General features: G+C 33.3%; 1 protein-coding gene across 1 annotated transcript; it reads right to left on the bottom strand.

The window, feature by feature from the left end:
* Positions 1 to 3,091: 3,091 nt before the first annotated feature.
* On the bottom strand, positions 3,092 to 76,846 carry LOC125051242. The gene is made up of 9 exons (XM_047651455.1): positions 76,710 to 76,846; positions 50,157 to 50,350; positions 36,845 to 37,053; positions 32,779 to 32,914; positions 19,876 to 20,009; positions 16,741 to 17,010; positions 6,868 to 6,991; positions 5,494 to 5,554; positions 3,092 to 3,357 (listed from the first exon to the last, which is right to left on the bottom strand). The coding sequence occupies exons 2-9, from the start codon at positions 50,197 to 50,199 to the stop codon at positions 3,345 to 3,347; spliced, it is 990 nt and encodes a 329-aa protein (XP_047507411.1). The 5' UTR covers positions 50,200 to 50,350; positions 76,710 to 76,846; the 3' UTR covers positions 3,092 to 3,344.
* Positions 76,847 to 133,827: the final 56,981 nt, after the last annotated feature.

Here is a 133,827-nt window from a genome sequence, read left to right on the forward strand (position 1 = left end):
AATACTCATTTAAGGAAATGTAAACTAACCAATTGTTGTATGGATTTATTAATAAAGCTTTAATAATAATAATAGTTATTTAAATAATTTCTGCATGTCACGCTTCCGAAAATGTAGGCCGATAGCGTAGGTTAATCTTCGTAGGTCCCTTTTTTGTTTGTACGAGAACCCATGTCACTTGCTTTTTATAATTTGACAGCTGCGTCTAAATGTCCGTAATTTCAGTTAATTATATTATGCTTACGTTTGATCCTCGGGGATGAAGAAATATTTAATGACGTGTTTATAAGTATAGGGTTTTTCAACAAGAACTTTGTTTTCTAAAACAAAATAAAACAAAGAATTTAGAGGAAAATGAATAAAATTTTTATTGTATTACAAAGAGAAAAGTTTGGCAATTATGAATGAAAAATAATATCTGGCAAATGTCCACCACGACCACGCTGACAGATGTTGATTCTTTCATCAAAATTTTTAATCACTTTTTGGCAAAATGGAGGGTCTATTTCGTTAATGACATCACGGATTTTGAGTTTTAAGGCTGCAATCGATTCGATTGGCTCCGTATAGACTCTGTCTTTAACATAGCCCCACAAAAAATAATCCAGTGGTGTTAAATCACACGATCTGGCTGGCCACTTAACAGCTGAATTTCGCGAAATTATGCGCTCGGGAAATTTGGTTTGCAATAAATTGATCGTTTCATTGGCTGTGTGACATGTGGCACCGTCCTGTTGAAACCACATTTCAGTGATATCCATGTCATCAATAATAGGCCAAAATTTAGTGGTTAACATCTCGCGATACCGTGATCCATTGACTGTTACCGCATTTCCAGCCTCATCTTCGAAAAAAAACGGCCCAATCACGCCTCCAGACCACATAGTGCACCACACAGTAACACGTTGAGTATGCAAAGCCTTCTCAATAATTGCTTTAGGATTTTCAGAAGCCCAAATGCGACAATTTTGCTTGTTGACGTACCCTGGCAAATGAAAATGGGCTTCGTCTGAAAAAATGATTTTTTCAGAAAAACCAGCAGGTTGTTCCTGAATGAACTGAGCGAATCTGCGGCGATTTGAATGGTCGATCAGCTTTAATTCCTGCACCAGTTGAATCTTGTAAGGCTTCAAAGCTAAATCCTTTCGCAAAATTCGCCATGTTGTGCTTTTGGATAACCCCAATTGTTGAGAACGTCGTGAAATTGACAAATTTTGATCTTCTTCAACACTGTGGCTCACGGCGGCGATGTTTTCTGTTGAACGACCCGGTCGAACACGTGTTGGTGTTGGCACATTTTGTACCGAGCCTGTCGACTCAAATTTCGCGACCAAATTCTTAACAGCGGTCTCAGAAGGACGATTATGCTGGCCGAAAATATCACGAATTTTACGAAATGTAACTTTAACAGAACCACCATTTTTATAGTGGATTTGAATTATTTTAATGCGATTTTCGAGCGAAATTGAATTCATTGCAATAATTGCCAAAGCACCTGCTACGAATACCGCCAAAAACTAAATGTCAAAACTATCACGTTCTCGGTGTGGCCACAATTGAAAAACAAAGTTCTTGTTGAAATACCCTTTATAATCTGTGCAAAACAAAAAATGTTTGGATAACAAAAGAAAGCGCACAATTTATACGGACTGCATCTTATATGGACTATATATATATATATAGGTTATATGTTCAAAGATAAAGTAATAAAAATGGTTTCATCGAAAATTTGTGTATTGAAAACCTTCGCAATAAAAATCACAAATCAATCAACAAAAAAAAAATTGTTTTGAGTAGATGACAAATTAATTATCTTAATCTAAAGTAATATAAATAACTTGGCAACCATGTCTAACCTTGTGTAACATTAGTCTTTAACAAGTATATTTCCATTACATAAGTAGATGAAAATATTGTATAATTTTATGTTGAAGAGTTTGTTATGCAAACGGGCAGGACGCTCACATTGCCATAAGGCTCGCAAGTGCGTTGCCGGCCTTTTATAGTTACTTATATCGCACGTTTGTTCGAATTGAAAACTGAGGAATTAGAAATACACACTTTTAAACATTACGCTACCACCGAATTGACATAAGCAAGAGCACGATAAGTTTGATCAATTTTAATAATTTTACAGACTACTTAAGAGCAAAGATAATAGAATGTTAAAATTAACCCCACAGAACTCGCACGTTAACTCATTGTCTCAACAGTAATAGTTATACCTCAAGTGGAATACCTAATTTTCGTGCATCGCGGTGTTCCAAGCTATTCCGTGTGACCCGAATAATCCTGGGATTGGCGCAGTCAAATATTTCAGAACGGAGCACTTTGAAACATAATTTCTAAAGTTAATAAACCTAACTTTTGTCTAAACTTTGATATCGGCCATTTTCTTATTGCTGCACACTTTGAAAGTAGCTGAGCTTTCGCGTCATACCGAAAGTAATGCTTTATAGTCTGTGGCTTTACTCTCAATGAAATAACATTTTTTCCATAGTGTAATCAATAATCTAGCCTCAAAAGAATGGCCAACACATTTTTTGTTGAAACCAGTTGTTCCTCTTAGCACGTACAATAGACCTATTTAGAGACTAAGTGTGGAACATGAGTCCACAAACCAATCCTGTTATTAGCCTGTTATTAAGCCAAACAGGCAATCTCTTTATCTACAATTTTTTTATACGATTTACGTTTTTCTGATCTGTGGTTTTTGGTTAGAATTTACTGTGCGCTAACAGATTTCTATTTCCGTTAACGCAATTGACATTTCCTTGTGTGGCTTGTTCTAGGCCCAAAAATGGAAGAAAACTAAAGACTAAATAGCTCTACAAAGAAAAGTGATCTATGAAACGCACAGATATAGATATATTCATAAGAAAATACAGATAAGTGCGTTATTTTAAAATTGTAGAAGTATGGATGTCTCATTGTTATGTATAAACTACTTTTGTTGGACTTTTTATATATATCATTATATGGCACCCCGGCATTTATAAGACATAGGTGTAACAACTAACATAGATATACTATGCGATGTGATGAACACGATATTGTTTTTATTTTTTGGCTTTAATAAATAAAAAATCAGTTACAAACAGAGAGTTTATTTTACTTATAACAATAACAATTACATAAAGTTAAGCAAAATTCTGTTCATAGACAATCTACATTTTAAAATATATACAATGAATTTGCAACTTATTAAAAACATAAATTAATATACAGCACCTAGTAACTACATATATTCACATTAACTTCACATTTTTTTTACAAATATTAATCGACTACAGTAATAAAATTTAGTCTAACACCGACTGAGAATTACAAAATACAAGTTTTCATCATCGATTCCACCTGAAAAAGAAAATAATTATTATTATATAAAAATATTATTTATAGTGTGACCATAAAATCCTATATACAATTTGGTTGGGAGTTAGCTCGAAATTAAAACTAGATTCAGTGTACTTTGTTTACAGCCGAGATTTAGGGCGTATTAAGACTGCTGAAAAGTAGTCATTTCTTTCTTCCGAAAGTTACCGTCAGAATGAGTTATTCTGACGGACTGAAAAAAATAGTAAACTGTATAAAGATAATTGAATATTTTTTCTGATGAAGTATTCTAACAATAACATTGTATAATGTGATCAACATTTAAGTGAATTTCTCTAAATAGAAAGTACAGTATACACGTTTACAAATACAGTTTTTTTCTTTCTTTTCTAAAGTTAAATATCTATAGTTTGTATATTTATCGTTAATAAAATAGAAATACTATTTCATATATGTATATGCAATTAATAATAGTCTGCATTTAATTATGCACGAGTAAACGTCAAAGTAAGCGAAATTTTGGTATAATTAATATCGTCAAAAACAGCGGTTTTGAGCATCCATTATTTTATAATATTTTGGATTTAATTTGTGACATTTTACATTTGACATTGTCAATGAGCTCTAGATTTAGATAGATAGATGGGTTAGGTATGGTATCATAAGGAAAACATTTAAAAGTCGTTCTTTTGTTTTACGAACACATTTAAAATAACAGTTGTTTTCAAAGCAAATTAGTACCACGGTTAGACAATACATTTTCGAACCACGCGTTTTACAGTTAGTATGGTCACGGTCTGTCCTTAATGTTATTTCCTTTTCAACAGAAAATCTACGAGATGTAGCTATTGTGAGTGGTAATTTTCATTTTTAAACCAGCTGTAATATATTTCTTACTTAAATAAGCAAATTGCAATGTTACCCAGTTATAGCATCTTATTAGCAGATTGTCAACTAAGCCTGTCATCAGTGTAATTCTAGTCAAGTCATCTGTTTTTGTTAGAAATAATTGAACGCAACTGTTATCTGGGTGACCTACAATACAGTTCTATTGTCTGTACTTTGTTTTATCTGTGGTTGATTAAATAAACAAATAAATAATTTAATCGTGTAGTTGCAAAAGTTGTATTCAGATTGATTAATTTAAAGAAAAACACCGCACAATCAGCCATATCAAAATAGGCATGCAAATGTCATATTAATTATCATGAAGTCATAATAATAAAAACTGTTATTTATAACTTTTGTCATGACTAATGGTCTAAATACCCTCACGCCATACGTCCCACAACAAGTCCCAAAGTTATGGGCCATGAAAGGAAAGTACCTTAAATATCGTAGATAATGTATTTTACATAAGACTTTGTTATTTTTAAAAGTTAGTAATTCTTCATTCAAAGATTTTCTAAAAACTACTTGCCTCGTCTAGGAATCGAACCAACCTAAATGTCAAAAATTACACCCCTACTTTTATATGATGCCAATTGAAAGAATGACCAAAAACTAATAACTCTTCTTAAGTAACATAGTATTTTAAAAGAAAGGAAAAGCGTGAAACTAATAATTTTCCCAATAACTTTGGGACGCCTGTATAGGCATATTGCCTTTAAAAATTTAAAATCTTTTTTTAATGTCATTTTTAGTTGTTGTGTTTTGCGTACCATTAAAATATTTACGAGTGATACAAAGTTAATATTGATTTGCTCTTAATATCGAACATTGCCAGCAAGTGTTGTCTGCGAGTTATCGGTAAAGTCCCAATACAGGGAACGCCAGGACTTTATTACTTAGAAATGTTTTCCTTTGTGAAACATTCAAACTATTGTGGAAAGCTTTCGCTTGAGCTTTTGTTTATTTCATATTGAAAATTTATTGTGTTAAAATTCTTTGAATACACTAAACAATGTTAATGTTCATATATTTATATCTGTTTAAGATTTGATACAGTAAGTATAGTAGGTACTTAACTAAGATAATATTATTATAGTTTAATTGTTGGTTTAGTTTGTTAACTATATATGTATATAACTGTCGTGATATTTAATTGAATGTCTCCCGTTTTTTGATTAAACCAAACATTGTTTTTCCAATTTTTTCATTAGTTTTTCCAGGAATATGTCGCCATTACCACTTAGGTAGCGTTATATATATACTTACCGGTATAAAAGTATTAAACAGATTGCTTGTATAGAGACGCTCGAAATAAGCTCCGTTTGTCCTGAAATCATATATACAATTATGTTAAGAAAAGTTATAGATATAGTCATTTCAGATTGAAAAAAGATGCGAAGAAGAATCCTAAGAAAAATAACTCCTCCCCAAATTATGAGTCCCTTTTGTCTATGCGTCTCTATTACAAAAATCATCAAAATTTATTAAGCAATAAAGACAAAGTGTACCTAATATTAGTAGACTATGCATCTCATCAAAGCGATACTTCAAAACGTACATATAATATATATAACAATTGATTATATTTTTATAAATCTCATAAAGCTATATTATATAATCTATAGTATATTTGAAAATTTATAAATATTTTATTTCATTATATAAGTAACTCAAATGCTTTCAAGCAGGCGTTTACAAAATTTATGTAAAGAAATAAAAGTCATTTCAGTAAATAAGTTCAAGTATAGTAAACAAAAACAACACAAAATTATATCGTAAAGTATTGTATGTCAAATTATAAAATTGAGTATAAAACAATAAACATATATTTAAAAAAACAAATTAATTTCTAAAAACCCTTTTCAGTTTCGCTTGCGTGGCTAAACGAAATCCTTTCAAATTATATGGATCGAAAACGCCACGTCATCATTTTTCGAGGATTAGAATTGATTTCATTGGTTTAGTAATTTGATAATACTCTCTAGATTATTCCCGTATAAAACGTTATATTACGTACTTTAAAATTGCTTGCTTGAAAAGCTTTTAATACTTAATTCCTGTTAGGAAACATATAACATTAATTAATTAGCAGGCTTTTATCACTTATAAGCGATTTTCCCGAGAATAATTACGTTAACTTAAAATCGGCAGGGGTTTTATTTAACACATAGAGATATCAACTCAACCATGTTCCTAAATAAACAAAACTACTTATTTACATCAGAATAACAGGAAACAGGATAAACATCAATAGATAAAGGATATAAATGGGCGGTTGTACTGCTAAAATTATTCATTTCAGACAACCCAAACATTAATATTACAAATTTAAAAATAAAATACAGACAAACTTAAATTGACACGAAATTACTAAATATAAAAATACACACATGTAAAAATAACATTATGTAACGGACCTAAATTTCATTGAACGTTTAACTTTTAGGTCTTATCTAAATTAAAAAAGGCTTTTGAAAGCTACATTAATCAGGATTAATTCAAAATGTTCCCGCCATTCAATTAACCAAACAATACCACAGAATAAAAACTTATTCTGTACCTATCCTAACCGTTATATAGTCTGTGTCTAATCCCGCTGAAATAAAGATTACATTAACAAGTGCAGCTATAACAGTTTACCAGAATTGGAGTCCCGGCTTCCCATTACGGGTGCAATCTGTGGTCGCTCCTCATCCAAAATGAGTATTCCACTGTTGGTCCATACAGACAGAATGCGTGCCACACACGTCACGTTTAAACGACCCTGCACAGATTAAATAGGATTTACAGAGCTATAATACCCATAGAGACCAAATAGTTTATAACAAGGATTTAATTGAATATGGAAGAAAGAGTATGTATACCAATATATATTATAAATTGAGTTTAAGCAGCACATTTGCAAACAATATACTATTATTATTGATTTTATATAAATAAATAGGGATGATTGATTTATATGCTACATATTTGATTAATCGATCGTAAAAACCATAGTTTAAAGGTGTCAACTGTCACTACTGAAGGCTTTTACTAATCTGTGCAATGTGTGAGATATAGTGCTTTTCATGAAAGAAGTCCCGCGGTGATTTTTGGAACTAAATTTGACAGGTTGGCAATGTTGTCATTCGTCGATGTTATCAAGTTCGTTTGTTGTGGTAGATTTTTGTGAATTTTTAACTAGCTTAGTGCATTTTAAAGATTGTTTACAATGCCAAAAGTTGTAAAAAGTTCGGATCGAGAAATTATATTAAAGGTGAAAGAGTTCTGTGAAGCGGAACATAAGAATCAAGGTGTTTTAATACCACTAAACAATGTTCGGAAGAGAGTTGCCGCCATAACAGGTACTTTTTAGAGTTGCCATTTAATAATTTTTTGCTGTATTGATGGGACTTTTATGATATAAATTCGTTTTTGCGACAAATTTGAACAAATACATAACGTGATTAAAATAAGTAACTGAAATTAAAACATATATTACATAAGCATTATAAACTTAAAGTTATTATTATTGACGTGATAACGTCTTTAAAATCGTTTTAGTCGGGTGACATGTTCAGAAACTTGTGTCACACCAAAACCTCACGAGCGCGATCGCAGGTATAACGAGAGAGAGACGGACCGATCTCCCGTCTCATCTCGAGCGCTGCCAGTCATTCCGTGAATGTATGAAGAAAAATGTATATCATAGTCGAATAAGTAAACTTGTCATTTTACACCCGAAATTTATCATCAAAAGTGTGAATAAAACGATAGATGTAATTTAAAATTTGAAAAAATTGTTATCTTCACTAATTCCTTACTTCCCAAAAACTTATATCACCAATAAGACGTTATCACGTAAACATCTCGATCGTAAACCTACTTTACAAACAACCAATATTTTTAATTGTTTATAATTTAATTGCAGGTGTGTCAGAGAAAACTGTAACAAGAATTACCAACGAAGGTATAACAACGGCGTGTACTTCGAAAAAAATTATAACCCAACAATTATGCAATAAAACTGAATAAAAAATTGTATTGCTTTTCTTTAGCCTATTTTCTCATCTTTTCCCTGTAAGTAGGTAGAACACCGCTAATATAAGTAAATAAAAATATACTTTTTACATAACAGAAATATTGTATCATCGAAGTATGCAGAAAATAATATTATTTGATAAATTACATCTCCTAAATGTAAATAAAATAGGTAAATTTTTTACTCATAATTGGCAACATTACGTCATGCGATTGCAGCGCCGCGTCTGGGGGACTTCTTTCATGAAAAGGACTATACATTGTTAAGTAGTTTTGATTTTAAATTTATTTTTAGTACAAACACAATGATATAGATAATACAGTCAAATGAAAATAGTTTACAAACATAGACGGATTTGTTCATGATGTTAAAAAGTTTGTTCTTTTGTTTGACTACTGGTTAAAAATGTAAAAATTATCCATACTATATTTCGATTAATTTTAAATTAAAAGAGTATAAGATAAATTTGATTTAATTATGACAGGTAAAACCAAAAGACACAGATACGAGTATTCTATAAATTAATATAATATTTCACTACATTTAGTTATCTGCATTTCGTTTTAATCTTTCGTGATTACGTTCGTGGGTATCTGTGGTTCTGAATGAATACTATAGATTAGATTCTGTGTAAGTGAAACAGCGCAAGCTCTATTACGTCATTGGTTTGGTTTCCAAATTGGGCCAGTCTAGTTAATTATCCGAGACATTGGACACTGGATTTAAGCTACTAAAGATATTTAGAATTAATTTTTCAACTACTATGTGATAAAATAAATACTATGATTAAATTTCTACTATTTCAAAAGTGTCTGAATTATGAAAGCACTTAAAATAATATGGTTGATTTATATTTATCGGTGACTGCCTTAACTGATCCTATAAACTAGAACCAGTGGCGTAATTATACCATGGGGGCCCGTGGCAAAATTTTCTGATGGGGCCCCATCAGTAAAAATCGTCACGTTGTACTCAGTTGAATTTTAATAAACTTTGAGATTTTCAGCGTACTCAATTACACGTTGTATATGTGCCACTAATGGCAATAGGCCTCCTCTCATAGGCGAGAGGGAATGGTCTGCTAGCCCAATGCGTATTGGGGACTTCACAATCATCCATAGAACATAATATATCTCTTGTGCAGGGGTCCTCTTGGTCCCGTGGCATTTTGACAGCTCTGCCACCCTATTGTTACGCCACTAAGTATGTTCAAAGCCTTAATTTTTTTTTTAACAGATAATGAACAGCCAATGGACCAGAAGCTCACCTTACCACACTCACATTGTCAGAGGGCTCGCAATTGCGTTGCCTTTGTTAAGCATATCGTATAAAGCACAAACTATATATTTGTTACTATGGATTTTACATGAAAAATTACTATTACGTTAGCAACGAATACTATTTCTAGTCTAAGGATTTATTATAAGACTTATTAAGGGTTAGAAACATGAAATGCATTTCAAACGTCCAATGAGATTTTATTTGTAAGCCGTGGTACGTGAATCTTTTTTCTTTCCTTTACTAGGAACTTCAATATTTCCAATATGAAATGTAAAAAATATATTTAGAAACTAAATTCGTTAATAGCCTCGGGAAAAGGGGACTCCCCACTTTAACTTGATATATGACGGTAGACTCGAGTCCGACCACAGGTGCACAACTGCTTGCCGCTCGTTTGCGTAATTTTTTCAAGTGTTAAAGTGTTTCTCAAAGCTCGTATTAATATGTTTGCCTGCAAACGTTGTGAAATTGAAGCAAGGGACGGCGCCACATGCTCTGTCTGTGCGGGTCAGTTTGACTTCCCTTGCGCTGGAATAACAGAGGGTGGATGGCGGAAACTAGGAGAGCGCAAATCCACCTGGAAATGTTCCAGTTGCAAGTCCCGAGGAATAGCCAGTCCTAAACCAACAGTGTCGTCGGATCCTGATTCCATCGTTGTCGAGCTTAAGCGTCTGTCGTCACAAATGGAGGCTATACCAACATTAGTGGATAGCGTGAGGGCGATACAGGCTGAACTGGTGGAATTTAGGACTATCAGAGAGGAGTTCTCGGATATGAAGGCGTCTATCGAGTTTGTTCATAATACAGTTGAGGCTCTAACCTTGAAGGTATCTACCCTGGAGCAAGAAATTGACTCCTTGGTTAAGACAAAAGGAGATTTGTTGACCCTGCAGGACCGTGTAAACAACTTGGAGGAACTGCAGAACCACAACGAACAACGTCTACGTATGAATAATATTGAAATTAAGGGTGTACCCGAGTCTAGTGCCGAGAACTTATTCAACATCTTAGATAAGTTGGGGACTGCAATTAACTGTAAAATCCAAAAGGAGCAGGTCAACTACATCGCCAGAGTGCCTACGCGTAATAATAAGCATAACAAAAACATTATATGCTCTGTCCAGAACAGTTACTTGAAGAATGAATTTGTAGCTGCTGCAAAGAATCATAAGGCCCTTAAAGCGGTGGATTTAGGACTACGTGGCGATAGCAGGATTTACGTCAACGATCACCTAACTCTGGAAAACAAAGCCCTATTGAATAAAACCAAGGCTATCGCAAAAGAACGGGGATATGACTATGTTTGGGTGAAAGGGTGCAAAATTTTTATACGAAAAAACACATCGTCTCCAAAACATCATATCAATACGGAACGCGACTTAAAAAAGTTTTTTACATAATCATATTTAAACAGTCCGGCATGTCACATTACTTGATCGGCTCAATAAGTTTGAGGACCGCAGGTAGCATTTTTTGCGGTTCAATTTGTACCTGCACGCCTTTTGTTCTCTTATCGCTCAATTCTAATGACTTTTTGTCATGCAGTTTTTGTGATTATAGACATTATTTCCTTAGAATTAGAACTGCTTCTGGCTTAGTAAGGCTTACAAACATTTATCTCAATAATTTAATATTTTATTTTTGCTCGTACTTGTGCAGTTTAACTATTCTACTTAACTTGTATACTAGTAAGGTGCTTATTTGCATTTCATTGGTGGGGCAATATATTTATTCACATCGATTAGAATGCACCCCACATATTTATTATTGTGTTGTATTTTATGATAATATTTGCAATGGCTCCGCTTAATATTTTCTACCAAAATGTTCGGGGGCTACGAACAAAAACGAGTACTTTTTACAGAAATGTGTGTGTTAATAACTATGATATTATATGTATTACTGAAACGTGGCTTTTGGAGGGTATCTCGGATTCCGAGTTGTTCGATAATCGGTATCTTGTTTGGAGACGAGATCGTAATTATGCTGCTACCGAACAATCGAAGGGAGGAGGGGTTTTAATAGCTGTTAAGAGAGAAATACCTGCTGATGTTCGACATGACTGGCGCTCGTCTGCCGAGGACCTATGGATCACGCTTACATTGAACCATAGAAAGCCTAAAATTTCTTATAAAATACACATCTGTGTTGTCTACATTTGTAACGAAAATTTGGGCAATACATTAGCAGTTCAATTGAATAATTTTTCTTATAGTTTGGCTGACCTTGTTCTGAAATATCCTTCTGATGCATTTTTAATACTTGGCGACTTTAATCAACCGAATATTAAGTGGTGTCAGACAAATGATCTCTCTTCTCTCTATCCGAGTGACATACAGGGAGATGTTCAAAGGAATTTTATAGACAATTTGAATATCTGTAATCTTTCACAATATAATTGCTTCCACAATATTAACGATAGGATTTTGGATCTTGTACTATCCAATAACGATATTACTGTTACCTGCTGCGCTGATCCCCTGGTATGCGAAGATCCCCAACATAAAGCGCTTTGCATTTCGGTCGAGTTCGTTCAGTTGCACAGCCTACCCACTCGTCCTCGCTTACAATATTTGTACAACAAGGGCGATTACAATGCCATAAAACGAAATTTGGATTCCGTTAACTGGGACTATGAACTGAGGCGTAGATCCTTTGAAGATGCTGTATCGTATTTCTATGACACTATCAACGACCAGCGTAACATCTACATTCCATCAAGAATTGTAACCATACAGTCAAAATTCCCAGTCTGGTATAATAGCTCTCTAATCAAAATAATAAAGGAGAAAGCTAAATATCATTTAAAGTTTAAAAAATATAAAAACCTCTCGGATCATCATTCATTTGTCGTTTTACGACAGAGAGTGAAAGATTTAGAAAAAGAGTTGTTTAACAATTATATATCTGGAATAGAATCAAACATAAAGCGCAATCCTAAAGCTTTTTGGGCTTATGTAAAATCAAAAAAGCAGTCCAATTGCTATCCCTCTGTACTACAGTATGGAAATCATTCATCTGGGGATGGGGATGTTATATCCAACATGTTCAGCGACTACTTTTATTCAAATTTTTTGGAACCGAGCGCTGCCAATAACAACTCGCCACCAATCAACACACAGACCGTACCCGAGGGGGCTGCTTGTTTCGGCACTGATATCGGGTCAATAGAAATTAATAGGGATGAAGTATATAGATTCTTGAAACATGTGGATCTAAACAAGTCACCGGGGCCTGACAATATTCCACCAGTGTTTATAGTAAATTGCGCCGATAGCCTGACTTTACCACTATCAATTTTATACCAATTATCACTTACTTCCGGAGTAGTTCCCACTTTGTGGAAGTCTGCGTATATAACACCTGTCCTGAAAAAAGGATCAAAAGCCGCTGTTGAAAATTACAGACCTATATCCAAGTTGTGTGCATTTGCTAAAATTATGGAAAAAATCGTTTACAGACAAGTATATGCAGCACTGAAACTGGACTTTTGTGAATACCAACACGGTTTTATAAAGGGTCGGTCGACTACGTCAAATTTGATCCTCTGTAGTGACTTTATATCAGACTCCATGGCTAATGGATCCCAGGTGGATGTTATATACACAGACTATAGCAAATGTTTCGACAAAATTGACCACAACATACTCTTAAGCAAGTTATCTTCCATGGGTATACGGGGTAATCTATTCAGATGGTTCTCATCGTACGTAGAGAATCGATGTCAGACTGTGGTGTTGAATGGATACTCGTCAAGAACCAGATATATTCCTTCAGGAGTCCCACAAGGATCGCTTTTGGGCCCACTTCTCTTTAATATATTTGTTAACGACATCACACATTGTTTTCAGTCGTCCAAAATTCTATTGTATGCAGACGACATGAAAATCATGAAACAGATTAACTCTGTCGCTGATGCACTCTCTTTACAAGAAGATCTGGACCGCTTTCAAAATTATTGTGTACTAAACGGGCTCGACTTGAATGTATCTAAGTGTTACATTTGTACATTTACTCGCAAACTCCACCCCATTGCCTTTCCCTATAAACTTCAAGATTCTATTTTAGTAAGAGTTGGATCTGTCAAAGATCTTGGAGTTATATTTGATAGCAAACTTCTCTTTGATCTACATATTGAGAGCATCATTAATAAAGCCACGAAAGCGTTAGGTTTCATTATAAGAATCTCGTCCGACTTTCAGGAAATTAAAACCATTAAAATATTATATTGCTCTTTCGTTCGTAGTCACCTCGAATATGCCTCACAGGTATGGAACCCAATATACAACATTTATATAGACCGCCTTGAAAGTATACAAAGAAAATTTTTAAGGTACATTCAATTTAAATCTAATTGTTACCTGCCTGACTATCATACACGCTGCAAAAAGTTTCATATTTTGCCTTTAGCTGAGCGTAGAAAAATATCGGACATTACATTCCTAGTGTCTTTACTTAATGGTGCGGCTGAGTTGCCAGAACTGTTATCTAGGGTGGGCCTGTACGCACCATCATTGTTTCTGCGCGGACCAAATTTATTGTACGTCCCCATAGCACGAACTACATACAGGAAAAATTCTTACCTATTACGAGCATGTCGTTCTTTTAATGTGGCATGTCTGGAGCTTAATTTGGACTTGTTCTGCACAAGTGTTACTGCGACGAAGAAAGCCCTTTGTGACCGATACTTTGAGATTTAGTTTTTAATATAGCCTTGAGAGTTTTTTTGAGCGTTGGTGTGTAATGATGTGATAATGTGTAATTGTGGAAACTGATAATTGGCCGTCATCATGTTAATTGTATACTATTGAACCTTTTTAGCTGTAAGTTTCCCTAAAATTGTAAAATAAAATAAAATAAAATAAATAAAATATTTTAGTTACGTTCCTAACATAAGGTTAATTTTTTTCCGAAAAAACAGAGGCAGGAGGTCTAATTGATGTTAAGTGATACCCATGGGCACAAATATTGCTAGAAGGCTTGCAAGTGCGTAGCCTTTCAATAAATAAAACATTTTTGCTTTATAATCCGTGTTGCGAGATTTGAGGATCTAAATAATTCTGAATTAAACTATTCGGACTGAATTATTTATTATTCATTTCAAATTTCAAATTCTATTCGGACCATTTAGATCGACCCTGTTTTCAGTATCAAAGCTTATAAATTAAAAAGGTGAAACACCCAAAGCCTCTTAAGTGAAAAAGGGAATTGGGACCCATTAGCTTGTTACTGCTACCTTTAACCTTCTTGTTAACAAGAGTTTTAAAATCAACGCTTATAAATGGGAGTAAGATTTTCTATACTATTAAAGTAAGCAAGATAGTTCTTTACTATTAAATGTTGAACTTAAAGAAAATATTTAAATTAAGCCGTGAGCCACCACCGCCCTCTAACAAATAAAACAATATATATTTATTGCATCTCGCAATACCATGACTTTAAGAACTCCTGAATCACTATCTAGGCTAGAACTGGAGAAGAGTCGCAAAGGATAGAGAACTGTGGTAAGGGTTAGAGGAGGCCTTTGTCAAGAGACACATCGAACTCCGAGATATACTTTAGTGAAGATCACAGAGTTTGGTAATATAAAGGTTATATTATTATTTTTCTAAACTGTGGCAGCGGGTTTAATTTTTAATGATTTTATTTAAAGCACTGTTGGGTGATCCTAAACGAAAGGACCAATTATAATGCAGTTTTTTGTTAGAAAGCTCACACGAACGAGATAGTTTTAGCAAACAGTTTATGAAGCAAGCTAGCAAGTTTTTAGCTTATTATTAGCTACGGCAGAAATCTTTTACGGGTAATAGGTACATATTTAATTTAAACACGTTTGACCTAACTTTATATTAGGTGCGTACATATGAAATTGGTGTTTTGTCGTACTGGCCAATTTGAACTCAAATATCTCCTCTTAGGTTAGGAATTCCAAATTTTCTTTCGACATAATTCGAAACTGTCTTCAAAGATTTTTTCATACCCGTCCAAATGTTTTTTTTAGTAAAAGGATCAATATAATATGGCAATAGTGCATAGATAGTAATGGTACATACTTTGATTAATTAAATATATTCTATTTAAAAAATTCACTATTTGTTCCTCCCATACCAAACGCCAATTTCATATGTAAGGACCGAATATATTCTGGTCACAGTTACACTGATGTTGGAGCTTAAAGCTTGTCGGGGATTACTTAATCGTTTAATATTCATTTAACAGGCCCTGTAAATTTGAATTTTATTTATGCTCTGAACATCACACATGTCAAAATGAGGTCAATCAAGCACTTATGTAAATATGTTACAAAAAGTATATCGTGACAATGACATGAGAACTTAAGAAGACGCCGCGCTAACCCGATCCATGCAATTTCCTCACTATGGAGAAACCTGCAATATCGCACACAACTCCCGAAGGGATTTTTTGTATGGAAGAAGTCGCAAGGGTCCGCTAAACGTCGGAGAGTAAATAGTTTAAAGCAGGTCTAAGGCAGGTCGCGCACCACCACTATGTGGAACTAGCTTCCCACTGAAGTATTTCCGAACCAATTCGACGCTTTTCCTTCAAGAAAAGAGCGTACCAATTCTTAAAAGGCCGGCAACACTTGCAAGCCTTCTGGCAACACTTGCGAGCCTTCTGGCAACACTTGCGAGCCTTCTAGCAACACTTGCGAGCCTTCTGGCAACACTTGCGAGCCTTTTGGCAACGTGAGTGTCCATGGAAAGCGGTATCACTTAACATCAGGTGAGCCTCCTGCCCTACTTTCTGTTACATAAAAAAAATATCTCCAGCCTCATTAAAATTATGTTTCCCCATATTTTTTATGTGTCATATTTGAAACTCAACAAGCGCTCAGCGTAATTAACGTTTGTATACTGTTTTGTTTCACTTCTGTTTCATTGAACTTTAGTGTAAGGTTTATAAAAGGCATTGTTTTAAAATCTTTGCGAAGTATTTTTTACGTTAATTAAGCTAAAGGCACGATAATTATTTTTTTCATATATGCACGATTTAGTATACAGTTATCTGGCGTTCGAAACACGGCTGTGCAATAAATTGTTTAACAATCAACACTTGGGGAATGACTCGTCAAAATTATGGGCAAAGAAGTATAATAATATTATTTAAACATTTGGACTTATATGTCTACACATGGGAATTAAAATTTTCTTTGTACATATTAATCAAGCAAGCGTAATTCAATAAAATACCTTTTGAAAATGTGATGATTGCACTCTGATTATAAGTTGACTGAAAGAGGACGTCCTATTAGACTTTTCTTCCTCACTATTTGTCTTATTATCGTATCTAGTTGCACGGGTAGTGCCTTCGTATATATCATCTATGCGTACGTCAACCGTAACTGACTCCTCGCCTGTATCCCAAGGGCTGAATATAATTCTATTTGCATCTTCTAACGAAGCGTCGCTTATAACTTGCTTCCGGTATGCATCGGGTGGCGGTATATCTAGCCCTTTCACCTGTAACAAATCAAAACAGATATTTATTGCAAAGCTGATTTATCCATATTTTTAAAACCTCTCGCCGTTGCAGATGTCGAAACATGTTTTCCGAAGTGACCTGCCTGTTAGTCCCCTGGCCCATAACAATTAATAAAACTAGTCAACAGTACTTAAAACAGTGTTACAAGACTGTTTTTAATTTATTGCAAAGGTGAAAACACCAGCTGTAAGCAGATCTATATCGTAAGGTCTTAGGTTCTTGCTGTCTTAAGTGTGTGTGTATTGCAATTCAAAAATATTTAATTTAGAAACTTATATGAAGTTTACATGTTTACAATCTAATGGCATTTGAAATTGCAGAGTTGATCTAAAAATGTTAATATTGAATATAAAAATAAATACAAACTTATTATAAATAAAACTTAGTTTAGCTGTTAATGGGAAGGTAATACGATTTAACACACTCATTATGCTGTGGAACACATCTGCTCCACAAGCACAACACACACACACATTACATTATTCTTTCCATAATTTTGTTCTATTATTATTTTGTGTGTTTCGTTAGTCATAAATATTATTATAGATAATACAATTTGAATTACGAGTTACTATTATTGTCTTCCATATTTAAAATAAACTATATTTAAATGTGTTCTACTCGTAACGCCATAGAGTAAAGAGTACGGAGCACAGACAATAGATATTAAATTACGAGTTTCAATAAATGTCATTAAATATTATATCTATATATATAAAAGAAAGTCGTGTTTGTTACAACACTTATAACTCGAGATCGGCTGGACCGATGTTAGTTATGCCTTTTTTGATGGATTTTTCTCCACTCCGAATAGCAGAATAAGTAATAAAATATCGGATAAGTTATCGAATAACAATAAATAAATTAATTAATTTTACGAATGCACACGGCATGTGGTGACATTTGTTGACAAAACTACGCATCATTTTACGTCGAATTCGTGTCACTTCAAGAAATTCCGAACTTGAAGTAAATGAGGAGATGCATAACCAGGCTTTTATCTTGATCGGAAACATGTGTTACCTCATCAAAAAATGTTGTAAAGCAGAAAGTGCTTTAACATGCATTATCGCAATATTGGCGATAGAGAGAAGAGGCCTAATGTGTAAAACTGCCATTCTTCTTTTGCAATGGCAAGCAATAAAACATTTCTCTATTTGCAAAAAAAGTTATCACCTTAATGAAATCCTAAAATAAGTTTAACTAAAGTAACAACGATATTATTATTAAGGCGGAACGAAGTTAGCCGGGTCAGCTAGTGTAAATATAAAAGCACAGAACCTCTAGTAAAGCACCTCTGAACTCTAAAGGTTCTTACGCAATAGATTTAAATTGACATACCGCTGTTATTTTTAATAATTTTCTTTCGTCATTTACAAGCTAACATAGCATATTGTAAAATAAAATAAATCAGTGGCGCTACAGCCTCTTAAGGTCTTGGCCTCAGATTTTTTTTGAATCTGTTTCATGATCATTTTTAAATCTAATAGGCAAGAAGGTGATCAGCCTCCAGTGCCTGACACACGCCGTCGACTTTTTGTGTCTAAGATATGTCGGTTTCCTCACGATATTTTCCTTCACCGTTCGAGCAAATGTTAATTGCGCACATAGAAATAAAGTCCATTGGTGCACAGCCGGGGATCGAACCTACGACCTCATGGTATGAGAGTCGCACGCTGAAACCACTAGGCCAACACTGCTCTATAGCATATTGTATGTCCTTTGAATTTCTATTAACTATGTACTGATTCCATGGCAAATGAAGACTTATTTATTCCGCGCAAGGGCACAGGCAGTACAAATCAATATTATAAACAATAATTAGCTGTCAATTCCATAGAAATTATCGCCATTAATGAGTTCGTATTTTAATTATCAGTGTAGCCGTGTTTTGTTTGTTGAACTACGTTCGCCCGGAGCTCAGAATAAAATATAGAAGCGTTACCTGTTAATCACTGGTTCAGAACATTAATTACCAGTCATATTCGTACAATAAACGTTGAATACTTAAATAGTGTTTTGTCACTGTTTTGACACTGAATTGAACATTTAAAATCCATTAGATATTTGGAATATAACATTTCCGTAGACCGTGGAAATTATTACAAATATTCCATTTCTTTTCACTATGATTTAGCTTATGAATGTTCCTTTCTTTAATTTATTCTTCGTATGTATGTTTTAATTTTCAGTCTAGCCCACAGTTTAATTTTAACGTTAATTTGTTAACTATAAAATACCTCGTCGCTATTCGTACTATACAACATTATATTAATTATTTCCAAATAGATGGCTAGCGTGGAATTAGGCATACTTTAGTTTCCTATACATATGAATAGTTTGATCTTATAAAATAGCGTTTTTAACCTCTTTATCCATACTCGGATTTGTTCAGTAGTCATTTCAACATTAGCTTTCTTAAATAACCTACTACTCGAGAGCACGGCTTATATTTAGTTTAAATTCTAAATAGGTAGTGTTGGTCTAGTGGCTAGAGCGTGCGCAGTTCATCCTTGAGGTCGTAGGTTCGATTCTGGCTGTGCACCACTGGACTATTTACGTGCAAACTCGCTCATACGGTAAAGGAAAAACATCGTGTGGAAACCGGCATGTTGAGGGCGAGTCACAGGTACAGAAGGCAATCTCAAATAATCACGAAATGATGTAGCCCCACTGTTTTAAATTGTTGATATTAATATAAGGAAATATAGTCGTTTCCGAAAATAAAACATTGATAAATATAGTCCACAAATTGTACAAAATGGTATCGTATAACTGTTAAGCTTCTAATATAATTAAGTGCTATAAAGATACTGTATAAAAATGTTATAAATGTTAGTTACCTCATAACCATTTAGAAGCCAGGTGAGGTTAGCGGGCGGATCGGCCGCAGGAGATGTGCAATTCGCACGTAACATATCCCCAATGGAGTACCAACTCTTTTGTGCTCGAACTATTGGCTGCGAGTCCGGCAACTCTGTGGAATTGAACGTTTTTACTCGTTGGATTAGTTGGATATTGTCTGTGTATAATAAAAATGCGCTCTATATATGCAAGTGATCTATACAATTATACCATTTATAAGATTTAAATATACATTGATATTTATTTACAACACACAAATATACAGTATTTACAATATTGTTAACCTAGATAGTAATCTCATATATATAAAATTCACGTGTCATAATGGTTGTTCCCATTCACTCCTCCGAAACCGCTCGACCGATTCTTATTATTTTTTATGCATATGCAGTAAGTATGAGAATCGGCTACTATCTATATTTCAAACACATAAGTGATATGGGGTGACCACCTCAATTTTTTTTGTTTTTATTTTTTATGATACAACATACAAAAATACATACAACCCCTAATTTTCACCCTTCTACGATTAACGCCTATTTATTATTATTGTAGATAGGTTTTTTTATTGAACTAAAACAATGTTTCTTAGAAATAATATAAAAATGAAAAATAGATACTTTGATTTTGTTCCCTTTGGAGTAGAGACTCTTGGGCTGTGGGGTTCAAGTGTAAAAATTTTGATTGCGTCTGGTAAATAGTACCCCGGAGCTGGTGATTTCCTCGCTCAACGAATAAGTATCGCAATACAGCAAGGAAATGCTGCCAGCATTAAAGGTACACTTTTTATATTTGTTTAAATTTTCTATTTACGAGTTAAATTGATTTAAAAACAATTTAATTAATTGATTGGCGATTACCAGATTACCAGGTTATTCGTATTTTTATCAGTTGTAATTAATTTAAAAATCTCTGTTCGAGAATACTTTCATGAAAAAAAACATGTTACTACAGCATTGACATGCCATCTAAAACAATGTAATGGGTTTTTTGTACAACGAATTTCAATTGATCAATGAGTTCAGTTTTCCAATCAAAACTTTCTAAACTTCAACCTAAAAACGTGTCGAATGATTTTTCACGTTTAATCGAACTGTACCCATTTGTTCTACTATGCGTATTTCACAAGTTTAGCTTCTTGAGTTTTAAGTCGCGGTTTCATATGTAGTTTAAAAATAAATATAGTTTGAAAAAAACTAAAAAACACGCTTAAAACTAAAAAGTGAAAAATAATTCCTAATTTAGGCTGAAAACAGTAATGAACAAAAAATATTGGTATTATTGTAAAAAGCGTGGGTTGCTCGATAGACGAAAAATATGGCACAGAGCGCCTATGTTATTATTATATTGTCGCTGATTCTTTATAAGTGTACAAAGTTTGAATTAAATCTGTCCGTTTAAAGTGGGTCAAAATCGAGTCCGAAGGAGTCGGTTACATACATACATACATACATACAGGTGAAGCTAATATAAAGCGTGTAATAATAATTTTTACCTAAAACTGGAGCTTTGTTATATAATAAATATAATGCCTCATTCATCCCTTTATTAAATTTTGGCTTCGCGCTTGTCTCCGCCTTAACATGGATTGCGTTACAGTAAAAATACAAGCAAATTCAATAAAAACAAAATAAATAAATAATCTCTTGAGATCAGTTTTGTGATCGAGTTTTTCTAAAAGGGCAAGTAGCTTGCTGTATCAGGATACACGCTGTCGACTTTTTGGATTTAGGACACTCACAATAAATACACATACAAAAAGCTCCATAGGTGCTGGGATTCGAACCAACGACATACGAAGCTGCTGAACCTAGTGGCCAATATTACTCAAAACAAAACTTTATAATCATCGTAAGCTGTGCTTTAGAATTGCATAACCATCGGAAAAGCGTCGAATAGGACATTGTTTACCCCTCCATTTTGCTTAAAGCTCCCGCGGAAAGTTTAAAGTGTTTACATTCCTAACGCTTTTTGCCAATTCTACTTAATGGAATGCGAAGTTCTCGTGTTTAATTTGGAACGGTTTAAGTGTTTCAATACGATGTTATTGTTACGAAAATAAAGTCTCCAAGATGTGTATTTTAGAAGCTCTGCCATCGCTGACTACAGTCTACAGATTCTGTGCTGATAATTGCGAGTAATGTGTAATTATGTAATATTTTTGGCTATGAAATGTAATAGTATGTAACTTAGACGCTTGGTCGTGTGTTTGATTCCTGGCTAATTACCGTAATGGATTTATTCTAAATAATCAATACTAGCTTGAAGTAAGTGGGTCGGGAAAAGAAATAAATAACTTATAACAAAAAAATTTAGCCCGACCAGGTAACACGTAAAATTTACTTTCGTTTTTTAGTAAAACAAAATTAAGAGATGAAAAAAAGTTATTTTGTTTTATTGTTACGACATTTTTATTGAAATCTACCCTAGTGTCAGCTCGGTTATACGTAGTATCTATGCTCCTGGACATCGCAGAATACATTATCTGTCTTATCAATACGAAGCTATTACGAAAATGTAAGTAGTCTCCATAGATGCAGTCACACACTACACAGAATATGGAGATATTTTTTTAACTAGTTAAATCATTGTTTGATAGTGTTAATCAATCATAACGAGTAATTAGAAACAGCGAGAGCGTACATTAATTGCCCGAAGCGTACTTGGAAAATGTAATAAATTGAAGCAGTGTGCCAAAGTTTGCCGTAGACTTGACATCGTGTACTGAAATTATATTAAGGACTGTCTATTCAAGTATTATTAATTGCCTATGCAAATTGTAAATCGCCGATGGGTTATTCAGAAATTTTGTTTAGGAAATTTTATTTGCCTAAATTCAAATACAGTATTTGGCCTAGTGGCTTTAGCGTCTGACTCTCATCCCAAGTTCGTAGGTTCGATTCCTGGCTGTGCACAAATGGACTTTCTTTCTATGTGCGCATTTAACATTCGCTCGAACAGTAAGGAAATCATCGACAGGAAACTGGCTTGTCTTAGACCCAAAGTCGCATGACTTCAGGCACAGGTGGCTGATTGAGTTGCCTATAAGATTGACAAATTATCATGAAACAGATACAGCAATCTGTGGCCCAGACCTAAAAAGGCGCCTCTAATTAATTTTATTTTTAAAAATCGAAAGTCCGTTGCACAGCAATTGTATTGTATTTATTACATAGTATGAATTGTTATATAAGAAATAATGTACCTTTATTTTAAAATTGCAACATGAGACGCTATCAATCTTTATCTTTCATGCTTGATCGCGGTTTCGACGCCTTGATCTATTACCGTTTGAACGAAGTGAACTTAGCAAAACTTCAAATTAACGAAAGGTTGGTTAACATGTTAGGAAAAAGACACCACTACATGTTATTGGATACTTGTTAATCGTTATATCAAAATAAGGTACTAAATATATCCTTTTTTACGCAGGGATAATGTAGGAGAATTTTTTAAGCTACAAAATACAAATCTTTCCTCTTTATAATGTTATTAGATTACTTTTATTTAGTTGTTGTACGTCGATACTATGTTGATATGATTTGCGTATTTGTTAATCTAGACATGGGCCGGAGTTATTAATTTAGATATAGAACTGAAGTGGAATAGGCATAGACTGGAGCTAGTTAGGACTAGGGAATAAATTTGATCCGCTGCGTTCGTTCCACTCCATAATTAAAATTCTTAAATTTATTTAATGTTTTCATTCACTCTTTTTGTTTATCGGATATATTTACGTAGAATACTAAAAGTAGAAAATACTAAGTATTCTGTCAATATATCAAAATATAATAATTAATCATTATAATTTTATACAAATATATTTTTAATATGCAGATCTATCTAAATATATATTTCCAACACAAAACTTTGCAGCATTTCCTCACTGTAATGCGATACTTATTCGTTGAGGGAGGAAAGCACCAGCTCTGGTGTCATCCGTACTACCAGATGCCAACTTAAATCTTTAAATAGCGCCTGTGCACTTGAACCTCACGGCCCCGAAAGGGGAAATCAAAGTTTGAAGAAAGATTCTTAAATTAAAGCCGTTTATAAAAAATATCAAACTACAGTAGAAAAATATTTTAAGTGATACGTAGAATTAGTTACTTTAAATAACTGTAATGGAACAGAATAGGTGCCCTCGACACAGGGTATCGGCAGTGCACTTATTTTTTTTCTATTATGTGTAATATAGTTTTCTTTATTTTCTTTTTATACTTAGGTACTAAGTATAGAATTATAGTTCAGACTTTTTCAAATACTTCTAGGAAAGCAAAGCCATATTCGTAACAAAAACAGTGGCGTAACAACCTTTGGTATTTGCCATAGATTTCTGTATCTCTTTCGTGATTTTTTTTTCGTAATATACAGATGATCCTTCTGTGCCTGACCATCAATTTTTGGGGCTTAAGATCGTTTTCCTCACGATGTTTACCTTTCCATACAAGCAAATGTTAAATACACAATTAGAAAAGCCTATTGGTGAACAGCCGGTGTTCAAATCGTAACATGAGGTCGCATACTCAAGCTATAAGTCCAAACACTGTGCGTTCCAAGTTTGAAAAGCTAATACAAAAATCATGCCTAATAAAGCCACGCGATACTAACAATAACATAATACGACCTTTTGTTCGTTATATTTATATTCTTATTTTCGTATCTTATATGCGTGTGTCGTATATTTTTTATGAGTTTTTTACATACAGTGTTTGTGATTTTACTTCGAAATACTTTTGAATAGGAATATTCATAATATTTTTGGCGAGTGCCATAATCTTAATATATATAAATTACGTGTCATGTTGTTTGTCCGCTATGGACTCCTAAACTACCGAACCGATATCAATCAAATTGTCACACCGTGTGCAGTTTGATCCAACTTAAAAGATAGGATAGCTTACATCTCAATTTATACCCGCAACATTATTTTATTGCAAATATTTATTCTAACAGATGGCGCTGTGTTAAAAGCACCAACGTTTCACATAAGCTATCTACCTTTCACATAAGTTCTCCTACCATTTCCGTTGAATAGTTTACTACTATGTAATATAAAAAAACCTTAGCCACAGCAACGCTTGGCCGGTCTGCTAGTTTATAATATGTCATCATAGCAAAGCAATTTACCCCCGATTCATGAAAAACTACATAAGTCTAAATTACTTATAAAAGTACTATTTCGTCTCTATCTGTCAAATTGTATTTACGTTGTGTTGAAGATGGATAGATAACATAAAACTGCGTAATTTGACAGATCCGTTTTTTATGACAGCAAATTCGAAGTCTCAAGTTTGTACCATGTTTGACAGTGACAGCTGTCAGGCACTCGATAATCAAATGCTATAGAATGCCTACTATATATTATAATTATATATATATATAACAGTTGTCAAAGTGTAAGAGAATACGTGATAAGAAAGATTTTCACACCTTTTCGTTTTACTAACCTCGTTCTCTAATATAAAGTATCGAAAATTGTGCAGTATCGATTACCTTCCAGTCCTAGATAACCTACTTTTAAAGCACCTTACTTACGTAAGAAGCATAATCTTCCAATATAGGGACTTGCGACGTAGCTTAATCTATTAAGATTCTACGAAAAATACTTTGAAAGAGGTCAACAAACTTGACTGAAAAGATGGAAAGTTCTTTGATGAGTGAGTTGGCAAAAGGGTAAACAGTTATTTATTTTGTACCTAAATATTTTTATTTATTTAGTTTTTACTTAATGATATTTATAGATTTCATATTGTACTCATACTAATTTATATAATATAATCTGTAAAAACTTATTTTTTCTACAATAAATTAATCTCTATTACAAAACTAAAACTACAATCGAATCGAACATAAACCTTTTTAAAGCAAGTTAAAAACTGAAAGAGGTGGTTTTAATTTTCGCTTTTTCAACTTAGTTTAATACTGAAATAGTCAATGTCGATTTAATGCCACAAATTGAAGACTATCAACATTCTCATTAATAATATTGTCTCATCAAAGCTATAACAGGAAGGACAAGTTTCTAGGCAATCATAAAATATTTTAGAACACTACGTAGGCTACGGAAAACCGTGGAGATAAAAGGTACGATAGCCGTTGGAATCACAAACTGGAAGCAAAAACTACAAAACAGGACCGGAGGTTCTTGCTCGACCAGGCCGAGATCGATGGGCTGAAGTGACTGATGATGATGTAGACTTTATTTAAATTCAAGTTAATTATTAGTAGTGTTTTTTACTATTTATTTACTAATTAGTTTTAATTAGCAGGCTACATTGTAGTTTATATAAAGAAGTTAATAGAGTTTATAGTTTTAAACATATATCGATTATATCTCATACAGAAATTTGACAAAAGTCGGCCATTTTATATGGAAACGGGCAGGAAGCTCACCTGATGTTAAGTGATGCCCATGAATACACACTACCAGAGGGCTCTCGCGATGACGGCCTATGAAGAATTGGCACCATCTTATCGACTCTAAGTCGAATTGGTTCGAAAATACTTCAGTGTCAAAAAGTGCCTTAAAAACGCTCGAAGGATACCAAAGTGATACGGGCTACATGACCTACTAAACTCTGGTTCGAATTACCGCAAATCTAAAAAAATCATGTACCTCCTATTTTTATCAAATAAAAGGTACTCCAATTGACGACCTAAATGTGAATAAAATAAGTCACTGTAAACACTTTAAATTCTCACCTTAAACGAAACAATAACCATAAATTAAACAAGATAAACCTTAATCAAATATCCGGTGTTCTAACCACCTATTTATTACCCAACAATAGTTCTGATTTACGATTTTAGATAGCACAAAGTCGATTGTTAATATTTATACGGGTTACTCGAACAAGTTAATGCCAGTTATTGTTTTAGTTTCCTAGAGTTCAACATCAAATCTTAACTAACATATTTAGAGGTGTTTGTTATCTGTAATATCCAAAGAATAGTACAAGTATGATATTGTCAGATTATTTAACTGATTTAAGGAGTATATTAAAAATTGGCAGTATTACTCGTGACCGAAATCAAGATTTCGTAGATTTCTATATTTTCCATTTCATTTTTCTGTATATATCTTGTTCAGATTGAACATTAACCGACTGCTGACACGATTCAAGTGGCTGTTTTATACTTAAATAGCTGAAGATGCAATACACCGACAGGTCACAAGAATAATATTTTGAATGTGTAAATAGGTGTAAGTAGTAAGGTTAAGATGTTAAAAGCTTAATCCTGCAAATACAGGGGTCTAGGCTCCGAATATGATTTTGTCCCATTCAGTGTCGAGACCCTTGGTCCGTGGGGTCCTAGCGCTATAAGGCTTTTTAGGGGAATATCAAAAAGGTTAGTCGTCATCACAGGAGACCAAAGAGCTGGCAGAGCTGGCTCGGACAAAGAATTAGTCTAGCGATTCAAAGGGGGAAATCTGTCAGTATCTTCGGAACCTTGCCTTAAGGGACTCCTTTTAATAATATATTTTAGTTATTATATTTTAAGGTTAGTTATTATTTTATTGTTCTTCTTTTTTGTGCATTTGTGTGTTAAGATGTTGTTTTATAACAATAAATCATATTTGCTTATTGCTCTGTCTTATTCTTTTCTCGCTTTCTCTTTAAGTGGCGAAGACTCCTTCAAGCCCTTAATTATCGTGGTGAGCCTGCCCGATAGCTTTGAGATAATCCCACCACCGTGAACCATTGATCCAACCCGTAGGGCTCCGTCTGTTACCTTAGGTCTCTTGGTGCAGACATCCCGCACTTATATATTCACTATTTATGTCTTATGGTACGTCTGTAGAGTTGTTAGGTTCTTCAATCTCACCCTCTCATATATTTAGTTATACCTGACATTTAAAACATATAAATTTAAACCCACATTTCACAGTCCACTGGCTGGCAAGCTGTACAATATCTATTTCTTATTAAAAAAAATTAGAGTCGTAAATAGCTATAGGATATGTTAATTTGCAGCAGCAGTGTTGATCTGGAGGCTCTTGCGTGTGACTCTCAATCCTGAGGTCATGTTGGAATCCCGGCGGCTCACATTTAAAGAATTAATTGAGAGGAAACCGTAATGACTTAAAATGGTGTGTCAGGCAAATAAGGATGATCGCCTGCTTTTCTATTCAGAAATAAAATCTTAAGAAACAGGTACGGTATTCCGAGGCCAATAATACTGTTTTAAGTAGGATCATCAAATTGATAGAGGAATGGGCTGGACTAACTTTGCTCTGATCTTTGTTGAACGTATAAAATCTCTACTAAATAAAGCTAAGTACCTATCCGATAGCTCATAATGAACGTTTTCGAGTACCGCTATTCGCCATCATATCGTATTTAATAGCAGGATTATATTCGCTCCTGAATAAGATATGTATAAGATGATGTTAATTTTAATTGGATTTCTGTCTCTGAGAACACGAAACAAGTGAATAAAATTAAAATAGAAATAATATTCGTTAAATTAAATCTTCCACGGTCCGCTTAATAAGACACTTTATTTAGCAAACTAGTGAACTGTAGAATCACACAGAGACAAGGCCTCCAATTGTTTAAAGAAAGCGTATAGACTCTATACGCTTTCTATACTATAGAGTATACGCTTTCATAGGCTAATCACTGCCATTTTTGGGCGTCTCTTAGGCTCGTTTTCAGCCTCCCCCCTTATACTATAAATATAAAACAGTAAATATTAATAATTTAATAATTAAAGATTTAAGTAGGCGCCTAGTAGATAGTTCCGGTGACCCTAGAGCTGGTGCTTTCCTCGCTCAACAAATAAGTATCGCAATACAGAGAGGAAATGCTGCCAGCGTTAAAGGTCCACTGCACAGGGACCAAACTTTTTAAATTTGTTTTGATTTTCTTTTTAATAATTTTTATTATTACTTTGAAGGTTAAGAAAATTCTAAATACTGTATGCTTGATTGTAAATATGAAATTTGTTTAATAAACTGAAAAAAAACAAATTAGAAATATTGGAAAATATAAAGTATAGCAACCATAGGTTACCTATCTCGCTTGTTAGAACGAATTATGTTGGCAAATAATTGTATTGCAACAGCACTTCATTTATATTAACATATATTTGAAGTATATATACTGGTACTGGTAATGATACTGGTTTCTAACATACTAATGTTTGATTGATAAGCGTACTTTGACATAATTCTAGTCATAAACACTTTATTTAGTTATAAAGAATTGCATTCAAAATGTTACTAAATTAATATTCACTTTACATTTTCACGGGATTTGTAGACAAGCAAAACTTATTACTATTAATCTAGATTTCAAGGGCAAGAATTTCGAATTAGCTTTTGGACGAAACAATTGCGAATTGTTTGACGACAATTTCAATCTGCAGACGGTAAAATTACGACAAAACTTAATACATATATTACAATAAGTCCTTTATCGAATTTCGAAAAATAAAATAAATATGAAATTGACTGTGATATATTGTTTTTCCTTGCCTTGAACATTTTTTTAGTTCAATACAAATAGGGGTTGATCGTAGAAATGTAAAAATTGAGGGTTGTATATATTTTTGTATACTTTTGTCTAAAAACGATAATAAAAAAAAAATGGTGCGTGTACATATGTACGCGCGTAAGAAGTTATACTTCTTTGGCTTTCTTTATTTTTTTTTAATATTAAATAATTAATAATCAATATTAAGCGTTAATAATTTAACAATATTTAATATTTAGTATATTATTCAATTATTAATTAATATTAATAATAATTATTATTATATTATATTATTAATTCAATTTAATAACTAGGTATGTTTCATAACCTTTTAACTAATGGTCTAAGATCCCGCTATACAACGACCTTCACCGAGATGCTTATTTAATGAAACTTATTTTATATATAATTTAATATGTCAATAAATATAATCCATATGGGTTGCCTAGCAAATTTCAGTCCAGAGTATTTTTAATTAATTAAAAAAAAAATATTTTTTTAAACATTTCACCGGTATGATTATTAGATAAATTATATACCAATCGAAAGTATGAAGCCCTTAGAATATGCAAAAGTTAGGTTGTTTTTAATCAATTAATTATTTATGTGTATATTTTTTATGTGACACTAAAGTATATATACATCTTTAGTATAAAAGAAGTTTTTAGTGATACATATATAATACTACCCTGATTAAAAATATTGATTGAAAAAAGTTCAAAAAATTTACTACATGCAAATTATAAAAAAAAAAATTTTTTTTAAATATTAATTAAACATACTCTGGACTGAAATTTGCTAGGCAACCCATATGGATTATATTTATTGACATATTAAATTAAATATAAAATAAGTTTCATTAAATAAGCATCTCGGTGAAGGTCGTTGTATAGCGGGATCTTATACTATAAGTATAAATAGGTCTTTGTGGAAAAGCATTGCTAAATTTCTTTGAAAAAATAATTAAAACTACTTTATTTGTTTAAAAGGTACTACAAGTAGATTGTCTTATTCCCATCTCGCGTACGCTCGGCGCCCATACTGAATTTTGTGTCACGGTGCGCGCGCATCGTAAAATTTCACTCTCATAAATTTTTCATAACGCGCCTAAAGAAGTATAACTTCAAAAATTTGCCGTGAATGTTAGGAACATTTAGGGGGATGAGAAATAGATATTATCCAAACCGCAGACCTAACCGATATGCACAAATTTTTTTACGAAAATCGGTCGAGCCATTTCGGAGTTTAATTACAGACACCGTGTTTATTTCTCAAAGAATTGCTAAGTAAAAAAATATAAATGTAAAGTAGGTTAGTTGTGTACTTCGAGTTATCAAATTATTAGCTGCCTATATAAAATAAAAACATTAGTTTGTCTTTAAATTTTAATATATAAACTGCGCGTATAATTGAGTATTAGTAGATTTACATATCCATTGACACAATATTCTTAGTAATTTCGTCCATATTGAATTTTCAGTAAACATTTATTTTGCCAATCAACCCACCCGCAGTATGAGCGTCAAAGATTGAATAAATATTTAAATTTGTGACGGGAATCAAATAATACACTTTGTGAACGACAAAATGTACAATTTCTTTTTTGGCATTGTTAGTACGAAGTGAATGAAACAGATAAATTCGTTTTAGCAAACCTCTTTACATTGATTTATTTGATTATTATAATAAGTTAGCCTAGTCATTATGATGTTTGGGTTTAATGTCCCATCTTAAGGGCGTGGTGGTTCGCTACGCTTCTGAATACCACAGAGCTCTGAGTGTAGGTCCAGGCTAACTGCCTTTAAAAGGCCGGCAACGCACTAGCGAGCCCTCGGGTATTGAGTGTCCATGGGCGGAAATATCACTTAACAACAGGTAAGCCAGGTAAGCATAAAAACAGACCCCGTGTCAATTTCGTGGCGCGTGAAAGTATTTGCAAGTTTATTTGAAAAAGTAATTTAGCAATCGAATATTTTTTTACTCATAAGGCACCTGTGACTTGATAAATGTTTGGTCATTATCTCTTCCAGGCAAGAGAGCAAAAATAAATAAAGAAGAATTAATCGTCACATAAAATTATTGACAAAAGATACATGAATTTGCTCAATCAAGCACAGTGTTGGGTAGAAGGATATGAGACTGACAATAATTTCGATGAGAAAGATTTAAATGATGGATGAAAATTTAGAGAAAGAAATCTTGTGGAATTTTCTATCCATGGTAAGTAATTCGAAACTATATCATTTGTTAATTGAAATAAAAGAGGTGATTATTACACTACTTCCACCTTTCGTGGTTTTTTGTGTCTATGGCATTTAAAAATTGTCCGCCAAACAGAAATAATATTCAAATCCATAATGCATACTTTGTGAAATTTTGATAAAAAAATCTTTTAATCTCAAAAACAGTAGAACTAAACAGTATTTTCTCGATTGTAATATTAACAATTTAGTAGTTGCGTATACAACTATAATTATTTTATTTTAAATAATAAAATAGATTTAAAAATATAACAATATTTGGATTTAAAGTATTTACAGGGGCTCATAGTGGACGTTGGTTTGAGATCACAAAATACTGCCTGGATTACCGACTATCAGTATACGAAATATACGCTATGGCCATTGGAAGCTCGATCCACTACTACAAAAGTGTAGTATTGAATAGCGTAGACAATTTTCGCTTTCTAATTTATTTTAAAGTCCCTGCGACATACGTTTCTCCTTAATGTGATTTTACTTAGCCTACCTTTTTAGTACGTACCAACATGGAACATTTTTGCTATCTACCCAAGAGACTGTTCGGTTTTCTGGAATGAACACTTTTTAGGGTTTTCTGTGAATTTTTCTCTATATAAACCTCAGAGTTCAAGTTGTAAGATTTTAACTAAGAAATAAAAAATGGGGATAGATCGTAGAGGGGTGAAAATTTAGGGTTGTATGTATTTTTGTATACTGTATCATAAAAGAATAAAAATATTTTTTTGGGGTAAATGCATAAAAAAATTCATAAGAATCGGTCGAGCTGTTTCGGAGGAGTATGGGAACGAACATTGTGACGCGAGAATTTAATACATATAGAGATAAAACTGTGAATGACCAAAAGACCAATCAAATATTTTTGACGCAAGAAACGAATCCAGGCTAAACCAGTATTACTTAGAAACAAAATCATTGAAATAGTTTAAGCAAATTTTGATCTTGTAAAAATAAGTTTTCATTAATATTGTAAAATTAGTAAAACCGCCACCTTTTATTAATATCAGCAAGATTATCACGTAATAATTATAGCGATAATAATTAACTGGAGCTTACACTCCAATAATGAATTGAGGTTATGTGGTATATTTAGGTGCATAAACAAAAATTGCATTTTCAACTTAACTATAAGTGAACTCACCTACAACTCGCATATATGCGCTTTTGTACACGGTATGAAAAAACGGTGCGTCAGCGGAGACCTCGCATCGGTACCGCCCACTAAGGCCTCTTGTGGCCCCTCGTAGCACAACCTGCTGGGCTCCTGATCTTGATATCTATAACAAATACTGAAAGTTTAACAACTCAGGTACCGTATTATTTATGTTATATTGACTTCATCAATTCCTACACTTGCTGTATGCCCATGTTGTTAATTCAAATTCCTAAAACGACTTGCAGAATTTTCTACGTAATTAATTTTATAATACAATACAACTTATCAGAGAAATGGCGAAAAGAGGTCTACAGCCGCCATGTTGAAATGTCATTCGAGTGTCAGTATGTAAATATCAATTGTCAGTACGACTGTTATTCAAAGTTAAATGACAAAGAATAGCCGTTTTTTTCAATTAATAAAAAATTGTATGACGCATCGTAAATAAAAATGATAAAGTATCATTTATACAAAACTTGGAAGATTTTTCATATATAATAATTTGACATTGGTTTCGTTTAGAGTTACGAACTTTAGCAACAAATTGTTAAAATTATTTAATGTCTATTTTAATGTTTAATTTCTTGCTGTAAATGACAACGATTATTGTTTCGCCGTAAACCATTCACTCTACGCGTTATATCAAGCATTTGACCACTGATCCAAATAATTACTATAATGATATAATAATACCAGTTAAGTTAAGTTACCTTTCTATATTACTACAAAATAGTTTGATTTGGCTTAACATTTTTTAAATACATCGTGGTACCTGCAGGCACCCTATGTTGGATTCCTTGTTCTAGTTCAAATAGCTATCTTATGTTAGTAAGGAAACGTTTGTGCTAAAGGTGCTTCACTTAAATATTGATAGGCATATTAATTCCATTATTTACGTACGAAATCATGTTAAGAACTAGCACTTAACCGTGCGCAGCTGGAGTCGAAATTGAGCTAAAAGCCTCGATCCATCTTACGGAGGGAACTGAATCATACATTCTACAGTCACCGGTTGACCCGATTCCAAGATTCTATAGAATCTTTTGACTTTCAACGTTGAATCATCATATTTAACGGGGTTGACACCCGGCATGGGATTGATTTAAATGTCAGTAGGTGACCACCTTTCTGTACCAGGTTGTTTTATAATCCATTAAACCAATAGACCATTTAAATAAGACAATTTTCGTATCAAGTATTTTGTAAGTGTCTTCGTTGGTACAGAAAAATTCAAGGTTTATTATATATAGTATTAGTTAAACATTTTCATGATATGGATCATAATCTGTTGAACAATCATACATCTGTTATCCAAAGCCATTAGAGGTAGACTTTAAATTCAATTCTTTCACACACTCTTACACATATTTACACATGCACAACTACTCATGCTTTAATTTTATTTTGTTTATTACTTTAGTTTAGTCATAGTATCTCTTTGTATACTTTGTGTACGCCATGGAAGGCTGGTGAAATGTGACAGGACTTAAATAGTCCTATTAAAGACTTTAGTCTCTCACAAAGATGGTCAATACTTGCAACATGTAAACCCGTAAAATGCAATATTATGAAGAGGCATATACACTTTATTATATTATATTATTATTTATTGGACAATTCACACCAATTGACCTAGTCCCATGCTAAACTGGTGAAGCTTGTGTTATGGGTACTAGGCAACGGATATACATACATATTATAGATATATAGACATATAAATACATATTTAAGCACCCACGACCTAAGCACAACACCAAATGCTCATCACATCGATGTTTGTCTCAGCCGGGGATCGAACCCGGGACCCATGGATTCGCAGTCAGGGGTACTCACCACTAGACCAATGAGCCGTCAAATGATGATATTTTAAATCTTATATTCACATAATTATATTATATAATATTCTTCTGAGTACTTTATTAGCTGCTTATCGATTTGAGCCTGAGATCTTGTGGTAAAATTTCAGCTGTTAACCAGTGAATACATCTTTAAACATCGTGAGGAAATCAGTATTGATAACGTTTACAAACGGCTGATTGCCTAATGCCTATTATTCAAAATTATTAGGACAAACAGTTGACAAAGGCGTTCAGTTTAAGCTGTTTGGATGTGCTATTGTTGAAATTTATTATTATATTGTTGAGATTTAAATTAGATATTCCTTAAGTAACTTCAATTTGAATCTATATCGTTCAAGTCGTTTTAAATTCGTTCGTTAAATTCCGTGCTAACTGTTTTACAAAAAATCAGTGGCGCTACAACATTTTTAGGTCCGGGCCTCAGATTTCTGTATCTATTTCATGATCATTATCTAATAGGCAAATCGATCAGCCTTCTGCCTGTCACACGCCATCCGCTTTTTCAGTCTAAGGCAAGCCGGTTTCCTCACGATGTTTTCCTTCACCGTTCGAGTGAATGTTACACGCGCACATAGAAAGAAAGGCCATTGGTCCTCAGCTGGGCATAGAACCTACGACCTAAAGAATCAGATTCGCACTATGCCAACACTGCACTGTAACTGTTTAATAATCGATGGAAAAGGTTTATAGACACCACGTGATTGTTTCAAAGCAGTTGTATTTTAATGTATTATTTTGGCACAATATTTAGCGATGCTGGCATCATGCCAACAGTTATAACCATAACGGTAGCGTGCCTGATGTTTCGCAGATTCTTAAGTGATTTCTTCGTACAGTAAAGTAGATATAATATTAACCTACATATATTTATGCTGGCTATTCACAGATAACATTATACAGAATTATTGCTGAAGGATTCAGCATTATTACTGAAATAAAAATGATATATCCCATATTGGTCTGTTAGGTATTCGGATCAAAAAATATTTTGCTAACAAAATATAACACATCCTCGGTGTAGAGATTATTAGCGACTTGAGAGTATTCAAACCCAAGTTAGGACTTTCTTATTGAGTAATATATTTAAAGAATACAAGCAAAAGTGCATTGCATTTAAGCTATTTAACAATCAGGTTGGTTGCCCGAACCTTAAATCATAATTTAAATTTCGTGAACCCTCTAGATACCCCAGGCATCCCATGATTCCCTTTGTCCCTTTTTGGTCAAAGCTCACCGATATCCATACTGAGCAATCTGATAAACGAGCTAGGTCTGGATATCCATAGTTGCTTTAAAATCGATTTTTGTTTAATTTTTTGTAATTTTAATTGTTTTGTTTAATATTTGTATGATCTCTTCGTATATGTCATGTTTGCTTATAAGTGCTTGCCACATTAAAAATTGTATTTTGTGGTTCTTTTACCAATGTATCAGTGTGCCGAGCGTTTTTCCTATAATAAGTTTACAAAAGAGAGTGCGACTTTATATGAACTACAATCTAGTCTATACAATAATTATGGCTAATAAGTAATATATATATATAATATAATATAATAGCTTAAACTAAGGTAATGTTCATTAACAGTCTTAGTGTTCTATAATGTTTTTTGATACTATGTTTGTGTGTGACACCGCACTTGCACTATTCACTACACTAGGTTTATTAACTCAAAAGGTTTAGTTCTCTTTTGAGTTATTTAAGAAGTTGGTATGCCTCGCCATACACATGGCTATGTAGGCTGTTTAAATGAGCCAAGGCAAACCGTTTCGCCGTATTTAAATAATATACATAATTGACTTTTACAATGTGATATTATTTCCAATTACAATTTAAAAATGCTTTAAAATATATTAATGATAATTAAATGTGTTCTAGTGTTTTTAAATCCGTTCATACAATATATAAATTGAATAGTACAGCCCTGCGATTCTGTAACTCACTTTTCGAACTCACACAGCGGTTTTCGCATCGGCGGTCGCTCTCAAATCAGTCGTGAAGCAGTCATTTTATGATTTGGCATTCTGAAAAGGTGGGAGCTTGTAGTTTATTGTTTATCAGAATGCCAAATCATAAAATGACTGCTTCACGACTGATTTGAGAGCGACCGCCGATGCGAATACCGCTGTGTGAGTTCGAAAAGTGAGTTACAGAATCGCAGAGCTGGTGGTAATTAACAGAAAAATAAACTCACATCAACACTGATTCCAGTTTGTGAAAAGACCCTGGTATTTGGAAGCTCTTTAGGCACAAACCGAAAGAACTCTTGCGCACCATGGTACCATTTGACTGTGTAAAGAGCTTCCCCCGTGTCAAGTGCCCAACGACATCCTAGGATGGCACTGGAACCCACTCCCACTGCTTCTGGGACACTGAGTTGTATGTCTCTCAACCCAAGCACACCTGTGGAAAAAAAATTAATAATTAATGGATGGTTTGATACGTTTTTCTCTTTAGCAATCGTGATCAACAAGAGTGATATGTTGACGGATAACAATTTGATATTAAATTAGACTGCCTAAGCTATAGATAACTGCCGTGGCTGAGTGCTAAACGCATATATCGTTAGTAACAGGGTTTTGATTCCGGGGAAACAATAATAGTTTTACAGTATGGCTCAAATAATGTAATAAATGTCCTATGCCCTTCAGAGGGAAACTGTTCAAATTACAAATACAATACAATATAAGTAAAAATCCTCCCAGAGTTGCAGATTTTAAAATGGCTTCAATACTCGAAGGAGGATGTTTACAAATCGACAAGTAATTTTTTTAACAGTTTATGTATGTAACTTGAAAACCACTAGTAGGTAAAATCGCTTCGAACTCAAAGAGTTGAATTTATAAATGGAAGGCTTCGATGAGTAATACAACGTCCAAGTATTAAAATAAATATATAATAAAGGCGGGCAATGCTTTCACTAACATGTTTTTGGGCTACGGTAGTTGGTTTTATGGCTGATCATTAGGGTCGTTTGCCCCCTATTTTATTAAAAAAAACCAAGGCCCTGATGTGATCCATACTAAATAATTAAATATTTAATAGTAAAGTAAAAAATAATTTAATCATATAGGTATCATAATGTATTATGCATATTAATGCTTCTAATTTTACATTTACTGCCAGTTCTCAAATCAAGGGCGTAGAACAGGAGAGAAGAACTGGCAATAAACTCTATCACTCTTTTTAATCGCCATTTTTTTTACACAACGTTTGTGTTCCACATGACATATCAAGTACCTAATTAATAATAATAATAACATAAATTAAAAAAAAACAAAGACTTGTACTCTATGAGCAGGAGGCATGGTGAAATAGGAGCACTTACTTTCTCGTGGGAATAACACGCAAACACATAGTCGAAATAACCAATCACCGCATACACGAATTCAAGTACGACCAGTCACCACAAGCATCATTATGAACGGCTTCATTTATTTACACTTTTGAGTGAAACAAAATTGTTAATCATTAATTTTAAACAAAATTATGCCGTCACGAGATGACTCCTGAAAGTGACATAAGATAGACACGCGACAGTATTGTAATTTTATATAATGGTCCTTTTTGTGTTTAATAGAATATTATTTCTCGTATTTCAAAGCAAACTTCGCAGTATATAGACACGGTAAAGTCGACAGTGACTTCGTTTTGGTACTTTTACGTGCCAATTTTCATGTGATTCCTTTTATTGCGTGACTGAACTAACAGATATAAAACCATAAAAACACTGTCTGCGATCTTATCATCAGGATAATAAATGAGTTTTATTGTATAGTTTATATACTCAAATTTTGTCACTTACTTTGTTTTTTAAAACAGGGGTTAAACGGGCTGTGCATGAGGCTCACCAGATGTTAAGTTGTACCGCCGCCCATAGACACTCACATTGTCGCAAATTGTGTTTTAAGAATTGGTACGCCCTTTTTAAAGGACCCTAAGTCAGATTGGTACAGAAATACTTCAGTGGACAGCTCGTTCCACATAGTGGTAGTTCGCAGCAAAAAATGCCTTAAAAAGCCCTCAGTCTTGCGATTCTATAACTCACTTTTCGAACTCTCACAGCGGTTTTCGCAGCGGCGGTAGCGCTCAAATCAGTCGTGAATCAGTCATTTTACGATTTGGCATTCTGATAAACAATAAACTACAAGCTTCCTCCACTTGTCAAGACGTAATGTTAAATTGCTTAACAGAATATCATGAGATTCCAAAAATGAAGTGAGTGACGGAGGGAGCGTCCCTTCGTCTTCGCGAGGTGAACTCACGGATTAACAGAATCGCACGGCAGTTGTGGAACGACGGACGTCGAGGTGATACGGGTGGAATTTCGTATTCTGCCTCGACGTCCTATGATAAAACTTAGTTAATAGATAACTTAGATAAAACTCACTTATTAACAAAATTGAAGTCAAATCAAAGTCAGTTTATTTTCATTTCTTAATATAAAATGCGCGGAGTATGTCAATTGTCAACATTATTAATACCAGTGCGTAAGCTTAAATTAAACGTTAAACATTATTTTTTATCAAAACCTCTTTATCTTGATCGGTTCGTCATGAACGCCGAGGCTCTAAATCCAATCTATCAGTCTTTATTACTACGAGTCATAGATTTTTGTATAGAAATCGCATTTCTATACATAAATCTACGGTTCGTAGCAATTTTAATTGGTATTTTCAATATGGAAACTCTGTAATCTTACAAACACACGTAATAACTTTTTGTTCATTAAACATCGCCCGTTAATTCTGTATTAATTTATACACGCTTAATTGCGCAAAAATCCTAATTAGGTATTTTTATAGTCTATATTATCCTAAGTCGAATTCGATCTTGAAATTTGCAGTTGACGTAAGTAATCAAATCTTAGTCTGAAGTCGTAGTAAAGGTGGTCGGAATACATAAATCAAGTGAGTACGTGATCGAATTGAAGATCAACCCAATACAGGAGTCCCAACGAGAACTCATTACATTGTAACCTAATTCAATTTACTGTTGCCGACAGCATATTACATTTAATATTGAAATTACACTTATATTCTGGTAGAATACACTCGTAATTCTCACTCATGATTATTATTTATTCACGAGTACCCACTCAGTATATTTTTTAGACTTTATTATAAATATTCATGGTCACAATTACAGTGTAATATAAGTAGTCCATTGAAATGTTACAAATTGAGGGCCAAACTGAAAATTTGTTAGAGGACGTAATTTTATTTATGGTACATGTAGGGAAGGTCGATACAACCCAAGTTTGTGGGGTTGGCAACCTTGTCCCCCGGCCGCCATCTTGGAAAAAGGGGTGAAAACACGTTTTTGACTATATCTCCTAAACTGTCCATCGTACAAAAAATTTGTTAAGACTTATTTTGTAACAAATTGCTTTGCCTATTACATATTATACATTTATGTCTGTGTTACTTTTTATCATAAATCCAAAATTGCGTCCTTTACAAATGTTCAGCACATGTAACATTTCAATGCACTAAAGATATAAAGAATAACATAAGATAATCATGTGTCAAAAAGTTCGGCTTATGATAAAGATGCAGTTCATCCTTATGCATGACTTTTTTTTTTTTGTCTAATAAGAAGCAAATGGTTAGGAGGCTCATCTGACGTTAAATAACACCGCCGCCCATGGACACTCACATTGTCAGAAGGCTCGCAAGTGTCTTTTAAGAATTGATACGCTCTTTTTTTGAATGCCCTAAGTCGAATTGGTTTGGAAATACTTCATTGAGCCGCTGGTCCCACATTGTAGTGGTGCGGGGCAAAAACTGCCGTAAGAAAGGATCAGTTGTGGAACCACGGACAACGAGGTGATGGTATTTCTTGTTCTGCTTAGACGTCCGATGATGAACAACTGCTCCCAAAACTCCCATGATAAATGCGATAGAAGATGCAGAGAGACCCAACTTCTCAACGCAACGTCAACGTGTTTCGCCTCGGAAAGTGACTGGTCATCGACGATTCTAACCGCTCTTCGTTGGAAGCGGTCAAGCGGAAGGTGCAGCTGAGAACAGTACTCCATGTGGGGCCGAATTTGCGCTTTATAGAATTCCAAGCGGAGTCTCTAGTATATATAGTTCAACTGCGAGGAAAATATTTTTCTCATATTATATGTTTTTTATTTTAATATTGCTATTTATTATTTTAAGTGGAACGTTTGGAGCCGAATACAGGTATTACCTTAAAGCCAATAGAAAATCCACAAATATGGTGTTTTTAGCAAGTCTGTACTTCCTTTAAAGCTTCATCTAAATGTTTTACCTGTAATTGAAAGTTGAATATACGAACCCAAGGCCATTCGTTGCGTATGCATAAATTTAGTATTATAACGAAATTGTACTAACTTAAAATCGACAATTACGCGTGACCATAAAAACTAAATAACATATAATTCTCCTAATGTTACAAACTTTTTCGTTCAATTTGTTTGCGACCTGACCCTTTCGCAATAAATCCCACCCGAAAATAGTTTTATGTCCCCAAGCTTCCGTTTCATCAAGGGAACCGCCGTCGTAATCTGGTTACTTAATTTCCAAACACATTTCTCTTAGCTGGCCATAAATGTCAGGAGGCTAATAAATCACTGAAGTTTCGCATTTTGATTGTCTAGTGACCAGAGAACAAGTGTTTTGGTGAAGCTAAGAGTTGGTACTGGCCCATTTTATCTTGGTTGAATAGTAAAGAAAATAGCAGTATAACATGGCTGTATATATGCGTTGGTACGTTAAGAATACAAGTTCCAACAAATATATTTAATGTTACTAAAAAATACTTTAAAAATAATATAAAAAATTCTGGTATCTTTTATTAATGATGGCTTTGTTATTCTTCTTTTTAATCTAAAATATAAAATTCTCGTGTCGCGGTATTTGTACTTAAACTCCTCCGAAACGGCTTGACCGATTCTCATGAAATTTTGTGTGCATATTGTGTATGTCTGAGAATCGGAGAACATCTATTTTTCATCCCCCTAAATGTTAAGGTTAGTCCATCCTTAAATAATTTATTTTTAATTTTTAGATTATTTTTTATTTTTTTATGAGACAGCATTAAAAAATACATACAACCCCTAATTTTTACCCCTCTACGATCAACCCCTATTTTTTATTATAAATGATATACATGGCAAAACGACGTTTGCCAGGTTAGGTAGTTAAACATATATAATAACTAGCTGCCCCCGCGAACTTCGTTTCGCCGTATGTGATTTTATCTAGCTTACCCATTTAGTACATACCAATATGGAACATTTTGCTATGCTACCCAAGAGACTGTTCGGTTTTCTGGAATGAAAACTTTTTAGATTTTTTCTGTGAATTTTTCTCTATAACCTCAGAGTTCAAGTAGTAATATTTTAATTAACAAATAAAAAGCAGAAGTTAGTGATAGAAGAGTGAAAATTTAGGGTTGTATGTATTTTTGAATTCCACATAATTAAAAAAAAATATCAAAAAAAATAAATTTTTTTTTTGGGGTTTGGACACCCCTTTTAACTTAGGGGTTTGAAAATATAAATATGATAGAAGTCGATTCTCCGACTTACTAAATATGCATTAAAAAAAATATAAGAATCGGCCGAGACGTTTCGGAGGAGTATGGGAACGAATAATGTGACACGAGAATTTTATATATATAGAGATTTGAGATGATAAGTATAAATATGTTTTTATTTTTGTATAAATATGTTTTTATTTTTGAATAAGTAAGTGCCCTCCATTCCACCAGTCACGATGTTTTTCTAAATTTTCTGGATCCCACAAGTTAAGAAAAAAACTTCTTTAAGATATCGCAAATATATTACATTTTTTATTACGTGACCAGCAAGGGACAAAGCAGTTTCTGTCAGACGAAGCAGTTTACGCTAATATAAGGCCATATCATATGACCAAGATATAAAACTGTTTACATTTTGGTAACTGAATTATCAATTACACCGAGCTGGTATGCCTGAGACAAGCTAAATAGCTTAGCTTCTATGAGCTTTAGTAATAACAGTGCTTTGTGTCAAGCTGAAGCTTGCATTTAACAATAATAAATACGTAACATTTTAAAAAGGTAAGAGTAGAATAAAAACAACGTCAAAGCTGACGTCGTGAACATAAGTTAATTTTCATATTATTATGTATTGCTTTTTCTCATACGATTTCGTTCATCGAAGCGATGGTCTATCTATTATCGATGACGGGACGCAGCGTTTTTCCTATAGAAATCAGTAGTCTAGTCGACAAGTTGAAAATGGAACAAAATAGAGATACTACTCCTAAAATTATGTGCGATAGCTCATTGGATCCGGAATGACGTCTAGAAAAATGTGCTAAAAGCGTGTATTAGCACATAAAAAATTGCAAAAGTTATAGACCATTAAAGATGAAAAAATAATGGCATTTAGTTTTTTGCCAATATTTAATAAACTATTAATATTTAAGAAATTTCAAATAAAGATTCTGAAAGAGGAGGAAATTTCTAATAAAAAACTCCTGACTCCCAGAACTCTATCTCCATTATTTATAATGTTAATTTAACGCTGAAAATAGGTCTGCGGGTGACATTTTTAGGATTCGCGCGTGGCGTCAAAAGCCACTACGGCACATTAATTAATTTATTTAAGGTATTGAATATTTTTTTTTAAATTTGAAAAAATTATGGTGTGTTCTGAACACTATAATTAATTTATTCCCGTTGAAAATTTTACTTAAAGTTAATTTTTCAACAAGTTAAATAATTGTTAACTAACGAAATTTTCTCGAACGACCGTCTTAATTGTAAGTGAAAAAAAATGTTTAAATAATGGTCGTAAAAATATTTCGCTTCGTAGAGCCTTTCTTACATACATACTTAACAAGATCGTGCCATAAAAGTTAAAAAAATATTTATACTTTGTTTATAACAATTTTTTTACTTAAACAAAAACTTAAAAATCTATGTAATGATGTTAAAAATTTTTTTTTTTTTCTCAATCATCATATAATCGTTTTTTTATTAATACAAGATATTTATTAATTTGCAAAAAAAAAAATTCCCGCCATTTGTTGATAATTTTTTTTTAAACAAATTGATGAAATCAATATTTTAAAAAAAAATTTTAACACAACTTTATTACATTAAAATTTTTATGATTTTTAAAAAAAATTTTTTTCCTTAATAACAATTTTTAATTGTTTATAATCGTTTTTTTTAATTTTCTATTGTTTAAATAATTAGTTAAGAAATTTTTTTTTCCTAAAAATCATAATTGACAGTCTTCTATAAAGTAACAGAAAAAATTTTTTTTTTAATCAACAATTCTATTGTTTATTAACTTACCAATTTGTTATAAACAAATATTCAACTTTTGTTTATTTTTTTTCTAAAACTTCTAAAATTAACAAAAACAACCATATATAACAAAGTATAGAAAATTTTTTTTTTGTAAATTTTTTGATTATCATGAATATTACTTTTATTTAAAATTAAAATTTTTTTTTTCTATACTTTGTTATATATGGTTGTTTTTGTTAATTTTAGAAGTTTTAGAAAAAAAATAAACCAAAGTTGAATATTTGTTTATAACAAATTGGTAAGTTAATAAACAATAGAATTGTTGATTAAAAAAAAAATTTTTTCTGTTACTTTATAGAAGACTGTCAATTATGATTTTTAGGAAAAAAAAATTTCTTAACTAATTATTTAAACAATAGAAAATTAAAAAAAACGATTATAAACAATTAAAAATTGTTATTAAGGAAAAAAATTTTTTTTAAAAATCATAAAAATTTTAATGTAATAAAGTTGTGTTAAAATTTTTTTTTAAAATATTGATTTAATCAATTTGTTTAAAAAAAAATTATCAACAAATGGCGGGAATTTTTTTTTTTGCAAATTAATAAATATCTTGTATTAATAAAAAAACGATTATATGATGATTGAGAAAAAAAAAAAATTTTTAACATCATTACATAGATTTTTAAGTTTTTGTTTAAGTAAAAAAATTGTTATAAACAAAGTATAAATATTTTTTTAACTTTTATGGCACGATCTTGTTAAGTATGTATGTAAGAAAGGCTCTACGAAGCGAAATATTTTTACGACCATTATTTAAACATTTTTTTTCACTTACAATTAAGACGGTCGTTCGAGAAAATTTCGTTAGTTAACAATTATTTAACTTGTTGAAAAATTAACTTTAAGTAAAATTTTCAACGGGAATAAATTAATTATAGTGTTCAGAACACACCATAATTTTTTCAAATTTAAAAAAAAATATTCAATACCTTAAATAAATTAATTAATGTGCCGTAGTGGCTTTTGACGCCACGCGCGAATCCTAAAAATGTCACCCGCAGACCTATTTTCAGCGTTAAATTAACATTATAAATAATGGAGATAGAGTTCTGGGAGTCAGGAGTTTTTTATTAGAAATTTCCTCCTCTTTCAGAATCTTTATTTGAAATTTCTTAAATATTAATAGTTTATTAAATATTGGCAAAAAACTAAATGCCATTATTTTTTCATCTTTAATGGTCTATAACTTTTGCAATTTTTTATGTGCTAATACACGCTTTTAGCACATTTTTCTAGACGTCATTCCGGATCCAATGAGCTATCGCACATAATTTTAGGAGTAGTATCTCTATTTTGTTCCATTTTCAACTTGTCGACTAGACTACAGTTTGAATAATAAGTGTTGACTTGAACTGCCTTCTGACATTGCAGGTATAGGCTACGGCTAGCATTTAGACTTCGAATACTTGAATGTACAATAAAAATTCTGTCTATTATCTGTTGTATCTTATAAAATCCAAAGCGTGTAAGAGATCTTTCACAGACAAGAATGTGCAATCTGCTGCAGGGCCGGAAGAATCTGGAAAATTCTACGCTCACCCGATTATAGGAAGGGTATTCTGCTATTATTATCTTAAGTTTCTTTCACTATATTTTGTAGTTCTTTATATGTATCTTTGTAAACTTGTTAATTAAATGCATTATTATATTATAAGCATCTTTGTGCACCTGTTTTCAAAGCAAACAGGTTGTAGTTTGTGTAGCTTGTTTCTATTCTTTTCTATTTGTTTTGTGTGGGCTTGTTAGTTTACATATATAAATAATTAAATACGATATAAAAAGAAGGTTTATTCCATAATGTAATAATTCATTTATTTTTAAAACAGAGGATGTTCTGGCATTTAGAAAATACTTAAGATTCAGAGCTTAAGAATGTAAGTCAAGATATGGAATCCTCGTTTGATTGCATCTCTAGTTTGTCAAAACAGTTTCGTCTTTCTGATTCCTTGCGACGTTTCAAGCAATGTACGAGGGCCAATCCACGAGTTAGTTCACTGAGATGTGAAATGTTGTAAAGACCAAATTTTTGAAAAAAAAAAAAAAAAAACCTTTGGCACTACAACCTCTTTAGGTCTGGGCCTTTCTGAATCTGTTTCATGATCATTTTTCAATCTAATAAGCAAGTAAGCCTCCAGTTCCTGACACACGCCATCGACTTTTTAGGCAAGCCAGTTTCTTCACGAAGTTTTCCGTCACCGTTCGAGCGAATGTTAAATACGCATATAGAAAGAATGTCCATTGGTGCACAGCCGGACCTCAAGGAGGAGAGTCGCACGTTGAAGTCACTGGGCCAACAATGTTCAAATTTTTGGAAAAGTAATTTTCAAACTTAGAGTTAGAAATGTAACATTATCATACAGTCGTGAATACATTCGGTGTTGCCCGTAACCCACGTTCGTCCCAATAAGTTACCCAGGTTACTTGAGATTGGCACTTTACAGACGTTTCGAGATTTCGTAGCGCTCCGAGAATTCCGATAATCAGCTTTACTTAAGGGATTGGGTTCGAAATTCAATTGTATCTCGAGTGATTTTAATAATTCATCAACTTTGAGCTAAAGTACATGATATGAATAATCTTAATGCGAAAGAAAGACGTGAATTATCAAGGTACAAAAACTAAACAAACTCGATACGATTAATAATAATAATATTTAAGACTCATTTATTCCTTGAAACGTTTACAAAATTTTTTTTTTTTCAAGGACCTCTTCTATAGACAGGCCTCCCCCAATTGGCTCCATCTCCTCTCATCTCCTGGGTCCTCTCTCTGTCTTGATCATTTTTCTCCCTATCTTCTCCACCAACTTTCTTCAGCTCGGCAGCCCACCGTGCAAGCGGGCGACCTCTCATTCATTTTCCTGGTAGCCTTTCCACTTTGTTACCCTCTTAGATACTATTAATAAAATAACTAAAAAACACTACCATTCTCCATTTTAACTTCGATATTTAGACAACAGTCATGTTTGTTCTTTCAAAAACGTTCTGTCCGTTCATCTTTTTGTTGTTGTCGCAACATGACAAGTAGTCAACAGCTGTAGGCTTATAAATAACTAGTAATTTTTATATGTAGAACCTTTAAAAGAAATAGCATACTTCTCTCAAGACCAGCAACGCAATCGCTAACATGTGTGTTGTATGGGCTGCTGTATTTTATGGATATTCCGTAAGAACGTTTTCCATATCATATCATATTAAAAAAATTATGTGTTTGTATAAAAATAAGCATTTACTTATTTCACTTATGTAATCTATGGCTTGGGCCACAGTATATCCAAATAAGTGTTTCAGGTGCAAAATTGTAGGCAAATATTTTCTAGTCTAATGCTAGCCAAAAACATCAGCTGGTCTGTGTATAAACAAGAAATTTATAAAACTGTCAGCGATAACAAATGTGACTTTGACGACAGCCTTCACGGCAAAAAATAACCTGCAACCTAAGCTGGAATAATAAATTGCTAAAGATAATCTAAGTTATTTATTTGTATTTTTTATACTAAAATATTGCTGTTGTCTATGTCACATAAGAATACTTCTTTGGAGCTGCTACTTTCTATTGGAGCATTTAAAAAGACGACGCCATTTTGTTTTGAGTTAATTTTAAAAGTAAGCACTAAGTCAAACTAATTAAATAAATAAAAACTAACTAAATAGGTTTCTTCTTCTAGAGTTTTGACTATATTCATGGTATCAGGAAGTTGGATAAACTTGTGATTTACATTGTGATGGAGAGTTCATGTCTGAGCTAAAGGAGTCTATTAATTATTTTTTATGTAACAGAGGTCATACGGGCACGTGGCTCACCTGATATTAAGTGATACTGCCGCCCATAAACATACATTCACATTGCCAGAGGCCTCGCAAGTGCGTTGCCGGCCTTTAAAGAAACGGTACGCTCTTGATAGACCCTAAGTCAAATTGGTTTGAAAATATATCAGTGGACAGCTGGTTCCACATATTAGTGGTGCACGGCTAAAACTGCCTCAAAATCGCTCAGTTGTGGAACGACGGACGTCGTGATACGGGTGGAAATTCATATACTGGCTCGACGTCCGATGACGAAAATCAACTGCAGCCTTGCGATTCTGTAACTCACTTCTCGAAGCTCCCTCCTTATCAGAATGCCAAATCATAAAATGACTTGGCATGCTTCACGACTGATTTGAGCGCGACCGCCGTTGCGAAAACCGCTGTGTGAGTTCGAAAAGTGAGTTACAGAATCGCAAGGCAGGTATTAATCCGAACAACTCATCTGAACACTTTCCATGGTAAATGCTGCATAAATCGCCAATGTTTCGGGTTTTATCTAACTATGACACCAATTATGAGGATATTGATATTTTCCATCTGACCAAAGAAGATGTGAGGAAATATTTGAAGAGGCGGGAAGACTTTTATTTTGTTCAAGCAGTAATTTGAAATATTAAGTATTATTCGTTGTTTGAAATGTTAATTTTCAGTTTTGTTTAGTTTTTTTAATATATTTTTGTCTATTAATGTACTTACTTGCTTTCTGTTTCATATATATTGTTTATCTACGTAATCTGTTTTGGCTTTCTGTTTGATTCATAATATGTATGTTAACTGTAGGATTACTAATAATTAAATAAATGCATGCATCAACTCATTATCACATATAACAGCCTCTGTTTGATCTTATAAACATTTTAAAATACATTCTTTCTCTAGTCTCTCAGAGTATTAATTGGACAAATTAGATTTGCTTTAAAAGCTCCTTTTTGAGTTTCCTATATGAGTCAAAATAATAAATACAGAAACACTGTATTTATTATTTTCTTAATAACCTTCTGTGCCGTCATACCAGTTTCCTCATGTTTTCTTTCACCATACCAGCGAGTAAATGCGCACATTAAAAGAAAAATCCATTTATATGGCCCCATCCAGTCGTCGTCGAATGCATGACTTTAGAGCCGCACGCTGAAGCACTGGTATGATAGAAAGATAGAAATATAATTCCTACAAGATTCATAGATTAGGCTCACAATTTATTCACTCGTTTAATTTAGTTCAATGTAAGTTTAATTAGTTTAGGATTGCTTTCGTAAAATATTTTATTAGACTGAAATTGAGTTTAAGCCATCTCTTGGGAGGCTTTTGAAAATCACTATCTCTATGTAATATATAAAATTCTCGTGTCACAATGTTCAGTCCCATAATCCTCCGAAACGGCTCGACCGATTCTTATGATTTTTTTATGCATATTCAGTACGTCTGAGAATCGGCTATCTATCTATATTTGAAACCTCTAAGTGATAAAGGGTGTCCACCCCAAACATTTTGTTTTTATCTTTTAGACAATTTTTATTGTTTTTTGTTTATGATACAGCATACAAAAATACATACAACCCCTAATTTTCACCCCTCTACGATTATTTTTTATAATAGTAGATAGTTATTTTTATTGAACTAAAAAAATGTTTCCTAGAAATAATATACATAACAAAACATTAAAAACAAATAAATCAGTGACGCTACAACCTTTAGGCCTGGGCCTCAAATTTCTGTATCTGTTTTATCATTTGTCAATCTAATAAATACATTTTAAACATTTATGCATGTGGAAAGCAATAGAGTAAATATATATATATACCACATCTACTTTTACGATTTGTTTGTATGTTCAACAAGATTTTAATATTAGCTGGATTTTATAACAAATCGTATCGTAAGCAAATGCTAATATTGTTTGGTGGTTTTCTCGGATTTCCTAAGATTTATTCAAGTCCTAATAATACAAAGGAATCACGCAAACGTTACGTGAACTTATTTTTTATATTGCCACTTAAAAAATAAATAAAACAATGGCACTACAACCTATTTAGGTCTGGGCCTCAGATGTGTGTATCTGTTTCATGATCATTTGGTAATCTAATAGGCAAGTAGGTGATCAGCCTCCTGTGCCTGACGCCCGCCGTTGACTTTTCGGCGTCTAAGGCAAGCCACTTTCCTCACGATGTTTTACTTCACCTTTCAAGCGAATGTTAAATGCGCACATAGAAAGAATGTCGCAAGCTGAAGCCATTAGGCCAACACTACAACTAATATTTCTACTCGCATATCGATGTTTATACCAATTAAAAAACCGCTACTATGTGCAATAGTATCTTATTAAAAAACTAAGTCTAATTTGAATATTATAACACTTACTTCCAACGAGCCATAGCAAAATGGCTGTATATTGCGAAGCCATTATGTTTACGTTCGACAATTCGACACGTCAAGTGGCGGGCGCGTGTCGTTTCCCGCGGGCCCTTCTTATCTCCATAATGTTCAAACCCGTCATTCAAATATTCTTCACTGACAGGAATTCAGCTATTGTATCCGTGATCTTGCATATCAATCTGTAACAATACAATATGTTTACATGTAATACATAATATTAAGTTACTTTTTACAGAATATAAAAGTGTTAATAAAAAATATAATATAATAACTAAAATATATTATTAAAAGGAGCCACTATAGGCAAGCTCCCGAAGATACTGGCAGCGTTCCCCCTTTAAATAGCTAGACTAATTTTTTGTCCGAGATATCTGCCAGCTCTTCGGTCTGCTTATTCCTTAAAAGCCTTATAGCGCCAGAACCTCTTGGACCAAGGGTCTCGACACCGAATGGGACAAAATCATATTCGGAGCCCAGACCCCTGTAATTGCATGCTTTAGCTTATTAGCTTTCGTTTTTTTAATATCAATGCACTGGTCCATTGGATTGGGAAGTTATATACCGCAGTTTAATATCATTTATATCAGACCAGGACTGTCCATGATCTAAGGTATTAATAAAAATAATACATTCTTAAAAGCTATGTCCTTCAAGTAGTCCTTATGTAGGGTCCTTCAAGAAAAGAGTGTACTAATTCTTAAAATGCACTCGCGAGCTCTCTGGCATTGAGAGTGTCCATGGGCGGCGGTATCACTTAACATCAGGTGAGCCTCCTGCTCGTTTGTTCTATAAAACAAATGTTAGTAGAAGAACACAAAAAGTACAAGAATTTTTGATTAGCAACCCTGCAGAGATTTTGTAACAGTGATGTAAAACCAGAAGATCAAAGAACTAAAAAACACAAATAACCAAGGCACTTATAAAGCTACCACGAACAAATAATTAAGAATGAATCTTATATATATCGAGTAGTATTAAGGGGAAACCCGCTGCAACTCAAAAAAGAAGTTGGATTTTAATTCAATATTATATAATAGACATTTGTGTATCAATGCTCTATGATGTGTAGATTATATTTCAACGTTACGAATCAGCTTAAGTAATTAATCCTAAAAAGTAAATTTATAACATATCATTCCTCACTCGAAATGCGAACCAAGTATGTGTTTGAAATATACAAAGAAATATCTAGATCGGCGTAGAGGTGGCTCCACACTACTAAACCGAGAGAGTAACCGAATTCCATTCCCCATACACACAGTCTCTGTTAAATGATACGTAAAGTTGTCTTAAGCTTCCTAGATTTATAGTGCCCTAGTATTATTTAAAGTGAGATCAGATTCACCGCCGCTCTTGTATTTTAGACTTACTATAATATATTATTAGATTTATATAGAAAACGCTTCAACTGTTTTTAAAAACACCCTTTTCTATTTTTTAATCAATTTTTTGTTTAATAAATAGGTTATGTAACAAACGAGACTCGAACGAAGAAAAATAGATGTTTTGGAAATGATATGTTGCAGGCGGATGATTAGGGTTCCCTGGACAGCTAATGAAACAAGCCTCTGCGCTGGAAGGATGGTAACATCTGTAAAGACCAGTCTTGTCCATGTACAAGACTGCGTTTACAGACAAAAAATCGTCTTTCGACACTTTGTTGTTTGGTTGTTTGGTTCGTACGCAGAGATCCAGAAACAGTAAATAAAAATAAACCTGTGACGCTACAAGCTTTAGTCTCAGATTTCTAAATCTTTTCATGATCATTTTTAAATCTAATAGGCAAGTAGGTGATCAACCTTCAGTGTCTGACACACGCCGTCGACTTTTTGGGTCTAAGACATTTCGGTTTCCTCACGATGTTTTCTTTCACCGTTCGAGCAAATGTTAAATGCGCACATAGAAAGAAAGTCCATTGATGCACAGCCGGGGATCGAACCTACGACCTCAGGTATGAGAGTCGCACGCTGAAGCCATTAGGCCAACACTGCTCCAGAAACTGTATAAAAATGTGTCGTGGCAGAGTGGAGGGCACCAGACCTCGAGGCTAATCCCCTACTCGCTGGACCGATCAAGTAAAGGCCCTTACAGGTCTTACCATCACTAACGCACAGAGGCTTGCCGAAGACAGGGAGGAGTCAAGGGTGTTGTGCGCCAGTAACATGACCTTCAGAAATGAAGAGCCTGACTAAAGAAGAAGTAACGTATAATGAGCGATACTGATGACCCATCGGTACTCCTCCTAGAGAGCAAGGAGAATATCAATTACCTGCAGTCAAACTGCCTAAGCAGTTTTGCGGGACATGGTTTGGTTAAGGTGTAACGTTTTTTGTGAATAAATATATTTAAAAATATATATATTACATAAAGTTCTCACTGCTTGAATGTATTGATGAATTTCCAATAATTTAAAATATCAAAGGACCTATGAACTGATTGCCAAAGTTGAAAAACGAAAGTGCTTTCATTAAGAAATACAGCCTTCGAGTGATTTATCGTCTCGGGAGGTTCTATTCACGCCGTGCGTTTTGTTGTCTAGAGATCGATTGGATCCGAATAAAATACATTCACCAATTGAATAGCAGCCCAGCAATGTTTCAGCGAAAGCGACACTTTTGGAGACTGGCACAGTGTAGATAAGTTAACATTAGCCTCAATGAAATGCTCGCAGACGATATCGAATGTTAAGTAATACTGTTTTTTCGCAACGATGACAATTGACAAAGATTTTTAGGTATTTGTTTTAAGGTTTTATTGTAAACTTGCTGGCCTGGCGAACATCGTACCGCCTAACAGTCGATTCTTTATTTGTTTAAAATACTTATTCTGCTATTCGGGACACCGGTCTAGCTAGTAAGATAAAAAAAAGAAAATTGATAAGACAACAAATACATTATGTCAAAAAATAAAAATTTACCTTCCCGGAACCCCTCCACTAACACTTGAACTTTATGCTTTGGTATTAATGTTCAAATTCACTTTTAAGAATTATTACGAATATTTTGTATGGGAATATAGAAAAGTGTTGTTTTTAGACTTTTTCACTCAATTTTTTTAAATTTTTCTCCGTAAGAACCATCTCCGTACTTCAAGGTATATTATAAAAAAAAATCAGACAAATCGGTCAAGCAGTTTTCATGTTATGTCGTGACAACGGAAAACGGGTTTCATTTTTATATATTACTAGCTGGCCTGGCGAACATCGTACCGCCTAACAGTCGATTCTTTATTTTTTTTAAATACTTATTCTGCTATTCGGGACACCGGTCTAGCTAGTAAGATAAAAAAAAGAAAGTTGATAATACAACAAATACATTATGTCAAAAAATAAAAATTTACCTTTCCGGAACCCCTCCACTAACACATGAACTTTATGATATGGTATTAAAGTTCAAATTGACTTTTAAGTATTACGAATATTTTGTATGGGAATATAGAAAAGTGTTGTTTTTAGACTTTTTCACTCATTTTTTTTAAATTTTTCTGTTCGTAAGAACCATCCTCGTCCTTCAAGGAATATAATAAAAAAGAATGAGCGAAATTGGTCCAGGCGTTGTTGAGTTATGCGCTTACCAACACATTTTGGGATTCATTTTTATATTATAGACTAGCTGACCCGGCTAACTTCGTTCCGCCTTAATAATAATATCGTTGTTACTTTAGTTAAACTTATTTTAGGATTTCATTAAGGTGATAACTTTTTTTGCAAATAGAGAAATGTTTTATTGCTTGCCATTGCGAAAGAAGAATGGCAGTTTTACACATTAGGCCTCTTCTCTCTATCGCCAATATTGCGATACTGCATGTTAAAGCACTTTCTGCTTTACAACACTTTTTGATGAGGTAACACATGTTTTCGATCAAGATCAAAGCCTGGTTATGCATCTCCTCATTTACCTCAAGTTCGGAATTTCTTGAAGTGACACGAATTCGACGTAAAATGATGCGTAGTTTTGTCAACAAATGTCACCACATGCCGTGTGCATTCGTAAAATTAATTAATTAATTTATTGTTATTCGATAACTTATTCGATATTTTATTGCTTATTCTGCTATTCGGAACGGAAACAAATCCAACAAATCAAAAACCATGGCAATCGGTCCAGCCGTTCTCGAGTTATAAGTGTTGTAACAAACACGACTTTCTTTTATATATATAGATATAGATATAACTAGGTTGTAGTTAGACTAAATCATGGTTCAACATAGTGCGTCTGGAAAAAACTGCTTTTAGTAGTAAGCCCGTTTTAGCATAGAACCAATATTACTTCATGATTTTATTCGCACCATTCTTAATGGCTGAAAACCTTCTGCCGCTTCACTAGGCATTTTCTTGCGAACTAGCGAACTGTGAAATCGACTCCCGGTTGAGGGAGATACAACCTCTAATGATTTAAAAAGAGCCGCAATTATAGGCCGGCAGCGCATCTACTATACTGGGTCCATGGGCTGCGTTGACTGCATTTTATGGCTGTCTTGTAAGGCTCATTTTTAGTTTTGTCAGTCCGATCACTTTTTTTTACATCTTTAAAATATATGAAATTTTGTTACACTTATTTTGATAGGTGTCTTTTATTAGGTGTGTATTGAGAACACAACCTTAACTTTGAATTTCGAATGGTTTTTGCGCCCCAAAATGCCCTTTGCCTAATCTATCCGTCCGTCGTGTTTTTCCAATCCCAGTTAAATGCTGGATTTAAATAAATAATCAGTATTTCAATCTTTTATGAGATTTAAGCGATTCCTTTGTGCCTTTGCAATCTACTTAAAGGCGATGGAACTTTCAAACACTTTTAGAAAGGAGTTTTATAAAAGTGGTTTTGATTAAGCATCGCTTTGAGAATTGATTTACAGGATATTATTATAAAATTTAAATGTTACATTTTTTATAAACTCGAGCTAAAAGCTTCAAACGACTAATGAGAAGCTCTAAACAAGATAAAAAAGCTCTTTTTGACGAGCTACTTTTGGTTTTCAGTAAAAAAATATCTACGTACATGATTACTTTTAAAATAAGCAAGCTTTGGATTGGTTAGTCTCTAACCATATACATGAAATATAAGTTATATTTGAGCATACAAATACGCTTATATCTTTATAGAAAGGAGGAACCAGGCTTGTGTTAGACCCGAAACTGATCTGAGGCCCAGACCTAAAAGGTAGCGCCAGCGGGTATCTTTTGATTTGAAACGTTTTTCAATAACCCTCAGATTAAACGTTACGAATAAGCTACGTGTTTGACCACTATACCAAGAAGACATGAATAGTCTATACTGAATAGTACTGAAGGTAGCTAAGATATAGGATAACAAGAAAAAAAAGTATGAAATGTAAAAAATCTAAGCTGTATATTTTTGTTTTGTTATGATTGGAAATTTATTATTTTTGTTTTAAATATAAATAGTTTAAATGTTTGGTTCTTATTACAATAATAAACTCCATTAATGTTACATTAAAAAATGCAATAACGATTCTCAATCTACAAAGAGAACATCCCGAGAGGCAACGCTAATACACTTCCCGGCTGTTTTAATGATCTTTTATTTTTCTAGAAATACGTCGAAACAGACTGAAATAATGTTCCAATCCTTTGGGAAGTAGTCATTTGAAATTAGATTCTCTTAATAACCTCACTTTAAATCATACTTTTAAATTTTTGAGTAGCAATAAAGTATATTTGGTTTTAAATTAATGAAGTTTATCTTGTTTATAATTACGTTATATATATATATATATGATGTGTGAATATGTATGTATTTTGTGTGTGTGTGTGTGAAATGTTCACACATTTTATAAATTTTATTTTGTAAATTTTTCAAGGAATAAATGAGGCTTAATTATTATTATTATTATTATAATTACGTTATTTATAATCGAGAAAAGAGCGTACCAATTCTTGACATACTGGTAACGAACTCGCGATCCCTCTGGCATTGAGAGTGTCCATGGGCGGCGGTATCACTTAACATCAGATGAACATCCTACCTAAAAAAGCTAACTAGGTAAATGCAAAAGGCATTTACGAAAAAGATTATTTTCGATGAATAAGAACATTTATAATTTTCTTTCATTGATAATTGACACAGAGATAAAGTAAAGGTTGATAATGTTCATGACCTAGGTTCGTAATTTTTACAATGTCTTAATTATTTTACTGAGAAGTCAGTCATATTATTATTAGCAGCAGCTTGCGCCTCATGGCCGAGAAGCTACCGGGCGCCTCTCCTTTTCTTCATGTTGTTGTCTATCATATAACATTTTTTTCTTCTTATCATCTAAGCTTTGCATCCCAATAGGTCTCTACGACGCTCGAGTAAATCCCCATTTAGCATCGTGGGCTCCCCTACCATGTGAAGAGACCGTATTTGGGTAAACAAATCTATATATTTACATTAATAAAATATTTATGACTGTTATTAGTAACTGGGAAAATACTATAATTGAATTTTTTATATGTTGATTGGATCCGACCCGAAACAATCTAGCAGGTAAGAAAGTAAAACTGAAAATTTTGATTGGTCAACAGTTTCTATAATCCACTACGCATTGTCACACATGTAATTACATACGTCCGTTTGTTTAGTCCAAATTCTTGTCTTTAGTTTTATATTTTCACCATCCTTTATTTGTAGAAACGACTTTGCTTTGACACAAAATATTTATTGCTATAAAAACCATTCATTTGACAAAAACACACAAACAAAAATGCATTAAGAAAGTCAAGTTCCCACGTGCGGTGATTATCACTTATTTCTTAGTACGACCTTGCGTTCTGCATCAACTGCGGTTTCTGTATCAATGTATCACAGTTGGTACAAGTGGTGGACGGTAGTACGATAAGAATACATAAAAAATAATAAATCGTAACACAAAGCATTTCAAATATAGAAACTAAGAAAATGCACTGAAACAACAGTCGCAAATGTTGCTCCACTTTTTCCATTCCAAGATAATGTACGAAATAATTTTAAACGTATTGCAAAATTGAATTTGGTATTCGATTCTCGCTGTAAATCGCACTTTAGTGGAAAGTAAAAGAATTGAACTACATTTTGTGCACTAAATTTATTTCTGCAAATTAACTCCGCGCTCTGAATCCAGATTAAATATGTTCTGAACTTTCGTAAGAGTTAATATACGGATGTAATGTCAAAACTAATTTGATAAGCTCAGTTATATAATGAAGAACTTTGCATTGGTAAGTGATTTTTGAAGTTATACTTCTTTAGGCGCGTAATGAAAAATTTATGAGAGTGAAATTTTACGATGCGCGCGCATCGTGACACAAAATTATCAGTATGGGAGCTGAGCGTGCGCGAGCGAGATGGGAATAAGACAATCTACAAGTAAAAAGAAATAGAATATGCGTGACGTTAGCAGCTATGCCAAGAATTTTGAAAACCATAATGACATTTGTAGTAGCTTTTAAACGAATAAAGGAGTTTTAATTATTTTTTCAAAGAAATTTAGCAATGCTTTTTCACAAAGACCTATTGTTACTTAGTTAAAAGGTTATGAAACATACCTAGTTATTAAATTGAATTAATAATATAATAAAATAATAAATAATAATTATTATTAATATTAATTAATAATTGAATAATATACTAAATATTAAATATTGCTAAATTATTAACGCCTAAATATTTATTATTAATTATTTAATATTTAAAAAAAATAGAGAAAACCAAAGAAGTATAACTTCTTACGCGCGTACGTAAGTACACGCACCATTTTTTATTTATTCTAGTACCTACCTAGAAATTTTAAACACTTCTTATTGTCTAATTGAAATCACTTTTAAACACACATTTAGAATAATTAAGCGAATACATCCTATATATAGTGTTTTGCTCGACTTCCAAACATTTGGCTAATATAATATATATACCATAAATAATCAAAATCCAGCCTCGATTTTGTTCCCTTTGGAGTAGAGACTCTTGGGTTCAAGTGCACAGGCACTTATTAAAGATTTAAGTTGGCCCCAGGAATCGAGGAAATACTGCCAGCGTTAAAGGTACACTGCCAAAGGGACCAAACTTTTTAAAACAATTTTTTTTTTTTTTTAAGACAATTCACACCAATTGACCTAGTCCCATGCTAAGCTGGTGAAGCTTGTGTTATGGGTACTAGGCAACGGGTATACATACATATTATAGATAGATAGACATATAAATACGTATTTAAACACCCAAGACCTAAGCACAACACCAAATGCTCATCACATCGATGTTCGTCTCAGCCGGGGATCGAACCCGGGACCCATGGATTCGCAGTCAGGGGTACTAACCACTAGACCAATGAGTCGTCGTTTTGATTTTGATTTTCTTTTTCAGAAAATAGTAAATATATAATTGTAATCAATAAAATCTGTAATAATCAAATTGGACATTAAGTCGTTTGACTTAATGTCCAATGACCACTGGATGGGGCAGAACGCGTCCACAGTGAGCCTTCATCGCAGTCTTGAGCTTCGCATTGCATCTCGCTCTAAATCATTCCGGCTCTCTTTCCCTCATCTGTAACTGTACGTTTGATTGCGATGGCAATGCTTCAAATTTCCTTACGGGTTCCAATCAAGCGCCTGCTTGGGGATATGATTGGAATCTCTTTGAAGTTTATGACCTATGCAGCTCTACTAGCCTCTCTTGACCTGCTGATAGTCGGGGTTTTTGGGGCAGCAATCACAGGGTTGCTCGTTCGAGATCTCCTCGAATAAGAAGATACTAAAATTGTCGTTTAACAGTCCATTTTACAGTCAAGTAAAAAATATGAATGCATAATGAAAAAAATTAAAATTTACATATTAAAGTTTTCTTCATACCATAAGAGGAGCAGAAAAATGGAGCAAAATTGTTACACTATGGCAACCAAGAGGCCATAAAAGAAACAAAGGTAGGCAATTTAAGAGGTGAGCCGATGAAATCGTGGAAATGGCAGGAAAGACTAAGACCTGGACGAGATTAGTTTACAATAAGGAAAAATGGAGGACAATGGGGGAGGCCTTTGCCCGTAGGCACACAGAATAAGTTATCATAGATTAAGGAAAATAAGTTATAATGTATATATTTTTTGTATTCTGATATAAGGCTATAAATAAATAAATAAATAAATTAAAGTTTTCTTACTCTAAGCTAACGAGCAACTCACTAACAAGGAGATCTTAGAATTTATCAGTACGGACCTCGCAAGCCTCTATTGGTTATTAAGCATTGCTTGGTATAATTATTATTTACGGGCAATAAGCAAGAAGTCATTCCTGAAGATCAGATCTTATCGCATTATATTATCTAAGCGAATGACACAAATGTCTTTGAATAATGATTTTTCCTACATCAAACTTTCTTTTTAAGTGTTAAAACCCCCTTAAATTCACGTATCGTAAGAGTGATCATCAATAACTGTAATCGAAACAATTAGTCACACGTGTCTTGCTTTTGTTACGATGAAAAATGTGAAAAGTTTTACTGGCTACATACAAATCTTTATGATTATTTTACGATATTCAACTAAGTATTATCAATCTTTTTAAATTATTACACGTATCTCAATAGCCGACATAAAATAATATTAATAAAAAAATGTGCGTGTACTAGTGTGCACACGTTAGATGTGAAACTTAAAAAAGCTAACTAGATAAATGCCATTTGCATTTACGAAAAAGATTATTTTCGATGAATAAGAACATTTATAATGTTCTTTCATTGATAATTGACACCGAGATAAAGTAAAGGTTGATAATGTTCATGACCTAGGTTCGTAATTTTTTTTTTATTATTTTACTGAGAAGTCAGTCATATTATTATTACCAGCAGCAGGCGCCTCTCCTTTTCTTCATGTTGTTGTCTATCATATAAATTTTTTTTCTTCTTATCATCTAAGCTTTGCATCCCAATAGGTCTCTACGACGCTCGAGTAAATCCCCATTTAGCATCGTGGGCTCCCCTACCATGTGAAGAGACCGTATTTGGGTAAACAAATCTATATATTTACATTAATAAAATATTTATGACTGTTATTAGTAACTGGGAAAATACGATAATTGAATTTTTTATATGTTGATTGGATCCGACCCGAAACAATCTAGCAGGTAAGAAGGTAAAACGGAAAATTTTGATTGGTTAACAGTTTCTGTAATCCATTACGCATTGTCACACATGTAATTACATACGTACGTTTGTTCAGTCCAAATTATTATGTCTTTCGTTTCATATTTTCACCATCCTATATCATCCTATATCATCCTACATCATAGATTAAGGAAAATAAGTTATAATGTATATATTTTTTGTATTCTGATATAAGGCTATAAATAAATAAATAAATAAATTAAAGTTTTCTTACTCTAAGCTAACGAGCAACTCACTAACAAGGAGATCTTAGAATTTATCAGTACGGACCTCGCAAGCCTCTATTGGTTATTAAGCATTGCTTGGTATAATTATTATTTACGGGCAATAAGCAAGAAGTCATTCCTGAAGATCAGATCTTATCGCATTATATTATCTAAGCGAATGACACAAATGTCTTTGAATAATGATTTTTCCTACATCAAACTTTCTTTTTAAGTGTTAAAACCCCCTTAAATTCACGTATCGTAAGAGTGATCATCAATAACTGTAATCGAAACAATTAGTCACACGTGTCTTGCTTTTGTTACGATGAAAAATGTGAAAAGTTTTACTGGCTACATACAAATCTTTATGATTATTTTACGATATTCAACTAAGTATTATCAATCTTTTTAAATTATTACACGTATCTCAATAGCCGACATAAAATAATATTAATAAAAAAATGTGCGTGTACTAGTGTGCACACGTTAGATGTGAAACTTCTTTATGACCTTATTTTTCGAAAAATTATCTATATGTAACTTTACAGAAATTGGTTAAATTAGATAAAGTTTAACAAAAGGCTTTTAATATCACATACTTGAATACAAAAATACAAAATACTATTTTGTTATTTTAGGGATTAGAATCTCTTTGAATCCACCGTGGTAGGGACAAGAAAAAGACGCGCGTAACGGTCAAATGTGACGCGTAACCGAAACATGTGACGCGTAACCGAAAAATGTGACGCGTAACGAAAAAATGTTACACTAAATTTTTTTCCAACCCCGATAAAGAAGTTTCATTCATTCTTTTCGATTTAAAGTGATTTTGATTTTAAATAATTTTACAATAACTACTTAATCAAATAGAATTCACTGTTCGTAAATTGCTACATCATATCACGATTTTTACTAGTACTATCGTTTTATTTTCTAGTATAGTTTAGTAGTTCTATCATATAAATGAAAATCATAACATAAAAGAAGATAATTCGAAAAGAAATTCGAATTATAAAAATACTAACGCTAATTTTTATCCTTTCTACGCAGGCAAAGCTAGCAAGTAATAAATAAAGACAAGTGGCAGTAAAACTACGTAGTGTAAAACGGGAAACTTTCGTTATAACGAATGATTGTTAGAAACAACACTGTATAACAAAGTTACAAACGAGATAATTACGTTTTCTACTGTACATTACCTGTATTAAGTAAAATTTAAATGAATAAAAGATGATTAAGCATGCTACCATTAAAGTTAATGTACTATTTTTAATACACATTTGTTATTATTTCTTTTTAAATTTTAGTTTAGTATAGTATAATTCTAGTGTTTTAATTATTTTTTTTAAACAAATTTAAAAAGTTTGGTCCCTGTGGCAGTGTACCTTTTTCTCCAGCATTTCATCGCTGTAATGCGACACTTATTCGTTTAGCGTGGAAAGCACCAGCTCAGGGGTCACTGGTACTCTATACCAGGCACCAACTGAAATCTTTAATTAGCGCCTGTGCACTTGAACCACACGGCCCAAGAGTCTCTACTCCAAAGGGAATCGAATTTGGAGGAAAGACCGTTATTTGAGCAAGTTTATTTTCCGCACGCTCTGCGGCCGCCCCAGCTTTTTTGCTTGTCCGAGGGGGTGAGATGGAGCTAACGTGTCCACACAAGTAGCATCTCATACCAATTGTTCAGTAAATATTTGAACCTTTTTGAGTTTATTATATGTATTCCATCATTGGTTTAGTTTAATTGTTTTTTGTTGTATATATGTTAGCTGTAGAATTACGAATAAAGAAATATTTCACTTAATTTATCATGATATTTTCTTAACAAATTCCTGTAAAAAGAAACACACGGATGTTCTTTTCATATTTTTTACAGGCAAAAGGAGGCAAGTATCTAGGTTATGTAAGGATCTTACAGCTTGTAGTTTTATAATTGAGAAGGTTGTTAAAGTAACGGGAACTAGCAGAGCTCGTTAAAGTCCATACTAGCCTCAGGGATCTCTCAGTACCTTTATTTACTTACTGTAATTAAATGTCCACACAAAACATAGGTACTTATGTGTTTATATTAAATTAAATGAGTTTAGTCTTTAGTTAGCGGAAAAAAATATGTTTATCTAATAAATGTTTTTTATAATCACTAATAAGCTACAGAAGGTCGCATAAACCTATAATAAAAGGAATTTATTAAAAATTATATGCTTTATGAACTAATTGCAATGAAGACGAGGTGTGTGTGTTTTTATATGTCTATGTCTATGTCTAAGACGAACACTTAACCTGGATGCTGATATTATATTTAAATATAACAAAAATGGTTTACAATCTTATAAACTGTAATTTAAACTTATAAGTATTCTACACGGGCGTCCCAAGTCCATTGGACGTAAAAGAAAAGTAAAAATTAAACTTACATATCGTAGATAGGATATTTTGCTTAAAGAAGACTTTATTATGTTTTGAAAAGTAAGTACTACTGCATTCAATGATTTTCTAAAAATTACTCGTCTATTGTACACAATAACATATATTTTACAAATAATTTAAACGTGTATGAATCACATGAAAATATACTTCCTTTAGAGCTAAAAAACTTAATACCAACAGTACCAGAGGGACCGTATATCATATTTGGGACAAGCTTGATGATTAGTGAACTGTCAAGATATTTTCCGTATAAAGTTATTAGTAATTTTGATACGTAATGTTTTTATTCTTTGCGTGTTTATTATGTACAAATAAAGATTTAGTAAAAAACCTTTGTACTACTATTGCTGATAGATCTTTCTTTTGTACAACTACCAAGGACAGTGGTAAGTCACTATTCGATGCAAATAAACTTTATTATTGTAATTATTATTAGTACTATTTTATTTATACATTGAAAATAAGAAAATATATTATAATGTAGACTGAGAGCAAATTCCTCTTAAATACATATTAATTGAGTACTATTTTACATTGTAATTATTTATAACATTCATTCGAATGGTAAAAGAAAACGTTGTGAGGAAACCGGCTTGTCTTACACCCAAAAAGTCGACAGCGTTTGTCAGGCACAGGAGGCTGATCACCTACTTAATAAATAAAATAATGAAAACCTTATTTATGACAAAAGGGTTGTGACAAAATTCATATATCGCTAGTCCCCACACTAGGGTTTTTTAGATTGTTATTATTTTTATAAATACATGTATTTATTTTTATTAATCACATTTATAGAGGTGAATATTTTGTACTTAAAAATAACAAATAAAACATGTGACGCGCGCTTATCGAAGCCACTGTACCGCGCTGTCAATTATGGAAAAATAGTTTTCACCCTTGTAACCCGATTGCGTCGAAAGAACATCCAATTTAGAGAAGTAGGTTAGTAAACTCAATGAATATTAATAACGTTTAACGAGTCGATTAATCTAAATGTGTATTCACTCGTTAACGACAGAGTAGGTACATATTTATTGTTAATAGGGGAATTTATTGAGCTAATTTACCACGGCTTACGATCAATTGAATGAGCTTTTACAAGCTTTTATGAAGTGTTTTTCAGTTTAATCGTACGCATTACTTTTCAATTACATTTCCGTACTTGTAAGGCGTAGCGTAGGTCGGTATTTATCAAATACATACAAAATAATAGTTATGCTAGGAATTTAACTCAGGACTCGTAAAACACAATCTACGACTAAACTATGACTGTTTCACAGGTATTGAGTTAAAAAATAAATATTGATATTTTGACGTGGGTAGAGTGTAGGGTGGACTCAGTATCCGCACTTAGACGCACATTTGGTCCGTTGTACGTGCCTTCCCTTCCAAATGACCGCAAAACTAAACGACATTCGATATGTCCCTACGCCCAGTATCCGATGTTGGTTGTGGATTTAACGCCGTGTTTCGACATCAGACACACTGTCTGAGAAATACTTATACGGCCAGTGTATCCGCAAAAGCATAGATGTTACTAAGTTGCAACATATCATTGATATGCAGAAGAACCAGGGTCGCAGATAGGACAGCCTTGCGGAACCCTAGCATTCACGGGTTTAAGGAACATGCTCCGATCGGCCACAAAGCTGAAGATCCAGTCGCTAAGTCGAAGTTCATAATGTCTCGAGGAACCCAGAATGGAATGCTTCGAAAGAAGCGCTCTGTGCGCCTCATCGAAGGCTTTTGCAATGTCCAAACTCACTGCCAGCGCCTCCCCCTTGGACTCAATTGCCTCTGACCTTCTATGTGTAAGGTTAACGAGAATTTCTCCAGCTGAGCGATCACTACAAAAGCCGTATTGACGGTCGCTAATCAGCTGGTGGAATTCTAGATATCTCAGGAGCTGGCCGTTAGTATTAGATTCCACTATATGGAGAACACAAAAGTACTCCTTGACGTACACGCAAACTCCCGCCCGCACCACAATGGAATGTTTAAATTTTTACCCCGGATAGGAGAAGAAGGAACTATCAACCGTGGAAGAAAGGGTAAAAAAGAGTGTTGGGAATGAAAACTAAGCTTTAATGATTTTTTTACATATTATGTTTTTTATTTAGATATATATAAAAGTAAATACACTCAACTAACCACAACCACACATTTGAAATGCAAATAGCGTTACAAAAAACACAAAACGCTTTTTATTCTTCTGTTAGTTTAATCTGTATGTTAATGCTTAGTGCAGAGATATATTATTATTCAATTTCTTTATTAGTAAAGTATCTAATCTGGCGAACTTCGTGCCTAATTGATGAATTTGTTGATTACCTTTTAATTTAATTTAAAAAAATGTCTATGAAGCAAATACCTATAAAGTTTAAAGACGTTGAGAAAATGAAAATATTGAAGGTAATGTCAAGTTCTCGTAATTTGAATTTTTGAGTAAGTTTCTCTTATATAATGTATTAATATTGTACTTAAATAACAATTCTGTAGAGAGACAAAAAAAACATAATCATAACAAAATACAATAGAAATAGTGACAGTAAGTCGGGTTTGTTTAATATAGATAGATCTATAGATTTTTACATCGAAACCAATTATAAAGAATGAAAATATTTTAAATATTTCACTAACGTTGCGGCGTACCACCACATCTATATTATATACCTGTAGTTTTAATAAAGAGTTAGAATTGTGTTATTAAATTTTTAAAGGCACATTGCCTTTAAAGCGTGTGCAAGTATTTAGACCATAAGTTTGATAACAATTATAAATAACTCAATTTATTAGAATAACATTATGTTAATATACTTTTATATGACTTTACAGAAATTAATGACAATTGCATGCCTATTTTATATGGCTCATTGTGCGGATTTTTATAATTAATAGATCTAAATGTACCACTTTCTTGGAAAATAAACGATTTATTATTATTACTAAAACACTTTTACACAGTTAAGAATTAAACATTTCTAATGAAATTTCATTTTCAAACCTCGCATACAAAATCTCATGTTCTATTTTATTGTCTATTGGCGTGTCAACGAACTATCCCGAATAACTTTTCTCAAACGTTTAATATTGTTGGGACATTGGTACAAATATACCAGACTATAAGTCATTAAAAAGTATTATAAAGGGGTTAAAATATTTTAATATTTAACGCAGACTACACGTGTATATGATATAAAGATTTTTTAAACGCGTAAAGTGATTACTGATTATATTATTATTTACGTAACTTGACGTTTTGAAGTATTGTCAGTAATATTGGTGTCACTGGTATTACTGACAATACTTCAAAACGTAAGTGAAGTGAAGTGTACTACTGGATGTACATAATATCCAGTAGTACACTTCACAGATAACTACTGGATATTATGATTAGACTAACTCTATGTTGGTAAAGTCAAAAAACAACTGCGCTACAACCTGTGGTATTGGCCTTAGAGTTTTATATCAGATCCTTGATCTTTTTCTTTTTAATAGTCAAGAGGTGATCAGCCTTCTGCGCCTGACACATCTACGATTTTTAATGTTCATATTTGTTTTCGTGTAGCGAAAAAGCAAATGTTAAATGCGTGCAAAGATAGATAGATAGAATCCGTTAGTGCGAGCCATGAGTCGACCTCGTTGAAAGTCGCACGATAAAGACCCTAAGCAAATATAGCTTTCTCCCGCGAGTTTTATTTGCTTTGCTGGATTGTCAAATAACTAATTGTTTCCTCTTATTTTTAGTATTGTCAGGGGATTATTTGTTAAACATTGGAATCCAGGAGTGGGGAACTATTATCATTGATATTGAAGTTGAGTGTTTTTGAGATTGTTTTAAGACTTCCTTTACCATTTTTTTTTTAAATTTAATCCTCCGTCCTCCGTCTAGATCAGTCTGGTAGGGTCAAAATATAAATTGGTTTAGATAGGAAGCGAATTAGTCCCATAGATTTGTCATCTGATGCAATTCATGATATTAATTTAAATAAGAAATCTAATAAATATCTATCGTTTTAGATATACCATGATCAGAGATCTACAGTGGTATGATAAGCAGAGGATTATATCAACAATAAAAAAAAAATATATATATATATACAATATACATATTGTTATTAATTACTTCTAAATGCATTTTGAATTCAATTGTTAGTTAATGTTTTTGAATATGTAAACACACAATCACATTATATGAAATAACCATAAAATACTGAATACAAAAGTATCAAATAACTCGTAACGAAATAATGAATTATCGTTAAAGATTGCATTGCAGAATAAAACAATTGAGCGCTTAATATAAAACAATGATATGTATCAGTCGGCTCGAGGGATTCTCACGTGCTTACACCTGCGTAATAATCATTTCTTATGAATATTAAGAATATATTACCACAAAAGTGCTTCATATAATTTTCCATGCTTGGGTAATCGTATATTTTATGTTATTTCTTACTTGATTTGTATTTATTTCATTGAAAAAGGTGTTTTTACATGTGTTTTACTAGTATTTAAAATTAGCACGACGCTTTATTTTATAGATATAGATAATAAAAATATAATATAAGAAATACACTAGGAATCACTTAAAAAGATTCAATTATAATAAATAATTTAAATATTTACAGAAAAATAACAAGTATTCATTCAAAAATAACTATAACCATAGATGACCATGATTATAATAATCACGTATTTATGGCACCCTGTTGTAACCTACCTACCGCATTGTAGATACGTACGAAAAGCAAATCATTTGTATAGATATACTATTAATATTTATACTGATTAAGAATATTATTTATATTTAATTGACTTACGAATAACAACACTATGTTATTTGCAGACATTAACTGTTTAGGAAGATATACAAGAGTATATCAAAAGCCTATTAGATTTTTTTTTAAAGGCAGGAGGCTCATCCGATGTTAAACGATAAAATGCCGAGTGATTATTTTAGTGCCCATGGACACTCTCAATGCCAGAGGGCTTGCAAATGCCTTGCCGGCATTTAGAGAATTGTTACACCGTACGTGGTGGTGGGTTCGGAAATTGGTTACTTCAATGGGCAGCTGGCTCCACATAGCGCGGCAAAAACTATATCGCAACCGCGGCGGCTGCGTAACCGCACAGAACTCAGGTCTCGTGAGTTTTGAAAATAAAACTCCAAACCGCCATCGCGGTGGGCGCGGGTGCAAACCGCTTCGTGAGTTCTTAGCGTAACACTTGTACGTCTAAAATGTCTTGGATTTTGAAATACGGGAGCCATAGTGCTGAATCTACGAATTTCACCTTAAATGAGTCTTATTAATTATTTTTATAAGCTCCAATTTTTTGCATGAGTCAGTCAAGCGTGTGATTTTCAATTCTAATGTCAGGTTCGAGCCCTAGTTTGAATGAACTTGTGTACTATTAATGTTTGCCGTAGAAAACATCGTAAGACACACGGCTTCTTAGACTTCTTAGACTTGACAAATGGACGACTGAGTTCACGAAACACGAAAAACACGTATTAATAATTGTTATTAAACTTCAGTTTAGTCGATAAAAAAATTGAAACATTTTTTAAAAACTCATATAAAGCAAATAGCACTTTATTTGAATCAATTTGATCGGAACTCTCCAAAATGTATTTCCACATTCTACACTTTCAATATTCCCTTCAAAATATTTACCATTTTATTAACTTTTAAAGGTTATTCGATACAAGCGATTGTTTTGAAATATTGTGTGTTAGTATTAAATTGTTTAACCACTCGTCTCCTGTAACTCTATTACCCCTGAGAATTTCCCTGAAGTATCCTGGTAGCATTAATCGATAAATACATACGCAAACAGAAGTTATTAATTCGAACCTACGAGGATACAACTTATGCATAGCTTAGAACTTTTGCATAGCATAGAGCTTTTGCATAGCATAGAGCTTTTGCATACCAAAACTCATAAAATTCGGTCGAGCCGTTTCAGAGCAGTGCGCTCAAACACAGTGACTACTAAAATTTCATAAAAAGAAATTGCCATACAAGGTCCTAGCCACAGATTTCTGTGTCTGTTTTGTGATATTTTTATTTTTTAATAAGCAAGTGGGTGGCTTTTTGTATCTGACTCATGTGTACCAGTTTACTCACGATATTTGTACCATACGCACATAGAAAAGTTCAGTCACGAAAACGGGGCTTAGAGACTAGTACTAGATAGCAGTAGGGTTAACAGGCTCAAGCTACTAGACCCACACACTGCTCTGCACATACAAGTAGAATAAAGCATATTGTACTTGTATGTGCAATGTAACATATATTATTTATGTAAGCTGTATAAAGCACTTTCAACGTTTGAAGATGCGTAATTTACCGCGATGTACATAAAACAAATAAAGTTAAAAAAAAATAAGAAACAATAAGAGTATTTAATAAACCTACTTAGTCAATGCCTAATTGGTAATAACATTTATAAACATGTGAAATCATGAAAAAATATTGTACTTTTATTTACGAAAAAGCTATCAGAGCGGTTTCAAGTATTATTTTACCATTATTCCTCAGGCTCTTTATTTCCCAAATATTTCATGAAATGTCAACCCGTGGAAATTCGATAAATATTTTTTTTATTATTTATATTTTTTTGTTAATTCCCTGACTATGTTGACGTCTTAGGTATTGAATAACTTACGTAAATGTACAACTTAAGTAAACGGTATTTGTAACCCGGATAATTAACACCTATTTTTTTAACAACTTTTTGTATAACATTTACAGCGCGAATTCCAGATGCGTCTTAACCTATTGTTGAACAATATTTCTTTTAAGTTCGTCTCTGTTAAAAGTAACAAGCGTTCCCAAGCTTGTTCAGTGTTATACCTGCCCTATCCATACATTCGACAGTCGGTCAGGACATGTTACACCGTCGTCAAATCTGGTATATGTTAATAGTAACTTATAATAAGTTCACGTGTGAAAATAGTAGTAACTTCATTTATATAATTATCTTATCACTCATCATTTCTGAAGGTAGTGTCGGTGGCACCGCACAACTCCCTCCACTCTCTTGTCTTTGGCAAGCCTCTGCGCCTGGGTGATGGTAAGAGCTGTAAGGGCCTTTACTTGATCGGTCCAGCGAGTGGGGGGTTGCCCTCTAGTCTGCCAGTGGAGTTAGTGTTTCTGGATCTCTACGTGTTATATGTCATCAAAAATTCAGGATGCATTTATAACGAAGCGTCAAAGAAGATTTATTACCTGTAACCGTCTTAGTATGGACACGTTTGTTTCCTTAGCTGTCCAGGGAATTCTAAACATCCTAACGCCTTGAACACCACATTTACAAAGCATCAAAAGCTACGAAATGCCGGTAACAGCTAAAATTCAATACTTCAATTCTCATATTATCTTCTAGAATCTAGATGTTAATAAAATATAATTTTAAACGGACAAAATCATGTGCCAATTCGTATAACCGATTCTATTAAACACGAACGTGAAAACAGTTATATTGATCGCCGCAAGCGTCGAATACACTATTAATACTTGAATATTGATGAAATGGTAATTAGCGCAATATCCAATAATGGTAACGACGGGATATCAACCGTCACATTAGCGACTACCCTTAATTTTATTGCTTATGGCGTACCTGTAACTGTTAGTGACCTATTTGCACAATGGTTCAACTGATTATGAGCTTAGTTCACCAAAAGTTAGCTCATTGCTGATACTGAGTATAAAATTTGATGTAAAGGTTTTTAAGTATATTTCGGCTGATATCTATATATATATTGGTCGTAGTTGACGACTCATTGGTCTAGTGGTTAGTACCCCTGACTGCGAATCCATGGGTCCCGGGTTCGATCCCCGGCTGAGACGAACATCGATGTGATGAGCATTTGGTGTTATGCTTAGGTCTTGGGTGTTTAAATATGTATATCTATGTATAATATGTATGTATATCCGTTGTCTAGTACCCATAACACAAGCTTCACCAGCTTAGCATGGGACTAGGTCAATTGGTGTGAATTGTCTTAAAAAAAAATAAATAGAAGTGTTCATACACTTTTATATCTAGATAAGTGTATGAACACTTTACATACATTTATTTATTTTCGTTATCTTTAATGATGTCTAAAACGTGGTTACCACAGTTAGTCCATTAACAACATTTGTGCGGGTTGAAAAGAGATGGAAATACACATAGTTGCCGTATAACCCTAATACATAATGAAAAGATTCATGCTAATTAAAAACGCGAGCTTGTGTTGTTCAAGTGAGCAAAAATAAAATGTATAATACATGTTTTATAGTATCTTTGCCCAATGTTCTATGAATTAAGCCACTTCAAACACGTGTAATTAACAAACTAAAGCTGTGTATACACTTAACATATTTATCGAAATATTAACTAAAATATTACGAAGAAACCTTATATTCAATATGATCTTTGCTTTGTTTGATTTTAGTTCCTTTATTGTATTTTTATATCAATATAATCGTTGACAAAGAAAGAAACATCTAGTCAATGTTATATTAAAATCTGTTATGTAAATATGATTTGAAAAGAGAAAGAAAGGGCGTATTTTATTTTTCAATTTCTGGAATAAGTTACTCGGTTTAATGTGCTGATGAGTGGTTCGGATTAATACCGGCAGCCAAAATTCATCGTCGGATGTCTGTCGAACCACAACCGACATTTTTTTTATTGAAGTACCACCGAACCAATTAGGGAAGAAGCTCCTTTAGAATAGAGCATTCCAATTCTAAAAAGGCCGGCAACGCACTAGCGAGCCCTCTGACATTGAGAGAGTCCATGGGCGGCGATATCGATATGAGCCTCCTGCCCGTTTGCCCCCAGTACTACTAACTACTAACTGTAGCTAAATATTGGAAGCAGTACTGCTTTTCAAGTTTCTTTGCACGTTTAAATGATTTTTCCTAAGGTTTTCCACGCTAAACTGTCATTTCAACTCACCGTTTGTGACTTATTAAACTCATTTGTAATATTTCAGAAGAAACTTTCTTATCCCACAGTGTTTCACCTTAGTTTGCATAAAGTTTCGTTTGACTTTAAAATAAGCTTTATAAGTGCTAGGAGAAGTAACTAATAACTATACAATGGGTTAGGTATATTTTCAGAGACGCGAATGGAGGGTTCATTGCCAGCATTCGGAAAAGAGTTGATTCCTTGATGCGTCGTGATCAACATAGCTCCGTTGTAGCGTGATATTACCACAGTAATCTAAGTACATGCTCCATTTTCACCATGCCTATCGCTGGTAGAGGTTAAGTTTTTATTTCCCTGATTTTGGTTTTTTTATTTTTGTATTAAGAAGCATGAGCGGAAGCAGTTCCTTAAAAATCATTAATGAGTATTTAAATCAATGAATATTAGCGATTTGAAATGTAGTAAGGCACAAGATAAATTTTGTACAAATTACAAGCAGAAATCAAAAACGCATGTTACTGAATATTCCGGTAAATTGAAAAATACCAGTATTTTCACTCATGCACTCTTTCATTATACGTAATATTTATTCACGAAAATTGAGAAAAGCAATTTCGTATGTATAATTTCCACAAAGTAAAGGGAAAAATCATTGTGCTTAATAAAAACACACTGTTATTATTTGCGAAAACAAATATGAAATCTTTTATCTTTTCGATGAAATAAAATATTATTTTTCATATATTAACACAGTTGTACATAATGGGAGGTATTAATAATATGTCAAGTCCCGTGTCTCAGTAGTTTACAAGTGATATATCTTGCAGTCTTAGGTTTGATTCCTTCGGTAGATAGAAGACTAATACCAGTTTTCTTGAAATGTCAAACCGACGCCGAAATAAGTCAGTCCCATATCCTATATATTAAAGATTTTAATAATTTTACATAATCTGTCATTTTTATTTGTTAATGCTTTATTAACTACACACTTCTTAACCTTATACTCAAAACTAAACTATAATTGTGCAACTGTAGTAAAAATATATTGTTATATAATCTATTATACCAAGTATAAAATTTCCTGTGGCAAGCTATTAAATTATTATTATTGAGCTTCGATTACAGCGAGATGGAGGCATTACTAACTTAGTTTCCTCTTCGTCTTTGTCACCTTCTTACTTACTTTGCTTTGTTTTGTATTGTTTGTAGTTTGTTGGGTAAGCCTTCAGGCCTTCCTACGGAAACACAGATTTTTTAAACCAGTACTTAAGGAGGAATAATATTTGTATTGTATTACAAGAATAAAAAAAATATTATCATAACTATATCAAATGGAAGAGAATACCTGCCCACGACATAGGGAATCGTAGTGCACTTTCTCGTGTACATCTTTTTTATTATATGTAAATAGGTTTCTTTCTTTATTTCCTATGAGTAATCGAGGTGGGAATGTAAAACGATTTGATTGTGATTGGTCGAATAGCTGTAATAACATGACGCATCATGTTGCGTCTCAACGCATATTGGATTGGATGCTGTGGACCGAATAACGTCTCGTCGTTTACTTTAAATTATCAACACAAAATACTACATGTTATTTAGAATACCAATTCAAAAATATACTAATAACTTTGACCTTTAAAATCTTAAATACTTAATAAAAGAACGTAAATCGATTTTTTTTTAAATCGCTAATATACAATTTGCTACGCCAATGCGTTCCATATTCGAAGTTTACAAGATGCTAAGACGTCAGGGGACTTGTGTCAATATTATTGGATGTCTTTTATTGAGGACTTTGCGTTCTCATTTATTTTGATTAAATCGGATAGCGTTCTAGTGAACTTAAAGCGGCCACTGACGATACGTCCATTTAGTAGACTTCCTTTTGGATGCACTCCAAATGGAAATTTATCGAGATACGGTACCATTCACAATAACTCCATTTGGATGCATGGCGTCACTTCGAACTTTGCAATCGTACGGACGGAAATAAATAATACTATGTATAACAATACTTTACTGGTGGCAGCAGTTGTGTGTATTTTATTAAAAAGAAAAAGAAAACCTAAGAGAAGGTGGATGAAGGATTGGTTGAAACAAAGAAATATTTTTATTTATTTTATAATATAAATATATTTATTTAAAAATAGAAATACTTTTATATTTTTCTATTACTTCCAACACAAAGTCACGCGCGGACAAAGACATAATAAAAAGAAAATTATAACGCTTGACAAATACGCAGCACATGCACCACCATCGACATCAAAACATAAACTGAAACAAAAACCTCATAAAAATGGACGCCGTTTCGCCCATTCACGGACAATTCGGACTGCTTCCATATGGCGTGGCGCACGTTTCTGCCATTGACGGACGGCCACGGATAACGTCCATTTGGCCTGGACGCATGGATTTCAATCCTTTTGGAAATCCAGAGCTGGCTGACGTCCATCCAAATGGAATACTTTTTTACCATTCATGAGACGATTTTGGACGACGACTACTCCATTCGGATTAATGGACGTATCGTCAGTGGCCGCTTTTATATGATACAATTTAGTGTATTTATTAAAACTTGCAGATCAAATGGTGTTTGTAATAAAAAAAAGGGCGTGCGTATTAAGTACACATGTCAGAAGTGAAACTTCTTTCGCAAACTAATTTTTAAGTCTTGTTCATATTTATACAAATGTAAAAATTTCCGAGACTTAGAGGGAGGTAAAAAGGAAGATATGTTAGGAATTTAATATTTCATAAATTATCTTTACGAAATTTTAATTTTAATAATAGAATTTCTATAAGGGCCTTCTCACTCTCTCTCAATCGGTCTCAATCGCTCTCTCCCTTTTCTTCGACAAAATCGCTGCACATCTTCTTGACGTATCCGTAAAAAATTTACCCTCATGCGCCTAAAGAAATAACCGATTCACCGAATGTATTCCTGGCAAAACAATTTTTATGTCTGATTAGTAAACACAACTCTGACCACGCATCATTGATAATGACTTAGAAATGTGTCTTCATTTTCCCATTTACTTTACGAGATTTTAAAAAGTAATTTTTGAAACTACTTCCTACTTGAGACGGAGGGTCCCTTGTTGACAACTGTCATTTTCAAAGTAGCCTATACCAATAACTGAACAGTATTTGCTCTGTAATAAATGAATTAAAAAATGTCTCAATTGTGTTTATGTATAGCGTATGTCATACACAAAGCGCTTTGATCATGATATCATTTATTTTAAAGAAAAATACTTCAAGTTGCAAAGTTATAACTTCTTTCAAAAGAAGTGACTGATCTTGTTATGATGAGCTTTTGGACTTAAAAAGTATGACAAAAGAATATTTCGATGCCTTAATTTACACTAAAATCATTATTTGACGAAGATGTTCAGTATTTTAATTTTTTAATTTATTTATTAAAGTTTACCACATCATACATAGTACAAACTACGGTATATGTTACAAATTCTTTTATCTGAAATTTATGACAGTTAAGGTAAACACAAAAAAAAACAAAAAAATACCAGTATTTGATTACTATAGAAACAAAAACTATTCGTGTGCGATGATACATAAGGTGATTTCCTAATTGTATTATTATAATTAATATAAACGGATTACAATCAATAAATACTAAGTAGTTAAATAGACTAATTCAGTGTTTACTAAATTTACTAAAAAAATAAACTTAACGATAGATATTCTTTTACCTTATATTACGGCGAAAGGACTTTGCTTTTCTGATATTATTCCAACGTTAAAACCTTAAAAATAAAAATATCAAAAACAAATGACATATTGTCTTATGATACTTTTGTTGACCAGATCCCGAGATTAATGATTAATGAGATCACTTGACTGCAATCCTTGCAAACTTAAAATTTCACAAGTACGACGGCAAGCGGCCGGACGGGATGTCGTTGATCCCTATAAGATGGGACGAGCTGCGGTATGGGATGCTACTTAAGTGGATACGTTAGCCCCGTCTCACCTCTCTGGGATAAGCAAAGCCAGGGCGGCCGCAGAGAGGAGACGAGAGGACACGGAAAATAATACACGGCTCAAATATAAGAGTCTTTCCTCCAACTTCGATTATGTTCCCTTTGGAGACTCTTAGGCTGTGAGGTGCAAAGGCACAGAGCTAATTAAAGATTTAAGTTGGCTCCTGGTTGACAATACTGGTGACCTCAGAGCTGGTGATTTCCTCCCTCAACGAATAAGTATCGCAATACAGTGAGGAAATGATGCCAATCTTTTTAAATTGGTTTTAATTTGCTTTTAATTTATTTTTATTATTTTTATTATCACTATGTTAATTAATAATATTTTAATTACTGTATATTTTATTGTAATAATATGCATACACTTAAACTATTAGAAGCATATTCGCAGATTTATGTGACTTCATTAGAAATAATAAATAAATAAAATGATAATGAATCATTGTGTATTTTCTATCATAAATAATAAGAGGATTAATTTTTAAATAAAAATCACCCCTTTGTCTATAAGTATTTAAATTTTAATAAAAATGCACCTTTATTAAATAATGTTAAATCGAAATTAATGTATTTTATTAAGGTTTTTCGAGGGATTAAAAAACACATACCGTAATATACCAGTTAACAGAACTGACCTAAATTTATTAGGCAAATTTGTAAAGTATTTCGTAACTTAATTCATTTATTTGCATATTAAAAAATTGCATACATTTATGAATAGAGGGACTATTAAAATATTCGCGAGCTGTTTGTAATTTATGCATTCGTTAACTTTGTTTACAAATGCAACGTTTTATTTTTATTACTTAATAAAAAAATCTAACTTACCAAATATAAGGTCGCATCCGAACAGATACAAAAACACTTCACTGATTTCTTGTAACTAGCAAAATTTCTTTAAGCAGATGCTACGCGGCATCTACACTATCGCTACGCGGTCTGCTACGCGGGCAGTCGCGTCGAGATGTCGCGATGAACTAAGGCTCTCGGTACAGAGGCTGCGCTGCAACCACACAGGCATGATGTTACCACTTTACTCTTCAGATTTCCTTTACACACAGTAATTAAACGTCTTGAAACATTTAGTTTATATAATATCAAAGTTACTATTTAGCTTTGATTAGAGTATTCAAGTTAATACAAACTCCAAACTTCGATCGATATATTTGAGTTGTTATAAGTAGAAATTATACAAAGTAATATATATAGTCTTTTTCTGCCTCGTAATTAGCTCTGCTTATATATATTAATTATTGTGACTCTGTTAACCTTTTGATTGTATTTTAAATTTTTGTTTATACATATTTTTATTTATTATTATTGTTATTTTTTTCTTTAGACTTTATTTTATTTTGGTTATAGTAACGTGTTATATTTTTTTCTTTTTTTGTTAATAATTTTTGCATTTCTTGTACTCTACCCTCTGTAGGTGTTTCTTTTTCATTGTTCCACATTAGGGTTGCCTGGAAGAAATCGTTGGTTAGCGATAAGGCCGCCCGTTGCCTTATAACTTTTGTAACCTGCTTTTTTATTTTTTTTATGTGTATATTTGTGAATAAGGGTAATAAAGCAGAAACAAATAAATAAATATTCAACGTAACATTAATTTCTACAAAAAATTAATAATATAAGTGAAATAATTTAAACCTTTAAGGTTTAATAAAAGAGTTCATAATAACGTAAACATTACATTGCAATTTACACATTTTATTAAAACAATGACGGAGAGTGAAAAAATTCTGTTCGCACCTGGGCTTATAGTGGAATTTATTAGCATTCAAATGATTTATAACTAGCAAGCGGCAGCTGAATTTCTGATTCATCTTAAATTAAATTCTTTCTTTCCTTTGAGTGGATTTCATTAAAGGTAACGAAATGCCAGGAAGATGAAAAAGATAATCTGAGCATAGCTGCACGCTGAACTCGCGTCTCGCCCTCATCAACGTTTCCTGGGCTCTTTGATAATCTTCATTCATTTTATGTGGAGTTTACCCTTATTAAGTAATTTCTTTTCATTAAAATGTTATATTAATTATAGACGTAGACTTATTGCAATGACCTGCAATTCAACAAATACAGTTTACTACTTGTCTAATTACTTTTTTCATTGCAATTAACAGTTTTATATTTTTAACTAAATGATCATTTAAAATAAATAAATGCATCCTTAATTGAAACGCGACTCACGTCATTAATGAATGTAGAGTTATTATATAGTATTTTCAGTGAGTGATTAACTCCCGAGTCGCAAATTCTTAGAATATTAATTTTATTTGTTAAATTAATTACTTATTAACATATTATTAGCAACAATATTCATTCAAAATATACGATTATACACAGTTATTTATTGTAAAGTAAAATTTGAATAGGGAACCAGCTGTTAAACACTTATGAAGACGGATAATGCGTCATACTTGATGCCTATTAAGTTATCAAATAAATAATAATTGTTATAAATCAATTATTAATACTACGTATACTTTACACAGAGGTTTAGACTAACTATACACCTATACTATAATATTGTTACCTATTTACCATATAGAGTGTTCAAAGGAGTTGTTCGGACTAATACCTGCTGAGCTGAGTTTCATTATCGGACGTCAAGGCAGAATACAAAATACCATCGGTATCACCTCGACGTCCGTCGTTCCACAACTGAGCGTTTCTTAAGGCAGTTTTTGCCGCGCACCAGCACTATGTGGGAGCAGCTACGCACTGAAGTATTTTCGAACCAATTAGACTTACGGTCCTTCAAGAAAATAGCGTACCAATTCTTAAAAGGCCGGCATCGCACTTGCGAGCCTACTGGCAATCAGATGAGCCTCCTGCCCGTTTGCCTCCTATTACATAAAAATATATTTCGGTGGAGACCCGTAGAACAAACAATCTAAAACATTATTTAAATCACAAAAGAACATAACAACGTTTAAATAATACTTGATTTTCTGATAGGAATTATTTTTAGGTATTTAGTTGCGATTGTGCAGTGTTGGCCTAGTGGCTTCAGCGTGCGACTCTCATACCTGAGGTCGTAGGTTCGATCCCCGGCTGTGCACCAATGGACTTTCTATGTGCGCATTTAACATTTGCTCGAACGGTGAAGGAAAACATCGTGAGGAAACCGACATGTCTTAGACCCAAAAAGTCGACGGTGTGTGTCAGGCACTGGAGGCTGATCACCTACTTGCCTATTAGATTTAAAAATGATCATGAAACAGATTCAGAAATCTGAGGCCAAGGCCTAAAGAGGTTGTAGCACCACTGATTTTTTTCTATTAGTTGCGATTGTATCTATTGCTTATTGTTTTATATGGCTTAAACCATGTCCCATTTCCTGTAAAACTTTCCAAATATTACGCTTTAAAAGATATTTAAAAATTTTATGGAGAGATAATGATACAACCGCTGTGGATATTACCCGTGCTTTACTAAAAAGCTGTTCGCTGGAGTTAAAATATTTAACGAGTAAAAGTACAAAGAGAATTCGTTGTTTAGCACTATATTTGAGATGAAGTGCATTAAATGCTCAGCGGAATAAAACGCTCTAAAGTTTTGTATGACAAGAAACTGTGGGTACCAGGCGTAATTGATACGAGTGGTTAGTGGTAGATTGTAGAGTTTCCCTTAGAAGAGTGGGACGGTGGGACCATACAAAAGATTGTCGTAGGTCTAGAAAAATAAATAAAAGAACTATCCGTGGTCACTTAAAATGCCAATCAGGTTGCTCGCTTTAGGAGATGGTAAACTATTTTCTCAAACTTCATAAATAGTGAGTTAGTAGATAAACTGAAATTAAGTTAAGTAATGGCACGGCTGATAAATAATGATGGTGACTAGAAACTGCAAGTATACAACAAATAGACATAGACATAACAGTTATTACTAACGAAACACACACACAGAAACACACGAAATAGTAATAGTAATCAAAAAAAGAAAGAAAAATATCATTTTTTTTAAGGATTTAGGACCATTTTAAGTGTGTAATGTGTGTGGATTGTGGTTGTAACTGGCCGTGGCTCAGCGATTTGCTATGGAGCAGACGTGTACCACAGCGTTAGTTTGCGCCTCAGACGCAAAAAAAAATGTAATAATAATAATAGTAGAAAAAATAAAATCAGTGTATAATAGTTATACATAGATTTTTCATGTAGAATTGAAAAGCCAGATAGCTTGTCTAATTGAATGCTACATTATCTAACTGTGATGTGAATAATCCCTGTTTCGAGGGCCACCGAAATGGTTATTCAAAAATTTTTGATTTTACTAATACTGTAATACAAAGGCAGACGTCATGGTCCCTGAATCCTTGTGCACCAGACCCCATCCCAACAGACCAATTAATTAATTTTCTACATTTATGTTAAAATCCAAATATTGTATAAATTTTGGCCAAAACCAAACGTACTTTAAAAAATGGTATCAAAATTTTTATGATCATTGTATTATAGCGGTCATTGAATTAACAAACAAATTCTATCAAAGAAAAAAATATTTCTATGTCATTTTACAAACTTTTCAACCCACTTGATACATGTTTTTATTTTTTTTACCACCGTAAGTATTGTTATAATCTTTACATACGTAAAGTTCCTTTTTATAACAAGTTTTCATTACTGATTCGAACTTTGTTAATAATCGATATATTTAACAAAGTTTCTATTAAAAAAAAAGGGTGCGTGTACTTATGTACGCACGTAAGAAGTTATACTTCTTTGGCATTATTAAAAATAGTTTGGCTTTGTTCCCACCTCCAGTTTTTGATGTTTCACAGCTATAAGATGACAACTCTTTTTTTGTATTCAATTTAGTGCACTTACACTGATTCATCAATTGTTTTTTGTCTCTTGTCCTTATATTTGCTAGATTAAATCTGAAAAATTACATGTTTTGATTAAACAATGTGGTCATTTTTTTAATCAAAACATTACTCGATAATAATAATACATACGGATAGTTAACCTCAATTGTATTGAAGCACTTAGGGAGGTTGATGAGCACAGTTTTTTCCCAAATATTAATTAGTATTGGTTTAAATATTCAATTTAAATCACTTCTGATTATAATTCAAAAAGCATTTCTAAATTTCTTTGAAAAAATAATTAAAACTCCTTTATTTGTTTAAAAGGTAAATGACAAATGTCATTATGGTCATTCAAAATTCTTGGCATACGAACTTCACGCATATTCTATTTCTTTTTACTTGTAGATAGTCTTATTCCTATCTCGCTCGCGCACGCTATAATCACACTCCTAATTTTGTGTCACAGGTGCGCGCGAAATTTTTCATAACGCGCCTAAAGAAGTATAACTTCAAAAAACAACGCTACAAGCTTTTTAGATCTGGGCCTCAGATTTCTGTTTCATGATCATTTGGCAATGTAATAGGCAAGTAGGTGATCAGCCACTTGTACGTGACACATGCTATCGACTTTTTGGGTCTAAGGCAAGCCGGTTTCCTCACGATGTTTTTCTTCACCGTTCGAGAGTTAGATGCGCTCAAAGACAGAGTCCATTGGTGCACCCGGGCTCGAACCTACCACCTCACGGATGAGAATCGCAAATTTCATACATCATCATAAAGTCACTAGGCCCTGCTTGCAACAACAAAAAATTCGATTTATTATTTAGAAATATAAAGTTTTTCATTAACATTTTGCATAAAAGTCTCGTTAATAAAATAATCACTGTACCCATACCATACCTCGCTGAACTTTGAGTTTTATTAACGCTTCAGGCAAAATTCTGGATACCCGGGCAGAAAATATATGCATTTCAGTTTCGAATACCCAGTTTTAATGAGCATCGAATTCTGCAAACAGAAACAATACGATATGTAGGCGCGAGCGGTTGCGCTATTGTTGGTACTGTGATTATAAAAACTAGGCATGTATCTCCTATTGGTCAAATCGTCATTGTTCTTTAATGATGGCAGAGAATAGTCACAATTAATACTTCATTAAACAATGGTATTATATTTGACGTATCATGCATAATTGCTAATTATTATGACAGTGAATTTATTAATTAATAACACATAGTAAGGAATAATTTGTTTCGCTACTGCTTCTATGTATTTTGTATCTAACATGTAATTTTGTTGCTTGTATATAATTTGGCATTATATAAATCACAAACAAATAAAACCGTAAATTATAAAACATCAAATATACGAATTTCGTAAATTTTTGTTCGCTTTTAAAATGCTGATATTTAATAGGACTATAAAGTTGTTTGCTATTTAGATAATTAAGCAACAGATCATATTTTTTTATAGAACAGGGGGCAAACGGGCAGGTGGCTCACCTGATGTTAAGTGATACCGCTGCCCATGGACAGTCTCAAGGCTCTTTTGCAATTATTGTATTTGTTGTTTCTGGTTAGTTTGGACTTATTTATAAGTAACTTAATCATTCAATAAATTATTTGCAAAAGAATATCAATTATTATACACTATATCTAAAGAACCAGGCAAAATTAATGAACAAGCAAATCGTATTTTTTATTCATTCGAGTCAACAAATAACATTACGAATTTTTTACCAAGAAATTGATAAAGTCGGAGACAAACCCGTAGTTTTCAATAATAAGCAATTTCGAACACGAATACGCCCTTCAATTACAAAGGCTGATACGGGGCCGGGTTTGCATTATAAGTGGTCCCTTTTATGAATTTCAGGGGTCAGCGAAGCAGCGCCGAATGGTGTAGGAAGCTCTGCACTCCGGAAATAATGACTTCCTGTCTGTAATTGGAATGGGCTGCTGCACATGGTTACCCCTGCGCCAGTATTTACAGGTTTTCCTGTTTTCATATCAGCAAACATTTGGCAATTTCCAACGTTGATTACTAGAACTATTTGATATATACGTAAGAGGTTTGAAGTAAAAAATACATAGAAAAATAATAACAGCAATAATATTAGTTTAGTAAATTTAGAGTGAAACAATGTTGAATTGCTATTTTAAAATTTGTTGTGACTGAACTTAAAAAAATGTCTCACAAGTGATACCGCCGCCTATGGACACTCACATTGCCAGAAGGCTCGCAAGTGCGTTGCCGGCCTTCAGTTAGGATAATAAAATTGTGTTGTGCTAGTAAGATATAAAATATAAGTTAAAAAAGGGGCTTAATATATTATTTAAAAATAAATCAGTGGCGCTAAAACCTTTTTAGGTCTAGGCCTCAGATTTTTCTGTCTGTTTCATGATCATCTGTAAATGTAATAGGCATTGTCATAGTAAATTGAAGTCGACCTTAGATCGTAAATTTTCTTAAGTGCCTGTTTTTTTGCAAAAGTATTTAAATATGCATTAAGTAGAGAAGGGAGGGAGATGTTCGAACACTGCCAATTTCTTAAGGCTAGCTTTCAAATTTCGTGATAAATCGTCAATCAAGCGAAATGATCCATCGTTTCTTTTTTGTTTCATATTCTTAACATCCTAGTTCTATGCAAAATCGAAAGTACGAGCTAAAATTATACAAAATATGACTCTGCAACAGTACACTGTTACTTTAATGCAATTTGTCAGTGGAGAATAAACTGATTTTGTTGCGAACTGAAATTGGGAAATACTCGAACGTCGTCCAAGTTCGAAGAGAGACTTGAGAAATGCTTCTTTAAATGATAGTTTAGCTGTGGATAAAAAGTTTTAAGGAGATTTTATGTGGACTGTATAAAATACAAGTAAGGAATTCTGATTAAATAAAGTATTTTAGTGACTAGGCTTTGGTATTGGGAAACCCACCTATACCCCGATAAATGTATACTTAATAAGCCTATAGGAGACTATTATCGAAATCTGTGTAAAATTTTATCATATTTTTAGTCCTACTACCTATCTACGGTGTAAGTTATGTCGTTTATGTCATCTATTTATGTACGAAACTATAGTTGCAAACATTTCAAAATATAGAAACATTAAAAATATTACTTTTCATGTATATAAACGGGGCAAACGAGCCTACGAGACGCCCATAAAGGGCAGCCCATGGGCACCTATTTAAGAGGATACGTTGCCGGCCTTTGAGGGAGGAGTACTCTCTAACTTTGAATAGTTGGTGGTCGTATCTCTAAGGGAAGACCCCCACCGGGAGTAAATTTATTAGTCTACAATAACTATTTGATTTAAAATTTAATATATCTAATGATACAAAATTTCTTGTATATAAATAATATGAAATGTTAGCTTTTCAGATATACAAGCAAATTTTACTTCATAATATACGAGTTATTTTACTGCCGAACAATGTAAAAAGTAAGTTGAATATTGATCTATAATAAAGGTGATAAAACCATCATTAAATCTTGGCAATCTGGAGTTTACCCTGATACCGTAAAATACTTTAGCATTATAAACTTTGTTTTATGCCAAAGCTTCTTATTGTGATTATAGATTTTTATCGCGTGAATATTCGCTGTTTATATCATTACCCAAACAACTTAACATTTTTAACTTAAATCGTCTATTTTATTACATATATTTTATTAATTTGATCCCTATTTTCTATCCTTACAACATTAACACTAATTCGATAAAATAAATCAGTGGCGCTACAATCTCTTTAGGTCTTGACCTCAGATTTCTGAATCTGGTTTATGATAATTTTTAAATCTAATAAGCAAGTAGGTAATCGGCCTCCAGTGCCTGACACACGCCGTCGACTTTTTGGGTCTAAAACATGTCGGTTTCCTCACGATGTTTTCTTGCACAGTTCGAGCAAATGTTAAATGCGCACATATAAAAAAAGTCCATTGGTGTATAGCCGGGGATCGAACCTACGACCTCAGGTATGAGAGTCGCACGCTGAAGCTACTCTGCCAATACTAATTCGATAGAAAAGAAAAAAAAATAAACAAAATCTTATTATAAAACAAATAATGGACAATGCAACTCTTGTGAATTCCGTTAATGTTAAAATCAAATATTGATCGATTTATGTTTTAATAAAAACACATGCAAAATTGCTTGCCCAGTACCGAAAACTTCCTATCATAAAAAGAAATATGTAAAACATACATCACAGAAAGTTTACACCTATAAACAAAAATAATGTATAACATAATCCACAAATTAAGTCCACATTTGCAATTTCCCTTATAATTAATGTATTCGCCGGTTCTTCGAGGAATAGACGTAATGTGCACGGGCAATCAACAATTATTCACGAATATAAACGTCATGTCATACAGGAATTAACTCTGTTAGCTCGTAAACATGTTCCGACGTTGATTTATTGCATTAATTCCACAATTCCAAGGCATAATCGTTAAACACTTGTATTAATAAATACGAATGCGACAGTATGGTGAACGGAAACTTGTAAATTATTATATTCAAAGTAATATTTTTACTAGAATAAAGTATGTTCAAATATATAAGGTATTTATTAGTAACAACAAATATACAATATTTATAATTTTCTTAACCTACATAGTCATAATAAAAATGGCAGTATTTTCTCGCTGTATTGCGATACTTATTGGTTGAGCGAGGAAAGCACCAGCTCTGGTGTGACCGGTACTATCTACCAGGCGCCAACTTAAATCTAGTAAAAATAATAATTATAACTTTTTTTTTTTTCAATATAATATGTGAAACAGCGGTCTTAGTACAAAGAACACTTTCACTTTTGATGATTTTGAATTAATAAATATAATTCAAAATTAAACTTAATTGTAAAATACAAGTACAAATTGCAATAAAATTATAGAAAATGTTTACCGGTAAAATCGTCTAAATTGTTTCTTAAATGAAATCCTAGCTAATTCAAACCTGCACGGCTGGAGGCAGGGCATTCCACGATTGAATGGCAGTGACAGCAAAAGAGGAATTAAAAAAGCTGGATCGATGCGAGGGGAACACGAAAAACCTGTTATTAGAGGAACGAAGGTATATTAATTAGCGAACTGTGGAATCGACTCCCGATGGGCTCTTCCCTGGGAGATACGAGAACTATTCAAAATTAGAGTGTACTCCTCCCTCAAAGGCCGGCAACGCACCCACTAAAATGCGTGTCTATGGGCTGCGATGGCTGCCCTTTTTGGGAACCCCGTAGGCTCGTTTGCCCCTCTAATATATTAATTAAAAAAAAGAAGGTTGGGTACTTTAATGGAAATATTTTAAAATACGGTCCCTTTTAGTTGTAAGATATTTTAAACCTTCTTTACACTTACTTTACGTTTGATAATACAAAAGGCATAAACATCATTATTCATACAGCTAACACAACATGGCCAACAAAAGAGAAAGCCGATATCCTAGCCTTTCTTATTGGGTCCAATTTGACACTTGATGCCCAAGGGAATATACCGACGTTAATGCAGTGTGATACTTTAATTCCGTAAGTCATATTTCAACTAAGTGCTCTCCGCAGTCCTTCTTTCCCTAGATATACACAACGGGCTAGATGGTATTCCTCCAATTGTGCAGCGCACGTGAGCTCCAGAGATGGCTCGGGTTCTAACGCATCTTTTCCGGCACTCTTACTCTCGCTAAAATAGAAAGGTCGGCCACACAACCGCTAGCCCCCGGCGTTGCAGGTTGTTGCTTACTGTACCATAAAAAATATACTTATAAACGTCAATTTTAAAAATGCTTTTAAATGTATATTTACTGCCAATTAAAAGGACTAGAACGGACAGGAATACTAATAAACTCTCCGCAACTTTATAATCTTCAGGTTTTTGTTTTACAAAATCTTTGTAAGGAGTATGCATTACACCATGTTCCACATGACGTATTAAAGTAATTAATAACAAGCTAAATACCTCTATCAGAAGCGAGCAGTGTAATGTAAAATACATAATCTATCTTATATATATAAAAAGAAAATGGTGTTCGTTTGAGGCTCTTTCACGCTTAAACCACTAACCACGCTTTTTCCTAGATGGTTTATGGCTATTTATTTTTTTAATTCCAACGTTCCTTCATTTTTTTATTTCTGTTTTACTTTTATGAAAATTTTTCCCGCTAATAAAAACAAAAGAGGCTTCCTAGAACCGCAAAACGTCAACATCTGTTAAAAACTCGATTTTCGAAATATTTCAATTTTCTTAGCGGGAAGTTAAAAAGAAGAATAATAAAAATATGAAAAAAAATAAAATAATGAAACATAAAATTTATTTTAATTCGTCCAGCAAAGCGGGCGCGAAACGGCTAGTTATGTAATAAATGGCATACATCATACACAAAAGTCAACTTTAAAGACACTTGACTAGACACAACGTCACTTGGCACGGGCTTCATTAAGAGGTTCCTACTGTCGCACACTGTACTTTACATGACACCTTAATATTGTAAACAGATAATAGCGACTAGCGGACCCGACAGATATTGTCTTGCACGATATTTCAAGCGATTAGGATATTAATCAAAGGATGAAAGTACCGACTACAGCGTCACGCGGCCCGGGGCTGATTTGTGAATCTAAACCATCCAGGGCGCCACCCAAACGCATACAAAAAAATTCATTCAAATCGGTCAGTAGAATTGTATATAAAAAGATTGTAAAGAATGTCGGTTCACAGAAAATTGTAACCAATTTATGTTCCACCACCACATAATTGAAATAAAATAAAAATGTGTTCACTATTAAGTAAAAATAACACGTGCTTGTGAGATATATCCGATCTTATATAGTAGTCAGCAAATTTCATAAATGGAAAGCGAAATAAAAAGCTGTCGGTAAGAAATGCTATTTATCACTGTCATTCGTACTGAGCCAAGAAGTGATTTCCAATACGTTCACAGAGGAATGCTAAACGATTTATAATGCTACGTGACCAATTGTGCTAGTCAATTAAAATTTGTATTTGAGTCATTTGCCTAGAATAAGAATTAAGTTTACGTTGTGATTTTTGTAGGGGAACCGTTTGGATGAATTTATTTATGTATTTTGTTATTATTATTAATTATTCAATAATTTAGGTAAATGTGTGTTTTAAATTAAGATACGATAGATAAAGAGAAATTATGTCACGATTTTAGTGATATTTTGCTCAATTGTAAACGAGTCTAATTTATAATCATCAGTTACGAGTAGTCGGTATACCGACAAACCGAAATGTACTAATAAAAACAACGAATTTCCAATTTTGTTTTTTTTTATTTAAAACACACCTCGAATATGGTCGAAGAAAAGCTTTCCGTGTCGTTATATTTTTTTTAATGTAATTGGAGGCAAATGGGCAGGAGGCTCACCTGATAGTGATAACCGCTGCCCATGGACACTTACATTGCTAGAAGACTCGCAAGTGCGTTGCCGGCCTTTTAACATGGTACGCTCTAAATATTATTATATAATTTAGTGAATTAAAATACGTAATCAAAAATGAATTTGGTCAAGTCAAAAAGCCTGGAGAATAATCCTCTCATTAACTATTTATAAGCTACAAGAAAAACAAAGAACGCATTAAATGAAATTGCCTCGACAATTTCCGTACAAAACAAAATTGCCACAAACGTGCCATTTTGCAATTATTAAAATTCATAATATCCTAGTAACGTTAATATTTCTAAGAACGAAACAATCAGTAAAACAGAGAAGATAAAAGCATTGTCGCCTCGAAACGTTCGCGTTTTGCCAAGGGTTCGTCGTAAAACTTTATTAGGCGCATTAAGGTCGTGGTTGAATCCTGTTTATGTAATCGCCTTCGGGGACCTTTAACAGGAAAAATATTAAGTGAAAAAATAGGCAACGTCATCCTAAATTGCCTTATAAAAGGCTCATTGATTTATTTATTACTTAATTTATGAACTCTTGCGCCAAGCGCCAAAACATAAGTGTTGAAGCGCTGCAATGTGATTCGACAAACGGAACCATGTATCGTGGCGCGACCAGACAAGTTGCTGCCATAAGCTTGAGAAATACGCCATTCTTACATCTTTTGTTTCCATAAAAAATATCTGTTATAAATAAATCAGTGATGCTACAACCTCTTTAGGTCTTGCCCACAGATTTCTGAATCTGTTTCATGATCATTTTTAAATCTAATAGGTGATCAGCCTCCAGTGCCTGACACACGCCGTCGACTTTTTGGATCTAAGACATGTCGTTTTCACGATGTTTTCCTTCACCGTTCGAGCAAATGTTAAATGCGCACATAGAAAGAAAGTCCATTGGTGCACAGCCGGGTATCGTATCACGACCTCAGGTATGAGAGTCGCACGCTGAAGCCACTAGGCCAACACTGCTGTGTACTCGTATATCTGTTATAAATACATATTAATATATTAAACTGAATACAGTATACTTTATTTATTATATGGTATATCCTTACGATATGACGACAATATTTTTGGTTATAAAAGCATTTATTATACATTTAATTTTTTATATAAATCTTGCCGTTATCTATATGTTTTTAGTGTGCAGGCATTTTAATTATTTTACAAGATATTTTTGAAGGTATTTGTACCGCTTATGATAATTGCCCGCTTTGGGTTCAAGTTTTTATTTGTACCTTCTGTTATTGCAGAGGCCTTTTCATTATTTAATAAATGTTAGGAATGCTTTTATATCCTATAAATATTGTATAATTTCTAGCAACTTCCAAACGACAAATTGGTAAACATTTTATCTTGATAACGCTTGCCCGCATGTACGCTGACAACACAACGTGATGTAAAAATAGATTTACCCCTACCCAGATATATTTTCAAACAATTGAGAGATATTTATGGTATGTATGTTCTTAAAGTGTGTATAAATTTTTTATGAAACACCTGATTGATATGGGCATAAAAATATTTATTTAGAGTAGAATTATTAAAACTAAAGAGTATATATCAATAAAATATTTTTTTCCGTATCGAACATCCGATTACAGGATGGGCTTTCTATTATCACTTTCTTAGGCTCTTTTAGTATGCTTTATAATTAAAAGTCTTTTCTGTTAACATATTAATTATAAGCATTATGTTAGTGCTCGACGTCCGCACTTACCGAGGCCAGACAGTGGTTATAACTTGTTCTTTTTATTCTGTTTTTTTGTTATGTGTTGCCTTGTTTGCGCGGCTTAATTCAATAGGTGAAACAATAATTTACCGTAAACGAGATTTAAGATTTCCGTTTTGTTCACTTTTCGTTAGCGATTCTCGGACTTTATACATGTGCACAGGAGTTAATCAAAGATTTAGTAGCGCCTGGTCGACAATTCTGATAAATTGTGACCTCAGATCTGGTGATTTTTTTGTTTTAGTGATTTGCTTTTTTATATGGTCACGAGGTAAGTAAATAAGATCTGTTGTGTATTAGTTTTATGCACAATTAAAGTTGTTGTTCCCTTAACAAATATTATTTTAAATATTTATTCTAAGTTGACATTACATTGAGTGAAATCGTTATTCCTCGATGTATTTTTTGTTATAGAACGGGCAGGAGATTCACCTGATGTTAAGTTATTACTTAACGCCGCCCATGGATACTTGCTTTCTTGCTCTGGCATTGAGAGTGTCTATGTCCAAAGGCCGGCAACGCAATCGCGAGCCCAGAGGGCTTTTAAGAATTGGTCCGATCTTTTCTTGAAGGACCCTTAGACGAATTGGTTCGGAAATACTTCAGTGGGCAGCTGGTTCCATATAGTGGTGGTGCGCGGTAAAAACCGCCTTAAAAAACGTTCAGTTTGGGACGTTGGACGTCGAGATGATACAGGTGGAATTTTGTATTCCGACGTGTGTTGAAGAAACTCAGCTGCAGGTATTAATCCGAACAACTCCTCCTTTCTTAAATCATGACAAAATATTCCGCCAAATTGCAATTAATTGGTTGCTTGTGAAACGGAAACATCTAAAGTTCTTATTCCTAGTCAACATCTAAATTATACACATCTCCAACTAATCACAAGTTGTCGTCGCACTTAATGTCAGACGTAAATTTCCAATTAACTGAGAGTTAGGAATTGTATGGTATATATTATTGAATGAATGTCTTACTAAGACGCGTAGATTAATAATACATATAGGATATATGTTTTATATAAGCATATAAAACACAATTATTGTAAATGTTCAAAAACTTCAAAATACATTAAAAACTATTTTAATTATTGGTACTCAACAGTATCCTCCAAGATAACTTCAATTTCTAAAAGGCAGGCACGCCCGTTTGCTCTTTTCAAAGCGTAGCTTTGTCTTCCAGTTGACTAGCAATATAATGTTTTAAAAATTCTGTAAAGAAAAAATAATTAATAAAACAAATGCAGTACAGGGGATATCTAAAGGGTTGAAGCGTCACTGTATTATTATGTTGAAATAACAAGCAATGGGATACGTAACAGTTTTGGTCTAGTGGCTTCAGCATGCGACTCTCATACCTGAGGTCGTAGGTTCGATCCCCGGCTGTGCGTAAATGGATTTTCTTTCTATGTGCGCACCATTTGCTCGGACGGTGAAGGAAAACATCGCGAGGAAACCGACATGTCTTAGACCCAAAAAGTCGGAGGCTGATCCTACTTGCCTAATAGATTTAAAAATGATCATGAAACAGATTCAGAAATTTGAGGCCAAGACTTAAAGAGGTTGTAGCGCCATTGATTTATTTTTTTTATTTTATACGTTACAGTTTACAGCCCATTTTTCCATACAAAATGTATTTCTATTCGTATATTTGTTGAAAGTGTTTCAGTGCGTCCTGAAAATGTGCTAACTTTGATCAGTAAGAAAGTTTTAATTGCCACTGAGCAGTAATTCCGTGGGCTCCGCAATTCATTGCCAAGCATTTTATTGCGGGCCGTAATACATACCGATTACATGTTTCTCATTTAGTTAAAACATTTCATTTCAGTAATCTTATTATAATAGATAAACGTAGATAGATAAACTTGTTTAGCTAATGGTACAAAAACGATTGAAACTGTATCATTTTAATTATTATATATATAATAGTATCAATCGCTTATACTGGGAATAAATAAGGCGCAACTGCGTTTCTCTGTGAATACAAAAGAAACAACATTTAAAGCCTATATTCTAGGTTTTATAAAGTAAAATAATATAATGAAAAAATTAAAATATCTTACATATATTATGTCAAGTGACATAAATTAAACATCGTCGATCAGACGGCAAAGACAACATTACAAAAGAGTTTATATAAAATACAATATAGACAAGAGTTTGATATAGATATATAGGAAATAGAGATAAATAGAAATAGAGAGAGATATAGGAAAATATATTATGTTTTCCTAACATATATAGTTTCATTATTTTTCAAAATACGGTTGCCATATATAAAAATTTGAATATGAAATCGAGAAATCTGAGAGTTGAGAATGTGAATGGTGCTAGTGTCAGCTGCCAATGTCATAACATGTCAAAGAGCTCATCAGTCAAACCTTTATACATGTGGTATTCGATTTGCCAATAATACTTCTACAAATTAACGATTCTCGTTATTGTGCCTAGTTCCCCATCCCCGTCCACTTTGTCTATCTTACCCTCTTTTTTGATAATTGTCTTTATCATTCCTTTTGACTTAATGAGTAGGTTAGGGCAAAAGGAATGAGGAAAATGAAAATTGCGTCATATAAACCAAACCAATTAAAACTAAGGGGGCCAAACGAGATAAGTCATAAAAGGCAGCTATCACAGCCCATGGATACCCAAATACCGGTAAAGCTGGATTGCGGTTTTTGAAGGACCAGCCTTGCTATTCTGTAACTCTTTTCGAACTCTCACAGCGGTTTTCGCAGAAGCAGTCATTTTACTATTTGGCCTTCTGATAAGGATAAGCTTGAAGTTTATTGTATATATTTTTAAAATAAGTGTTGTTTGCTATAGTTGTTTTGTATGATGATTTGCTATTTTAAACGAGTACTGAGAGTTTTTTACGCCGGCTTTTTCTCTCGGCCTACACCTTTTGTCTTCTTTGCCGATGAGTAGGGATGTCTACCGATTCAAATTTAATGGCGTGGTGATCTTATATTCTACAATAAACATATTTTTTTTATATCTACATGTTTTTACTTTTACAGACACCAAATAGTGTTGCTATAAGGAAATATCCGCCATTAAGCCTACAAATAGAATGTCAAGCTGTGACAATAATCAATTTATGTTCGAGTTCGTTATCTTCGATCACAATCACCCTCGGCCCTCGGGCGTATAGTATTTTTTCTTCTGTAGAATGTCTATGTACTGTTTGCCTTGGATGTCTGGGTGTAGGTATATATCCCGGGTATCATACATCCAGAGACTATAGACATTCGTTACTATTGATATTTTTATTCATAGACAAGCCCCATTAGACTTTTTAACATGCTGTATAAGTCCAATATCAGCTGGGTTCACAATGTATTTCTTTACTCATGAAGCGAGAGAGGTGCTGATGGCGCATATAAAATAATTCGAGACTACATAATTAATAAAGCGTAACAATTCATGATTTAGCTCGGGGCGTTAAAGTCTAAAGAATAATGAGTTGGAATCGAGAACAGAGAGTATGAAATGTGTTTATATATTCTATAGTCTTTCTCGAATGAATTCAACACAAACAATTAAATTTAAACCAAAAGTTGATATTAGCGCGTTTCACCAAACTCGACAGTTTTATAATGCGTTGCGGTTTAATTAAATCATCATAAAAGTAAGATCTGAGTTATACTGAGACATTATTGTTAAACCTAATATAATAAACTATTACCTTAATAATAATGTACATTAGCTGTCAGCTCTGTGGCTTGGAGGTGGTTTAACCTATAGGTGTTGGATATGATTCCCAGCGTATGAAATTTTTTTATCGAAAAATGTGTTTATTGTTACAGTTCTTAAAAAATATACAAACTTATGTGTAATTAATCCGTCTAAATTGTTAAATATTATTAAACAAATGCTACCCGCATTTGTTTAATAATTTTTCGTAATTTTTTATGTAAAACAGAGAAACGGGCAAGAAGCTCACAAGATGTTAAATGACAAAAGGCTCGCAAGTTCTTTTAGGCGAATATGGGTGTGTCTTTCTTAGTTTGCTCCGGGAATATCACTTACCCAAAGAAACGCGAGTACAATAGGTTATTAATTGCATCAGCTGTTGTTATCATATGAATAGAAAGAACTAAATTACTTTAAATAAAGTACATATATATACATTGGGTTCACACATGACGTTGAGCCGACAGAATTATCTCGAATACATGTTCAGCCCTGCGATTCTGTAACTCACTTTTCGAACTCACACAGCGGTTTTCGCATCGGCGGTCGCTCTCAAATCAGTCGTGAAGCAGTCATTTTATGATTTGGCATTCTGATAAACAATAAACTACAAGCTCCCACCTTTTCAGAATGCCAAATCATAAAATGACTGCTTCACGACTGATTTGAGAGCGACCGCCGATGCGAAAACCGCTGTGTGAGTTCGAAAAGTGAGTTACAGAATCGCAGGGCTGTTATTCAACACTAGTTTTATACGCTTCAATACAGAATATCTCCCAAATAACGAGCGGAGTTAGGTGCAAGATTGTTAAAAATTTCGATGAAATATTCTTGTATCCATTCAGTTACATAGTTGAACGTGAACATAAAATATTTTTGAATTATTGAAGAATTTAACAAAAATATCCGTCGGAAAATGTTCTACGTAATTGACTGAAAATATATAACATTATATTTAGTTGCACACTGGCTGAATACACTAGGATTGCATTATTAATAAATTGTTATAAAAAGGTTAAGGTTTTATGTTATCTTGTATTGTTTATTATGTTCCAGTTCTAGTAGTAGTATTAGTATTAAGTTACTGTAAGAATGGAAAATAAGGAAGTAAATGTTTATTCGATTTTACTTAGCTTTTACCCGGCTTCGATAGATAATACCACCTACTTACCTAGAAGTTCAGGCACGTCTCATTTGAATTCTACGCGAATTTATAACAGAATAAACACTATTTATTCATAGCTTGATATATTCGGTAGTGGGCTAATCAATTAAAAAAAATATATATTAAGCGCCTATCTGGTACCTAATCCGCATTGTCAAGCGAAAATTAGCGAATAAAAACAAAAATTGGATGTGTAGTATTTTTAATATTTTTTGAGTCCACCATAATTGTCATATATTTGAAAATAGATTACTATACTATAAAAAATAAATTATATGTGGTGTAATTTATTATTATATACTTTAATATTTTGTATACTATACAGAAATTAAATTAATTGCGAAGTTTTTCACGGGTAGTACATATTACCAGCTGTTTTTAACATTTTAACTCAATAAACGTCAAATTTACATCAAATCATTTTAGGATAGTATCATTTTTGCTTATATATCGAGAGAACAATTATGAATTACAGTAAACATAATACGGACTGCTAGTTTGTAATTTGTTTTCCTTCCAAACACGCAATTTGTCAACAGTGACGCCTTTAATTACTGAAATTCATGTTGCTTATTTAGAAAATGCATACGCATCGCGAGTGTTTCGCTTTAATTAATTTTGGACAATGAATTGTTGCTGTTATTGTCAGGGGAACAGAACTTTTATTGTGTTTTTCCTCCGGTTATGCATGAACTTTTTGCGGCTTGATTTATTGGAGTCCGCTGTTTTGCATCGGCAAAATAAGTTGGAAAGAGATTCGAACTCCGTACTGACATATACTATGAGTTATAATTTAGTTGCGCTACAGGCTTTTTTGTTTTAGACTTTTCTTTATACGTTATATTTTAACTGACACGCGATTTTGGGGTCTTCAGGGATTCGGCCTTTAAGAATTGAGTTTGTTGTTGGAATTCAAACATTTTTTAATTAAATAATGACAACTGTTTATTTTTCAGACTTTTGTTATGAAGCGGTATTGCTTTCCGATCCAGAATCGTCGACAACCAATACCTTTCCGAGCGGGTTGATCCCTTAGCGTTGCGTGGAGATGTGAGGACACTCTGTATCTTCTGCCGCATTTACCATGGATAGTGTTGAGAGGAGTTGTTCGGATTAATACCTGCAGCTGAGTTTCATCATCGGACGTCGAGGGAGAATACGAAATTCCACCCGTATCACCTCGACGTCCGTCGTTCCACAACTGAGCGTTTTTTAAGGCAGTTTTTGCCGTGCACCACCACAATGTGGAAACAGCTGCCCACTGAAGTATTTCGGGACTAATTCTACTAAGGGTCCTTCAAGAAAAGAGCGTACCAGTTCTTAAAGTGTCCATGGGCGGCGGTATCAATTAACATCAGTTGAGCCTCCTGCCCCCTGTTCTATAAAAAAAGAAGCCCAAAATCAATAGTTTATTTATGTGATATAATCGCTATCGTAATACAGAGAAGTAAATTAAAAACTAATGTATAATATGTATTCTCATGACTAGGATTATTACGTCTTAATCATAATGATATAATAAGATGTGCTCTACAACAATTACATGTAAAGGAAATGAGATTAACAATAGACATTAAGAAATATTAAGGATGTGAGCTAGGGCCGGAGTGTTATTTGAACTAGAATAGTTACATAGTGATAATTGACACTGAAATAATAATAATAAGAAAAAAGTGGCGCTACCATTTAAGGGCCTTAGATTTCTGTATTATTTCGTGATGTTTTTTGTTTATACTTGTGATGAGCGTTCTGTGCCTCTCACATTTCGTGTACTCTTCTTGGGTTTAATACCAGTTTCCTTACGATGTTTTCCTTCGACGTATGAGTGAATGTTACCGCACATAGACAGAAAGTCTATTAGTGCTCAGCTGGGATTCGAAGTTACCACCGCAACGATGAGAGAACATACAAAGCCGCTAAGTGAATAAAAACAACATTCATTTAATAACGACTTTGAAAGGTAGTTTTGACACTTTAGGTTAAAGAATTTTATTAAATGTATAGCAACATGTTACATTAGTAAAGTATTGTAATTATGAAAGCAGTTTCTGTAAGCAGATGCGACCTACCTTAGGTATCTTCGTTCTAGTTTCCCGTGTTTCTATTTAATACGAAATATTTCGTTCAAGAGAAGTTTACGAAAACAATGTTTTATATGAGTTTTTTTTACAATGCGTTGTACATTACGTCTAATGTCTATTTTTGATTAAATTTTCATTATTTTACATATGGTAATTTAATAGTGTTCGGTTTACTCTTTGACTCACAGATTCTTGGCTTAGTTTTTGAAAGAACAACTAATATTTGGTATAGATAGCTTCTATTTCATCAGCTCTAGAGAAAAGTCAGCTCTTACTGTTCAAATTCAAAAGCCTTTTATTGCCAACCTTAAATAACATTACTTTAGCTGTGTATTGTATGTGTAGCAATATTATATTTAATAGTATATTAAATAAATAATTGTTTCTTTAGTTGGGTACCAGGTTATGGGTAAAGGCCTCCTCCATATTTTGCCATCTGTGTCGGTTCTGGGCGTCCCTTGTCCAGGTGTTGCCGGCCATGTCATGTATCTCATCTCTCCATCTCATAACGGGTAACTCTCTTACTGTAAGATTGTAATTTAAAGTTTTATCAGGAGATTCGCCATGTGTTGTCAACTACTAAGCCGAGGAGGGAACTTTAATGTAACTGATTACTCGTTTTGGTTAATAAGGCTTTATAAGTAGGAATATATCTTGAGTACAATAGTCTTAAAATGTATATTTTGCTATGAGCATAACTTTATTCAAGTTACAAATAGGATGTGTTCCTATTGAGACTGAAAATATCGCTTTGTGTACTGCAATATCGCGAAGACCTCACATACGCGAATCCCTTACTAGATGCCTACATTTATTAAAATAACAAGCTACTTCAAATAATGCAATAATAAAATAAAATTATGCCATACTTGAATTGTGTCGGTGAGGTGATGTGATTTAGTTCTGCTCTACGGGAATGTTTAGGCTAATAATTTATACATCAACAAGTGAGGGTATATCAACAAAAAGGTAATAATATTCTCCAATCAAATTCATAATATTACTTATTAAAATGTGTAAGTTACAAATTGTAATCTGCAAAAACGAATGAAAGGCTGCAGATTTTTTATCGTCAGTTTGTATTTATTGCTGTTTCATATCTTGTATTGTTACTTACAGTATATTTTTTGTTCTCCTTTTTCTGTCTTTTGCACATATTTTTGTTTTTAGTAATCGTGATTAAGCAAAAATATTCAAGTAAAAGATAACCGAGCAGTGTTACCCCGTAGTGTACGCCGTTCGATCCCCGGCTGTGCACCAATGGACTTTCTGTCTATATGCGCATTAAACATTCGTTCGTACGGTGAACATTGCGAGGAAACCGATATGCCTTATACCCAGAAAGTCAACGGTGTGTGTCAGGTAAAAAAGTTTGATCACCTATTTGCCTATTAGAAATGATAATAGAACATAATAAATACAGAACTTATGAATAGATCACGTTCTTAAGAGTGCACCTTTACCCGAAGTAGCGATAGACAAGAGTCATAATGTTCGTACGGTGTGGTCGTAAAATTTTATACGTTGCTCGAGCCCAGGATGTATCCCCTGAAACGGCGCTCCGACCTCATATAACGCTTCCTGAGACATACTTATCTAACCGTGATTAATTTGTTGTCATACACGCTCCGAAGATTTATTTTAGTTAAGCCCACCGAATTTTGAGCAAAATTTGCATAAATTTGGGTTTCAATAAATTATGATTTAGCCGTCTTTATAATGCAAAGATAGGAAACATGATCAGATTTATAGGATATTTGAGGTTTGATTAACTTTTAGAGACAAATAATAACACATTTTCTATAATATTGATCTACAGGCGGAGTAAAGACCTGTATTCACTGTGATTAGTGCAGGTGATTAGTTGGCTGCGTAGTAAAGTGATTAGAAGGGTGTTCTATTTTTTTGCAAGTGAACTGCGATTAGTGACGTCTCGTGCGCCCTCCCTTCCCCCTCACTAATCGCTTTCACTCGCACTAATCAAAGTGAATACAATCCTTTACTAATCACTTGCACTCGCACTAATCAAAGTGAATACAGACCTTAACTCAGTCACCGACGTGAGTATGACGTACCAGAGTATCGTGAGAGTCGATTGACAAGCTTGTTCGATTTTCGATCCTTATGATGTCTACACCGTAGAGCACATAATGAGCATGCGCTACGGGCTACGAAGACTTAGACATTTTATAAAAATAAGAAATCATTATTAAGGCTTTATTGCTGACACTCAGTTACATAACGCAACTTAATCTAATACATCAGATGTCCAGTTTTGGTGATCAGCTTGTCCTGTGTGGTCTTCCAGCTGCTTCCATTATTTCCTAATCTTAGCTTTTCTTGTCCAAGTTGTGCCTCCTATTCTCTTTATATCGTCTGCCCATCTATTACTATGTGTTTTCCTTTTTAGAAATAAGAAATAGATTTCACTAAATTGTATCTTCCCTAAGATAAAGATTAAAAAGTTAAATAGCCAATTATCTCTTAGATTATAAAAAGAAAACTACTTATATTCACGATAGGTACACAGTTTAAACTTTTTTAATAAGTATTTCGAAGCTTTGAAGTTTGATTTCTATTCGAAAACTTTCGTTCGGTCTCTTTGGATTTTAAACGATTCACAAGCAGATGTATTTCCTTCACTTAATTTTATAAATCACTTTAATAATCTTTTAAAAGATTGCGCTGTTGGAAGTTGCGTTTAAAATTTAATTATTTAGTGGAGTAATATAAATCTTCTCTTCTTAAAGCTACATCCAGCATCAGAATACATGGTTGACATATCGAATGACGTTCAGTTTCTCGGTCATTTGGAGGGTAGCCTATCCCTCAAAATCAAATCACTATTATGACCGCCTATTATAATGTATAGATCTAGCAATATTGTCAAATCAAATAAAAAACTTTTATGAGATTTGTTAGATAATGACAATGGCAGCTGACAGTAACTGCCATTGCTTTGACATATTAAATTACTTGGATGTACATATATTGTCAAAGTTAAAGTTAAAAACACTTCATTACATATATTTGTATAGTACTACATAGATCTTACTTTGCTTTATAGGGCCAATGTAGAACACAATCGTAAATAGAAGGGATTAGACAACTTGCGGTATCAGGGTAAACTTTAAACTTAAAGTTTAACAGTTTCTTGTCTAATGTTTTAAAACGGGAACTCTGAAACAATGAGATATACAACAACTTCTTTACAAGATTAACTTTGCTTTGTTCTCGGGAACAGCTGGTTTTTGACAGCTGACATGATAAATATTTTCGCAATTAATAAATGAAATTACAAAGAAACAAAATATATTCAGCTATATATATAATCAAATGAAATCCGCACCCGAGATTCTCGCTCACAAAAGGGTTGCATTTTACATTAAGGATGACTGTAAATTTTAAAGACTTATTTCATAGTTTTTCTAATGAAATGTAAACATAATTTTAAATTATTCAAGGTACTTGACGACGGTGAGTTACAAGCTTTTACAATGTTTTCTCTACTTAAAACGTGCAAAATACACATAATACATTGTATACAATAAAACATCTATATAAGTATTTTCTTTTAATTTTATATATCCTGAATCTTTCAATGGAGCAAATATATTTCGGGATAGTTCACTTATTCAAATGTCTAAGATGGATAAGTCTTCTCTTCTTTTCTGCCTAAGATTCACGTTTTGAAAATGTTACACATAAAAAGCGTACCAATTCTTAAAAGGCCGACAACGCACTTGTGAGCCCTCTGGAATTGAGTGTCTCTTAACATCATATGAGCCTCCTGCCCGTTTGTTTATATAAGAAAAACGCATGTAAAAATCAAAGTTATTCGCTATTAAAATCCCATAGTTTTGTTTATTTATTTATTAAATACTACTGATATAACTAAAGTCATAATTATGTGTCTCAGAGGAATACATAACAGGGTTGCAAGATGCGAGACATAATTGTGTAACATTGCAAACGTTCTTGGCCACAAATGCCATACCTAAATAGCCCGCTTGAAATTTCCGTGTCACTTATATAAAAGACGTTTTGATATGAAAAACAAGCAATCACGCGTAGAGAAAGAGAAAAACAAAAATGTTTAAATTTAAGCACTGTTTTTAATGTATTACGTTAACTTAGCTCTAGAATTTCGGAATTATATTGTACAATATATTTATTTAGCGTTCTATATAATACTAGTAATTGTGGCGGGGTCCATGCGTCGGGTTGTCTCTCTCCCTAAAATATGGCGAGGGGGCCGATGGCTGGCCATGCGTCATACTCGTGAACGGGTGCTGCTTGTGGTGACTGGTCGTACTTGAATTCGTGTATGCGGTGATGTTAATTATTTCGACTATGTGTTTGCGTGTTGTTCCCACGAGAATGTAAGTGCGTGCTCCTATTTCACCATGCCTCCTGCTGATAGGGGAAAAGTCTTTGTTTTTATTTATGTTCTTATTATTAATTACTTAAAATGTCATGTGGAACATGGTGTAATGGTTGCAGCTCCTTACAAACGTTGTGTAAAAAAAAAAAAAAAAAACATGGCGATTAAAAAGAGTGGCGGAGAGTTTATTGCCAGTTCTTCTCTTCCGTTCTACGCCCTTGATTTGAGAACTGGCAGTAAATGTAAAATTAGAAGCATTAATATTTATATCTTTAATGACGAATCACAAGTGTACATTGTGTTACCTACGTGAATAAATGATTTTTGAATTTGATTTTTGAATTTGAATTTGAATTTAATTGTAACTAAGCCTTATTTATTCTTTGAAACATTCATCCATCTTTCCAAAACATACACGCACTTAAAATGTTATACAGAAATAATTTACAGAATCATTTAATATATAGAAATATTTTTCATTCAAGGACCTCTTATAGAGTATAGGCCTCCTCTAACTAGCTCCATATCTCTCTATCTGGAGCATTTTTAAGCTCTTTAAGCTCATTAGCCCACCATGCAAGAGCGTGACCTCTCATTGTATTCTCTCTCCACCTTGTTACTCTGTTTGTTCATGAAAGCAGTTTAGCCCGCCCGTTTATTCTCAGCGTTAAAATATATACCTTATTACATTATACATACTGCGATAAATTTATTATTTATGTAAAAAATCATTGAAAATAGGGCTTTTTATAATTTTCAATTCGTTCTCAATTTTATTACGCTGTTGGACTTTAGTGAACTGATTTCAGGCCCTAACTTGCGTCTACACTGCTAATTACTTCCGGAAATGTTTTTGAGCATAATTTTGGCTAATTGCAGTGCACTCGGCACTCGGCCAAATAGAAGTGCGGAAACATTAAATCACACGACACACGAAAAGTATCTTTAAAAACATTTCTTCGTATTAGTTTTTCTTTGTTAACAGCAAAATTAAATGTAAATATTCTTGTTCTTTAGCGTGTACTTTGCTGCAATTTAAGAGGGAAACTGTCGGTTTAATGGACGGAGAAATTAATTTTTACAATGTCTATTTTATAAAGTTTTTGATGTGGCGTTATAGACTACAGCCTTTCGATTCTGTAACTCACTTTTCTAACTCTCACTGCGGTTTTCGGAGGAGTATGGGATCGAACATTGTGACACGAGAATTTTATATATTATTAGATACTTGGAATTTGTTTGAAGGTAAGCTTTACAAGTACAAGGAGAGAGACATTTAATAAGAATAAAGAGAAACTTGGTTTAAAAAGTGAAACTATTCATATTTTTTAAATAAATATACACAGCGTCGATTATACCCAAAAAATATTTAAATAAAGGGACCTTTATACCTTCATACCATTAACATTTACCGCTAGTTCTTAAAACAAGGGCGAGGAACGGACGAGAAATGGCCATAAACACTCCGTCACTTACACGACACTTCAGTTACAACACAAAATGTATGTAAGCACCTCCAACCTTTACAACATGCTCGTTATAGTTAACTATTAAAATTAAATAATAAATAAATAAGAAAACCAAACGATTCACTTTTATCAAAAAGACATCATGAAATAGAAGCATTCACATCCATTACTGTGGGAATAACCAGGTGAAACATGTAGCGTCATAGTAAACATATACAATATACATATTTTGCCAAAATATCTAGTCTTGAAATATAAAAAAATATTTACACTGTACCATGTTACATAATAATAATAACTACTTTTACATTAAAACACGTTTCTATTGCAATCTTCTTGTAGGTATCTGTGTGCCCTTTTTTGGCAGAGGCCTCCAGATCACGCCATTCCTCTTTGCACTGTGCCACTCTCTTCCATGTACGACCTGCTTTTCCTCTTACCAATTGCTCCGCCCATTACACTTTAGTTTATTCATTTTAGGTACACATATGTTACCTTAGTTGTTTTTCTTAAAGTTGTGTTACATACGGCACTTATTCTAAAATAAATAATAGTTAAAAAAAACTAAAAAACACGCTTTTAAAGCACATCAAAATAAAATCGATAGACGAAAAATATGGCACAGAGCGCCCCACGCTTTTTCACAATAATACCAGTATTTTTTGTTCATTACCATTTTCAGCCTAAATTAGGAATTATTTTTCACTTTTTAGTTTGATGTGCTTTAAAAGCGTGTTTTTTAGTTTTTTTAAACTATTATTAATTTTTTATTTTTTCCATTTTTTTTTCGGATTATTGCATTGTCATCGATCTTTGACAGGTGCGCAAAGTTTGAATTAAATCTGTCCGTTAAAAGTGGGTCAAAATCGAGTCCGAAGGAGTCGGTTACATACATACATACATACAGGTGAAGCTAATATAAAGCGTGTAATTACAATTTTTAAATTTTTGTTTTCCACACAGTTTACACTAATAACTCAAGCACGTGACCTGACGTGTGGAGAACAAAAGTGCTCTGGATATAAATGAAATGATATATTTCAGAAAACTTTTTCATTGTACTAACTTTTTGCTATGGGGGAATTCGCAAAACATTGTGATCGCTTCGCGGCTCATGTTTTGATAACGCTGTGACGTTGTTATCTCATTTGATGAATGGACTTTTTGCTACAAATGGACGTTGTTATTTCAGCCAAAGCCCAGTTGAGCTGTAGTGTTTACAGAAGGGCCGAGTATATAATAATATTTTTATATACATTAATTTAACAGCTGCTACGAAATCATACATTATTTAAATAAATTTATTTTTTTTACGAAAAAGTAAGGCCTTGTCATTTGAGTCTTTCAAGTATCCTTGGAAAACTACTGTATTGTGGAAGCTAGTTCCTTCTCCAAGGAACATTTAAAAATATTAGTATTAAGAAAAAAATATACTAAAACTTTATTTATAAAATTAATAAAGCTATGTTAATTGTAAAATATTGTGCAATTATCTTACCATAAACAAATCATAATAAGTGTATTTTCTCTTTTAATGACTGACTTAAGGTTCTATGTTCTCCATGTGGAATAGTGGGTGAGATTCTCTCGTAGTGTAGTGTCCTTTCCCTACGCATACCAAATCGTAAAGTAATAACTCGTCATAGTCGTAGAATAGTGACGACAAATAGTAAACTTCACAGGGCAGCCATTTCAAAATGATATGTTAGGTTTTTTGACATAACTTTTTTTAATTCATATTTTGTTATTATGAAAATTGGCATAGAAGCACACAAAAGGGTTTGTTATGAAAAATGATAACATTAAATTAAAATCACATACTTCTATGAGCTTCTATCAAATCCGTCACTTTAGCACTGATTAATTTGAAATTTAATACGTGTTTTTTTTAATGTAGCCGTAATTAGTCAATGTAGTATCCAAATATGATAAAAAGTGGATTTTGGATTTTTTTCAAATCCGACATTGTTCTACGATCATGACAAACTATACAATCATCGATTAGTTATGGTCAGATTTAAGGTAGAAACGACAGTAAAATACCTGCACTGGTACTCTGTAACTCCAATATTCGACGCGTATTTGTATCTAACTTCGATGTAGTAAAAATATCCGTAGCGATGTTTCATTAGGATTATGGGAAACAAAATCTCAAGCTTGAAATCGGGATCGCAATTGCTATTTACAGTTGAAGAGCACTGCTTCATAACGTCTAATTGAATTTGTAGCGAACTTATTAAAATTTAAATTCCTTTACTTGTTATCCCTTAATAAACGTACCCGTGTTCAGCTGTATGAATAGTAAATTCAATTTAATAAGACAAAAATAATCTCCAGACTGATTCTGCCACGGCTTATTTCTGCTCTCAATGTCCTCTGGAGATGCTTTTCCACCACAGATTTTTGATTAAAAATTTAAACAGCTATTATATTTTTCAACCCATTGATACTTTATCGCCTACGATCGCCTATGATCGCGTACAGGACTGTTTTATTATATAAAATCAGCTTTAATAGATTGAAATTGTCAATATAATTGTTGACATCTCAATTAATATCAAACATGTATTGCAACACAACTTAATAATTACCTTAATCACAAAGCCTTAGAGTATTCCCAATCAACCTCGTAGTCTCAGTTAACTTATTTAACGTTTAAGTTAAGCTTTCGTAGTTCGAATATATTGAAAGCTCTCCGTAGAACTAATCTTACTTCTATGTAAATCATAAATGTAGACGTTTCGAGGAAAATCATATTCTGTGGAAATGTTCTCAAGGTGTCATGAACGCTATATTTTTCCGTCAAATCCCGTCATGTTGTATCAGTTTATGTTTCGATACGTTAACAGTGTAAGTATACATTTCAATTGGACGACCAAACGTTTTATAGTCCAATTATATTAAAAAAATGACTACGTGCAACCCTTGCATGTTGTTCCCACGAGGATGTAAGTGCGTGCTCTTATTACACCATGCCTCCTGCTGATAGAGGACAAATCTTTGTTTTTAATTTATTTAATTATTATTTATTACTTAAGATGTCACGTGGAACATGGTGTAATGGTGGCAGCTCCTTAAAATTTTGTGTAAGACAAAAAACTTGGCGATTAAAAAGAGTGGCGGAGAGTTTATTGCCAGTTCTTCTCTTCCGTTCTACGCCCTTGATTTGAAAAAGAGAAGAGAAGAGAAAGCAGTAAATGTAAAATTAAAAGCATTTAATGTTTATTTATTTTTTGACGTTCATAAGTGTATAATATTGTGTTACCTATATGAATAAATAATTTTTGACTTTGACTTTGACCTTGACTCCGTGTTTGACTCCATGGTTCAATTTTCTTTAGACGTCCATTCCTTTGCCTTCTGTTTCCTGATATCTTAACCCATTCTAATGAATTAGCATAATTACTTAAAGGAACAGCTGTAGTATTAGTCATTCTCTAATAGGTATCAAATTATATATACTAAGTTTAATGCCCAGCAGTGGCGCGGATTTTTTTAAAAGGCCAGCATCGCACTTGCGAGATTACTGACAATGTGACTGTCTATAGGCTATATTACTTCACGTCCTGCCCTGCATAGGACGGTGAAAAATACCTTTTTAAGTTCCCAATTATATGGTTAAAAATTCAACAAAATTACTCAATGATAGATTCTAAATGACAGTATAGAAATAAAATATATTTATTTTTCATGTTTATATCTTCACACAGTCAAGGGCTCTTAAACGCTAGGGAAGGGCAGTGATGCGAAAAACATTTTCATGACAGTACCTGAGTGGTTCTTAACCGGTCGAGATGGAACATTTAACCCATAGTACACAAGAGGGTCTGGTAATTTTCTTAGTAGGACAAAATATTTTAATTTGTTTCCATTTTATTTTTTGTGAAAAGTGTTACTAACTAACAATTAAGAATTCTTCTTTGCTACGCGTCATTTATTTTATGCACAAAATAATATTTTATTTTTGAAGTTATACTTCTTTAGGCGCATTATGAAAAATTGATGAGAGTGAAATTTTACGATGCGCGCGCACCGTTACACAAAATTAACAGAATGAAGTTGCCCACGGAAGATGCTACGGCATTGGACATAATTTAAAAACAACATTCGAATAATAATAAATATTTATTTATTTAATTTTTTCAAATGTAAACTGAACTTTATTGACTATAATGACTTCTTTTCCAGTCTTTGCCAAATTAATTATTTGCTAGCAATCAAAAACTATTTTTAATAATGCCAAAAAGTATAACTTCTTACGCGCGTACATAAGTACACGCACCCTTTACATTAAGATCTGTCTCTTTTCATCACAGGTATACGTAATTTGAAAGAAGGAGACGAAAGCACTTTAGTTAAAAGACTGCAATTAGACTTATTCATTTTATATATAGTCGTTTACTACAATTTTCAATATTGGCGTGTATATATATAAATAGAGATTTACATATAGTGTGCAACAACTATACAATTATAAAATTTAATTAATTAATTAATCGGTGGCACTACACCCTTATTAGGTCTGGGCCTCAGATTTATGTATCTGTTTCATGATTTTTGTCAATTATAGGCCTGGCTACTAGCCTATAATTGACATAGGTGATCAGCGTGCCTGACACACGGCACGCTGTGTTTCCTTCACCGTTCGAGCGAATGTTAGATGCGCACATTTAATGAAAGTCCATTGGTGCACAACCGAAGATCAAACCTACGACCTCAGGGATGAGAGTCGCACGCTGAAGCCACTAGGCCAACACTGCTCAATCATGAAAATAATCATAAATAATTATTTTTTTCTTATATAATTAAAATAGAGTTAAATAATATTTTAAATATAAAAGGATAAGAGTATAAAGGTGATTTCGAATTGTATAATGAACCGAAGTGCAAAATTCATTAGAATCTCTGGAAGATTGCAGTTATATTGCCGATATCAGAACTCTAGAAAATGTAGAAAATGAAAATTTTTGCGTAACTCGAATCTAAGCTTTAAGTCGACTAAGCTTTGCTGAACATTCCTTCATCGACAAAATCTTTGATTCCGTTTCTATATAGTTGATATTTAGACTAAGTTTCTGCGGTCACATCTACCTTAAAAACATCATAGACTTACGACAAATATAATATACTTACTGTCTTATTTGAGAAGTACTAATAGTATGTAAGTAACAATAGTAAATAGAAAGTACTAATAGTACAGTAACTTCAATTAATTAGTATTAAGTAATTTAATTATTTAATACTAATTTTAATTATTTTGTGTAGATAGTATTGTCTTTGATTGACATAACTTTTAAACATTTAAATAAAAAACTTTTTTGAACGGATTGAAGTTATGTATTATTATAAACCCTCCATCTTTTAGTCGATACCAACTCCGGGGAAATAAATACAGATAATGCAACTTTCTCTGCAGCTGTGATACTTTTTGACATTCAACATCTTTTGTCTTCAGTCACCGTGACCAGGCACGCTGTAAAGCACGCGAAACGTCGGATGAATTTAAAATTATGTTTAAATAGTTGTAAATTTACAATAATACATAACTTCAATCCGTTCAAAAAAGTTTTTTATTTAAATATTTTGTGTAGGTTTTGTAAAACGCATGGAGAGTAGACAGCTGGCGCGGCGTATTTAATGTAATATAAATTGTCATGTTTGTGTACGATAGCGCAATAAGTAAATATTGTATTCTACCACATAAATGATAATACTCTTATACTGATAATTAAAACAATTCGTGCAAAATTATTCCCTAACCATTCCAAAATATCCAAAGTTCACAACGTTAATATACAAGTTTTCACTTTTGCCGGCAATTCCGGAGTACAACCAGTCGTTTTTTTATTATTATTACAATGTAGGTTAAGAACATACTGTAAATTTGTGTGTCCCAACATACATAGTTTGTTAATAGATAATATTAATGTGTAAAATTATCGCTTGAGGTTAATTTAGGCGGTACGCTACACCGATATATTAACGAATTATCTCCTGCAGCACCTATATATTAACAAATGATCCGATATATTGCGGCATAGCTCCATAAATTACCTGAGCACACGTACATTCAATTCCTCGTAACAAATCGGCGGCCTCTCCAATTTCCGCTGACAAGACCTACATTACCGTGAGAGCCCTCTGTCATCAAGTTCCAACAGAATAAATCCCCTTCAAGAATAAATTAAGGTCTTTGTGGACTAGAATCATCCCCACTTTTCAAATCGTCCGCCAGAACCAGGTACACAAGTGATTTAGGAATATGTTTGACCTGATTTCGCGTTTAAATTTATATTTTATGATTGCGCGAATTCGAAATTTAAATAAGTGACAGCTTTTAAAGCTTGCATCTTTGCCAATTGAAGGTAAATTCAGCTTGTAACATTACTGTTTTGTTTTTCACCAACGCCATCTTTAGTTTTGACATTTGCTTGCCCTGTGTGGTCCTAAAAATTTTATTAAATAAATATACATTTCCAACTGTGTACTTTGAGATACATTCTTGAGCAATCTTAATTAACGGACAATCAATAAGATAATATACTCTTAATTTTTAATGTTAAGTAATTTTCATGATAGATATAATGACATAATATATAAGTGTTTATATTATACGTTTATGTATCGATTTAACATTTACTTTACATATATAAGTTAACTATTTACATACAGCGTTATTTACAAAAATAATTGGGTAGGGTTGCATGATAATTAAATACGCATAGCCACAGAATAATTAGTTAAATTGTTCATTTTTGTTATGAAATCATAAGTTTTTAGATATTAATCATATCAGTAATAGTTTGAAAAACACTACTACTCGACAACAGGTTATCAATAATATGAATATGTACGAAAATTATTCAAAGGCCGGCAACGCATTTGCGAGCCTTCTGGCAATGTAAGTGTCCATGGGCCGCAGTATCACTTAACATCAGGTAAGCCTACTGCCCGTTTGCCTCCTATTACATAACAAAAAATAAGTTTAAAAAAAGTCGATGTGATTTTACTTATTAGAAACCATTTTGTAAGCCTATGAGATGCTTAAAAAAGAGCAGTCATTTTAGTGAGTGGGTTGCTAGCCTTTGAAAGAGTTGCCGAATATTTTACACTCGGCATTAAACAAATATGTAGGGAAAATCTGGAAGTCACTAATTCTGTAAATAATTTTATTTCAATAAAAGACATAGATTTAACAAGAAAATAAATAGAGTAATACGTCTATATATCCCAATGACTATTATGTTGAAATGAGGGTAAAGACCAACTCACGTAATGGGCATTGGACCCTCAGAATCCCTTAAATGAAGTCTCGTTGGATAGTTAAGTTTAACAAAGCTAAATGCAGCTGAGATGAAATTACATCCCTGTGAACAATGCGAACGGTGCGAGCACAATTTAGTTCTCTTTGTTTAATTTATATCCGTTAGTAAAACTATGTACTAACCATACATCATAATGCTTTGTAGGTGACGGAAAATCGTGAAGACATCCGCATAGCATGGACCCAAAATTCGAAAACTTATTAAAGAATATGATTCAAAGTTGCCTTCTACTTTGAATCATATTCAAAGTATATATTATTAATGTATATATTCATTTGGTGAAGCGTCTCTCATCCACGAACCGGCGTTTGCGCCCCATTTGCATATACGGATTTTTGTTTCTGAATTAATATTTGGCCGAGCCCAAACGAGGAAACTTAAACAAAATTGGTAGTGTATGTCAGGCACAGAAGGCAGATAAGAAATAAAAATTAATTTAATTAATTTCGGACTGCTTGGCCGAGTCCACTTTACTTTTTTGAATTTTACTTCTATTGCACGTAGGTACTCATATTACGTCGTCACATTTTAATATTTTTATTAAAACTTTTAATTATAATACTGCCCTCGTGCATACAATTTGCAAATAAACATTTTAAATCGCTAAAAGTGTTCCATGAAAATCCTCATTATTTATGAGAAATATTTTGCCCAATCATTCGTTTCTTCATGGCTTATGAATGCAGTCGTAAAAATTTTCGGCGCCGGCATTTTATGGCATTGTCTTCGTAAATGTTGTCCAAGCTTTATTAGCCTGTAAAAAATGACATTACGATTATACTTTTTTGAATGTGCCGGCTTTTAAGAGCAGGTAGATGAAATACGTTATGAATAAATTAATTTAATACACCGTTATCCTAATAAATTTACTTCCCATCTCTATTCTCTTAGCTCCTTCTCTATCTTTCTTTAAATCTCTACTGTAACATTACCTGTCCACATCGTATCCCTAAGTTTCGTACTAACAGCCTTGCGATTCTGTAACTCACTTTTCAAACTCTCAAATCACTCGTGAAGCAGTAATTTTACGATTGCCTTACAGCAATCCTTGATGAAATACTTGATTTAGGCTGAACTAAAATTATCGTGATTAATGTACACTTTTTCTATTTCTTGTTCCGTGTATATCTGATCACAGTGGTTGCCTTTAAGAGATCGCTCAAAAGCGATAAGGCCGCCAGTTACCCTCCTTTTCTTTTACTTATGTCAATTGTATTATATTTCTATATGCTACAAACTGAATTCCCTAAAAAAAATTATACTCGATTGACACAAATATTTATTTCAGTTATTTTAATAATATCATCAATATTTTTTAATTACACGTAGAAAAATTACACGTAGTATTTGCTTTCAAAAAATTTCATGATTTGCTTTTAAAGTTGTTAAATTATCAGTTTGTAGATTAAAACACCTAATCTTATTTCAAGTTATTAAAATACGTGAGAGTCTGTGCGGAAAGAGAACCAATAATAAGATATTTTATTATAATGATAAGAGTTTTGTCAATAGAATAAAAAAATTGAATTTCGAAAAATGGGAAAGTATTTTCATGAAACATTCTTTACCACATTTAAGAACTTAGATATTACCATTTACGACTTTATCCCTCTATATTAATGTAAAATAATTTAATGTAAACAAACCATGGATTTATGATAGTTTAAAGCAAATAGAAACAAACTTTTAATTAATTAGTTTCACGAACATTATTAATATGCCAAAATGTGCTGCCATTATGCAAGCAAATTAATTAAGATAAAAAGCAAACAACGTAAATAGTGTTCATCTCTCGTTCATTTGGCGTTGTTTTACAATTTCATGTAAAAAATAGTGTACAAGCCGAAATGTATTTTAAAATAAGTACGTACTGTCTTTCTTTGTATATTCTATATCGCAGTTGGCTGCTATCACACTGTTGGAAAGTTCCGTCTTCGTTTTTATTATAGGTTAGAGCGCGTTAACTTCGCGAATACCGCACAGAAACAATAGTATACAATGTTTGATAGAAATACTTCCTCTACTTTTCTTTGTGCGGTCTTAGGACACCTGCGCTCGTACTTTGTAACTTTTTGTATGATATGTAGGTCATGAATATAGTTTTATCATTCAGTGTCGAGACCCTTGGTCTGCTTGGTCCTAGCGCTATAAGGCTTTTTAAGGAAATATCAAAAAGGTTAGTCGACATCACAGGAGACCGAAGAGCTGGCAGCTACCTCGGACAAAGAATTATTAGTCTAGCTATTCAAAGGGGGGAACGCTGCCAGTATCTTCGGAACATTGCCTAAAGGGGCTCCTTTTAATAATATATTTTAGTTATTTTATTTTAAGGTTAGTTATTGTTTTTATTCTTCTTTTTTTGTATTTATTAGCATTATATTATATGGTGAACTTTAATTAATTTATGTTTTAACATTATTATTATATGGTATTAAAATAAAAGATGTTTCAGATCTTTGCTTCTGCTGATGTCGTAAACAGAAACATTGAATTTGTGATGGCAACCCATATGGACGTGCTATATACTACTTTATAAAAACCTTGGTGTTTGTTTCGCGTAATCAGAGAAAACAAAATGTCAAACAATCATAATCTAGTGGTGCTGGTAGTCTTTTTAAGACCAAGATGTGAGAAGCCTTTAAAGCGTCATCGATTTTAGATTTTGTCATACGTTCACACGCCTTGAAGATGCGACCTCATAGTTGATAAAGGCGTTTCATACATAATTTACGATTACGATAATCAGATAAAGTTTCTATGAAATCGTAATTATGTACGATAATTTGTATATTATTAGATAATAAAGATCATAATAAACTTAACAAAGACGTTGCCCTTACTGAATGTTATCTCCGACACTGTCGACATCTTTATATGTTCGCAGAGTGAGATCACAGTAGCGATAATGTGTATTATTATTATTAAGCCTTTATTGCTGACACCCAGTATAATATATATAAACATTTGTTTTAGTCAGATAACCTAACTTGTGCCTATTTTGGTGATGAGGGTGTCCTGTGACACATATGATATAGGCCTCTTACAGCTGCTTTCATTATTTTCCAATGTTAGCTCTATTTGTCAAAGTTGTGCCTCCTATTCTCCTTATATCGTCTGCCCATCTCTTGCACTGTCTTCCTCTTTTCATTTTTCCATCTCGTGGTTGCCATTCTGTAATAATTATAGTCCATTTCAAACTGCTCCCGTCATGTACCCGGTCTAGCGCCATTTCGGTTGGATTGTTTTCTTTATAATTTACTTTGGTCGTGGCGATGCCTCAGTGTTACACCCACCTTGCTTTTTACACGCTTTATATTAGCTTCACCTGTATGTATGTATGTATGTATGTAACCGACTCCTTCGGACTCGATTTTGACCCACTTTAAACGGACACATTTAATTCATGTTTGTACACTTATAAAGAATCAGCGACAATATAATAATTTCATAGGTTTATCTCGAAAAAAACAAAAAAATGTTTTAAGTCCACAAAGCAATACGATTAAATTGAGACAACACGTATTGCTGCTAGGACTAAAAAGTGGAAAATAAATATAGTTTAAAAAAACTATAAAACACGCTTTCAAAGCACATCTTCGGGCGCTCTGTGCCATATTTTTCGTCTATCGAGCAACCCACGCTTTTACACAATAAAACCAGTATTTTTTGTTCATTACCATTTTCAGCCTAAATTAGGAATTATTTTTCACTTTTTAGTTTGATGTGCTTTAAAAGCGTGTTTTATAGTTTTTTAAACTATATTTATTCCATTCCTCTTTGGCATGTTCTCAACTTATTATATAATATTTATTTTTGTTCGACATTATCGTATTGGCTTGGTAACGATAATGTATGTACTTTTCTAAATAAATAATTACGTTATTTAGAAAATATATCCGATATAAAATTGAGAATTAAAAATTGCATTGTATTTAACCTTTCCAATTAATTTTTGTTAACTGACATACTATTGGCGGTTGGTTAGTTGGTCATATAGCAGTTGTGGAAATTAAGAATGTAACTAGGTGGGATTTATAGCTGACACTATTCCAGTATAGAATGCAGAAACAGGCCAAACCCACCGCAACTGCAAATTCCTGTGATGAATGAGTTTCCCGTGAATTAATACAGCCTCGAGATAAAAGATGTTATTAAGGCGAACACTTCAGTCTCTCGCTGCATTTTAAAACCTTATTATATGAGTTTTAAAGAAAACAAGATTGTATGCGAGAACATTACATTTGAATATTTATCATAATAATTTTAATCTTTATGAAACTTTACAAATGAACATATTTTGTGGACAGTGACAATTGAACTACAAATTTATTGGTTTATATAAAATAACAAGTTCCTCTATGAAATTCCTTATCCATAGGAGTCCTGAAAGATTGGTACGTAGATTCAAATCTCAGTAAAACAATATTTATTTCTACTAAGAGGTAACAGAAACCTCACCCAACGACTGTTTGATTTCAGATTGCCTTCAGATATAACGGAAAGATCGTAAAGTATACATAAGTGGGTTCTGTTTATTCAATATTTTAAATAATTATATTAATATTCAGTGTATATAACCGTAAACCGTTTTTATAGCATAGGCCGCACTTATATATTTGTTGAGATTTTTTATATAACAGGGGAGAGGAGGTCAATGGAGAGGAGGCCCATCTGATGTTAAGTGATACCGTCGGCCATGGACACTCAAATTGTCAAAAGGTTCGCAAGTGCGTTGCCGGCTATTTACGAATTGGTACGCTCTTTCACAACCACCACACTACGCGTACCTCCACTATGTGAAACCACCACATAGTGGTGGTACGCGGCGACAACCGCTCAGTTGTGGAACGACTGACATCAAGGTGATATGGGTGAAATTTGTATTCTGTCTTGACGTCCGACGATGAAACTATGCAAATGGTACAAGATGCAGAGAGACCCAACTCTACGCAGCTCCAAGGCATCAAAGACATGTGGAAGGAGCTGGTACTGGGGCTGGTGTGGAATTTGCGAGTTATAGAGTTGCAAGCGTTGGCCGTCTTGCCTTGCTGAGTACTAGCTTCTTCTTGGTGGCCGACTTAGCCCTTCGTTATTCATATATTATAAGTCAACGCCCAACATTCCGATGTTAGCTGTGGCTGTAATAAACCATTTACTGGATATCTGGACTATCCGAATGTTAGGATATCTAAATAAACTGCTCTTATCAAAAGTTGTATGCAGAGTTTGTATGCAAAAAAAGGGAGTTTTATCGTTTAGTATTTATGCTTTGCAATTATAAGGAAGCTGTTTAGATTACATGCCAGTCACAGTTTTATCTATATTGGAAGCAATTTTCTTTATTCCGATAATGATCGCAACGAACATATTGTATACATGTGAGCCCTGGCGTGGTGCCATACATCAAGATTTTCTATCTCTGTATAAGGCATACTCGCAACAAATCATTTGTGATTTATATTTAGATATAAAAATATAATTATCTGCGGTTTGGTTTTCATAAGTCCTATCCTAACATTGAAATGACGATGTCATTAAATTATATTACAAAATTAATACTGTCCGATTGTGACATGCAATTCGTATACTCATGAGATTTGGGTGTAAAAAATTGTTGGTAATTATTTTGTTCATTAAATATTAACTCAAAATGTAGTGCAAAATTAATCAAAATCCAAAAACAAAATAATTTATGAAATGTAATGCGCGTGCATGTAAGTCGTTCTCGAAGCACTAAAGGTGACTTATATAAAGAGATAGATAGATAAATTTAGATATGCTATTTCTATTTGTGTCAGCCTGGAGGTTCTGCGACCTTCTAGTTCACTTTTATTAACCAGACACTGGTCTCATCTCAGAATCGCTTACAAATAAAATAATAAATTAGTAACAATATAACTTAAAACATTTTAATAATAATAATAAAGCCCGTTTTATTTCCAAACATGACAAAAACTAATTATAATATACAGCTTAGATTATTTTACATTTTTATAATTTTTTTTCTTTTGATTGTTATCTTATATCCTAGCTTCCTTCAGTACCGTCGATCGGAACCCCTTCACGGGTAAAGGCCTCCTCCAGCTTTTTCCAACTGACTCTGTCTATGGCTCTCTTCTCCATTCGTTTCCTGCTACCGCTTCTAGTTCTTCTATCCAACTTCTCCTTCTTCCTCTTGGTCTTTTCCATACAGCTGTCTTTAAAGTCCACCTTTTATCTTGCTATATGACAACATTTAATGTAAATATTTTAGTGTTCTTAAATGATGACATTTGGAAGCAGAAGTGACTACAACTAAAGTTTTATTACTAGTTAAAAAATACATAAAACAATTGAATGTTACACTGTCAATTTATTTTTAAAAGACTAATAATAAGAATACATAAACAAAATTAAAGAAATAATTATCATAATATCTAATAAGTGTTTACAATATTCTTAACCTACATAGTAGTAATAGTAAAAATTAAAAATTGATATAATGTTTCAAGTGCACATGCACTAATTAAAGATTAAAGTTGGTTGATAGTACCGATGACCCCAGAGCTGGTGCTTTCCTCGCTCAACGAATAAGTATCGTAATGTAGCGAGCAAATGCTGCCAGCCTTAAAGGTCTGCCACAGGGACCAAACTTTTTAAATTTATTTTAGTTTTCTATTTATCCATTTTTATAACTCTTAATTTTTGTATACAAATCGTATTAACGCAATATTGAAATATTCGATTTGTTACCCTACATTTTGTAATACTACGTGACATAGATTATCAACATTACCTTTATTTTTGAATGTTAAAGGAAACTTTATCATAATATTCATAGCATGTAAAGGCATATTGAATCCCATGCTCTGAATACTAAAACGCCTATTCATATTGTATCAGAATGTTCGCGTGACAACAAACGTGTCTTATACTTGGCATAATCCCAAAAGAAAAGGTAACATAACTCTCTATTTGCTTTTTATTTGAAGTGACGTAAATTATAATGGTGGTTTTGGCAACAAAACAAAAAAAAACATAAAAACAAAACACTAAAAACAATGGAAGGCACACTGAGTAGCTGATATTATTTAAACATAAGTTTGATTTATATAGAATTAGAAAGATTAACATCTGTACAGTGTATGTTAACGGGCTTCGAGAAAAACAAATTATATTTGAGGCCATGAATAATTTTTATTGAATTTTTCCCTTTTGTAACTGTTTAAACCTTTTTGTAGCTAAATATTATGTATCCCATCTTTGGCTATATTTTTAGTGCCATTATTTGTTATTATATAATTTTTGTTAGCTGGTGGATTACGAAATAAATAAACAATGTATCGGTTAAGCGTACCTCACACTGTAAATATTTTGTAAAGAGCCGATACTCACCAGAAATTCAATTGTTTTTTGTATTACCGTAACCTCTATTAGTCCGTATTTTTATTGATTAAACGATGGCAAAGAGGTTCTCGGTATCATAAATACCCCAGTATAAGTAAGGTAAGATTTTAAAACTAAAATAAAAATAAACAGCAGTGTTGGCCTAGTGGCTTCAGCGTGCGACTCTAATCCGTGAGGTCTTAGGTTCTATTCCCGGTTGTGCACCAATGGGTTTTCTTTGACACATAACATTCGCTCAAGCGATGAAGGAAAACATCGTGCGGAAACCGGCTTGCCTTTTAACCCAAAAAGTCGGCATGTGTCTGGTACAGGAGGATCATCTACCTGCCTATTAAATTTACAAATGATCATGAAACCGATTCAGAAATCTGTGACCCAGACCCAAAAAACGTTGTAGCGCTACTGATTATTTAATTATGTTTTAAAATCAATTTTTATGTTTACGTACGTTTATAACAGACTATTAAGGAAAATCGTTATATTTTAAAAGTTTATGGATTTTTTTAGTCTGAAATAATTAATGTATTTTTATTTTTAAGGCGGTTTTGGTTGCAGTTTTGGTCGCTATATGAAGAACTGTGGACTGTGGTCCGTTGTGCGTAAGACATCACTATATCGAACCAGCTATCCACTGAAGTTGTTCCGAATTAAGAACGTCCCAATTTTTAAAAGACCGGCAACGCACTCCCGAGCCTTCAGAATAGAAAAACATCGAGTTGCTATGAAGAAATTTTTGGAACCCAAAACTTATTTATAAAAACAATTTTTATCAAACTTTCTTATGCCCAGTAATTATACGATATTAAATTTATACATTTTTTTTTATTTCGTAATCCTACAGCTAACATAAATTATATATAATTAAAAAAAGGTTCAAAAGTCGTTAACGAAGAAACTATTATATATTATATTCAAATACTATCAAAATAGTAACTTTAGGCTTGTCAGAATCAAGCAGATTAAGCTGTCAATTACGTCAGAGCTATTCAGGCCGTAATTTGTCATCCAGACACCAATTAACGTAAAACATCCACGGTGAGAAGTAGCTGTGATTTATCTCACGAAATTGTTATAATATCAACGAAAATAGTATTATACAACCTATTATTACAAAAAGTAATGATTTCTATGAAAATTTATGTAATTATAAAACAGCGTACAGGTATTTTTACATAAGAAAATTAATTTGTAATAAATATATTTGTAAATAAAATTATGTATCTTTAATGCCCTTTTGAATTGATTAAACACGCTCATATTACGAATTTTAGACGGTAATTGATTAAATAATTGCACACCCTCATACTTAAGACATCTTCAAATAATTTGTACGCGGCTTCGGCAAGATAAGCAATCTCACTCGACGAGTATTGCGTGTAGGGGTGTGTTTGTAAAAAAGTAAGCTATACTCCATAGTATCCTGACCTGGCAACAACAGCAGTGTTTGGCTAATGTTTAAGACGGGCGATTCTCAACCTTCTGTGTGTTCCGGGCAGTACAGCCTTGCGATTCTGTAACTCACTTTTCGAACTCACACAGCGGTTTTCGCATCGGTGGTCGCTCTCAAATCAGTCGTGAAGCAGTCATTTTATGATTTGGCATTCTGATAAACAATTAACTACAAGCTCCCACCTTATCGATGAGTGAGTTCGAAAAGTGAGTTACAGAATCGCAAGGCAGATTTTTCCTTCCGCTATTAACACTTACAGAACGAAAAATAAACATCGTAAGGCATGTATGTCTTACACTTAAAAATTGCATTCAAATGTTTAGATTCAAAGAATGTTATTTTTACGTTGTTTAATTAATGTTATACTTGATTTTCTTAGCGTAATAAACAATAATGTCAAATTTTATTAAGTGTTATTGAAAATGTACATGATTTTTGTGAAAGTACCATATATTTTTTTAAATAATAACAACAAGTATTCACAAATATATCCTATCTAAAATTGCATTTAGGTGAAGAATTATTGTGTCATTTTTAACCTTTTTGATTGTAATCTGGAGCCAATACAAAGATTTGTAGCACCTAACTCCTGGATTATTTTATCCAGGTCACAACTTAGAGAGTCTGAAAATGCGTCCCGGAGAATTGAATCAGATATTTTTAAATTGAAATTAATTGCGAATGCAAAAATATGTATGCCTCACTATGGGGTATTTAAGTGTTTATTTATAGACACGAGATCTAACAGATAAAATATTAAACTGTGACATCAATGACGAGCTGTCGACCTATTTTTGTGTCAAGCATTCGGAATTTTAAAGCAAGCAAATTTTTCATATGTGGTATTTAGCCAGGCAGAACTTTGTCATTGTACGCATGAGAAAAATATTTCATTCGAATGAATTTTAAGTGTGTGGTTCAGTGAACAATTTGTATGTCAATTGTCGCAATTTATCAAATCCTAAATACGAACTCGATTTGATTGCTAAATCTATGATGCCGTAGCGTTGCTCTTTTACGAATTTTGTAAACGTTTTCGACATTCATAAGCATGCGCTAAGATGCATCTTAACCCAATAAACGTATTCTGATTTGATGTAATATGTCTCAAAATACCATATGTATCACCTCGACGTCCGTCGTTCTACAACTGAGCGTTTTTTAAGGCAGTTTTTGCCGCGCACCACCACCATGTGGAACCAGCTGCCCACTGAAGTATTTCCGAACCAATTCGACTTAGGGTCCTTCAAGAAAAGAGTGTACCAATTCTTAAAAGGCCGGCTACGAACTTGCGAGCCTTCTGGCAATGTGAGTGTCCATGGGCACTTTACGTAACATCAGGTGAGCCTCCAGCCCGTTTTCCTCCTATTGAATAAAAAAATGTCTCTTTATATAATTCTCGGGTCAGAATTTGTAACTCATCAAAATAGCTTAAGATAATTCTTAAAGAACATACTTGCTTGCAAATATACAAAAACATATGACGACAAAAAATTTATACACATACATATACTTACATTATGTAAACAGAAATTACAAATTAGCAAGAAAAAAAAAACACAGGTACTAAATATAAATTTAAACATAATTAAGAGCGTAATAAACAAAATCACGGGAGAAATATTGTTGTGAAATATATCAATTCATTAATGTTACTAATTAAATTGTAAGTTAATAGGTCGTAAACTATTTGTACTAATTGATGATAAAAAATAATTGTACGTATTAAATTACGTATAACCGTTATTTTCACCATTCTACCACAAATCCCACTTTTTAATAGTGATATTAGTACTGTAAGAATCTTTATATGGCAAAACAACGTCTCCTGGGTAATTCTAAAAATCACCGTTATCAAAACAGAATGTATATTCGATTGGGATTATGGGACTTCATATATGTATATGTAATAGCAGTTAAAGGTCTAGAATCTAATTCAGCACAAACGTAATATCCTACAATGCTGGATATCGAATGTGTCTGACAGTTGCAATTGTTGTCTACAACACGCTGCCATTACAAATTGAGAATTGAACATGAAATGTTATATGTAGCAGAAATATAAATTGAATGATTCAGTAAACATCCTATCGCTCTGAAATTTTCTACCCACGACTTAATTAGCTGAATCACGTAAACGGCGGTGTCAAAGCGATTAGATATCGATAGATAACTTGCGTTGCAATGTGTTTGGTTGTTGAACTACACCAAAACTCAATGCAAAAGTACGCTTCTACGGCGTACGCGCGGTGCGCGCTAGACCACATAGCGATTGAAAATCCGCACTCGTCACCTACCGAACGCTACCACTCCCCTCCCGCTAGCCCCGCGGGTTACCGAGAAATGTGTGTCTAATGTTAAAAATCGGGACTGAGACACCTTTTATTAAATAATTTTATAATTATTTATGTTTTTCAGAGGAGTTGTTCGGACTAATACCTGCAGCTGAGTTTTATCATTGGACGGCAAGGCAGAATACAAAATACCATCCGTATCACCTCGACATCCGTCCGACTTAGAGTCTTTCAAGAAAAGAGCGTACCAATTTATATAAGGCCAGCAACGCACTTGCGCGCCTTCTGGCATTGTGAGTGTCCATGGGCGGCGGTATCACTAAACATCAATGAGCATCCACCCAGATTGCCGTCTAAAAAAAATACAAAACCCAACTTGGCTTTATAAAACGTATAATACTGTAAAAAACTTACATGAAAAAACTATTGTAATCATGGTAATAAGACATTCAACTTCTAGTTTTAAATTTTAAATTATAATTACGTAATACTTGAACACTTTCTATCATATATTACGTACATATTTATGTCAGTATCAGACCTAAACATCAAACAAAACTGCCTCGTTTGATATATTTACATGAAATAGGTTGACTTCATAATAGCTGTCGTGTTAGGTTCTCATTTAAACATAGAGGTTTGTTTATTCACCCGTTACCCTTCAATGGGCCAGACAGAATTCTGATTTGTTTCACCGGTCATCTTTAAAGGCCTTATCTAAATATAAGCCAAAGTCAAAGTCAAAATCATTTATTCATTTAGGTAACACAAGGTACACTTAGGTACACAGGTAAAGAATACATATTAAATGATTCTAATTTTACATTTACTGCCAGTTCTCAAATCAAGGCCATAGAACGGACGAGAAGAACTGGCAATAAACTCTCCTCCACTCTTTTTAATCGCCTATTTAAAAGCCTCCTGCCCGTCTGCCCCCTGTAACATAAAAAAAGCTTTTTCTTGTACAAAATGTTTGTAACTGCAACCATAACACCATGTTCCACATGACATCTTAAGTAATTAATGATAAAAATTTATGACAAAGATTTGTCCTCTATCAGCAGTAGGCATGGTGAAATAGGAGCACGCCCTTACATTCTCGTGGGAACAACACGCAAATACATAGTCGAAATAACTAATCAACCACAAGTAGCACCCGTTCACGAGTATGATGCATAGTCAGCCATCGGCCCCCCACGCCATTTTTTTTGGGAGAGAGACAACCCGATGCATGGACGCCACAAGCAATGACATTTAAGCGAGCATGACGATCCTTGGAATGTGAACTTGGCTACATAAGCTTATGATAGATTCTTGAACCCATCTGTGTTTTTACTGGGCACGTTGGGGTATGAATCACTTGAACTACGAAGAGAGCAATCGGAAATCTACTTTCCACTTAATCTTTTGAAGAAAACTGCATGGGCCTGCTTACAGCATTGCTTGTGACTGTATGTGCACGTATTTCGATCCCGGAGTCATGCCCTGCTGTCTGAGAAGCACGAACTGTCGTCCGGCAGTCACTAATTCCTCATATGATGTCAGCGGTTAACCGTTTCCTCAGTGCTGCATACATTTGTGACAGGTTTTGGAGACACAAATAAAGAATATATTCCGTGTGACCCCACTGAGAAGCCACTAGGCTATCCCTCATATACTGATAGTTTTTTCCCTTAGAAGGCATTCGTTGTATTTCTGAGAAGTACTCCAAACGAGTTATTACTTTAGGTATGGCGGAGTAAGTGCGCAGTAAGTCTCTATTATCTACGCCGTTAGAGTCGCCTGAATGAAGGCGAACGAACGTGTTGAGAATATACAAGCTAACTCAATTGCCATTCTTCTAATACTTATGTGTGGCGACCTCTGTTTTTTGCGGCGAGTCTTTGATTAATGCCGGGTACAATATAGGTTCAATAGAACGTCTACACGAAATGATTACCTCATAATAAGGCGATGCGCATTTGAATAAGTCTTGGTCTAGCATCAGCTATTTTCTTAATCTAGTATTAAAAAGAGGTTTGCGAGGTTTTGATATTTCTTTACCAATGGAAAGCCATGTTATCTGTGAGTGTCATTATCTAATAATTGAAGTTGGAGAAAACACGGTCAAACGTACACGTTCCTTACGAACGGTGAGAGGTGATAGAGAAAAACTGTAGAGCTTGCATCAGCGACAGTTAAAATATTTATAAACAAGTCCTCCCGCGTCTATCAGTTCACGATAAACTCAAAAATAACTGCAGTTTATTGTAGTTTCACAATATCTAGAATGATTAATGAAAAAGGTTAATTTTAAGTTACGCCATTATGTGTCGCAGAATATGCGAAGTTTCAAATTGTACCACCATAACATTTTTGTAACATATTCTTGCAATAAGTTATTATTATTACGTATATAATTTTTCAAGATTCAGTTGCTCTTGTAACGTAAAAAAATAAAAAAAACTATACTTTAAATTAAATTTATGGTAGCTATTTAGAACGCCATGAGGATAAAAACTGACTTTGCTGACTTTTTATCTTTCTTCTTGTTTCGTCTTTCTTCAATTAACGAATGAATTGTAATAAAAATAATAAAACTCGTTTATATCCAATCTTAACAAATATTGAATATACCTTATACAGTTTAGATTTGTAATATTTTTTTTTCTTGTTATTTTATCTGTACGATCGGAAGCCTTTCATGGGTAAACCCCTAACTTGCCTTTTCCAAATTTACCATGGCTTTTTCCTCCATTCTTCTTCTTCTTTTAGTGCCTCTCCATTAGTGGAGGTTGGCCATCAGTTTCTTAAAGCGTGTCTTGTCCTGTGCCAGATGCAGCAACTCTTCCGCAGTCGCAATACCCGTCCACTCCCTAACGTTGCGAAGTCATGGTTTCTTCCTTCTACTAACACGCCACTTACCCAGGATTTTAACCTATTATAATTAATTGAAGGAGGTGGTAGCGGCCATGACGCAACACGTGGCCTAGATACGCAACTTTCCGTTGTTTCATCTTCTGCATAAGTTTCTCGACATTCCAACTAGTTTAAGAACCTTCTGATTAGAGACCTTCTGTATCCAGCTTCAACGAAGCATCCAATAGCACCACATCTCAAATGCTTCTAAGCGCTGGCGGGGTCTTCTTTAAAACAAGCTTCACAGCCGTACAGAACAATTGGCCATATGTTTCTAACTATCTCCATTCACTTCCTGATCACGGTTCTACATCTAATTTTCAACCTTTTTTTGACGAATACATTACAAAACGTATTTACTACAGTAAAATATACTTATTAACTACATAACAATATCCTTACACTTACTGCGATACATCTATTTATTATTTTATGAGGGTAAAGTTTCAAGACTTAGTTACTTTGGGTGCCGTTCAATACACGTTCCTAGTGCTATAAAATTTTACGAGGAATCTTCCTAACCTCTGATATGAGCAGGTAAATAAACGGTATAGACTTACGTGCTCAAAAGCAATAGAAAATTGAAGACCCAGTAAATATTAGGTAGACACACGCCAATTTTTTTTTTTAATATAACAGAAGCATCATCGCCACACATGGTCACTCAATGACAGAGGGGTCGCAAATACGTTGCCGTTGTTCTTAAAAGTAAGAAAAGTTTTGATAAATCGCAATCTTCTTTTTTAACTGGTCTGTTGGCCTTAATACGAATTTGACAAGTCAAGTAGACGTCATTACTATAACTCCAGTTTTTGACAGTTCAAAGTAGCCATTTTCTAATTTATACGTCGTACTCAATTTAAACTATACAAGTATACAGGTTCGTCCGTTTAGTTTCAAGATACACAGATAGCTTCTTACGCCCGAACCCAATAATTGATCCACAATCTCAGATTGAAAACAATCTGAGATCAGACCGTGACAGTCGATCTATCTCCTATCTGCATCCCAATATCTAAACCCTAAGAAGACAATCCATTTTTGGCGATGGATAAAATGCTCTTTGTCGTTCCATTTTACCGAGTTTTCACTCATGTTTGATAATAATCAATGTAAACCAAATAAAGTAAATAAAACCGTACAAATAACATTAAAAATTAAAATATACATATTGTGTATATTTACAACATAACAAAATTTTTTTTATTATTTAAAAAACTGGTGTAAGTTAAAATCTTTTAAAATAATTAACTGTTGAAATCGAGCTTTCGTCAACTGTCATTTTCATACAAAGGTCTATCCACAGACACCGATACGACTCCCATGAATAGCTTGTATCGACAGATGGCTATTACAATCCGTCGATTAGTTATTGGCGCACTTGTTACAACATTTGGATTAAGATTACTATATCAGATGGTGTATTATGGATTGAGATAGGGTATTGGGTTCGGCCGTTAGACTGTCGATACTAAACTCTTCCATGCAAAACGTTAATTTTCTATTATGAGAACTGTTCGATTTTATGTATTGTAATACCACTTGAATTAATTTTCTTTCTTTAGTTAAATCACAAAAAAACTGTAAATGTAACTAGAATTGAATTTAAACTTTAATACATTAAGCCTAAGCACGCAGAAGTGCATTTGAATGAATGATGAGTCTGAACTGGGATTGGTTTGAAGACATACGATTGAATATTTCAATGAACGTCATGTCTCGCTCAGTTTGTCTTTATAATACTTACCATATATAGATGGAAGTAGTAGTATAAGTATGAGAAGCATAAATGTTATTTGTAAATTGTGGCTCAGAGAATCTATATTGAAAATATGGAAGTGAATTTTATACAAAAAGAAACCATAGGCCTCTTTAAGACATACATTTTAACGTCTGAATATGTCTGGTGGTATTTATCTGGTGCTAATGTATTTTAGTATATTTATTATGTACACAGAATTTTCTACAGTATATGTTATGTTACAAGCTATCTTTTCTCAAAATACATGACAACTATGGTAGACATAAATGTTACAAAAATATTACAATTTTACATTTTACTAATATTTCTTGCCTTTTGATAAGCAAAACAATTGCTAACAACACAGCGGATTAGGTATTAGACAGGCACTTAACAACGCTTTTTTTAAATAGATCAGCCACAACCGAGTAGTAATAATTTACGGCTTATACTATAGCAGTGATAGGTATTTGAATGAATGATTTCAGGTTTGACAGCGATCTGCGATTGTTTTCTATATTCCATCTATTTGAATGATTATTATGAACGTTGTTTCGCGTAAACAGTCTCGATAAATTCTTCACGTTGATCCAGGGATGAGCCCTTGTGACGTATGAAAATACGTTCGTGAGGCATTTCGAGAAAGATCCGTGATTCATTGTAACCCGCGCCGCAACCGCTGCATCGCTCACGTTCACTATAAATCACTCGTTCGCTCAATTAATGGATATAGCTTGTCACTACGGAAACCTTCGGCTTAATGCCGCTCCACGCATTCACTATAGTTTTACCATTTTCTGAGAGATAGATGTACGAGTTGCGGAATGGAGATTGATATTGCTCTATTGAACCAGGATTTTACTATGACAATACAAATTTTTATGTATCCTGTTGATGTGTGTTTCAAAAGTCATCACTCATTTTTTACATACAAAAATCATTTTTCAACAAACTTTAGTATCATAAACATATATTGTAACGATAATAGTATATCTTAAATAGTATTTGTTCATATTTATTATCCATCTTGCCCGACAACTGGGTATGGGGCAGATATATTTTTTTTTAACTATTCTGAACACCTAAGGCTTAAATTAAGTATTTTATTTAAATATCAGGCATATATGGAAAATGGCAACAGCTAAGCCTGACAAATAATTGTCTCAAATTCAAAATTTAAAAATCATTAATTCATAGAGGTAACAAAATGTACACAACGTCAAAACATTAATATACAGGTGGCCAAAAAGTCGTGGATCAAACGCAAATAGGGGATAGATGAGGTCATCAGCGGCAAAAAAATGTTCTACGGGAGGTCTCTAAGTTCAACCCCTGCAGAGTTATGATTTATTTTGGTTTTTATATGCGACTCATGGCCATGTGTAATACCTTTTCAGAATCCCTATTAAATGCGCCAAAACTTGTAGTACAGGGTCACTTTTCGGTGGAGTAATTTTTTTTCACAGTGGGGTCCGAAGTAAAGAGAAATTTATGATTTGAAAAAATGTTATATCGTATCACTTTATATTATCTTGAATACACTCAATAAACAACTAGGTATAAATAGTATGTCTAACGAAGAACTCATCAATACCAATCTACTGGATATTATGAGAAAGATACAGGATGTAGATATTTTCGAATTTTAAGAAGAATTAGTAAAAAAAAGTCAATTTTCATATAAAAACCAAAATAAATCATAACTCTTCAGGGGTTGACCTATGCTACTAATTTTACATTTACTGCCAGTTCTCTGTCATAATCAAGGGAGTAGAACGGAAGAGAAGAACTGGCAATCAAGAAAAGTCAAGTACAACGATTTATACCGATTTATATCGATTAATACCATGACCATACCATACCACGACATAAAACTAGTTTTTTTTAAATCAACTTTTTTGTGATTTTTTTGGTCCAGGTTATGCTAGGTTCCTCATTATTTTCCATCCAATGTAAGGTAAGTCCTTCTAGCGAATGAAGAAAAAAGCTTAACAGATCGAAGAAGCAAAGCTAAATTTAAAAACATCGTCTGTTTTTTACTCAGCGCAGGCAAAACCGCGAATGCCACTAAAGTAATAAAACCAGTCCTAATATACAAATAAAATTAAAAAGCAAACTTAGACTTTATTATTTAACTCCTATTAAAGGCAGCAAAGGCAATTTTGGTAAAATTCATCAAAACTTTTGATTGTATTACGTGGAGTCTACGCCTTGAGTGGTTGTTAATCTTTGCACAAAGTTTTTGTTATATTAATATATATATGTTATTCAAAGTGTCAGCATTAATATGATGAAAAGAAACGTAAAACATACATTATGTATGTTATTCATATGATAAAAATTAAAAACCACTGTAATTCCATACTTAAAAGTGAATATTTGTTTTGTTATTATAAGTACTCTTAATCTACGTTAGATATTGTTATTTCCGTTTCTTTGTGTTCTGCCGTATGGACTTTGCACTTTTCGATAAAGGCCACTTCTTGAACTTTCCATTTGGATCTGTTCTTAGCTTCCTCCATCCATTTCTCCCCAGAAACCTTATCTATGTCGTCAGGCCATCGCGTTTGTTGTCTTCCCACTTCCATCTTTTTCTCTAGACCTTGGGCAGGCCATATTCATAAGATATTCTTCAATAATCCGATATCTTTGAATGATTCTGTTCCTATTTGGAGCATTAAACTGAATGCCAAAATCTGGAACAGCTATTAACATGATGTATCTTGCACATAGTAACGAGATCCTATTGATGACCAAATTGTACAATCCGCAGCAGAATAAAGTTTATTGTTTATGGTAAATAGGATAAAATGCAATTATGACAATCCAGTTAAAAGATCCCGTGATTGATATGACTGTAATTAAAGAAAGATTAAATTAAATTATACATGTATATATTTTCAAGGAATGTATTATGAACTTTGTTATAGTCTAGTCGACAAGTTGAAAATGGTACAAAATTTTACTGCTCTTAAAATTATGTGCGATAGCTCATTGGATCCGGAATGACGTCTAGAAAAATGTGCCAAAAGCGTGTATTAGCACATAAAAAAATGCAAAGTTATAAACAATTAAAGATGAAAAAATTGGCATTTCATTTTTTGCCAATATTTAATAAACTATTAATATTTAAGAAATTTTTCTTAGATTCTGAAACTTGTCGACTCGACTATTATGGAAGAACTGGGAACCCAGACACAGGTATGTTTTTACTTAAAAGGTGCTCCCAAATTTATCACATTATAATGAATTATTGTAAAACATTTTTATTATTTTTATATAATAAATACGTGATGTTTCATTTTCAAATTGAATGAAAATCTATTGATTTTAAAACGCATATAGACTCACAACGCATTTTCATTATTCAGATTCCCCTTTTCATATTTTCGTTCTCATTCCGCAACGATTGAGAAGTTTCGAAAACTATTTGTATTTCGAAACAAATCCTATTCCACTGTCTGATATTAATCCTAGCGTAAGCAGCGTAAACGAAAGTGTATGAATTAATACATCACAAATTCTATGAACATTCCTGGCACAAATATTTGTATATATTCTATGTGTTTCTTTTTTAATACCCAGTAGATGAAAGTTTGGAATAACTAATTCTTGTTGGAAAAACCGTGGGCGAAATAGCGTGGTTCGAAAGTAATTATTTCGCTTGTGTGGTAAAAACTGTGTTCATAAACCAAAACAAGGTCAATATAAAACACTTTAAACGCCTAAAATGTTAAAAAAATCTTATTCCTGAAATACTTCTTAGAAGAGCATCGAAGCAAATTTTAATTATTTATTTGTCACAGTTTTTTAATTACTATGCTAGGTTACAAGTACAACATAGACAAATTAATGAACTCTATTTAAACAGCTCTCATGGATCTCAAACTTGGGCGACCACTAAAGCATAGCATACAAAGGTGTGTCAAAGATCGATGGAACCATGTGTGATATGTAAGAAAAGAATAGACAAAATAAAGAATACAGCTTTAAGAAAAAAAAATGTGCGTGTACTAGTGTACACACGTTAGAAGTGAAACTTCTTTATGACCTTATTTTTCGAAAAATTATCTATATGCAACTAACTTTACAGAAATTGGTTAAATAAAGTTAAATTAGATAAAGTTTAACAAAAGGCTTTTAATATCACAGACTTGAATACAAATAATACAATTATTTCATTTTACCTTATTACCACTAAGATTATTACAGAATTTCATAAATTGTAATATAATTTTTAGTATCATTGTTATGGTTATTTATAAATTTTTGTTATTAATGGTTTAGAATCTCTTCGAATCAACCGTGGTAGGGACGAGAAAAAGACACGCGTAACGGTCAAATGTGACGCGTAACCGAAACATGTGACGCGTAACCGAAAAATGTGACGCGTAACGAAAAAATGTTACACAAAAATTTTTCCAACCCCGATAAAGAAGTTTCACTTCAACAAGGTAACAGATTTTACAATAAAAATAAATAAGCTAATGGGGAAATGGGCGGGGCACATGACAAGAAGAACAAAGAAAGTACTAAACTGCTGCCCAAGTAACAGCAAAAGAACAGCAAAAGAAAAAGAGGGCAACTTAGAGAGTGGCACAGTGCAGAGAGGAATGACGGGATCAAGCATCTAATAAAACCTAACCAAACAGTTGCTTACGTTCAAAAACCTCGTTTGAAAGCTAAAGGAAACTTTTGTAGCACTAATCTTATAACAAAGTATTTTATGTTCCACATACTTAGTATTTCACTAAGCCAATCGTCTAATGTTATGACCGTGTGTACGTATATAGTAGATGAGGGGATCGTGGTCGGCTCGAGTTTAATTAATCTGGATTTGATGAGGGATTAAGTTTGTGCGACGCGTGACGGATCGAGAGATCTACCCCCGACCCGTCTACTGTGGTTTAAAACAGATTTACCTCTCATTTCACTTCTACTCAATTTGTACACACGTTCAAGGCGTAATTAGAGCGTGGATATCACGATCGCAAAATATTTATCAATAACTCCATGTTTATGACAGGTTTAGGAATGCATGTTAAAATTAAATAGTTTATCTATCTATCTATCTATATCTATCTATATCTATCTATATATATATATATATAAATGAATTGCTGTTCGTTAGTCTCGCTAAAACTCGAGAACGGCTCGACCGATTTGGCTTATTATGCTCTTAAAATATTTGTGGAAAATCAGGGAAGGTTTAAACGATGGGAAACGTAAATAACAATTAAAGAAAATACAAAAAACGACAATTGAATTTTCCAATAAAAACTGTTCTTAGTTGGGAAATTGGACGTCTTTTTAGAAATAAAAAATTGTCACTTGGTTGTCATTTATTTGTAGATTCTTTCAGAAATGTGTTGCATAGTATTAATATGTAGTCTCTTGTATGAAGTCCGATCTTTTGTTCTGTTTTAAAAGAACACAAACAACAAATATATTATGTTGGTCAAAAAAAGTTCACGGGTTCATCTAGTACAATAATAATAATCAGTGGCGCTACAACCTTTTTAGATCTGGGCCTCAGATTTCTGTATCTGCTTCATGATCATTTGTTAATCTAATAGGCAAGTAGGTGATCATCCTGCGCCTGACGCACGCCGTCGACTTTTGGGTCTAAGGCAAGCCGGTTTCCTCACGGTGTTTTCCTTTACCGTTCGAGCGAATGTTAAATGCGCACATAGAAAAAAGTCTATTGGTGCACAGCCGGGGATCAAACCTACGACCTCAGGGTTGCGAGTCGCACACTGAAGCCACTAGGCCAACACTGCTCAATTATGAGTAAATAGTTTATTTACAATAATACTTAATGAAATGCAGGCGGAAAATAATAAACGGTTAAAGTATAAGAGTCATTCCTCCAACTTCGATTTTATTCCCTTTGGAGTAGAGACTCTTGGGCCGTGGGTTGGGTTCAAGTACAGGCTCTAATGTAAGAATAAGTATCGCAATACAGCGAGGAAATGCTGCCAGTGTTAAAGGTACACTGCCAGAGGGACCAAACTTTTTAAAATTGTTTTAATTTTCTATTTATTAATTTTTAATTATTATTACTAAGTACGTTAAGAAAATTGTAAATGCTGTATCTTTGAGTGTTTTCGGATTAAAAGTCACGTTAATTTAAATAACGATCGCTATTTCCACGCTAGAAAAATTCGTTGCCACATATCTAAAAAAATAATGAACTGAATTTGAAAAGAAACATATACTTAATTATAAAATCTCTCGTTATTTTTCCAAAGCAATACTGTAAAGTTCAAGGTTGGAGTGTATAAAATACTTTCTAGAAAATATACTTTCAATTCATTTGAAAGTTATTTTAAGGTTTACTCAATAAATCGAGTCTGCTGCAATTTAAAACCAACGAGCTATATATTTTAAATGAAAAAGTCTTAAAAGTCATTTTATTACCTTCGTAGAAATGGTGCCAAAGATTTCTATAAAATACTACGATTTTCTCTCCGATTTATATTCCGTAACATCTTAGGTATATACGAGATTCTACGTTAATTTAACTATAAATATTAATAGTATCGTTTTTATAAATAATACAAATAATACTACACCTTATAGGATAGGGGGCAAACTAGCCTACGGGTCGCCCAAAAGGGGCAGTTATAGCAGCCCATGACCACGGACGTTTACCGGCCGGATACTCTTAAAACAATTGAAGGTCGTATTTTGAAAGGGAAGCCACCGGGAGTTGATTCCACAGTTCGCTGTTTCGCAAAAGAAATGTCTAGTGAAGCAGACCGTAGAAGACTTAGAAGACGTAGAAGACCACTTATCAAGGTGAGGCTGAGGAATTTTTTGAAATTTAAAATAAATTTCATTGAAGCTATCGTCATATAAACAATTATTAATAATACTTCCATACGAACGAAGCCGTGGGCAATTAACAATGCATGATCACCATTGTAACTTAGCAACGAAGTTAACAATGACATTGATGTTTACAAATGTACTACTAGAAATACAATAAAAATCATAAACAAAAAAATGAAAATGATTATTTCTTTATATATATTTTTTTATATATAATAGGGGGCAAACGACGCCCAAAAAGGGCAGTCATCGCAGCCCATAGACACCCATTTTTAGTTAGTTAACGGGCTTTGCGGGAGTAGTATACTCGAATTCGAAATAATCAAAATCTGACTAATTTTTATTTCTACAAAACATGGTATTCGTTAAATAAAAATCATATTCCAACTGACTACCCACATTCTAGCGAACGAAACTAAAAGGCTCGAATAATTTTATATATTTCCGTTTAGTTCCTTTTACAAAACGTCAAGAAAGTTATAGCGAAATACAAGCACTAAAGACGTAATCAATAAAACTTGCTAACGAGGAGTTGATTTTACTGCAACATTCAATGAATTGAAAATAATAATTGCTATCGAACAGCCACTTCAGTTTTTACGATGCTGTAATACTTGTTAATTGCAGAAATTGACTGTGAATTGCATTTCTACATGCTAATAAATTGTTTGTTTAGTAATGCTGTCTAGACGAAAAAGATTGGGAGTAATCAGTATTGAGGAGTATGTATTTAGTATATACGAAGCTTAAAGTGGATTTTGGAAAAACTAAGCAGACTAACGGCTTAACATTTAGACAATGGACTCGTAGACCCTACGTAGTCCCCGTAGAGGGACCTACTGGGGTCTACGACTGACTTGGGCAACCTCTAAGAATTGAGACAAGCACTATCCCGCAGCGTAGCTCAGTTTATCAAGTGTTAAAAACTTGTAAGGAGAGGTTCCAGAATGGCACTGCCAGCAGTAAACCCACTAGTAACAAAGTGCCTTCTAAGCCTCAACGGAACTAATCTCAAAATAATTATAGGGACAATTATGGGCCACTGTCTCCTTTATAAACATCTCCTTGTCCTAGGCGCGACAGACAGTCCCTCGTGCAGAAGATATTTCAGCGCAGAGAATCAGAAACCTAAGTAGTCCTTGACATGCATGGCTAACCAACGAACAGAAATCCTCGGAGCGATGAGGTGGTTCCGTGAAGCCTGCGAAGTCCCCACTTAACTTCTAAGCTTCTGGAAGGAGCTATGCTGGCTTAATTAGTC

This window comes from Pieris napi, chromosome 7, assembly GCF_905475465.1.
Source record: "Pieris napi chromosome 7, ilPieNapi1.2, whole genome shotgun sequence".
Classification (NCBI taxonomy): Eukaryota; Metazoa; Arthropoda; class Insecta; order Lepidoptera; family Pieridae; genus Pieris; species Pieris napi.

Bases quoted from the DNA above. Each gene is read 5' to 3' on its own strand.
- LOC125051242 (XM_047651455.1), bottom strand. From the start codon at position 50,199: ATGGCTTCGCAATATACAGCCATTTTGCTATGGCTCGTTGGAA. The intron at 37,054-50,156 runs GTAAGTGTTATA...TTTTTTCCACAG, and splicing joins TTTGCTATGGCTCGTTGGAA to GTGTGCTTGGGTTGAGAGAC. The intron at 32,915-36,844 runs GTGAGTTTATTT...TATTTGTTATAG, and splicing joins AAACTGGAATCAGTGTTGAT to ATATCAAGATCAGGAGCCCA.